Source organism: Crotalus tigris, unplaced genomic scaffold (genome assembly GCF_016545835.1).
Source record: "Crotalus tigris isolate CLP2741 ecotype Arizona unplaced genomic scaffold, ASM1654583v1 scf7180000024347.1601321, whole genome shotgun sequence".
Taxonomy (NCBI): Eukaryota; Metazoa; Chordata; class Lepidosauria; order Squamata; family Viperidae; genus Crotalus; species Crotalus tigris.
The window spans coordinates 1,331,019-1,452,500 of record NW_024100516.1 but is presented as its reverse complement, the minus strand read 5'-3'; the positions used below and the strand labels follow the sequence as shown (position 1 = coordinate 1,452,500).

General features: G+C 45.9%; 2 protein-coding genes across 3 annotated transcripts; one reads left to right on the top strand and one right to left on the bottom strand.

Moving 5' to 3' along the window:
* The first annotated feature begins 16,876 nt into the window (after window positions 1-16,876).
* On the top strand, window positions 16,877-23,129 carry FNDC11 (fibronectin type III domain containing 11). The gene is made up of 2 exons (XM_039326953.1): window positions 16,877-16,975; window positions 22,127-23,129. The coding sequence occupies exons 1-2, from the start codon at window positions 16,962-16,964 to the stop codon at window positions 23,076-23,078; spliced, it is 966 nt and encodes a 321-aa protein (XP_039182887.1). The 5' UTR covers window positions 16,877-16,961; the 3' UTR covers window positions 23,079-23,129.
* A 7,230-nt stretch (window positions 23,130-30,359) lies between these two features.
* HELZ2 (helicase with zinc finger 2) lies at window positions 30,360-108,138 on the bottom strand. Of its 2 annotated transcripts, XM_039326938.1 has the most exons (20): window positions 107,997-108,138; window positions 84,912-85,984; window positions 83,846-84,029; window positions 79,986-80,093; window positions 77,735-78,258; window positions 74,492-75,124; window positions 71,169-71,952; window positions 69,178-69,253; window positions 62,125-65,635; window positions 58,394-58,479; window positions 54,754-54,888; window positions 51,045-51,230; window positions 47,104-47,248; window positions 46,799-46,915; window positions 43,979-44,174; window positions 41,507-41,641; window positions 40,523-40,744; window positions 36,823-36,979; window positions 34,157-34,324; window positions 30,360-33,192 (listed from the first exon to the last, which is right to left on the bottom strand). In XM_039326938.1, the coding sequence occupies exons 2-20, from the start codon at window positions 85,907-85,909 to the stop codon at window positions 33,068-33,070; spliced, it is 8,490 nt and encodes a 2,829-aa protein (XP_039182872.1). In that variant the 5' UTR covers window positions 85,910-85,984; window positions 107,997-108,138; the 3' UTR covers window positions 30,360-33,067. The 2 variants fall into 2 exon arrangements, with proteins under 2 accessions (XP_039182872.1, XP_039182873.1); XM_039326939.1 differs by lacking the exons at window positions 30,360-33,192; window positions 34,157-34,324; window positions 36,823-36,979; window positions 40,523-40,744; window positions 41,507-41,641 and adding an exon at window positions 42,526-42,616.
* Window positions 108,139-121,482: the final 13,344 nt, after the last annotated feature.

The following is a 121,482-nucleotide window of genomic DNA, read 5'->3' as shown; positions in this document are numbered from 1 at the left end:
GGAATATTAATAATAATAATAATATTAATAATAATAATATTCTGCTGTCTCCTGCCTGGAGACAGCAGAATAGACGAGAAAGAACTGGAGAAGATAACAAAATACAAAGACCTACAAATAGAAATAGAAAGACTGTGGCAAAAGCAAGCAAGGGTAGTACCAATAGTCATAGGCACCTTGGGTGCAAACCCAAAACAACTGGAGCACCACTTGGACACCATCATTGGCATTGACAAATTCGCTATTAGTCAATTGCAAAAGGCGGCCTTACTAGGAACTGCTTCCATCCTGCGACGATACCTGTAATACCATCAAACATCCACATCTGGCTATCCCAGGTCCTAGGTAAGGACTCGATAGGTAGACAAAATGCCAAATCCAGTCTGAACATCTGGCTGACTGTGTGATGATCCATAATAATAATAATAATAGTAAAGTTGGAAGGGACTTTGGAGGTCATCTGGTCCAACCCCCTACTCAGGCAGGAAATCTATACCATTTCAGACAAATGGCTGTCCAGTCTCTTCTTAAAAACTTCCAGTGTTGGAGCATTTACCACTTCTGGTTGTTCCACTGGTTAATTGTTCTCACTTTCAGGAAGTTTCTCCTTAGTTCCAGGTTGCTTCTCTCCTTGGTGAATTTCCATCCATTGCTTCTTGTCCTGCCTTCAGGTGCCTTGGAGAATAGCTTGACTCCCTCTTCTTTGGGGCAGCCCCTGAGATACTGGAAGGCTGCTATCATTCCCCCCTCGTCTTCATTAAACTAGACATACCCAATTCCAGCAACCGTTCCTTATATGTTTTAGCCTCCAGAAATGAATTTAATTTCTGAAGGTTAAAGAAAATTCACTGAAGTCTATGAAATGAAAAATGAAGTCCATTATCCCAGGAAAGATGGAAGGAAGGAGAAGAGGATGACCAGCAAAGTAGATATGCTCTACTGTTGAAAGAATGAAAAAAAAACTGGATGATGATTATCTATATGGTTCCTAAGAGTCGACACCAACTTGATAGCGTCTAATCGATCCATCTGGACCACTGGAGTTCTTTCAAAGCTGCTGAGAAGGTGGTTTAATCTGTTCTTAAGTAAAAATTTATTTCCACTGGCATCTAATCTCCTTTTGAAACGGCTTTTGCTCTTTACAGGAAATCAACATCTTAAATCAACTAAATTGGCGTCTCTTTTCTCCATTATCTTCTGAGCAGACATTTTTTAAAAGATGAAGTTAATCAAAGAAAGTAGACATTCAGCAAAAATAGCACATCAAGAAAGGAGATGCTCCAAAAGAACCTCTGAATATTAAACGTTGGATGCTTGAAGTGCAGGATATCCTTAAGTTCAAGTGAGCCAGATAGAGAATTGAATAAGAAAGAGGATCGTAGATCTCAGTTTTAGTCATCTTCAAAGTTCGCCATGTTGTCTACTCCTGCCAAAGGCAAAATCTTCTGTATTGATCTGGGGTTTAAACAAATGAGCATTTCAAGTCATGAAGAGGAGGAGGGGGGGGGAGGAGGAGGAGGAGGAGGAGGAGGAAAAGGGGAGGAGGAGGAGGAGGAGGAGAAGGGGAGGAGGAGGAGGAGGAGAAGGGGAGGAGGAGAAGGGGAGGAGGAGGAGGAGGAGGAGGAGAAGGGGAGGAGGAGAAGGAGGAGGAGGAGGAGGAGGAGGAGAAGGGGAGGAGGAGGAGGAGGAGAAGGGGAGGAGGAGGAGGAGGAGAAGGGGAGGAGGAGGAGGAGAAGGGGAGGAAGAGGAGGAGGAGAAGGGGAGGAGGAGGAGGAGGAGAAGGGGAGGAGGAGGAGGAGGAGGAGGAGAAGGAGGAGGAGGAGGAGGAGGAGGAATGTGGGGTCCTTGGTGCTCTGTGGGTTTGGTTGTTTTCTTGCAGGCATTTCATGACCCAAGAAGCCACCTCCACCCCTTCTGTTTTGAAGGGCGCACTAAGCCACAGGAGAAGGAACTTGGGCTGGTCCAGCTGCCATTCGCCCCCACGAGAGGACTTTCAAGAAACAACATCTAGAGGACAAGTTGCAGCAAAGGACCAGCAGGTGTGCAAACATTGCTAGATGATATTGAAGTTCGGAACGTGATGGTGGAGGTTTAGTGAAGCAGGCGTCCCTGTCTGCCTCCGAAGGGGCTGGTTCCATCGGGAAGCGTCTGTTGGCCTCAGAAGCATCAGAGCTGAAGAAGCTTCTTGGAGGAGAAGCACAACGTCTTCAAAGACAAACCAGGAAGTCCAGGTGCCTCCTGAGAAAAAAAAAGCATCTTTGGGACATCCGTTTGATGCTTCTTATGTAGGGGCTGAAGGACTCCCTGTGGTAGGAGGCACACCTGGCTATCTTCAAAGAACCTTCTACAGCAGCGTTGCTAGCTGGAGAATTTTGGGAGTTTTTTAAAATGAAATAAATACATACACATGACTTTTGGTGTTGCTCGCCCATTTCCCCTTTCACTATATCCACACTCCTTCTTCTCTACCTTCTTTCTCCCTTTCTTCTCTTCCCTTCTTCCCTCTTCTTCCTCTGTTCTCCTTCACCACTCTCCTCCCCTTTCCTCTTCCTCCAACCTTCCTACTTCCTTCTCCCCTCCTTTATTCTTTTCTCTCTCCTCTCCTTTCTTCCCTCTCATCCATCTTCAGATACAATTCAGGGGTAATGTCCCAGCAACTCCTCTCTCCAAATTTCCCTATCTGTATTATATACAATGAGATTAATACTTCTATTTATCTAACCTTCTCGGTATATACTTCTATAAACATTTATACAACCTCCAGTTATTCAATACTGTGTCGCCTGCGTCTCCCTCCTTATCTGCTCCTTCTTCTTCCATCTAAATTGATGTGAACTATCTTTTAACCGTATTCTCTTTTCAGCCAATCATAAAAAGTCCCCCAGATTTCATAGTAGTCTGACTCTGTCTTATCTTTAATTGTCATGGTTAGTCTATTCATTTCTGCACATTCCAGTATTTTCCCAATCACCTCTCCCTCTGGGGGGGGGGGGGGCTTTCAGTGCTTTCCAATTTTGTGCAAACACAATCCTGGCTGCCGTAATTACATGAATAATTAAATATGTTTTTTCTTTACGATGTGTGGACTTCAACTCCCAAAATTCTAAGAAAAAAAACAGAATTTTGGGAGTTGAAGTCCACACATCGTAAAGTTGCCGAGGTTGAGAAACACTGTAAAATCTACAGGTTTCTGGAGAACGCTGCATCCAGTTTTGGTCCCCACATTACAAACAAGACGCTGAGACTTTGGGAAAAGTGCAAAGAAGAGCAGCTAAGATGATTACAGCCCTGGAGACTAAAAGATAGGAAGAATGGTAGCAGGACTTGGGTATGGCCAGTCTAGAGAAAAGAAGGACCAGGGGGAACATGATAGCAGTCTTCTAGTATTTGAGGGGCTGCCCCAAAGAAGAAGGAGTCAAGCTATTCTCCAAAACACCATAAGGGCAGGACAAGAAGCAACGGATGAAAACTAACCCAGGAGAGAAGCAACCTGGAATTAAGGAGAAACTTCCTAACAGTCAGAACAATTAACCAGTGGAACAACCTGCCTCCAGAAGTGGTGAATGCTCCAACACTGGAAGTTTTTAAGAAGAGACTGGACAATCACTTGTCTGAAATGGTATGGGTTCTCCTGCGTGAGCGGGGGGGGGGGTGTGAAAACCGGTCCTAGGTTTTTGGGCTCAATTGTGGCCGTAAGCTGAGGACGGCCTGTCTTTAGTGCCCTACAGGACCATCCTCTAACTTGTGTTGACCTGACCAATGAAATATTATTATTATTATTATTATTAATAATAATATAATAATAATGTCTGGATAGTGGACGTGGCAGTGCCTGGAGACAGCAGAATAAACGAGAAAGAACTGGAGAAGATAACAAAATACAAAGACCTACAAACAGAAATAGAAAGACTGTGGCAAAAGCAAGCAAGGGTAGTACCAATAGTCATAGGCGTCTTGGGTGCAATCCCAAAACAACTGAAGCACCACAAACACCATTGGCATTGACAAATTCGCTATTAGTCAATTGCAAAAGGCGGCCTTACTAGGAACTGCTTCCATCCTGCGACGAGATCTGTAATACCATCAAACATCCACATCTGTCTATCCCAGGTCCTTGGTAAGGACTCGATAGGTAGACAAAATGCCAAATCCAGTCTGAACATCTGGCTGACTGTGCGATGATCCATAATAATAATAATAAAGTTGGAAGACACCTTGGAGATCATCTAGTCCAAATCAGAGATTGGAAAAGACCTTTAATTGGAGTTTGGTCCTTTTGGCAACTTTAAGCAATTAATTTCACCTGAAGATGAATTTCATCTCTCTCTCTCTCTCTCAGCCTGCCTGACAAGGAGTAAGCAAGCATTTTGTTTACTCCTGGCATATGAAAATATGTTTGATTAAGGGGTGGATCAAAGCAAGCCGGAGAAGAGAAGAAAAAAATCGATCTCTCCCTTTATGTTTTGATCCCAAACACAGAAGCGATGACACATACTTAATTCTGATTGCCGAAATTCGGGGGTAGTTAATGCCCTGAACAATTACAAACTGTTCCTTGACAGGAAGATTTTGCTGATTAAGAGAAGCAAAGAGTTTGAGGTCTTTAAGGAAATTTATTTTTGCATCAGTTCTTAGAATGCCGTAGACTTGTTCATTCTTCTTGGCCAGGAGTTTCCAACTTTGGCAATGTGGAATAGAATAGAATAGAATATGGAATGGAGAATAGAATAGAATAGAATAGAATAGAATAGAATATGGAATGGAGAATAGAGTAGAATAGAATAGAATAGAATAGAATAGAATAGAATAGAATAGAATAGAATAGAATAGAATAGAATAGAATAGAATAGAATAGAATATGGAATGGAGAATAGAATAGAATAGAATATGGAATGGAGAATAGAATAGAGTAGAGTAGAGTAGAGTAGAGTAGAATAGAATAAGAAATGGAATCGAATAAGGAATGGAATGGAATAGAATAGAATAGAATAGAATAGAATAGAATAGAATAGAATAGAATAGAATAGAATAGAATAGAATAGAATATGGAATGGGGAAAGAATAGAATAGAGTAGAATAGAAATATAGAATAGAGTGGAGTGGAGTGGAGTGGAGTGGAGTGGAATAGAATAGAATAGAATAGAATAGAATAGAATAGAATAGAATAGAATAGAATAGAATAGAATAGAATAGAATAGAATATGGAATGGAGAATAGAATAGAATAGAATATGGAATGGAGAATAGAGTAGAGTAGAGTAGAGTAGAGTAGAGTAGAATAGAATAGAATAAGAAATGGAATAGAATAAGGAATGGAATGGAATGGAATAGAATAGAATAGAATAGAATAGAATAGAATAGAATAGAATAGAATAGAATAGAATAGACAGATTGTAGAACAAAACAGAACAGAACAGAATAGAATAGAATATGGAATGGGGAAAGAATCGAATAGAGTAGAATAGAAATATAGAGTGGAGTGGAGTGGAGTGGAGTGGAAGAGAAGAGACGAGAAGAGAAGAGAAGAGAATGAAGGAGGAGGAGAGAAGATAGAGACATGGAGAAGGAGGGCAAGGGGAAAGAGAAAGAGAGAAGGAGACGGAGAAGGAAAAAACATGGAGAAAATGAGAAAATGGAGGAGGTGAAGGAGGAGAAATGGAAGAAGGAAGACAGAGACAATGAGAAGGAGAAGGAGAAGAAGAAGAGAAAGGAGGAGGAGGAGGAAAAATGGAGACAAGAAGAAGGAGAGAAGATGGAGACAAAAGGAGGAGGAGGAGCAGAAGGAGAAGGGGGAAGGAAAATGGAGACACAGAAAAGCAGAAGGGGAAAGAGAAAAAGATAGAAGAGGAAGATGGAGACAATGAGAAGGAGAAAGAAAAGGAGGAAGGAAGATGGGAAAAAAGAAAGGATAAGAAGGAAGGAAGATGGAGACAAGGAGAAGGAGAAAGAATTGAAGGAGAAGAAGGAAGGAGAAGGAGAACAAGGGAAGATGGAGACAGAAGGAGAAAGAAGAAACTTTGTGTGGGTTACTTCTAATTTTAAGGATAGCCTTTGATGACGTTTATTGAGCTACCAATGCAAATAAGAGACCAGCCACCTCCCATATCAGGAATGATTGACAGCCAGAGACAACAGCTCAACTAAAGCCATTTGATGAGTTCAGAATGGACGTGGCATTCATCTAGGCCAGGGATGGGGAACCTTGGCTCTCTTATAACTCGTGGACTTCAACTCCCAGAATTCCTGAGCCAGCCATGCTGAGGGGAAAGGGAGAGGTTTCTAAGCTGAGCCATGCTGGCTCAGGAATTCTGGGAGTTGAAGTCCACCAGTCATGAAGGGGCCATAGCTCCCCCATGCTGGCTCAGGAATTCTGGGAATTGAAGTCCACGAGTCATAAAAGAGCCAAGATTGCCTACCCCTGGCTTAAGGGAGAAAAGGTCGGCCAGGCTCTTGCTGGGTGCCATGCCGTGATCTCGGAACCGGCCGCCCTTTTCTGAGCAGCTACACTGAATTGTGGCCCTTCAGAAAATGGGCTATGTATCATTTGTTCCACTTTGGAACGTGAAATGATTTGTCTATATCAGGGGCTTTCAAACTTGGCCCTTTTATGACTCGTGGACTTTAACTCCCAGAATTCCTGAGCCAGCCACGCTGAGGGGAAAGGGAGAAGCTTCCAAGCTGAGCCACGCTGGCTCAGGAATTCTGGGAGTTGAAGTCCACGAGTCATAAAAGAGCCAAGATTGCCTACCCCTGGCTTAAGGGAGAAAAGGTCGGCCAGGCTCTTGCTGGGTGCCATGCCGTGATCTCGGAACCGGCCGCCCTTTTCTGAGCAGCTACACTGAATTGTGGCCCTTCAGAAAATGGGCTATGTATCATTTGTTCCACTTTGGAACGTGAAATGATTTGTCTATATCAGGGGCTTTCAAACTTGGCCCTTTTATGACTCGTGGACTTTAACTCCCAGAATTCCTGAGCCAGCCACGCTGAGGGGAAAGGGAGAAGCTTCCAAGCTGAGCCACGCTGGCTCAGGAATTCTGGGAGTTGAAGTCCACGAGTCATAAAAGAGTCAAGGTTCCCCATCCCTGATCTAGGCCCTCGAAGTTAAACGCCAGCCTCATAATCATAACCCTGAACCCGTTGTCTGCCGGACCCTTCATCCACACCCTTTACTAACCACCCCCTTTTTTCCTGTCTCCCCCATAAATGAACCCCCAAAGGCATCTCCCATCTCGAGAACCTCCACGGAGAGTGTCTATAATCGGTATTAACGCAAGAGACGCCCGGCACATTTCCCCCGCTTGCGTGTTCCGGAGAGAAGAGGGGGTGGATCCGACAGAAATCAAGTTGTCCTAAATGTGTAGCGTTGGAGAAGTGGGCTGGTAGCAAAGGGCATCGAGCGAAAGCTTTTAAGTGACTAACATTCATGAAAAAGAGATGAAACGCCGTGGGTGGATGGTTGAGGAATAGAACAGAAAGTACCACGAGGGAATGAGAAGGTGAAACATAAGGGCTTAGTTAGGAGAAGGCAGCTGAAGAAAGGAGAACGTGCAATGGGAAAAAGTGTGATTGGAGTGTGTAAAACCAGCACTCCCCATTAAAATAAATAAGGGTTAATACCACTTTACAAGGCCTTGGTAAGGCCACACTTGGAATACTGCATCCAGTTTTGGTCACCATGATGTAAAAAAGAGACTCTAGAACAGTGGTTCTCAACCTGTGGGTCGGGACCCCATTTGGGGTCGAACGACCATTTCACAGGGGTCGCCAAACAAGGCTGTCCGCCATTTTTTTCCCCTTTTCTTTGGCCACGCCCCTGGCACCCAGTGATGTATAAGTAGTTGGGGGTCACCACAACATGGGGAAATGTATTATGGGGTCGCGGCATTAGAAAGGTTGAGAACCACTGCTCTAGAAAGAGTACAGAGAAGAGCAACAAAGATGATCAGGGGACTGGAGGCTAAAACATATAAGGAATGGCTGCTGGAATTGGTTATGTCTAGTTTAATGAAGAGAAGGACGAGGGGGGACATGATAGCAGTGTTCCAATCTCTCAGGGGCTTCCCCAAAGAAGAGGGAGTCAAGCTATTCTCCAAAGCACCTGAAAGCAGGACAAGAAGCAACGGGTGGAAACTAAGCAAGGAGAGAAGCAACCTAGAACTAAGGAGAAACTTCCTGACAGTGAGAACAATTAACCAGTGGAACAACCTACCTCCAGAAGCAGTGAATGCTCCAACACTGGAAGTCTTTAAGAAGAGACTGGACAGCCATTTGTCCGAAATGGTGTAGGGTTCCTGCCTGAGTAGGGGGTTGGACTCGATGACCTCCAAGGTCCCTTCCAACTTTATTATTATTATTATTATTATTATTATTATTATTATTATTATTATTATTATTATTGACAAGGGGGGACATGATGGCAGTGTTCCAGTATCTCAGGTGTAGAGGGAGTTAGGCTATTCTCCAAAGCACTAGAAGGCAGGACAAGAAGCAACGGATGGAAACTTATCAAGAGAGAAGCAACCTACAACTAAGAAGAAACTTCCTGACAGGGAGAACAATTAAACAATTGCCTCCAGAAGTTGTGGGTGCTCCATCACTGTAGGTTTTTAAGGAAAGATTGGAGAACCATTTGTCTCAAATGGTGTAGGCTTTCTTGTTTTTCTTTGAAGACGTTTTCCTTCTCATCCAAGAAGCTTCTTCAGGTTCTGACTGAATGATGGGGAATGGAAGGATTTATACTCCTTGCAGACAGCTGGTCATTTGCCTTCTTTTAGACAGTCGTTGAGGCCACTTGGAGGTTTATCTCTGTGTCCTCAGGGTCACCTGAGTGGTGCAAATGGGTGTGGAGTCTTCTTGGCTGCAGGATGTTTTTCTGCCCTGGGTCCCTTCACGGTTGAAGACGGGCACAGGATGATGGGGATGAGTCCGTCTTGTCTGCATCTCAAACTGAAGCGCAAATGGTTCCTGTAGTCTGCAAAGTTTTCTGGAAATCCGTTCCTGCTCCTGCACCCTTTGGAGGGGGTTCATTCCAAAGTGTGTGATTAAATGTCTGTGGAGATTCTCAGCTATCCAGATCACGGGATATAAATCCTTCCATTCCCGCACCATCCAGTTAGAACTGAAGAAGCTTCTTGGATGAGAACTGAAACATCTTCAAAGAAAAACAAGAAAGTCCAGTTGCCTCGTAGAAAAAGCACCTTTGGGACATCCCTGACCTGGATGACTGAGAATCTCCATCGACATATAGGGTTTCCTGACTGAGCAGGAGGTTAGACTAGAAGACCTCCAAGGTCCCTTCCAATTCTCTGATTCTGCTCTGTTCTAACACTATTTCTGTACTTGTCCCAAAAGCTAAATCTTGAACCTGTTGTCAACGCTACTAACATTGGATGTTTTGCATCGACAACAGATGGAAATGTAGCCATCTTTTTCTCTTCCACTTTTAGAGTTAGATGATGCTGGGACAGGGGATGTGAACGAGAATCCAGCTAGACATAACAACCATAAACTTAGCATGAGAATCAAGGTTATTGTAACCAGAGCTGATAAAGAATTGGCGGACTGGAGAGCTGGAGAGGAAGCCCCCGCTTCAAGCTAATTGGGGAATGTGTTTTATGGCTGTTAATTGGAGAAGGGAATTGTGCTTTGGGGAGGGGAATTCATTTTTTGGCTTCGATTATGCAGTGCCGATATTATGCTACTCGAATAAAAGATTCTGTAAAGTAAAGCATGCCTCAAAGTTCTTTTGAAGGGTTTCATCTGTCAGAACCATGACAACTGTGTTAATAAAATGGCTGCATTTTGCGTACTATGCTGGAGCAAATAAATTACAGGTAGTTCTCGACTTAACGGTCACAACTTGGCCCCAAATTTCCATTGCTAAGCAAGACAATTAAGTGAGTTTGGCCCAATTTTACAACTTTTCTTGCCGCAGTTGTTAAGTGAATCACTGCAGCAGTTAAGCTAGTCACACAAGTTGTTGAAGTGAATCTGGGTTCCCCGTTGACTTTGCTTGTTAGAAGGTCACAAAAAGGGAGCGTGTCTCCCACCGCACACTGCAACTGTCGTAAATATGAGTCCATTGCCAAGCGTCGGAGTTTTGATCACGTGACCCCGGGGATGTTGCGATGGCTCTAAATGCGAAAAAACGGTCACAAGTCACCTTTTTTTTAATGCTGTTTTAACATCAGACACTAAACGAATGGCTGTATGTCAACAAAACAATTAACAATATTTGGACGCTCATGAAAGTTAACTATTAAAACCGTGTTAACAAAATGGCTGTGTTTTGCAAGCTGTGCTGAAGCAAATAAATGGTTTTATCTTCTGATTCATGGTTTATGGATGTATTTTCTTTAGCCTATGGCTCTGACACAGGACACATGTCACAACAGACCACGGATCTTCATAGCCTAGTTCTCCTAAACCAGCAGTAGGCAACCTTGGCTTTTTTAGGACTCATGGACTTCAACTCCCAAAATTCCTGAGCCAGCCACGCTGAGGAAAAAGGAAGAGGTTTCCAAGCTGAGCCAGGCTGGCTCAGGAATTCTGGGAGTTGGAGTCCACGAGTCATAAAAGAGCCTTGGTTTGCCTCCCCCTGGTTTAGCCCAATGTTCTGACGTTGAGATAGATTAATGGACTTCAACTCCCAGAATTCCTGAGCCACCCATGCTGAGGGGAAAGGGAGAGGTAGCCATGCTGGCTCAGGAATTCTGGGAGTTGAAGTCCATGAGGCATAAAAGAGCCAAGGTTGCCTACCCCTGACCTGAACTAACCAGGCTAGTCAAACGATGGCACAGCAAAATGGAAGCTTAATCTTCATTGAGATCCGATTACCAGCATTCAAGGTTTGGCCTGTTCTTCTCCAGAATGTTGGACCAAGAGGCTAATCAGGCCGGTGAATTAATTGGCTTCAATTAGTTTCAATCAGCCTTCCACACCCAACCTGCACTGCCTCGAGTTGCATTGTTCTTAGAGCAGGCTCAGATGCCACACTGTCAACCTTTCTGAAGCTTTATCCCACGGGTTTGACGGATAGGTGGATTAGATTTCTAAAAGGTTGCAAAACAGAGGGATCTAGGAGGTGAGCCAGAACATCCATAGTAACATAAACAGATCACCAGGAAGTAGAATCATATGAAATGCGCTTCATCATCGCTGGGATTTGTCAGACCATACATAACCAGAAGTGATTCTTTAAAGGTAGTCCTCAATTTATGACAGCTCATTTATTTATTTATTTTATATAATCAAGATCACATGAAGTATTAATGCCACTTTACAATGCCTTGGTAAGGCCACACTTGGAATACGGCATCCAGTTTTGGTCACGATGTAAAAAAGATGCTGAGACTCCAGAAAGAGTGCAGAGAAGAGCAACAAAGACGATCAGGAGACTGGAGGCTAAAACACATAAGGAACAGCTGCTGGAATTGGGGATGTCTAGTTTAACGAAGAGAAGGATGAAGGGTGACACCATAGCAGCCTTCCAATATCTCAGGGGCTGCCCCAAAGAAGAGGGAGTCAATCTATTTTCCAAAGCTCCTGAAAGCAGGACAAGAAGCAATGGATGGAAACTAACCAAAGAGAGAAGCAACCTGTCACTTCCTGAAAGTGAGACCAATGAATCAGTGGAACAACCTGCCTCCAGAAGCTGTGAATGCTCCAACACTGGAAGTTTTTAAGAAGAGACTGGACAGCCATTTGTCCAAAATGGTGTAGGGTTTCCTGCCTGCCTGATCAAGGGGTTGGACTCGATGACCTCCAAAGTCCCTTCCAACTTTATTATTATTATTATTATTATTATTATTATTATTATTTAACCCAAGCCCTGTATAGTGGCCGTTCAAAGATACGACGGCATTGAAAAAGGTGACTTATGACTGTTTTTCACAGCGTTGCAGCGTCCCTGTGGTCACGTGATCAAAAGTTATCCTCAACTTACAACACTTCATTTAGTGACCGTTCAAAGTTACAACGGCCCTGAAAAAGTAACCTATGACCGGTTTTCACACTTACGACCGTCGCGGCATCCCCAGGTCATGTGATCGAAATGCAAAGGCTTGGAAACTGGCATGTACTTATGACTGTTGCAGTGTCCCAGGGTCACTTCTGACAAGCAAGTTCCCATCTTCAAAAAAGGGAAAAAAATAGATCCAGGAAATTACAGACCTATCAGCCTGACCTCAATACCTGGGAAGATTCTGGAAAAAGTAATCAAACAACGAATCAGCGAACACCTACAGGCAAACAAAGTCATTATTAAAAGCCAACACGGGTTTGTCAAAAACAGATCATGCCAGACAAATCTTATTATATTCTTTGACCAAGTGACAAAATTAGTGGACCAGAGGAATGCTGTGGATATAATTTACTTGGACTTCAGTAAGGCATTTGATAAAGTAGATCAGAACCTACTATTTGACAAGATAGAAAAATGTGGGTTAGACAGCATCACCAACAGAAGGATTTGTAGCTGGCTGACCAGCTGTACTCAGAGTGTGGTCCTCAATGGAACCGCATCTACATGGAGGGAAGTGTGTAGTGGGGTGCCCCAGGGCTCTGTTCTGGGCCCAGTGCTCTTCAACATCTTCATCAACGATCTGGACGAAGGGATAGATGGGGAACTCATCAAATTTGCAGACAACACCAAGCTGGCAGGAATAGCCAACACTCCAGAAGACAGGCTTAGGATACAGGAGGATCTGGACAGACTTGAACACTGGGCGCTACCTAACAAAATGAAATTCAAGGGTGAAAAAAGTAAGGTTCTACATTTAGGCAAGAAAAACCAAATGTACAGGTATAGAATAGGGGGTACCTTGCTCAATAGTACAACTGTGAGAGGGATCTCAGAGTCCTAGTGGACAATCATTTAAATAGGAGCCAGCCATGTGCTGCAGCTGCCAAAAAAGCCAACACAGTGCTGGGCTGCATTAACAGAGGAATAGAATCAAGACCACGTGAAGTGTTAATACTACTTTACAATGCCTTGGTAAGGCCACACTTGGAATACTGTATCCAGTTTTGGTCACCACGATGTAAAAAAGATGTTGAGACTCTAGAAAGAGTACAGAGAAGAGCAAGAAAGAGGATCAGGGGACTGGAGGCTAAAACATACAAGGAACGGTGGCTGGAATTGGGGATGTCCAGTTTAATGAAGAGAAGGACGAGGATGACATGATAACAGTCTTCCAATATCTCAGGCGCTGCCCCAAAGAAGAGGGAGTCAAGCTCTTCTCCCAAACACCTGAAGGCAGGACAAGAAGCAACGGATGGAAACTAATCAAGGAGAGAAACAACCTAGAACTAAGGAGAAACTTCCTGACAGTTAGAACAATTAACCAGTGGAACAACCTGCCTCCAGAAGTGGTGAATGCTCCAACACTGGAAGTTTTTAAGAAGAAACTGGACAGCCATTTGTCCAAAATGGTATAGGGTTACCTGCCTGAACAGAGGGTTGGACTTGATGACCTCCAAGGTCCCTTCCAACTTTATTATTATTATTATTATTATTATTATTATTATTATTATTATTATTATTATTATTATTATTATTCAATGGGGAAGGCGGATTCACTTAACAAACGTTACTAACTTAATAAGTGCAGTGATTCACTTCACAGCTGTGGCAAGAAAGGTCCTAAAGTGGGGCAAAACTCACTTGAGAACTGTCTCACTTAGCTGCAAAAATGTTGGGTTCAACTGTGGTTGTAAGTCGAGGACTTACCTGTACTCTTAAACCCAATCGTTGCTTCTTTTTCTCACCAGAAACAAGTCATTTTAACTGATTCAGGAAAAGAAAAAGGAACTCTGCTGCCATCTAGCGAAAAGTAAGTATGTGTGCACATGAAGAGAAAAAAGAAGAGAAAAGAGAAGAGAAGAGGAAAGGAAGAGGAGAGGAGAGGAAAGGAAAGGAAAGGAAATAGGAATAGAGTAGAGTAGAGTAGAGTAGTGGAATAGAAATGTAGAAATAGAATAGAATAGAATAGAATAGAATAGAATAGAATAGAATAGAATACAATACAATACAATACAATACAATACAATACAATACAATACAATACAATACAATAGAATACAATAGAATACAATACAATAGAATACAATAGAATAGAAGCTGGAAGGGACCTTGGAGGTCTTCTAGTCCAACCCCCTGCTCAAGCAGGAGAACCTATACCATCTCAGACAGGTGATTGTCTAGTCTCTTCTTAAAAACCTCCAGTGATGGAGCGCTCACGATTTCTGGTGGCAAGCTGTTCCACTGGTTAATTGTCCTCACTGTCAGGAAGTTTCTCCTTAATCCCAGGTTGCTTCTCTACTTGATCAGTTTCCATCCGTTGTTTCTCGTCCTTCCCTCTGGTGCCTTGGAGAATAACGTGACCCCCTCCTCTTCTTTGTGGCAGCCCCTCAGATATTGGAACCCTGCTATTGTGTCTCCCCTATTTCTTCTTTTCTTTAGTCACTAGCCAAACCCAAGTCCCACCGCTGTGCTTCATATGTTTTAGCCTCCAGCCCTTGGATCATCTGAATTGCTCTTCTCGCTTTGTGATTACAGGGAGTCGACAGAATTCCCATTGCTCAGCAAAGCCGTTGTTAAATGAGTTGTGCCTGATTTTAGGACCATTTTTGCCACACGTTAAGCAAATTGCCGCCGTTGTTAAGCGAATCACATAGCCAATAAGCAAATCAGGATTTTCCAATTGGCTTGCCTTGTCGGGAGTCTTTTGGGCAGGTCGCAAATGGTGATCATGTGATCCCGGGGGGATTCTTGAGGTATGCCAAGGACCTGGATTTTAATTATGTGTGCCTGAGGATTCTACGACCGTTGTAAGTGCGAGGACTAATCATAAATCACTTTGTTCAGTGGTGTTGTAACTTCGGTCACTAAATGAACATTTATGGTCACCATGATGTGAAAAAGATGTTGAGACTCTAGAAAGAGTGCAGAGAAAAGCAACAAAGATGATTAGAGGACTGGAGGCTAAAACATACAAGGAATGGTGGCTGGAATTGGGTCGGTCTAGTTTAATGAAGAGAAGGACGAGGGGGGACATGATAGCAGTCTTCCAATATCTCAGGGGCTGCCACAAAGAAGAGGGAGTCAAACTATTCTCCAAAGCGCTGGAAGGCAAGACGAGAAGCAACGGATGGAAACTAATCAAGGAGAGAAGCAACCTAGAACTAAGGAGAAACTTCCTGACAGTGAGAACAATTGACCATTGGAACAACCTGCCTCCAGAAGTTGTGAGTGCTCCAACACTGGAAGTGTTTAAGAAGAGACTGGACAGCCATTTGTCTGAAATGGTATAGAGTTTTCTGCCTGAGCAGGGGGTTGGACTAGATGACCTCTAAGGTACCTTCCAACTTTATTATTATTGTTACTGACTGCCTGTACATTTATTTAAAGACTTGAATCCAACAAGATTGTTTTTTTATAGATAAATATTTTCATGAACAAACATTTGACTGTGGTTGAATAGAATTCCCGTGATGAAATATCTCTCGGGTCTAGCATAGGAATCAAGAATATGTGACCTCTTTTGCTTTTAGTAAATCACATTTTATTAAACTGGTTTATTTCATAAGCTACATCTGAGAGGGCTCTAATTTAAGTGCAAAGCCATCAAAACAGGGCTGCTGTTTGTCCAGAAGCTTTCAAATTCCACAGCTCTGGCAACTTTCCTTTGAGTGCTGAAACCTCTGAAGAAGGTTGGGTGCATATGGAGAAAGGAAGGAAGGAAGGAAGGAAGGAAGGAAGGAAGGAAGGAAGGAAGGAAGGAAGGAAGGAAGGAAGGAAGGAAGGAAGGGAGGGAGGGAGGGAGATGGATAAATGGGAGGGAGGGAAGGAAGGAAGGATGGAAGGAAAAGGGAAAGAAAGAAAGAAAGAAAGAAAGAAAGAAAGAAAGAAAGAAAGAAAGAAAGAAAGAAAGAAAAAGATGAGAGAGAAGGAAGGAAGGAAGGAAGATGGGAGAGAAGGAAGGAAGGAAGGAAGGAAGGAAGGAAGGAAGGAAGGAAGGAAGGAAGGAAAAGAAAAGAGAACATTTGGTGTCTTCCTGCTCTATGGAATCAAAGCAATGGAGTGCCAACTGAACTCAGCATCTTAGTTTTAATGTACCTATTATTATCTGTCTTCAAACAGGACTAGGAACTTGACAGATCAACATCCCAGACTCTTCCTCCTCCTCCTCATTCTCTGGCTGGGGAATTCTGGTTGAAGTCCACACCCCTTAAAGTTGCCAAGACTGAGTACCCTGGACCAGGGTTTCCCCAGGGGCAGGGGCTGCTTCCCATTCCCCCTTCCCCAAATCCCTTCAAGGGGATTAGAACAATTAGCCAGTGGAACAACCTGCCTCCCGAAGCGGTGAATGTTCCAACACTGGAAGTTTTTAAGAAGAGACTGGACAGCCATTTGTCTGAAAGGATCTAGGGCAGGGGTAGGCAACCTTGGCTCTTTTATGACTCGTGGACTTCAACTCCCAGAATTCCTGAGCCAGCACGGCTCAGCACGGAAACCTCTCCCTTTCCCCTCAGCGTGGCTGGCTCAGGAATTCTGGGAGTTGAAGTCCACGAGCCTTAAAAGAGCCAAGATTGTCTACCCCTGGTAAATGGTTTCCTGCCTGAGCAGGGGGTTGGACTAGACGACCTCCAAGGACCCTTCCAACTTTATTATTATTATTATTATTATTATTATTATTATTATTATTATTATTATTATTATTATTATATCTCCCTCCACCCACCCCCCCAAATGACTTTCCTAAGCAGCGCTGATCTCCCCCTTGCGCCCCCTCCGTTTCCCATCGCCGAGGCGGCGCCCGCGGGCTCCAGAACACTGCTGCCCCCCCCCCGCGGCACAATAGGTTGCCAGGGCGACCGGTCCGGTCCGGCCCGCTCCGACCCTGGCCCTGGCCCGGCTGGCAGAGGGGGGGCGGAGGGCGAGCGGCTGCCCCGGGACCAACCATGCTAAGCCACAGGTGAGCCCCCTGCGGGGTCCGGCCAGCCGCCCCTGGAACAAGCGAGGCCGGAGACACGGATGGACCCTCCGCTGCATCCCCCGGGAGTCACATCAGACGTGGGGAAGGGGGAGAAATAGGCCCGCGTTCCCACGATAAGCGGGTTGCGGAGCCCGGGTTGGGCTGGGGTCTAGTGGGGAATGCGGGATCTTTGGGATTCGTGGACTCCCCCGGCTTTCTGGCTCCATCTGTCCCGCGAATGCAGGGAGGAGCCGCGTTCACACGTGACAGGGAGGCAGGGTTTCGTTCCAGCACCGCAACGCTTGATCTACCGCCCCGCTGCTTTGAGCCTTGGACTCCACGGTCTCTCCTTCCCTCCCTCCCGGCGCTGAACCCCAGTTCTCCGTCTTGGTTGTAACCCGGGTTTAGCATTTCATGGGAACGCCCGTTCGGTGGGATTGCTCTCTCCCCATTGTTAGATAGTGTCTGCCTGCCTGTCTGGGCACAGCACACTAATCTCCTACACCACCTCTAAACCAGGTGTTCCCCAATTTTGGCAATTGGAAGAGTGTGGACTTCAATTCCCAGAATTCCCCAGCCAGCCAGGCTGGCTGGGGAATTCTGGGAGTTGAAGTCCACATGGCTTCAAGTTGCCAAGGTTGAAAAACACTGGTCTAAAGCAGGGGTCTTCAAACTTGGCCCTTTTAGGACTTGGGGACTTCAACTCCCAAAATTCCTCAGCCAGCATGCCTGGCTGAGGAATTCTGGGAGTTGAAGTCCTCAAGTCATCAAAGGGCCAAGTTTGAAGACCCCTGCTCTAGAGATAGGCATATCATCATGGAAAAAAAATAGACTTTCTTGCAAATTTCAGCAGGTACTGGCTGAGGAATTCTGGGAGTTGAAGTCCACATGGCTTCAAGTTGCCTGCTCTAACCGCAAAAACAAGCAAAATCTCTTTACAGGCTAAGGTGCGTTGCACTCACCAGGCACCAAAGCCTTGTGGTTTGTTAGCTCCCATTTTTAACTTCGCAAGCTATGTGCCTTGGGAATAACAGAATAACAATTGGAAGGGATCTTGGAGGTCATCTAGTCCAACCTCCCTGCTCAGGCAGGAAACCCTATACCCTTCCAGACAAATGGTTGTCCAGTCTCTTCTTAAAAACTTCCAGTGTTGGAGTATTCACAACTTCTGGAGGCAGGTGGTTCCACTGGTTAATTGTTTTCACTGTCAGGAAATTTCTCCATAATTCTAGGTTGCTTCTCTCCTTGCTTAGTTTCCATCCGTTGCTTCTTGTCCTGCCTTCTGGCGCTTTGGAGAATAGCTTGACTTCTTTGTAGCAACCCTTGAGATATTGAAACACTGCTTTCATATCATGGTTTGTTGAGCAGGCTGTGTTTCACTGCCCTTCAACCTCAAGCTCGGCTAGAACCACCATTTGCGCAGTATTCAACCCAAATTGGAAGTTTTTGTGCTGTGGAAAACCTAAAACTGTAGCTTTTGTGGGTGCTTCTTAACCCAGGTGTGTTGCTTTCTCGTTCCTGTGGTAAGCTCCTTATTTTGAAATCTTTATCCTAGTTTGTAGAGTCACTTCAAGTTTTCACACACTGTGTTGGGTTTCCTTGCCACGCCTTTGCCCTTCCCGCTGTGTCACAGCTGTGCCACACTGTAATTTCACCGTCCTGACTTAACCAGCAATGATTTATGGTGTAGACTCAGTAACTTGTGAACCAGCCAGTTGTGGCTTATTCAGCATACAGTGGCTTGTTTTGTGTGACATCAATCATGTGTGAAGTGTTTTCTGCAAGGCATTAGGTGTGATACAGTCTGTATCTGGTTAGATTACCTAGGCTAGGGTGAATTTCACAGCCACAAATGTTCTCAAGATACACTCCAATCAGAATGCAAGTTTGGTGCCTCAGCAGAGGGAGATTTTTAAGGGTTAGAAGGATTGTGTGAAATGGCGTTTGTAGCTGTAGGGCAGACTTCCAGATTTCAATAGATTCCCTCTCTCTCTTTCTTTCTCTCTGTCATCTATCTATCTATCTATCTATCTATCTATCTATCTATCTATCTATCTATCTATCTATCTATCTATCTATCTATCTACCTGCCTACCTATCTACCTACCTATCATTGTCTATCATTCTGTCTATCTATCTATATCTATCTATCTATCTATCTATCTATCTATCTATCTATCTTTATCATCTATCCTATCATCTATCATCTATCTTCTATCTATCTATCATCTATCATTTATCTATCATCTATCTATCTTCTATCTATCTATCTATCTATCTATCTATCATCTATCTATCTACCTATCATTATCTTTCATTCTGTCTATCATCTATATCTATCTATCATCTATCATCTACCTATTATTTTCTATGTATTTAACATCTATCATCTACCTACCTATCTGTCTGTCTGTCTATCTATCTATCTATCTATCTATCTATCTATCTATCTATCTACCTATCTATCTCTTTGTCTATCTTTCATTCTGTCTATCATCTATCTATCTCTGTATATCATCTATCATCTACCTATTATCTTCTATATATCTAACATCTATCATCTATAATCTGTCTGTCTGTCTGTCTGTCTGTCTATCTATCTATCTATCATCTTCTATATTTATCTAACATCTATCAATCTATCTATTTATCTATATCAGGGATCTTCAAACGTGGCCCTTTTAAGACTTGTGGACTTCAATTCCCAGAATTTGAAGACCCCTGATCTCTATCTATCTATCTATCTATCTATCTATCTATCTATCTATCTATCTATCTATCTATCTATCCCCCCCCCTCTCGCTCTCAATTTCAATACCCCAATCATACTTGTGTGTCTCGGGGCTGATTAAAAATAAAACAGCAAAGTCATATAAAAAGGTATAATTAAAACAAAGTTAAAAACCAAATCAAAAGAAAGTTAAAGAAAGCAGCCGCAGAGTTTAAAAGGCGGAGGCGGCAACTTTAGGGATTGCTGAAATGAGATTGCTGAAATTGGCTTCCAACATTTGATAAGCATTGTAAAAGATGCGATCCAGAACTCCATGAAACCCAGAGAAATTTAATAAGAAACAATTTAATAAAAAGCATATTGGATGCCATAATATTAGAGTCCAAGACACACAGTATTAAATTCTACATTTCTTCGTGTGTTTTTATTTGGGCTACTCTTATTGTTTAGCTAGATTTTTAATAGTTTCATATTTCGGCTTGCCACAAATGAGCAGAATTTTAGAATTAAACCCAATAGGAAATTTGTTTGCATAAAGCTGTTTAAATCATCAAAATTGTTTGATCTTGTTTGATCTTGCATACACATAGCAGATTTAACCCAGGGCCCATTTTCTGGACTCACACAATACATTGTGGTCAAGCATGTGTTGTGTGAAAGACAGTTCCTTAGATATGAAAGAAAATTCCCTAGATATCAAATTATAACATCTATCCCATTGCCATTCTAGGGCTCCAGATGATGATGGCTTTATTGTGGTTTGATCTTAATTTAATATATTATCTCTTATATTCTATTCTCCACCTATCTTACATACAGGTAGTATATACGATGACCACAGCTGAGCCCCAAATTTCCGTTGTTAAGTGAGACAGTTGTTAAGTGAGTTTTGCCCCACTTTACGTCTTTTCTTGCCACAGTTGTTAAGTGAATCACTGCAGTTGTTTAAGTTAGTCACACTATTGTGTGACTTCCCCAGTGACTTTGCTTGTCAGAGGGTCACAAAAGGGGACCCTGCAACTGTCATAAGTACATGTCAGTTTCCAAGCTTTTGAATTTTGATCACGTGACTCTGGGGAGGCTTTGACGGTCGTAACTGTGAAAACGGTTGTAAGTCCCTTTTTTCAGAGCCGTTGTAACTTTGAACAGTCACCGAATGAACTGTTGTAACTCGAGGACTAGCTGCATATATACAGGTAATCCTTGACTTACGACCGCAAGTGAAACATCTGTTAAGTGAATTTTGACCCATCTTGTGCCCCCGTTGTTAAGGGAAACGCTGCAGCTGTTAAGTTACTAACCCGGTTGTTAAGTGAATGATTTTGCTTGTAAGAAGGTCACAAAAGGGGATCACATGAGCCCGGGACGCTGCAACTGTCATAAATATGAAACAGTTACTAAGCATCCAGCGTTTGATCACGTGATCCTGGGGAATGCTGCAACGGTCGCAAGTGTGAAAAACGGCCGTAAGTCCCTTTTTTCAGTGCCGTTGTAACTTTGATATATTTGCTGACGCTTGGTTGAAACTAAATTTTGCATACCAGGGATTGCACGACCTGTCGACGCCGTACTCTAAATAGATAGATGTATGAAAGGTGACCCGGATTTGCTTTTCACCTCTAGGATTGCTTCCTGCTTGAGCAGAGGGTTGGACTAGAACAGGGGTCCCCAACCCCCTGTCTGTGGACTAGTACCGGGCTGCGGCATGCCAGCAACCGATCCGCACAAACAAGCAAAGCCCCATCTGTGAGATGCAGGCAGCACACAAAACCACATACTCTCCGGTTCACAGAAATACCTCTCTCCACGGAACCGGTCCCTGGTGCCCCATGTTCTGTCCCAGCCTACTTGAATCCTGGTTATGCTCACAAGGAGAACCGCAAGAAAAAACCCATCCCTTTTATTATTCACAGACCTGAGTCAATGTCCAAGGCAAACAAACACAGTTTACAGAAACTCAATTCCTTAACACAAACGGTTGCCTTCCACGACCAGCACTTCCCACACCTTCCCTTTTATTATGCAGCCCAGGCGTGGCTTCCTAATGCCTCTCCTTTGCCTTTGGAGCCGCCTCATTGCATTCCTCTGTCCTACTCGCTTCTCTTTCCTGTGCTTTCGTGCATCCGGGATTTGTCCCAGCTGTTCTTCATCACTGTCCAACTCAGACTCCCACCACAGCTGTGTCTCAGCCTGAGCGTGAGTAGAGGGGCCAGGCTCCTCGTTAGACTGTAAGTCTTGGAGCTCCTCAGAGCCTTCCTCTGACTCTGATGTCACTCCAGACCCCTCCTCCTCCTCAGACTCAGACTCAGCTGCCGGGTCCACTGGCTGGCGAGGAATCACAACATCCCAAAAGTTGGAGATCTCTGGACTAGAAGACCCTCAAGGTCCCTACCAACTCTGTTTCTATTCTATTCTTCCAGCCCAGGTAGGATGAACATTGGAATGACTGGCGTCTACTTGAACAAGTTAGGAGCCAACCTCCCAACCATGGCGTACCACGACGAAGAGCCGGAGAACGAAGCTTGGCGCATCTCCTTGGAGAGGAAGAATGTGGTGCTGGAATTCCTGCACACGGATCTGAGCCTGCACCTCCTCCGACGCCACCACAAACGGATCGAGCTTCTCAAGAAGTGCTCCTACTACCTCGAAATCCTGCCCAAGCACCTGGCCCTGGGCGATCAGAACCACCTGATGCTTCCCACCACCATGTTCCAGCTGATCGATCCTTGGCGGTTCCAAAGGATGAAAAAAGTGGGCACCATCCAGACCAAGATTCAGCTGCTGCTCCTGTCTGACCTGCTAGAAGAATTAGAGAGAGGTCGGGAGGAGCTGGTTCAACTTCTGGAGAACTGCGACATGATGACGTTCCTTTCCAGGTGGGACACGGTCAGGCAGAAGCTCTCCAGACTTTCGGAACAGATGGATTACTTCCTGGCCATACTGGTCCCCGGAAGGTTGTACATCAAACACCGGCTGGTCTCCGACGTCGGGATCACCAAAATCCCACACATCAGACTAGTCCTCAGCACCAAGATGCCGGTGATGTTTGACCGGAGGGAGTCCGTGGCTCACGAAGACTGGGTCAGCCTCAAATGGTTGGTCACCAGTCAGCAGTCCCAGCTTGACCAGTTTGAACTTCACTTTCGGCTGTTGGAGCCCAGAACGCCTCAAGAGCGAGTCCAGTGTGGAATTATGCCAGTCACCTCCCACACGTGTGAAATCCACAACTTGTTGCCCGACTGCTTGTACAGGTTCACTGTCCGAAGAGCAGAAACCTACACGCTTGTTTACGAACCGTGGCACGATTCCCTACTGCTTAAGACTAAACCGTATCTTGCCGAAAGCAACGGAGAGACCACCACACAACCCTGATTTTCCCACCTTAGCCATTCCCCAGGGGTGTAAAAATAAGCCAGATTAAAAACAAAACCCTTATTTTTAAAAAAGCACGGCATCAAAGCACCCGCTCCTTCTTTGTAGGAAGACAGGTAGTTCTCGACTTGCTGCTGCAACTAAACCCCAAATTTGCGTTGCTGAGACTGGACAGCCTTGTCTGAAATGGTATCGGGCAGGGGTTCCCAACCTGTGGTCTGCGGTCCACTATACCGGGCCACATGAGTGGCTGGCCAGTGTGCCTGCATGTACATACGTGCACAGCCCCACTTGTGCGAGCATCACTGTGTTTGCGGTGCCACTTGTGCCAGCGTCATGGGCGCTCGCAGCCCCACTCGCGCGAGAATTGCTGTGAGCATCGGAGCCCTACTTGCACGAGTGTCATGGGTGTTCACAGCCCCACTCACGCGAGCATTGCTGTGAGCATCGGCTTTCATGCCTAAGGAGGGAATAGAACTCAGAATCTCCTGCTGATTGGCCCAAAGTCACCCAGCCAGCTTTCATGTCTAAGGCGGGACTAGAACTCACCATCTCCTGGTGATTGGCCCAAAGATACTCATCCAGTTTCATGCCTAAGGTGGGACTAGAACTCACAGATTCCTGGTGATTGGCCCAAAATCACCCAGCTGGCTTTCATGTCTTAAGGCAGGATTAGAACTCAAAATATCTTAGTAATTGGTCCAAAACCATCTAGTTGGATTTCATGTCTAAGGCGGGACTAGAACTCACCATCTCTAGTGATCAGACCAAAGATAGTCAGTTTCATAGTCTAAGGCAGGACTGGAACTCACAGTGTCCTAGTAATTGGCCTAAAACCATCTAGCTCAGAGGTCCCCAACCTATGGGCTACTGGCCACTGGGCCGCGGGACAGGCTGGACAGTGCACGCAGACCCATTTGCACATGTACATGGTGCTAGAGGCAGCAGCTAGCACCTGCGCAAATGGGGCTGCTAGTGCACGCAGGGGTTATGGGCCCATTTGCCCTTGTGCACAGTTGCTAGCGGCGGTGGTTAGCACCTGCACAAATGGGGGTGCTAGCCCCATGCAGATTGCGTGGCCCATTTGCGCATGCACGTGGGTGCTAGCAGCGTTGGCAGCTAGTGCCTACAGGCCTGCGCAAACGGGCCGCTAGCCCCACGCGGTTGCGCGTGGCCCCATTCGGCGTGGGTCCGTTGAGCCACGTGCACGCATATGCACAAATTTCCAAGATGCTCCCTTTCCCTGCGGGCTGCCAGCATGAAAAGTTTCGTGACCTCTGATCTAGCTGGCTTTCAAGACTAAGGCGGGACTAGACCGCTCAGTCTCCTGGTGATTGGCCAAAGCCACCCAGCCAGCTTTCATGCCTAAATTGGAACTAGAACACAACCACAACCTAGCTGAAATGCATACCTAAAGTAGAACTAGAACTCACAGACACCCAGGAGTACTAGATTTGCTTTATTGTAAGGTTACATTACCAGATTCTTTCAAGTATGGAAGTCCATCATTTCCCCCTCACGTTTACATCCCAAGGAACTAGGGAGGGTCCCATCTTGAGATGTTTGCCACGCCCTTTTTCCTTTGCTGGGCTCAGCTGCCTCTTATCTGATTGCTGCCTAGTCTGTGGTTCTTCGTCCAATATCCCAAGGCCATTCACACATGCCATTCCAGATTCTGTAGCCTTTGGAGGGACCTAGCTCTCTAGTTGCAGGCTTCATGGATTACAGTGTCTCCTATAGGGTTGTTAAGTAAATCATGCAGTCGTTAAGCGAATCCAGCTTCCTCCATGGATTTTGCTTGTCGGAAGCCGGTTGGGAAGATCATAAATCGTGATCTTACGATATTGCAACTCTCTTAAATACACGCTGATGGCTAAGCGCCCAAATTTTGATCTTGTGATGCTGTGGCGGTCAGAAGTACTAAGGACCAGTTGTTACTTTGTTCAGTGTCATCGTAACTTCGAACGGTCGCTAAATGAATGATTGCAAGTTGACTATCTGCAATACCAAGGTACATACCGTATTTTCCAGTGTATAAGGCGACTCGGCGTATAAGACGATCCCTAACTTCGGCGCCGATTTCCGCGTTTTAGAAAGTCGTCTTATACGCCGGAAAATACGGTATCTCAAATCAACTGACCACCAGGAGAATGTATGTTATCTATGCCAGGGGTCCCCAACCCTCACTCTGTGGACTGGTAGTGGGCCACAGCACGCCAGCAACCGGTCCACACAAACAAGCCAAGCACCATCCATGGGATGCAGGCAGCATACAAAACCACGGACCCTCTGGTCCGGTGGGAAAGCCTCTCTCCACGTAACTGGTCCTGATGCCCCAAAAGTTGGGGTTCTCTGATCTATGCATTTGCTGAATAAATTTATAAGGCTGCCCAATGGCTAAATAATTCTAGATCAGTGGTTCTCAACCTTTTTAATGCCGCGACCCCCAACTGGTCGTAAGTCAAGAACTACTCAACCAGTCGTAAGTCAAAGACTACTCAACTGGTGCAGTACCGTTTGCAGAATGGGACTTTTGGCGGGCTCAGCAGGGCAGAGACAGCCTGGACAATTCCTATTGGCTTTTGAAAGCCAATAGAATTAGACTCTATTCAAGAGAGTCTATTCTATTGGCTTTCAAAAGCCAATAGAATAAAAGGGAGTAGCACAGCTAAGGAAAAGGGGGAAAAAAATGGCGGACTGCGTTGTTTGGCGACCCCCGTGAAATGGTTGTTCGACCCCAAATGGGGTCCCGACCCACAGGTTGAGAACCACTGTTGTAGATGGCTTAAGAAGGAAGGAAAAAAGAGAAAAGGATTTGTGCATCCAATTAAAACTCAAAGATATGATGGGCTTCATCCTTTGGGGAAATTATCGGTTATATTATCAGTTGTAGCTTCAGTCACTAAACGGACTGTTGTTAACTCAAGGAGTGGCTATATATATAGCTGGGGTTCAAACCATCTATCGTTAATGATACACAATGGATTATGATTTTAATTGCCATCCAGTTCCTGGCCCTCCCTTGTGTGTTACTAAAACCTTCAGTGTGTTTTGGGCATAGTGAACTATCTTACAGTCCTGGAGCAGTATATATGTAGTCCTCGGCTTACGACTGTTTGGAGTTAATGATGCCTCAGAAAGCATTTATATTAAGATACCTGAATGGCTTTCCACAATGGAAGCTTTTGCTTACCCAAATGTAATTAACTACGATAAAGTTGTGACTTATAAAGATATTTTGAACAATGAAGGAAAATTGAAAGACAGACAAGAATTACAAGAACGAGGTATTGATTTAGCATGGTGGCCCTATCTGCAAATTCAAACGAGATATGAAAAAGATGTTAAAACGGGATTTTATAAAGAACAGACAGACTTTGATCAGATACTGTTAAAAACAAATGAAAAGTTGATCAAGAAACTCTATAGATTCCTGTTAAATTTAAAGATGGAGGAAGAACAAGAAACAGTCACACAATCATATTTTTGGCACTTATTTATGATTAAATTATCACAATTTGCGACATTTCAGCTGGTTTCCTAAAACATCCATTCAGGGGAATGGATTCAGATTTACGACCGTGTGATATGCTTAATGACTGTGTGATTTTGACTTATTCCTACATGATTCGCTTAACGCTTAAAAATGGTTGTAAAATTGGGTCCAATCATGTGGTCTCACATAAAAACACACATACTAATGCAATCAGAATTCAGAGTCAGAAAGAATTTTATTTGGTACAGTACAACCAGTGTCACATTTGATTAAAGAGGAATGTTGATATATCTATAAACAGCAGATATTTTGAAGACTCTTATCATTAAAAAAATAATCCAGAGGACTAAAAAGCCATAATTTACAGATATCAAATCTCTCCAAAAAGTTCAAGAGGAGGCAATTTACATGCAAATCCATTGATTTTGTGTGTGTGTGTGTTTTTAAAAAGATTACAATACATCATAAAAATAGACTCCAGTAAACAAATACTATAGAATTCACTAATTAAAGATAGCCTTTTAAAATCTTTCTTTTAACATACAAAAAGGGCACAAACAACCTGGAAATGTTCCAATCCATTTCAAACAGTGTTTTAGATCAAATTCAGCAGGACAGGACCAACAGATCACGGCAAACAAAGAGATCCAGTTCTTATAATGGCACTTAAATCAGGCTTTCCTATCGCTTTTCCCCTGGGATTTAAAATCAATGCCATCATGCTAAAATAGTTTCAGAAATATCTTTATTGTATTTTTTTTATTTTAAGGAGAAATAGCCACAAAATACGCTAGTTCTCAACTTATGGTCATAAGTAACAAAGAGTTATAACCGGGTTCCAAAGTTCTGATGGCCACGCCCCCCCATGGTCATGTGACTGCATTTCAGGCACCCACCAATATGATGGCATGTATGTCATTTGTAGCATCCCACGGACACATGACCACCCTTTGCTGAAAACCGGATGTTATTTCTGGTTTTCGGCAAAACCGCTCCCTAGCAATCAATGGATTCACTTAACAACTGAGGTGTTCGCTTAATGACCAGTGGAAAAAAATGGTCAAACATCAGATCAGTCACGTGACTGACCTGACATACAACCTTCATGGGCAGACTCCATTACGATCATAGGTCAAGGTCTACCTGTCATTAAAATTTGCCATCAAAATAAATCGAGATGCCAACTCCACACTGTATAAAAAAGGATCTGCATGGCTGGAGGCACCATCTTGACTTTTTTGACCTCGCCACCCCCCACGAATGCCCTGGTAAGAAGTATATTTGATACTCCCACATGGAATATTTTCTTTAAAGAAATATAGCTCTGATATCTTAAGTGGGTGAACAGTACAGGGGGTACGGATTCATTGCAGGCCCTGGTCTCCAAGATTAAATGTGATTTTCCTGCACTTTTCAACATCCAATTTATATTGATGCATTTATTTATTAAGAAAATATATTAATAATAATAATAGTAGTAAAGTTGGAAGGGACCTTGGAGGTCATCTAGTCCAACCCCCTGCTCGGGCAGGAAACCCTACACCATTTCCGACAAATATATGGCTGCCCAACTCATTCGGAGAGATGAGCTTACAGAAATAAAATGCATTCTAGCTTTGGCCATTTAACAATGAAAACTACTTTTTCCTCTTTAAAACTCTTCCTTCCACGCTCCCCATTAAATTCAGTGGCACGTGGGCAAGGCTCAGTGGCTACCAACTAGACCAGTGGTTCTCAACCTGTGGGTCGGGACCCCATTTGGGGTCGAACGACCATTTCACGGGGGTCGCCAAACAAGGCTGTCCGCCATTTTCCCCCCTTTTCTTTGGCCATGCCTCTGGCATCCGGTGATGTATAAGTGGTTGGGGGTCACCACAACATGGGGAACTGTATTATGGGGTCACGGCATTAGAAAGGTTGAGAACCACTGAACTAGACATTTCTTGAATTTGCCAAGTGGAACAGTTAAACTTTGCCAGCCGATGGGGACATTAACATATAGTTCTCATTTAGGGACCGGCTATTCCGTTGTTAAGCAAAGCAGTCGCTAAGTGAAAAAGTGAGTGCCAGCTAGGGAATTCTGGGAGTTGAAGTCCACCAGTCTTAAAGGTACCAAGGTTGGAAACCCCCCCCCCCGGTTCTAGAAAAAGCCTCTTATAACTCTGCCAGCCCCCAAGACTGGTCCAATGAGACATGGCGAAATGTCAGCCATATTTAATGAGGACACTAATCAGAACTTGGGGTCATCTGGCCAGACAAAGGGCAAGACATTTGGGGGGGGGGGTGCCAAGTGGTCCTCCAGGACTAAATTCTGGGGGGGGGGGGAAGCTCCAAAGATTGATCTGGAAACGTTCGAATGGACCCATCTGAAGGGCGATGCTGCTTCACTGTGCCCGTGGCAGAATTTATAGGCAGTTCTCGAGTTACGACCGTAATGGGAGCCTCCCCGTCTTTGTGGTAGTCATTAAAGGAACGTGGCAATTGTTAAGCAAGCCCGTTCACTAGGGCATGGTTTTGCCAAAAACCGAAAATAAGTGCCAGGCTTGGGCAAAAATCGTCATAAAATGCAGTCGCGTAACTGCAGGACACTACAAACGGATGTAAATAGGGCTCGAAGTGCAGTCGTGCGACTGCAGGGTTGGGGGAGGGACCATCGGAACTTCGGATCCGGGGTTAGTTATAAATCAGAACGGCCAATGTTGAGGACTACTTGCATCCAGCACCAGCAGGATAAAGCAGCAAAGCATCACCTAGATCCGAGGAAAGAGGAAGAGAAAGAGGCCGTCGCCAAAACTGGGTGACGCTGTCGAAGACAGACGCTTTGAAGGGAACTAGAGTGGTGTCTCAGCGGAAAGTCGGAGTAGAGGTGATGTTGGAACCCAGGAAACTGAGAGAAGGGAGAGGACAAAGACTGGGATTGAAAACGGAGAAAAACTGCTCAATTCCCTGGGGTGAAAAAGAGCCATCTGTAAGCAGTCACGGGAATTATAGTTTTGTTTAGAAGTGTTCTTTCTTTCTTTCTTTCTTTCTTTCTTTCTTTCTTTCTTTCTTTCTTTCTTTCTTCCCTTCTTTCCTTTCGTATCCTAAGACACTAGGCGTGGGAATTATAGTTTTTAGATAGATGTGATTCTTTCTCTTTGTTTCTTGATGACTAAAGCTAAGAAAGTAGGTGTGGGACTTACAGTTTTTCGTTCGAAGTCTCTTTCTTGATGATTAATGCTAAGAAGGTAGTTTGGGAATTATAGTTTTTCATTAGAAATCTCTTTCCTGATGACTCATGCTAAGAAGGTAGGTATGGGAATTATAGGTTTTTCTTTAGAAGTCTCTTTCCTGATGATTAATGCTAAGAAAGTAGGTATGGGAATTATAGTACATGTGGGAATTAAGAGTTTTTGTTTGGAACATTCTTTCTTTCTCTTCCTTCCTTTCTTATGCTAAGACAATAGGAATGGGAATTATAGTTTTTAGATAGATGTGATTCTTTCTGTTTCTTGATGATTAATGCTAAGAAAGTAGATTTGGGAATTATAGTTTTTCATTAGAAATCTCTTTCTTTCTTGATAACTAATGCTAAGAAGGTAGGTTTGAGAATTATAGTTTTTCATTAGAAGTCTCTTTCTTGATGACTAATGCTAAGAAGGTAGGACTGGGAATTATAGTTTTTTCTTTAGAAGTCTCTTTCCTAATGACTAATGCCAAGAAAGTAGGTATGGGAATTATAGTACATGTGGGAATTAAAAGTTTTTGTTTGGAACATTCTTTCTTTCCCTTCCTTCCTTCCTTCCTTCCTTCCTTCCTTCCTTCCTTCCTTCCTTCCTTATGTTAAGATAGTAGGCATGGGAATTATAGTTTTTTCTTTAGAAGTGATTCTCTTTCTTTCTTCCTTATGGCTAAGACAATTGGTATGGGAATTATATTCCTTATGGCTAAGACAAATGGTATGGGAATTATAGTTTTTAGATAGAAGTGATTCTCTTTCCTTCTTTCTTTCTTTCTTTCTTTCTTTCTTTTCTTTTCTTTTCTTTTCTTTCTTCCAAACAAGACATTTAGTAAAACAAAAATAGGCATGCTCATAGTTTAAAGGCTGGCTCAATATAATTTGGCTGCCTCTTTGGACTAATCTGTGCTTTCTTTCTGAATACAGATTTTTCACTCAAAAACTCACTTTTATTCCAAGCTAAGTGGATCGGCATGAGTGAGGGCACAAACTTTTAAAAGCGTTCACATTTAACAGGACTGAGGTAGAGGAGCGGAGAAAGAGGGCTGCCTCAGTCTCCCTTGATTGCTATCAAGATCCCTGATAATAAAGCCAAAAGAAAAAAAAGGGGAAAATAAGCTACTATCTTAAGTTTCTAGCGTGCCCACAACTAGACAAGCTCTACGCAGAATTCTAAGGCGTTCCCCTTTTCCCGTAATTCCATATATTGCGAAAATTAGATGCAAGGCAAGAAAAAAAGGAACAGTATCAGTTGCAGAACTACCAAAGGACAATGCAGCAACCATCACTACACACATTCACATGGTGTTAGTACTGTAGAAGGAGCCCAGCTGCCCTTATATATTACATTATTATAGAATATATCTGTATTAGAGCTAGCCCCGGGTTCAAACCAAGGATGATGTGTGCATCAGAGATCCCCCAGTCACCAGATTCAGCAAAATTGCTTTGCAATTGTCAGCTAAATCCAAGTTTGCATCTAGTTTCAAGCCAGATTTTTTGAGATCTGTGATCAGGTGGGAAAGGAACACTCATTGCTCCACCCCCTTATAATACATTCAATCCAGGTTTTAAAAAAGTGCAATGCATGTTGGTCAGAAAGAAAGTACCATGGTAACTTCCAGATGTTTGGGACTACAACTGTGGGTATAGATAGAATCAAGGGCAGCAGGTGTACCAGTTACACAAGGACAATACAATACGTGTGATGTCCTTGAGGCGTCTCTACAACGGCTCTGGCTGTGATGCCCACAACCCTTTGCCCACCTGAGTTGGGTGCCAATACAGGAGAATATCAGGGTTGAAATGAGGGGGTCCTTGGTGCTCTCCGAGTTTGGTGGTTTTGTTGCAGACGTTTCATGACCCAGCTAGGTAACATCATCAGTGCTAGGAGGAGTGAGGTTTGCTCTCGTCCCTTTCTAGCATTAATAACGTTACCTAGTCTGGTAGCAAAATACCTGCGGAAAACAACCCAGCTGAGAGAGCACCAAGGACTCCACAGTGCTCCTCCTCTCCACACACCCCCATTCCCTTCTAGCACTGATGACGTTACCTAGTCTGGTCATGAAACGTCTGCAAAAAAACCCACCAAACTGAGAGAACACCAAAGATCCCTGAATTCAGTGCAGTTGAAGTCCAAAACTTCTGGAGGGCACCTGATGATCCACCCTTGCAATAAACCACACTTTCCTGACAGCATTAAGGTTAAAGCTAATTTTAAAAAAGGCTTGGCCCATTGTGCAAATCCTCGCTTTGCAACTGACTTGGATAAGCACTTTGTGTGAACAGTTCATTGAGCGTCACTAGGCACTACTACTTTATATATACAAGCTTGGAGCAGCTTTCTAAGCAGGGGTTCATCGCCACCAGTGCTCACCAGATTGAGTCCACCTAAGTTAATTTGGTGTCCCCCCTCCCCATCCACTGCAGGCATCAAAACTCACTGAGCGGGAAGTTCAGCATAAAACAAGACGTTATTGCATGACGTTTTTTTTCCTGCTCCGGGTTCAAGGCCAGCAGAGGTGAGGATCTCACTTTGGCTAAAAAGGTAGAGAGAGAAAACGTAGCGGTCTAAACCCAAGGACTCAGGGTTTTGCTAGATCAAACAGCGCGAAGCTTAGGAAGGCACCCCCAGTTCTGTGGTTCTTCGTTTCGTTTTGTTTTTTTTTAAAAAAAGCAGCACATTAAAAACCTAGCACACAAAGAAGTTATTTCAAGTAAAAGGTAACCAGGCTAAATAAAAAAATTAAAAATCTGTACAAAAATCGTTCCAGGTTGAGGAGGGGGGAGGGGGGAGTTACTGGCGTTGCAAGGGAAGGCCAGAGGTGGGTTTTTGATCTTCCTTCAAAAGAAAAAGTGCAGCCGGAGCCCTGCTCTTTTGACGGCACTGTTTTCCTCCATCCCTGGATGGCAAGCCCCTCCTCGCAGGCTCGTTGTGCACCAGTCGCTTCATTTTTCAATAGCATCTATTAAATTCCCCAACCGAAGTCGCTTTTCTAAAAGGTTTCTGGATGCTTAAAATGTGTTTTAAGAGATGGCTTTCTTTTTTTTTTTTCATCCCCGAGAAAGGCAAAATCTTCTCTTGGCATCGGATCCTGAAAAAAATCATGCCGTGGCTTTCCCCCCGCCCCCCCCCTCTTTTTTCTGGCAATGTCTCCTTAGCCACCAGGCTTTAGATTTTGGCTCAGTGTTGGCAAATGCCATCTCCTGGAATTGGGCACGGCCTCCGTGTCCAGGTGGTTAAAAAGAAAGAAGGAATTTTCCCGCAGTGTCTTCTTACAAGCGAAGACTGGTCCTCTTCTTAATCTTGATTTCACCGGCTGAGGTAAAGCATCCACACAACTTGTAATGAAACAGAAGTTGCGACCACAAAGAATGGGTCCCAAGAAGGTAGCTGTTCCCTACAAACAGGAGAGAAAGGCAGGAAAATGGAAAGGTTTTATTTGACCAAAATGGACCAAGATTTTGGGCCAATCGCCAGGAGATAATAATAACAATAACAACCACCACCACCACAACAACAATAATAATAAAGTTGGAAGGGACCTTGGAGGTCATCTAGTCCAATCCCCTTCTCTCCTGACAGTGAGAACAATTAACCAGTGCAACTGCTTGCCTCAGGAAGTGGTGGGAATTACCAACACTGGAGGCTTTTAAGAAGAGACTGGACAGCCATTTGTCCAAAATGGTATAGGGTTTCCTGCCTGAGCAGGGGGTTGTGGTGGCCCCGGGTTTTGCGTGCCGGAGGCGGCACTCAGAGGGGCCTCCCTCCCCCCCCCCCCATGAGGGCACCACAATGCTGATGCGGTCCTAGCACTTTGCGATAAATAAGTGGGTTTTGGTTTGGGCACTCGGTCTCTAAAACAGCGGTTCTCAACCTGTGGGTCGGGACCCCATTTGGGGTCGAATGACCATTTCAGGGGGTCGCCAAACAACGCAGTCCGCCATTTTTTTCCCCTTTTCCTTAGCTGTGCTACTCCCTTTTATTCTATTGGCTTTGAAAGCCAATAGAATAGACTCTCTTGAATAGAGTCTAATTCTATTGGCTTTCAAAAGCCAATAGGAATTGTCCAGGCTGTCTCTGCCCTGCTGAGCCCGCCAAAAGTCCCATTCTGCAAACGGTGCTGCACCAGCTAAGTAGTCCTCGACTTACGACCGGTTGGGGTCGCGGCATTAAAAAGGTTGAGAACCACTGTTCTAAAAGGTTCGCCGTCACCGCTCTAAAAGGTTCTCCATCACTGTGCTGGAATGATGGTGGGCCTCCTCTAAACAACTGACGTTCAGACCCCTCTGGTCTAGGACACAGTGCGAATCCAGACCCGCTGCCTTCTCCAGGAGAGTCCTGCTCAGCAGCCTTTTGCTTACCTATAATACAGAGACCTTCCTGCGCCCGAGTGAGGCAGACGTTGATCTGATTTGGATCTGCTACGAAGCCAAGATATTTACTGTGCCAGCTCTTTGTGGGGCTCTCGTCAATCTCCTGCCGGTTACAGGAGCGGACTGTGGACACGATGACGTATTTCCATTCGCTGCCTGGAAAGCAACAACAACGGAACCCAGTTTGTGTTTATTTACTTACGAATTCAACCGAGCAGACAGCCGTCCCGTTCATACCTCAGTGATGGAAAGTAACGAAAGAGAGAAGCAACTTAGAAACAAGGAGAAATTTCCTGACAGTGAGAACAATTAACCAGTGGAACGACCTGCCTCCAGAAGTTGTGGGTGCTCCAACACTGGAAGTTTTTAAGATGAGACTGGACCACCCACTTGACCAGGATGGTACAAGTAGTCCCCAACTTACAACAGTTTATTTAGTGACAGTTCGAAGTGACAACGGCACCATTTTTCACAGGACCCTTGCAGCATCCCCATGGTCACATGATCAAAGTTCAGAGGCTTGGCAACTGGCATGTACTTACGGTGGTTGCAGTGTCCCGGGGTCATGTGATCGCATTTTGCGATCTTCTGCCAAGCCGAGTCAGTGAGCGAGCTACTTTCACTTAACCACCACGTTACTAACTTAATAACTGCAGTGATTCTCTTAACAACTATGGCAAGAAAATGGGGCATAAAACTCACTTCACAAGTGTCTCACTTAGCAACCAGAAATGTTGGGCTCAACTCTGGTCGTATAGGATTCACTGCTTGAGCAAGGGGTTCGACTAGATGACCTCCAAGGTCCCTCCCAACTATGGTATTCTATTATTCTGATCCAGGACAACTTACAACATGAAAACATTTTTTTTAAAAAAACCCACCATATAGTAAAGCTGTGATGTGGTTCCGGCTAATGAAACATTCCAAAGAACTTCCAGGCATTGATTTTCCTAAAAGTCTTTTATTGTTACAAAATGTCGGCACAGGCACAACGGAGGGATGCTAGGATCTAAGTTCTCTTCCTCTGAGCAGTTAAATTGTCAGCATGTTTCCTCCCTAAATTACCCCTCATATCTCACACTATCCAATTAGTGTGAAGGTCAAATGTTTTCTTCCTCTTCCTTTCCCCCGGGCTTTACCCCCAACGCCCCTTCTGCTCTTTATTAACCCCATATTTACCAGACAATTCTGCATATTGTCAAAAGCAAGAATATACAATATTTGCAGCATTGACAAGCTGTTGAGAAAATCCCACACCACCCCTGATTGCAGCAACAACGCAATCAAATCAGCCACAGTCCATTCGGGGTCCCCGGGCCTACTGACAAAACCATGTTCTTAAGGTCTTTCGAAAAGCAGCAGGGACGGGGCCAACCATACCTCAAGGTGAATGAAGTTCCATAAAGAAGGGGCCGCCACCGAGAAGGCCTGGTTTTGTGGTTCTCCCAGCTGACAATCCCTAATTGATGGGACCCGTAACATGCCTGACTTCCTGTCCTGGTAGGCCGGTTGGATGTAATAGCGGGGAGATCCACCAGGATGGGAAGGTAGAGCATGCCATGGGTCCCATCAATTAGGGCAGTGGTTCTCAACCTTTTTAATGCCGCGACCCCCAACCGGTCGTAAGTCGAGGACTACTCAACCGGTCGTAAGTCGAGGACTACTCAACTGGGCAGCACCGTTTGCAGAATGGGACTTTTTGGCGGGCTCAGCAGGGCAGAGACAGCCTGGACAATTCCGATTGGCTTTTGAAAGCCAATAGAATTAGACTCTATTCAAGAGAGTCTATTCTATTGGCTTTCAAAAGCCAACAGAATAAAGGGGAGTAGCACAGCTAAGGAAAAGGGGGGGAAAATGGCAGACTGCATTGTTTGGCGACCCCCGTGAAATGGTCGTTCGACCCCAAATGGGGTCCCGACCCACAGGTTGAGAACCACTGGATTAGGGATTGTTTTGTTATAGGTCAGTGGTGGCGAACCTATGGCACGGGTGCCAGAGGGAGCACTCAGAGCCCTCTCACCGTCGCCCCAGTCCTGGGCCTTCAGCTGGGTTTTATAAAACCTTTTCACTTTAGGCCTCGGCCCACAGTGTGCAAAAAAAAAAAAAAAAGGTTCAATCAATCAGTCAATTTCAACTTCTCGCGGGAAAAAAAAAGATCTTGCAAAGTTGGAATTGATTGACTGAACTTTTTAGTCCCACCCAGTCTGCCATTACCACCGCAGCCACGCCCACCCAATGGGCCACACCCACCCGGCACCCGACGATACATAAGTGAGTTTGGGTTGCAGTTTGGGCACTCGGTCTCTAAAAGGTTCGCCATCACTGGTATAGGTTCATCCAGGGGTCTTCAAACATGGCCCTTTTATGACTTGTGGACTTCAACTCCCAGAATTCCTCAGCCAGGCACGCGTGCCTGGCTGAGAAATTCTGGGAGTTGAAGTCCACAAGTCATAAAAGGGCCAAGTTTGAAGACCCTTGGGTTAAACTAACAACTGTCTTGCTTAGCAATGGAAATTTGAGGCTCAGCTGCAGTCATAAATCAAGGACTACCTGTATTCTGAAAAAAAGGAAGAGAGATTTTTTCCATGATGGTCCCAGTCGATATTTTCATGCGGGAACCAGATCTGGCTTAGCCACCTACCCCCTTCCCTTACCTTGGCTTTTCATGATGGTGCAAACGTTGACGTCTCGCATGCCATCCAGAGCGAGTTGCTTCTTGATCTCAATGACCTGGGCATTGTAACCAGTCAGGATAGCGATCTGGTCTGGCGTGGTGGTTCTATCCAGGGTCAGCTGCTTTGCAATCCTCACCTAGAGGGGGAAAAAAGCACGGAGACCTTAAAACTCTGCTCAACCAAGAGCGGACGTTTGAGATGGAAGTCTTGCAAGCTGCCTTCACCGGTCATGGAAGACTGGGTGAGCTATTGTGCCTTCCCGGTGTCTGGGTAGCACGGACTACAAGTCCCATCTTTGGTGAGCTAATCCAAATGTGGGCTGAAGGCAGGACATCCGTGGTTCCAAACCTCACTCTTGGTCCTATACGGGAGCCACGTTTCATCTCCCCCACCCACTCAGTTTAAAACTTTAGCGTTAGAAAGGTGTGAGTGAGTGCGGGAATGGAAGCAAACCCAATTCCTTTCTAACACTGATGAGGTTACCTAGCTGGGTCATGAAATGTCTGCCAGAAAACAACCAAGCTCGGAGAGCATCAAGGACCCCACAGTTGTCCTCCTCTTCTTATCTTCCACTCCACAAACCCCATTCCCTTCTAGCATTGACAACATTACCTAGTGCAGTGATGGAGAACCTTTTAGAGACCGAGTGCCCCAAAACTGCCCCACCCCCACACTGCCCCCCTCTACCCCTGCCCCTCCCCCACCCACAGGGCCACCCACCACCTCCACGGCCCAACGCAGATCGCCCTGGCCACATGCCCTGCAGCATCATCTGTTTGTGACGGGGCACAAGGGTGGAGTCTTGTCCCCACTGCCTGGCTGTCATGTCCTTGGCTGCGCTGCTCCAGGTGGGCCGTGCCTGGGGGCGACTCTCCTCCGGGGGGGTGTTTCTGATATGGAGGGGGCCGTGGGGGGAGGCAGGGTTGGGGTGACGGCACGTGTGCCCACAGAGAAGGCTCTGAGTGCCGCCTCTGGCACTCGTGCCATAGGTTCGCCACCACTGACCTAGTCATCGTTGGATCATGCAACGCCTGCAAGAAAACAACCCAACTCAGACAGCACCTGTACCGTTAACTGTACCCCAAAGAAAGTCCTGGGGTATAGGGCAGACATGTCAAATACAAGGCCTGGGGGCCAGATGCAGCCCATGAAGTGGTTTCATGTGGCCCGCGAAGCCATCCTGGAAACAGTGAGGGAACGGCCCCTGCTGCCTTGGCCCTGGCCCAGGCCGGCCAGGAGCCAATGTACAATTTTGTGGTGGCCATCTATGCTGAAACGCATTCGGTCTTAGCTCCACAAGGCCGTCTGGAAACAGCGAGGAACCGGCCCCTGCCGCGTTGGCCCCGCCCCCTGGGTGCATGCTGGGGACGTGTCCCCCTTTGTGAGGAATGAAAAAATGGACCATGCCTTGGTGCTTGCCCCAGTCCCCCCCCCCTTCTGCCAGAGACCCTTAGATCTGTCCCACTCCTGCCCAGGCCCCCACGGGCATCCTTGACGCGAATGATGTAGAGCTGGCCATGCCCACCCAGTAGGCCACACCCACTCCAGCCATGCCCACCCAGTAGGCCACACCCACCTCCCCCCCCGAGGGCAACCGCAATGCTGATGCGGCCCTCAATGAAATTGAGTTTGACACCCCTGATATAGAGTATAATTTTACTGATGGATCCATATAGGTACAGACGAAGTAAAGCCAATTATAAGGTTCCCACAGACAGCAGCAAAGATAAATTTACCCTTTTTTCCCTTTTTTAGGTCGCCCGCTGCCCATTGTCTGCCAATCTAACGCTTTCTTTGTGTTGTGGAAACACACTCTGCGCCATTCAAAGAGTTCTCATAACATAACCTCACAGGGCCCAGCTGGCTCACCTGATTCCTCAGCCCCTCCCAACTCCACCCCCCCCCCCAAAGACTCCACCCCCCCTCCCTTCCGTTTCGGTTGTCAAGCTGCGAGGAAAATGGCAAGTAGGGAGAGAATCTGAATCAGCTTTGACAGCACCAAAGAGTTGACAATAATGAATATAATTCCCTAGATCAGGGCTAGGCACCTGGCAGGTGGTACGCGACCATCCTAGGAAAGGGGTAGCGGGGGAGGGGAATGAGCTGAACCGTTGGCAGCACCACACAAGCCTGAGCGAGAGACGGCTGGAGCTGCAGGGCTGTCGGAGCTCAGCGGAAGTGCCACCATGACGCTGCTGGGCCGCCTGGGCGATCTGCTGCAGCAGGCCATGGAGGCGATGGGTGGCCCTGCAGGTGGGCTAGGCGGGGCAGGGGCGAGGCGGTTTTGGGGCACCCAGTCTCTAAAAGGTTCGCCATCACTGTGTTATGGCAATGCATTGGTAGTTGTCAACGCTGCAAATATTGTATATTCTTGCTTTTGACAATATGCAGAATTGTCTGGTAACTATGGGGTTAATAAAGAGCAGAAGGGGCGTTGGGGGTAAAGCCCGGGAAAGAAAGAGGAAGGAAACCTTTGACCTTCACACTAATTGGATAATGTGAGATATGACAGCTAATTTAGGGAGGGAACATGCTGATAATTTAACTGCTCAGAGGAAGAGAACTTAGATCCTAGCATCCCTCCGTTGTGCCTGTGCCGACAATTTGTAACAATAAAAGGCTTTTAGGAAAATCAATGCCTGGAAGTTCTTTGGAATGTTTCATTAGCCGGAACCGCAACATCATGCCAGGATCTAAGTCAGTGGTTCTCAACCTTTCTAATGCCGTGACCCCATAATACAGTTCCCCATGTTGTGGTGACCCCCAACCACTTATACATCACCGGGTGCCAGGGGCGTGGCCAAAGAAAAGGGGGAAAAAATGGCGGACTGTGTTGTTTGGCGACCCCCGCGAAATGGTCGTTCGAACCCAAATGGGGTCCCGACCCACAGGTGGAGAACCACTGCTCTAAGTTCTCTTCCTCTGAGCAGTTAAATTATCCGCATGTTCCCTCCCTAAATTAGCACCATCATATCTCACATTATCCAATTAGTGTGAAGGTCAAAGGTTTCCTTCCTCTTTCTTTCCCGGGCTTTACCCCCAACACCCCTTCTGCTCTTCATTAACCCCATAGTTACCAGACAATTCTGCATATTGTCAAAAGCAAGAATATACAATATTTGCAGCGTTGACAGTAGTACAGGCAAATCCCCCCCTCCCCCATCTGCAGAAGGCAGCTTTGGAAGCTGATCCAACAGTTTGAGAAAACTCCGAAGCCACCAAGGCTACAGAGCTGATCCCTAAAGCCTTCCAGATTCAGAAGGGGGATGGTCAGCAATGAAAAATGTAATCATAAACAAACTTCTTCTACAGGTAGCCCTCGACTTACGGCGGTTCATTTGGTGACCATTCGAAGTTGCAGCCGAAAAAAAGTGACCTTACTGTTTCTCACCCTAGCGACTGTTGCAGCATCCCCCTGGCTACGGGATCAAAATTCGGACGCTTGGCAAACTGGCTCATATTTAGGATGGTTGTAGTGTGCTGGGACCAAGTGATCCTCTCTTGCGACGTTCCGACAAGCAGTCCATGGGGAAGGCAGATTCACTTAACAACCGCGTTACCAACAACAGTGGTAAAATGGGGAGAAATTCACTTGGCAACGGTCTCGCTTAGTCGCAGACCACTTCGGGCTCGACTGTGTTGGTACGTCGAGGGCCACCTGCCCATCAGGCTTACTCACCACGTGCTGCATCTCCTCCAGGTTGGCCTTGGAGTTCTCGTTCCCCTCCTCCGTGGAGACCACGAGCGACCTCTCTCGGCCCTCGACGTGGCCAAAGATGATGGGGGTGCATTCGTATTCGCTACGGTGGTACAGCGTGCTGCTTCCACGAACGATATTGGGACAGGTCATCAGTTTATGGTTGTAAAAAGCCCCGGATGGGAACCTGCAGATGTCCTTGTGCTATGGGGGGGGTCAAAAAAGAGCTTATTCGTGCAAGGAGCGTAGACCGCTGATGCGCTGTTCTAGTGAAGCTACGCGACTTCAAATAGGATTGCTTTTCATTACGTGTTGAATTATTTATACCCTGCCTTTTATTAATATTATAAACCACTGGAGGAAGCCAACGTACCTGGTAATCCTTACTCATTCTGTTCTCCCCGTCACAGCAACCCTGTGAGGTGGGTTGGGCTGAGAGAGACAGAGAGGGACTGGCCCAAAGTCACCCAGTAGGGCTTTGGTGCCTAAGGCGGGACTAGAACTCACAGTCTTCTGGGGATTGGCCCAATGTCACCCAGCTGGCTTTCACGCCTAAGGCGGGACTAGAATTCACAGTCTCGTGGTGACTGGCCCAATGTCACCCAGTTGGTTTTCATGCCTGAGGCGGGACTAGAATTCACAGTCTCCTGGTGATTGGCCCAATGTCACCCAGCCGGCTTTCATGCCTGAGGCGGGACTAGAACTCACAGTCTCCTGGTGATTGGTCCAAAGTCACTAAGTTGGCTTTGCTGCCTAAGGCAAGACTAGAACTCACAGTCTCCTGGTGATTGGCCCAAAGTCACCCAGACGGCTTTCACGCCTAAGGCAAAACTAGAACTCACCATCTCCTGGTGATTGGCCCAAAGTCACTAAGTTGGCTTTGCTGCCTAAGGCGAGACTAGAACTCACTGTCTCCTTGTTTCTCGGACAGCATTATGTTGTACTTCCTGGCGGAGAAATCCTTACCATGCGATACTGGATGTTGAGCATCCCAGCCTGTTTGTGGTAGCGCTCAAAAAGGGACCTCTCCATCTTGAGCTTCTTGCAGAAGTCACTGTGGACCACGGGCCTCAGCTGCTTATGGTCTCCTAACAAGACAACCTGCAAGGAGAGGAGAAGTTCTCAGAGCCAACCTCCCTCCTGTTCCTAATCCGCCTTACAGCAAGGGGGCGCAGCCTTGTGGCCACTTTAAGACGTGTGGACTTCAGTTTCCAGAATTCCCCAGCCAGCCGTGCCCAAAGCCACCCCAGCATGTCTTTCAACAAGGTGCAAGAACCAGGGACAGAAGCGGCTTCGGATTCAGGTTCCTATGTAGGTAGTCCTCAGTTTACAACAGTGTTTCTCAACCTTGACAATTTTAAGGCATGTGGACTTCAACTCCCAGAATTCCACAGCCAGCAATGCTGGCTGTGGAATTCTGGGAGTTGAAGTCCACATGCCTTAAAATTGTCAAGGTTGAGAAACACTGATTTACAACAATTTGTTTAGTGACTTTTCAAAGTTACAGGACCCCTGAAAAGGGTGCCTTATGACCATGGTTCACCCCTATGACCGTTACAGCATCCTCATGGTTACGTGATCAAAATTCGAACAGTGGCTCATATTCATGGCGGTTGCAGCGTCACGGGATCCTGGGATCCCTTTTTCCGAAGCCAATGGGGAAGCCAAATTCATTTAACAACCGGATTGCTAACTTACTAACATGGTCACATGATCCAAATTTGGGCCCTTGGCAACTGGCACATATTTAGGGCCATTTGCAACTTTCCCAGCCAGCTTAGCCAACAAGCAAAGTCAACGGGGGAAAGCCGGTTTCATTTAATGACTGCAGGATTCCCTTAAGAACTGCAGGATTTGCTTAGCCCCCAATGCCCCCCCCAAAAAAAGGTTGCAAAATGGGGCAAAACTCACTTAGCAACTGCTTTCTTTAGCAACAAAATTTTGCCACGGTCATGTGATCAAAGTTTGGACACTTGGCAACTGGACTCATATTTATGACGGTTGCAATGTCCTGGAGTCACGTCATGCCCTTTTGCAAGCATCTGACAGGCATAGTCAAGCTCTTCTCCAAAGCGCCTGAAGGCAGGACAAGAAGCAACGGGTGGAAACTAATCAAGGAGAGAAGCAACCTAGAACTAAGGAGAAACTTCCTGACAGTGAGAACAATTAACCAGTGGAACAACCTGCCTCCAGAAGTTGTGAATGCTCCAACACTGGAAGTTTTTAAGAAGAGACTGGACAGCCATTTGTCTGAAATGGTATAGGTTTTCCTGCCTGAGCAGGGGGTTGGACTAGATGACCTCCAAGGTCCCTTCCAACTATTATTCTATTCTATTCTATTCTATTCTATTCTATTCTATTCTATTCTATTCTCCAAAGTGCCAGAAGGCAGGACAAGAAGCAACGGGTGGAAACTAATCAAGGAGAGAAGCAACCTGAACTAAGGAGAAACCTCCTGACAGTGAGAACAATTAACCCGTGGAACAACCTGCCTCCAGAAGTTGTGAATGCTCCAACACTGGAAGTTTTTAAGAAGAGACTGGACAGCCATTTGTCTGAAATGGTATAGGTTTTCCTGCCTGAGCAGGGGGTTGGACTAGATGACCTCCAAGGTCCCTTCCAACTATTATTCTATTCTATTCTATTCTATTCTATTCTATTCTATTCTATTCTATTCTATTCTCCAAAGTGCCAGAAGGCAGGACAAGAAGCAACGGGTGGAAACTAATCAAGGAGAGAAGCAACCTGAACTAAGGAGAAACCTCCTGACAGTGAGAACAATTAACCCGTGGAACAACCTGCCTCCAGAAGTTGTGAATGCTCCAACACTGGAAGTTTTTAAGAAGAGACTGGACAGCCATTTGTCTGAAATGGTATAGGTTTTCCTGCCTGAGCAGGGGGTTGGACTAGATGACCTCCAAGGTCCCTTCCAACTATTATTCTATTCTATTCTATTCTATTCTCCAAAGTGCCTGAAGGCAGGACAAGAAGCAATGGATGGAAACTAATCAAGGAGAGAAGCAACCTGAACTAAGGAGAAACCTCCTGACAGTGAGGACAATTAACCCGTGGAACAAACTGCCTCCAGAAGCGGTGAATGCTCCAACACTGGAAGTTTTTAAGAAGAAACTGGACAGCCATTTATCTGAAATGGTATAGGGTCCCCTGCCTGAGCAAGGGGTTGGACTAGAAGACCTCCAAGGTCCCTTCCATCATCATCATCATCATCATCATCATCATCATCATTATAGTCAATGGGGAAGCCAGATTCACTTAACCTAACCACTGCGGTGAATCACTTAACAATGGTGCAAGAAAGGCTGTAAAATGGGGCCAAACTCAGCCAAGAGGACCTCACTTGGCCACGGAAATGTTGGGCTCCATTGCGGTCATAATTGCGGACTACCTGTTCTTTGGAGGACAACCCCACGGGCTCACCTTCTCGATCGTCTTGTATTTGGCCAACGGGATGAGCGTTTCGGGCTCCGTGCACATGGCGCACTCGTCAATCAGCACCTGCTTGACTTGGAGATGCTCGGCGAGGAAGTTGGACGAAGAGGCGGAGCACGTGCAGAGAACGACCTCGTGGCGTTCCAGTTCAAATCCCCGCGCCTTGTTCAACAGCCGTTTGTACCTGTCAGCCCACAAAAGAAAACCCTTGTTGTTGTTTTTTAAGTGGATCCTCTGGCTCTCCGGGGTTTTCTCGCACACTTCCGACCGGCTTCACGCAGGGCTAGAAACTTGATGTAAAATTAAAGCGAGGCTCTGAGAAAGGGGGACGTAATCTACCCTTCCCCGTTATTCAAGGCCAGGCTAAAGACGGGAGTAGGGAAGATGGGTGATGTGCTGGGGTTTATTCCTGTTTAGTGACGGGTAGCCGTTGACCTACAGCTAAAGGAATGGAATGAATCCTGTCTGGTTTTATGACTTTATTTGGCCTGGTTGTTAAGTGAATCACTGTGGTTGTTAAGTGAATCTGGTTAACGCCATTGATTTTGGTGGCCGGAAGCCAACTGGGAAGGGTGCAAAGGGGGGTCATGTGGCCGAGACGCTGCAGCCGTCGTAAATAGGGGGACTGTCATTTGCAACCTGGCTAGGGAGCTTATAATAATAATAATAATAATAATAATAATAATAATAATAATAATAGTAAAGTTGGAAGGGACCTTGGAGGTCATCAAGTCCAACCCCCTGCTCAGGCAGGAAACCCTATACCATTTCGGACAAATGGCTGTCCAATCTCTTCTTAAAAACTTCCAGTGCTTCTGACAAGCAAAGTCAAGGGAGAAAAACAGAGTCACTTAACAACAGTTGTCGCTGGGGTGGGGAGTTATTATTTTATTATTTTTCTTTTGGTTACTTTTTTTTATATTATCTGTGTAAGCTGCTTTGAATCGCCACGTGCAAATAGGCGACAACGCAATTTTTTTAAATAAATAAACTGACTTGCGTAACTCTGCCAAAAAAAGCCATAAAATGGGGAGGGTGTATGTGTGTGATTCACTTCACAAATGCCTTACTTAGCAATGCTCAGTTGTGGTCGTAAGTCGAGGACCACCTGCATTGGATGGATAGCCTTCCTTTCACTCAGGAGGCGTATGTGGGGTTCTCGCCTCCCGTTTTGCTCCTCACAACAATCCTTCAAGGTAGGATGGGTTCAAAAGTGGGGGGACTCACTCCAGGTCCCTTGGGGAGTTGCTTTTCTTGAGGGAGGACTAGAAACTAGGTTTCCCTGTCTTATTCACACAGTGAGAAACCAGGATTCTTGTACTGCGTCCCAGCTGACACACAGACACAAACTTCCTTATTTTTCTAAATAACTCAACAAGCCAAACATACCTAATATTCCTTCTTCCTATTTCCCCCACAACAACAGCCCTGTGAGATGAGTTTGGCTGCGATAGCAGCTGGCCCACAAGCCAGCTTTCATGCCTAAGATGAGACTAGAACTCCCAGTCTCCTGGTGATTGATCCAAAGCCACCCGGGTGGCTTTCGCGCCTAAGGTGGAACTAGAACTCACAATCTCTTGGTGATTGGCACAAGTGGCTTTCATGTCTAAGACAGTACCACAACCCACTGGGGGTGGACACAACTGGCTTTCACACCCAAGGTGGGACTAGAACTCCCAGTCTCCTGGTGATTGATCCAAGGTCACCCAGCCATCTTTCATGCCAATGCTGCAACTAGAACTCATAGTCTCCTGGTGACTGGCCCAAAGTCACCCAGCTGGCTTCCACGCAAAAGGCAGGACTAGAACTTACATCTCCTGGTGATTGGGCCCAATCCACTTTTCATGTCCAAGATGGAACTAGAACTCCCTGTCTCCTGGTTTGTAGGCCTACATCTTAACCAGGCTGGCTCTCCTAGGACAGGGCTTTTCAACCTTTTCACCCATTGTACCACTTTTAGGATATGGCAACATCCAAGGACCACCAGTTGCCTAGCAAGGTGTCAAAAACCTAATGATCCCACCCCCAAAAAAGGAAAAAAGTGATAAAGTACAGGTAGTCCTTGACTTACAACAGTTCGCTTAGTGATTGTTTGAAGTTACAATGGCATTGAAAAAAAAGTGCCCCCCAAGCCACAGCCGAGCAAGACCCCTGCCTGCCCACCCGGCGGTGCTCTTCCTCCTGTCCGAGGTTTTCATTGTGAGCATTTCTGTTGGGGATTGGCAGCGGGGGTAGGGTGGGGGGGTGTTTGGTTTTTATTCCCCCCATCTGCTGGGTGGTTGCAGCAGGTTTTGGTCACTTCACATGACCCTGGGACACTGTGACCGTCATAAATATGAATCCGTTGCCAGGCATCTGAATGTAAATCACAAGACCCTGGAGAGGCTGCAACATTCCAGCTGATCGGCGCTTCTGGGCTCAGCAGAAGCGCCAGGATCAGCGCTGAGCTCCAGCTGGAGCCTGGCGCTGATCCTGGTGCTTCCGCTGAGCCCTGACAGCCCCGAAGAAGCGCCGATAAGCTGGAAAGCAGCACTGATCCTGGCGCTTCCGCTGAGCCCTGACAGCCCTGCAGCTCCAACCATCTCTCGCTCAGGCTTGTGCAGTGCTGCCACCGGTTCAGCTCATTCCCCTCCCCAGCTACCCCTTTTCTAGGATGGTCGCGTCCCACCTGCCAGGTGCCCATGTACCACAGGTGGTACCCGTACCACTGGTTGAAAAGCCCTGGACTAGGATACTCAGGAAACTCTTGGGAAAACTGAGGGATCTTCACATCAGGCTCGTCAGCCCTCTCCATCTGATTGCCCTCACCTGTCAATTTCATCTTCGGTGATCTCTTCTCCACGTTTCACTCGTTCATCAAATGCCAGGATCCTTCCCGAGTATGGATTGTGTTTTCCCCGGATCAGGTAGTGCAAAGTAATACTCCTGTGCAGAAAGGGTTAGTTTAAACAAGAAGCCAAAATATTTACACACATGTATGAAGTGCTACCCCTCAATCTACTATTACTACTATTATTAATACTATTACTACTACTACTACTGCTGCCAATCTACTATTAGCAACACTAACCGAACCCCATTTGCGAAGACAAAACTCAGCCCCAAATTCAAACCTGATCTCTGGTTTTGATTTTGCGTTCCGCTGAGCTTTTCGAGAAATTTGGAGGTTGCTGCCAGGATAAGGAAAATCCATTGTCTCAATCGTCTCTCCGTAGACCCTCAGAGGCTTCAAGTAACCAGGTATCCTCATGAGCATCTCTGAAAAAAGAAACCAACATTTGTTGGCTTGAGTGTAATTTCTCCTGCCTGGGTCTTGCAAGCTGCAGCCTCTTTGGTTAACTGGAACAAACCATGAAACAGCAGAGCACATCATGAGAAAGGTAGGGCTAGATGAATCAAAAGTTGGAATTAAGATTGCCGGGAGAAACATCAACAACCTAAGATACGCAAGATGATACCACTCTAATGGCAGAAAGTGAAGAGGAACTAAAGAGCCTCTTGATGCGGGTGAAGAAGGAGAGTGCAAAAGTTGGCTTGAAACTCAACATTAAGAAAACCAAAATCATGGCATCCGGCCCTCTCAATTCCTGGCAAATAGATGGGGAAGAAATGGAGGTAGTGACAGATTTTATTTTTCTGGGCTCCAAGATCACCTCAGATGGGGACTGAAGCCAAGAAATTAAAAGACGCTTGCTCCTGGGGAGGAAAGCTATGGCAAATCTAGACAGCATACTAAAAAGCAGAGACATCACCCTGCCAACAAAAGTGCGTATAGTCCAGGCCATGATTTTCCCAGTTGCAATGTATGGCTGTGAAAATTGGACCATAAGAAAGGCTGAGCGCAAAAGAATTGAGGCCTTTGAACTATGGTGCTGGAGAAGACTCCTGCGAGTCCCTTGGACTGCAAGGCATTCAAACCGGTCAGTCCTAGAAGAGATCAACCCCGACTGCTCTTTAGAAGGCCAGATCCTGAAGTTGAAACTCAAATACTTTGGCCACCTAATGAGAAGGAAGGACTCACTGGAGAAGGGCCTAATGCTGGGAAAGATTGAGGGCAATAGAAGAAGGGGACGACAGAGAATGAGATGGCTGGATGGAGTAACTGAAGCAGTAGGTGTGAACTTAAATGGACTCCAGAAGATGGTAGAGGACAGGAAGACCTGGAGGAACGTTGTCCATGGGGTCGCGATGGGTCGGACACGACTTTGCAATTAACAACAACAACAACAAAATCATTTATTTATTTACTTACAATGCCTGTTCAGTGATCGTTTGAAGTTACAGTGGCACTGAAACAAGTGAATTATGACCATTTTTCACACTAATAATTGTTCCAGCATCCCCCTGGTCACAGAATAAAAATTCAGGCTCTTGGAAATTGACTCATATTTCTGACCGTTGCAGTGTCCCGGGTTCACGTGATCTCCTTTTGCAAACTTCTGACAAGCAGTAGCTAATATTGGATATTCTTGCTTTGACAAGATATGCAGAACTGTCTGGTATTTTTAGAGTTAATTCAGATGATGGTGGGAGGGGAGGAGAAAGATAAGGACTGCCGATAGGGAACTGAAGTGAATCTTTGCCCTTCAGGCTGATTGGAAAATGTGAGTTATGACTGCAAAATAGGGGAGGGGAATAGCCTGGAATGTTATGTGCAAAGAAAGGGAAATTCAGATCTTGGCATCCATTCATGCTGTGCCGACATTGTGTTCATATGATTAAAGACTTTTTAGAATAAACAATGCCTGGATGTTCTTTGAAGTGTTCCATTAGTCGGAACCTTGACACAGTATCAATGGGAAAGGCAGATTTACTTAACAACCAGGTTACCAACTTAACCACTGCAGTGATTCACTTAACAACGGTGACAAGAAAGGTTGTAAAATGGGGGCAAAACTTCCTGAACAACTACCTTACTTAGCAGCAGAAATGTTGGGCTCAATTGTGGCCGTACGTCAAGGGCTACCTGTATTTTAAGATGCCTCTGGAAGTTGTGGGGGGCTCCATCACTGGAGGTTTTCATGAAGAGACTGGACAGCCATTTGTCTGGAATCTAATAGGAATTCCCGCCATGAGCAGGGGGTTGAACTAGAAGACCTCTAAGGTCCCTTCCATGTTTGATGATCTAAGACTGACCAAGAGAATTGTCCAATTTTGGCACCTCATTATAGGATACATGCAGAAGGAACAATTTTACATGAAATAGAAGAACTTTGTTATGCAGTTAAGGAAATCAGAGGCTAGATTGGAAGTTTTTAATAAAAGACTGGACAACCATTTGTCTGAAATGGTATAGGGCAGTGATGGCGAACCTTTTAGAGACCGAGTGCCCAAACTGCAACCCAAAACCCACTTGTGCATCTTCGGGTGCCAGGTGGGCATGGCCCATTAGGTGGGTGTGGCTGCGGTGGTAACGGCAGACTGGGTGGGACTAAAAAGTTCAATCAATCATCACTGGGTTGGACTAGAACACAGGTCGGCAACCTGTGGCTCTGGAGCCACATGCGGCTCTTTGAGTCTTCCCTTGTGGCTCCTAGCCTCCTCTGCCTCTGCAGAGAGAGACAGAGACAGAGAGAGGCAATTGCGCTTCCCTGCCTCTCTCTCTCTCTCTCTCTCTCTCTGTGTGTGTGTGTGTGTGTGTTTGTGTTTTTGTGTGTGTGTATGTGTAAAAGAGAGTGCACTCACAGTGTTCTCTGTGGAGCTGAAAAGCTTACTGGGTGGAGCTCCTCCCTTTGCTGCGTCTCTGCAGGAAGCAGGAAAGGCAGGAGAGAGCTAGCTAGCCCAGCTAGGCTGACTCAGGAATTCTGGGAGTTGAAGTCCATGAGTCATAAAAGAGACGAGGTTGCCTACCCCTGAGCTTGTTGGACAACAGCTTGAAGCTTGCCAGGTGAGCAGCAGATGGGGGGGGAGAAAGAGAGAGAGAGAGGGAGGGAGGGAGAGAGAGAGAGGAAAGAGAGAGAGAGAGAAAGAAAGAGAGTGGGGGAAGAGCAGTGGCAGACCAAGGGCAGATAGAGAGGGAGGGAGGGAGAGAGACAGAGAGAGAGAGACCCTTTTGACATCTAAAATGAAGATAACACTGCATATATCCTTTTTTTACGTGTGTGTGTGTGTGTGTGTGTGTGTGTGTGTGTGTGTATACACATACACACACACACACACATACACACACACACACACACACACACACAAACACACACACACCTATAATAAAGGTAAAAAAGGATATATGCAGTGTTATCTTCATTTTAGATATCAAAAGGGTTTTGCGGCTCCCAGTGTTTTGTTTTAGGTGGGAAATGGGTCCAAGTGGCTCTTTGAGTGTTTTGGGTTGCCTACCCCTGGACTAGAAGACCTCCAAGATCCCTTCCAACTCTGTTATTCTATTCTACTGTACTGTACCGTACTGTACTCTATTCTATTCTACTCTACTCTGCTCTACGCTACTCCTGTATTTCTATTCTATTCTATTCTATTCTATTGTAATTCCTATTCCTATTCCTGTTCTGTTCTAGTCCTATTCTGTTCTAATCCTATTCTAATCCTATTCTATTCTATTCTTATTCCTATTCCTATTCTGTTCTAATCCTAATCTGTTCTAATCCTATTCTAATCCTATTCTATTCTATTCCATTCTATTCTATTCTTATTCCTATTCCTGTTCTGTTCTAATCCTATTCTATTCTGTTCTTATTCCTATTCTCTTCTAATCCTATTCTATTCTATTCTGTATTTATTCTATTCTATTCTATTCTATTCTATTCTATTCTATTCTATTCTATTCTATTCTATTCTATTCTATTCTATTCCTATTCCTGTTCTGTTCTAATCCTATTCTGTTCTAATCCTATTCTGTTCTAATCCTATTCTGTTCTATTCTATTCTATTCTATTCTATTCTATTCTATTCTATTCTATTCTATTCTATTCTATGGAGAACAGGAGCTCAGTTTAGCAGTATGCCAACCAACTCTACACCATAGCAAAATCAGGTCTATTTCACTTTCCACTATTCTGCCCAAAACAAGAATATTTTTTCCATGGAGAAAATGGATTACCAGCAACAACGTCAACTGATTTGTGAGAAGGTCCACAGTACAGAATGTGACTCTTGGCTCTGGAGGCATCACCCTCGGTTGTCTTTGAAGGCATCGCCCCAGGTTGAGTTGGGTTTCCATTCTTCTCGTGATTGAGCTGGTGAAACCAGTACACAATATGAGCACCAACCACGGTTTTCCCAGTGCCTGAACAAAAACAAACACAAAGAGGAAGTTGTCAGCCTTACAAGGTAGATCAGATCAAGAGTCTCATTCCATAGAATGATTAAAACGCTGCTTTATTGAGGAAGGGTCAAATGAACCATAGCTAGTTCCCTAGAGCAGGGCTTTTCAACCAGTGGTACGGGTACCACCTGTGGTACATTGGCACCTGGCAGATGGTACGCGACCATCCTAGAAAAGTGGTAGCGGGGGAGGGGAATGAGCTGAGCCGAGTGGCAGCACCACACAAGAGCGAGAGACGGCTGGAGCTGCAGGGCTATCAGGGCTCAGTGGAAGCTCCAGGATCAGCACCAGGCTCCAACTGGAGCTCGGCGCTGATCCTGGTGCTTCCGCTGAGCCCAGAAGAAGCGCCGATCAGCTGGAATGTTGCAGCCTCTCCAGGGTCTTGTGATTTACATTCAGAGGCTTGGCAACTGATTCATATTTATGACGGTCACAGTGTCCCAGGGTCATGTGAAGTGACCAAAACCTGCTGCAACCACCAGCAAGGGGGGGGAATAAAAACCAAACACCCCCTCACCCCACCCCCGCTGCCAATCCTCAACAGAAATGCTCACAACCATGAAAACCTCGGACAGAAGGAAGAGCGCCGCCGGGCTGGCAGGCAGGGGTCTTGCTCGGTTGTGGCTTGGGGGGCACTTTTTTCAGTGCCATTGTAACTTCAAACAGTCACTAAGCAAACTGTTGTAAGTCAAGGACTACCTGTACTTTATCACTTTTTTCCTTTTTTTTTTTGGTCATCAAGTTTTTGACACCTTGCTAGGCGACTGGTGGTCCTCGGATGTTGCCATATTGTAAAAGTGGTACAATGGGTGAAAAGGGTGAAAAGCCCCACGCTAGAGAAGCTCTAATGCTGGGGAAAGAAAGGATGACCAACAGCAATGGAGATGGACTCAGTTACGGCGGGGATGGACACATCATTGGAAGACCTGGGAATAGAAAATCTATCTATGTGGTTGCTGAGAGTTGACCTGATTGGATGGAACATAATCAATCAATCAATCGATGTGAAGATCAGTTTCTCTCTGACAAGTCCATAAAGTGGGGAACGGTAGAAAGAAGCAGCAAGATGGATGACTCAGTCACAATGGCAACAGGGGCATCATTGGAATATAGGTAGTCCTCGACTTACAACAACAGTTGAACCTAACATTTCTGTTGCTAACTGAGACAGTTGTTAAGTGAGTTTTGTCCCAGTTTACGAGCTTTCTTGACACCGTTGTTAAGGGAATCCCTGCAGTTGATAAGTTAGTAATCCAGTTATTAAGTAAATCTAGCTTCCCCGTTGACTTTGCTCGTCAGAAAGTCGCAGAAGGTGAACACCTGACCTTGGGACACAGTAACGGTCATAAATAAGAACCAGTTGCCAAGCAGCTGTATTTTGATTATGTGATCATGGGGATGCTGCAAAGGTCGTAATTGTGAAAAACGGTCATAAGTCACCTTTTTCAGTGCTGCTGTAACTTTGAAGAGTCACTAAATCAGGGCTAGGCAACCTTGGCTCTTTTATGACTCGTGAACTTCAACTCCCAGAATTCCTGAGCCAGCTTGGCTCAGCTTGGAAACCTCTCCCTTTCTCCTCAGCACAGCTGGCTCAGGAATTCTGGGAATTGGAGTCCACGAGTCATAAAAGAGCCAAGGTTGCCTATTTCTGCCCTATTCCATTGTTTCTCCACCTCAGCAACTTTAAGATGTGTGGACTCAACTCCCAGAATTCCTGAGCCAGCACGGCTCAACTTGAAAACCTCTCCCTTTCCCCTCAGCATGGCTGGCTCAGGAATTCTGGGAGTTGAAGTCCACGAGTCATGAGGGGGCCATAGTTTCCCCATGCTGGCTCAGGAATTCTGGGAGTTGAAGTCCATGATTCATAAAAGAGCCAAGGTTGCCTGCCCCTGGCCTAGTCCATTGTTTCTCCACCTCAGCAACTTTAAGACATGTGGACTTCAACTTCCAGAATAATTCCTGAGCCAGCATGGCTCAGCTTGGAAACCTCCCCCTTACCCTCAGCATGGCTGGCTCACGAATTCTGGGAGTTGAAGTCCACGAGTCATAAAAGAGCCCAGGTTGCCTACCCCTGCACTAAATGAACTGTGGTAAGTCGAGGACTGCCTATAGTGCAAATGGGTGTGGAATAGCTGAAAGGACTAAGTTGTAGATGGGACAGTGGTATCATATTCTTTATTGAGAAAGGGCTGTTCAATTTTAATACAAATGGCCTCTTTGGTCCCTCTTCTAAACTGGTCTTCAAAAAAAAAATAAAGAAAAGTCCAGTTGCCTTTTGAAAAAGCACCTTTGGGACAGCCATGACCTGGATGACTGAGAATCTCCATGGACATTTAGCTATGCTGGTCTAATTGTGAAGATGCTCACCCTCCCATTTGGAAGGTTGAGAATTCCACCCTAGATAGCGGCAAATGTTTCTCTATCAGGGCACAAAGAAAAGACATCTTTTTTACATCGCCCGATGTAAAAAAGATGTTGAGACTCTAGAAAGAGTGCAGAGAAGAGCAACAAAGAGGATCAGGGGACTGGAGGCTAAAATATATAAGGAATGGCTGCTGGAATTGGGTATGTCTAGTTTAATGAAGAGAAGGACGAGGGGGGACATGATAGCAGTCTTCCAATATCTCAGGGGCTTCCCCAAAGAAGAGGGAGTCAAGCTATTCTCCAAAGCACCTGAAGGCAGGACAAGAAGCAATGGATGGAAACTAATCAAGGAGAGAAGCAACTTAAAACTAAGGAGAAACTTCCTGACAGTGAGAACAATTAACCAATGGAACAACCTGCCTCCAGAAGCGGTGAATGCTCCAACACTAGAAGTTTTTAAGAAGAGACTGGACAGCCATTTATCTGAAAGGGTATAGGGTTTCCTGCCTGAGCAGGGGGTTGGAGTAGATGACCACCAAGCTCCCTTCCAACATTATTATTATTATTATTATTATTATTATTATTATTATTATTATTATTATTATTATTATTATTATTATCTCCACGTGGCATCAAGAAGGGCATCTGGCCAGTAAATGCTCAACTCCATCAAGTTGCCCTGACTCTACCCCAAATTAAGGGATTACAGCAGTGGTTCTCAACCTTTTTAATGCCGCGACCTCCAACCGGTCGTAAGTCGAGGACTAAACTGGTCGTAAGTCAAGGACTACCCAACCGGTCATAAGTCAAGGACTACCCAACCGGTCGTAAGTCAAGGACTTTCCCTGCCCAGGAGCGCCGCGCATGCGTAGTGCCGCCCCCTATGCCGGCCGAGGCGTAGCTGGCAAGCGGCATAGATGGAGCAGGCCGACCACTGGCTGGGCCACCAGCTGACCCAGCCCAAGGGAGATAAGGCACCCGCCGGAAAAGGGGAAAAAAATGGCGGACAGCCTTGCTTGGCAACCCCCGTGAAATGGTCGATCGACCCCAAATGGGGTCGCGACCCATAGGTTGAGAACCGCTGGATTACAGGGTCGTAAAAAGGGAGTCGATCCTTCACCTGGCGGCCCTTGGATTAGAGTAAAGGGCTTTTCCAGTGCCTCCTGGATGGCACTCTGTTGACTTGGATTGAGTTTCCGACTACTGCCTGGGATGTCAAAATTCCCTCTCTTCAAGATAGTGAAAGGTCTTGCTCCTGCAAATAACAAGAGAAAAAACTGTTGAAAGATACAAGCAAGGCAAACTCATTATTCACTGGGAATCAGGTGGTATATACTATATGTTACTATCAGTGTGTGAAATTAGGAATTCCATAAGATGCCTACAAATCCTACGGAATGCCCAAAATGGCACGTCAAAGTATGAAACATTTAATATTTCACACATTTGCTAGGCTCCTGTGTAATGCTAAAAAGCAAACTGGCAAAGTATAAACCGTAATCCTAAAGTATAAACCCTAACCCTAGCCTTCCTGGTTGCAATAAGTAGGTCAATACTTGAGTTTTTTCCTCGTTTTTTTCCCAGTAAGAAAGTCCTGTACTTTATTTTGCATTTCTTCGTTCATCTTTTCAATGAAGGGTTAGGGTTAACCCTAGCCCTAACCCTCACTCTAACCCTAACCCTAACTCCAACCATAACCCTAACCCTCATTCTAAATCTAACCCTCACTCTAACCCTATCCGTGACCCTAACCATCATCTAAACCCTAACTCTAACCCTCACTCGAACCCTAACCATGACCCTCACTCTAACTCCTAATCTCAACCCTCACTCTTAACTTAACCCTCACTCTAACCCTAACCGTGACCCTAACCCTCATTCTAAACCCTAATCCTAACCCTCACTCTTATGTTAACCCTCACTCTAACCCTAACCATGACCCTCACTCTAACCCCTAATCCCAACCCTCACTCTTACCTTAATCCTCACTCTAACCCTAACCGTAATCCTAACCCTCATTCTAAACCCTCATTCTAACCCTAACCATGATCGTTAACTCTCACTCTAAACCCTAACCCTCACTCTTACCTTAACCCTCACTTTAACCTAACCGTGACCCTCACTCTAACCCCTAATTCCAATCCTCACTCTTACCTTAACCCTCACTCTAACCCTAAACGTGACTCTAATCTTCACTCTAAACCTTAATCCTAACCCTCACTTACCTTAACCCTCACTCTAACAGTTACCCTAACCCTCACTCTAAACCCTCATTCTAACCCTAACCATGATCATTAACCCCCACTCTAACCCTAACCTTAACTCATGTCTTAACCCTCACTCTAACCCTACACTAACCGTGACCCTAACCCTCAGTCTAAACCCTCATTCTAACCCTAACCATGGTTAACCCCCCACTCCAACCCTAACCCTAACCCTCACTCATATCTTAACCCTCACTCTAACCCTAACCTTAGCCCCTCACCCTTTTCAGACTTTGCCTAACAGTTCTTGCCATTCTGCATGATGTCTATGTTATGATATTTAAATTTAGCAGCTGGAGCAGTAGGGTTGTGCAGTGAGCCAGAACACACAGTTATAGCCAATTGGTTGGCTCCTGCGTGAGGCAATCTACGTTGTGATTGGTTGCTGTGGGCGTGGAGAGGGAGTTTCCCTTTTTTCCCGCCTTTTTTCTTCTGTGTGCCAGCTGAGCGCTCTATGTATTTACCTCATGATGTAGTGAGGTGCCTGAAAGCTAGTTTGCTGTACATATAGTTGTAGATTATATTCATTTATATAAAATTATATGTTCATGTCAGAGTCTCTGCTTACATTTGGACACCTGCTGCACAATTCCCTGACAGTCTAGGTATTATATACAATGCCCCAGGGAAAGTATATAGCATATTGAAATAACACATACATTTCATACTATACACATTCTATAGGTTTCCTGGGCATTCTATACAATGCCAGTTTTTCACAGATTGCCAGTAATATATACATTTAATATATTATTATTGTTGTTCATTTGTCACGTAGTCAGCCAGATATTTATCCTGGATTTGGCCTTTTGGTATAATAAAGGAGAATATTTGTAGCTCAGGATTGACATGAGGGGTCCTTGCTGCTCTCTGAGCTTGTTTGTTTTCTTACAGACATTTCATGACCCAACCAGGTAACATCATCAGTATCCCAAAGGTGCTTTTCCATGAGGCAACTGGACTCTCTTGTTTTTCCTTTGAAGACGTTTCGCTTCTCATCCAAGAAGCTTCTTCAGCTCTGACTGGCTGGCAGGGGAATGGAAGGATTTATACTCCTTGCAGAAAGCTGGTCATTTGCCGTCTTTTCCAGAGTTGTTGGGGGCCATTTGGAGGTTTACCTGTGTCCTCAGGATTACCTGAGTAGTGTAAAGGGGTGTGGAGTCTTCTTGGAACCGCTGAAAGGACTGTGTTGTAGACTGGAAATAGATGATTTTGTATCTCTTCCCCTCTGTTAAAAGAGGGTTGTTCAATTTTGATCTAGATGGCCTCTTTGACCCCTCTTTCAAACCAGTGGTTCCCTCTGTCCAAAATGTGGATTACGCTGTCTTCAAAAGAGTGGCTTTTTTCTTTTAAATGCAGATGGACTGCTGAATCTTGTCCTGATGGTTTGTTCTCCTATGTTGTGCCATACATTTATGAAGTTGTTGTTTTGTTTCCCCTATGTACAGATCTGCACATGGCTCCCTGCACTGTGCTGCATATACCATTGTTACCACATTTAACATCATAAGTGTTATAAGGGAGGAGGATGTATGGAGAGGAAGAGGAGGAGGAGGAGGAGGAGGAGAAAGAGGAGGAGGAGAAGACAGCACCTGCACAATGCACAATGCATGCATCATTTGACAAAATTCTTCCATTCTGCAGACGGCTCTATTATGATAGGTAATCCTCAATGTACGACCGCAATGGAGCCTAGTCATTAGTCGTAGGTCAAGACAGCCATAAAGCAAGTCCTCACATGATCAGACTCAATTTTACAATCCTGGTTGCAGCAGTCATTAAGCAAATCACCATGGTTGTTAAGCGAACCCATTATTTGCTTCTTCTTTTTTGCCAAGTAAAGGTGGTTTTCTGCAAAAACAATACTAAATCACAAGGCAAGGACTACAAGAGGCTACAAATGACCATCGTTGCGGGCCAGTGGCCAAAAGACAGAGGGTGAGGTGACTACCAGAACCTCCGAACCGTGTTATAATTACGTTCTCGGGAGCTGAATCAAACTCCAAATGGTTACTAAGCAGCTGGTCATAAGTTGAGGGCTGCCTGTGCTCTTTTCAGTGCTAGGCTATGCAATTTCTTTCTACAGGTAGTCCTTGATTTCAATTATTCGTTTAGTGGCCATTTGAAGTTACAGCGGCACTGGGAAAAAAAAGGGACTGATGCCTGTTTTTCACACAACTGTTGCAGCGTTCCCACGGTCACATGATCAAAATTCAGATGCTTGGCAACTGACATGTACTTATGACAGTTACACTGTCCTGGGGGTCATGTGATCATCACTTGTAACCTTCCCAGCCGGCTTCCAGCAAACGAAATCAATGGAAGCCAGATTTGCATATAACAACCACACGATTCACTTAACAATTGCAGCAATTCACGTTGCAATAGTGGCAAGAAAAGTCTCAAAATGGGGCCAAACTGATTTAAACAGCTGCCTTGCTTAACGACAGAAATTTTGGGCTCAATTGTGGTCGTATATTGACTACCGGTACTTACTTTGGGTTGGAATGGGTTGACCCAATGCTATTCTCTGTGCAAGTTTTGAGGCATACTCCAGGTTCCAAATTGCTTTTTCTTTCCGACTGTGAAGAAAAGAAAAGATAAGTGCAGAAAGAAAGAAAAAACACACCAAAGAGATAAGGGGAAAAAAAACTCAGCAAGGTTTCCAAACATTCTTGTTGTAAATTGTCCACAGAATATTTATCTTCATACAGGTAGTCCTTGACTTATACCAGTGGTGGCGAACCTATGGCACGGGTGCCGGAGGCGGCACTCAGAGCCCTCTCTGTGGGCACGCGCACTGTCGCCCCAGTCCTAGGTCTTCAGCTGGGTTTTATAAAACCTTTTCGCTTTAGGCCTCTGCCGCCGTGTGCAAAAAAAAAAAAGGTTCAATCAATCAGTCAATTTCAACTTCTCGTGGGAAAAAAAAAGATCTTGCAAAGTTGGAATTGATTGATTGAACTTTTTAGTCCCACCCAGTCTGCCCTTACCACTGCAACCATGCCCACCCAATGGGCCACACCCTCCCAATGGGCCACACCCACCCAATGGGCCACACCCACCCAGCACCCGACGATGCATAAGTGGGTTTTGGGTTGCAGTTTGGGCACTCAGTCTCTAAAAGGTTCGCCCATCACTGATTTAGTCCCACCCAGTCTGCCGTTACCACTGCAGCCATGCCCACTCAATGGGCCACACCCTCCCAATTGGCCACGCCCAGCCAATGGGCCACACCCACTTGGCACCCGACGATGCATAAGTGGGTTTTGAGTTGCAGTTTGGGCACTCAGTCTCTAAAAGGTTCGCCATCATTGACTTATAACCACAACTGAGCCCAACATTTCTGTTGCTAAGTGAAACATTTGTTAGGTGAGTCTTGCCCCAATGTTACAACCTTCCTTGCCACAGTTGTAAAATGAATCACTGCAGTTGATAAGTCAGCAACACGGCTGTTAAGTAAATCTGCCTTCTTCCTTGATTTTGCTTGTCATAAGGTCGCAAAAGGGGATTACGTGACCCCGGGTCACGGCAACCCGTCATAAATATGAGACAGTATCCGAATTTTGATCACATGACCATGGGGATGCTGCAACAGTCATTAAGTGTGAAAACCAGCCATAAGTCATTTTTTCCAGTGCCACTGTAACTTCCGTCACTAAATGAACGTTTGCAAGTGGAGGATTATCTATACTGGTAGTCTTCGACCTACAATTATTGATTTTACTAACCATTCAAAGTTACAACAGCACTTTTAAAAAAGTGACTTACACCCAATACTCATTCTTAGAACTGTTGCAACATCCCCAGGGTCACATGATCAAAATTCAGGCATTTGGCAGACAGCATGCATTTATGACAGCTTAAGGACCAAGGCAAAAAAAAAAAAAAAAAAAGGTTGCAAAATTAGATCAGACACACGACTGATCCCATTTATCACTGTCAGGACTGTGAAGGAATTGAGAGAAAATATTTGTTTTACGTTGAGATATTCATGATTAGTCAAACCACCAAAATCACCCTTTTGCTGGGATCAGTTACGGAAAAAAATAAAGACGAAAAGAGAGAAAGGGCAAAAAAAAAAAAAAAAGAACCCAAATGCTTTGATGCAATGCAGATTTACACTGTGGAGTCCTTGGTGCAACTAAGCTGGTTGAGAGCAGTGGTTCTCAACCTTTTTAATGCCGCGACCCCCCAACCGGTCGTAAATAGAGGACTACTCAACCGGTCGTAAGTCGAGGACTACTCAACTGGTGCAGCACCGTTTGTAGAATGGGACTTTTGGCGGGCTCAGCAGGGCAGAGACAGCCTGGACAATTCCTATTGGCTTTTGAAAGCCAATAGAATTAGAGTCTATTCAAGAGAGTCTATTCTATTGGCTTTCAAAAGCCAATAGAATAAAAGGGAGGAGCACAGCTAAGGAAAAGGGAAAAAAATGGCAGACTGCGTTGTTTGGCGGCCCCCGTGAAATGGTCGTTCGACCCCAAATGGGGTCCCAACCCACAGGTTGAGAACCACTGCTGCAGACGTTTCCTTACCAAACTAAGAAACATCATCAGCACTTGAAGGGTTTGCGAAGTGGAAGAGAAGGTGGCAGGAAGAGGAGGAGGAGGAGGAGGAGCCAAGCTGGCCCTACTGCTGCTGGGACATTTCTTGGCCATGTCAGGTGCCGTGTGGCAGCCAAGTGGCTGCCCGTGCTGCTTCTGCCTTGCAGGACTCTTTGCCCTCCTGGCCCCGCTACTCTGGACTGCCCTGCTGAGCTGCTCCTGCCTGGTGTGGGGCGAGTCGGCCCAGATCCGGAGTGCTGCCCCGCCACCAGTCTGCCAGGGCCCTTGGCCAGCGGCCACCATGCCTCTGCTTTTGGGCTGCTTGAGCGCCAGCCTGCACGTCTACTCGGTGTTGCAGGCGCTGGGTTAAGGGCTGAGCCTGACATTCTACAGGCCCTTCATCGCTCATGCCAGCTGGGTGCTTTTGGCCTCCACCGGCTGCTCCCGCTGGATCGTCTCCACCCGGCCAGCTGCTGCCACCGCCATGAGGTGAGGAGGCAAGGCAGGTGGCAGAGGGGTAGAGTTGCTTCCCTCCACCTGCCAGACACCTGCCGAAGCCACGCAGGGTAAGGTTGCCATGGGGTGGTGGAGTTGCTTCTCTTTGCCTACCAGACACCTGCCGAAGCTGCGCAGGGTAAGGTTGCCGTCCCCGCTCCCACTCAGATGCCCTCCCCTCCCCCAAGCATTTTTTTACTAACCAGCTGCACTGCATTTTTCCGTTCGCTTCTCAGCCTTCGCCACGTGTTTGTGGGACAAAAAAAAAAGTTCAATCAGACTTTCTAAGTTCTTCAGATCGCGCGAGAAGTTAGAAAGTCTGATTGAACTTTTTTTTTTTTGTCTCACAAACACACGGCGAAGGCTGAGAAGCGAATGGACAAATACAATGAGGCTGAAAGACAGGTTAGTATGGTAAAAAAAAAAACCGCATCTCGGCAGGGCGGGCATGGCAACCTTACTCTGCACAACTTTGGTAGGTGTCTGGCAGGTGGAGGGAAGCAACTCCACTCCCCCATATAGCAGCCTTTCCCTGTGCGGCTTCAGCAGGTGTCTGTCAGGCCGAGGGAAGGAACTCCATCCCCCCCCCCCCCGCGTCGCCTCCTGATTTTATGGCAGCGGCGATAGCCACCAGTTGGGTGCAGGTGATCCAGCGGGAGCAGCTAATACAGGCCAAAAGTGCTCAGCTGGTATGAGAGCTGCAGCACCCGCCAGGGCCCGAAGAGCACCAGGTTCAGCCCTTAGCCCAGTGCCTGCAGCATTGAGTAGCTGTGCAGGCTGGCACTCAAGCAGCCCAAAGATGGAAGTGCGGCTGGTGCAGTTCCACTGGCGGTTGCTGGCAAAGGGCCCTGGCAGACTGGTGGTGGCCCTCCAGATTTGGGCCAACTTGTCCCGCGCCAGGCTTGGCACCCTTTCCACCACCACCAACCAGGGCCACACCAGTGCCATACCTGGTCTGCCACCATGCTCTCACCGCCGCATTGCTTCTCCACCCCATGCATAAGCCCCGCTCCACCCCCACAAAAGTAAAATCTAGTGTTTACTTCAGAGCGTAAAGGAAAGTAAGACAGGGTCTTACTTTTGGGGAAACATGGTAGTAGAGTAAGAAAACTACCAAGCTCAAAGAGCACCCAGGACCCCACAATTCAAATCTGACCTACAAATATGATCATCTATCGGCAAACTTACACGTCAGGCAGCTGCTTCGGAATCAGCTCCACACTGAACCTTGAGCTCTTCTGCGTGACCTCAAAGGGGATCTTCTCCATGGATGTAAAATGGATATAGAAATTCACCATCACTTCGCCACGGTCATCAGGTTTCTCATTCTCCTCAAAGGTATCTGTGCATCCGTGGGCCACCCAAGTGTACGTATTGGGATCAATCGTGAAATCCCCAGTCTTGGTTGTCTCCTTCGACAAACTGAGTTGCTGAAAGGTCTGGCTGAGGTCTACTTCCTTGTCCTGGAACCCATGTCCTTGGAGACCCGAAAGGCGAATGCACATGTAGCAGGCACCAAAATCCACTTCGATGCTACATTCTTTAAGGAACTTTTTCGTGAGGTTGATGGTTCCACAGAGCTGACCTTCTTTGGTCCGCTGCTTCTTCCAAAGGATCGGGATGTCTTGCAGGACAATCGAGCTGTTTTCAGCCAACGCGCTCAAAGTTGCTTCTATGTCACAAAGAGGCAGCCACACTTTGCGATAATCGGAGGCGTCCTTGTAAATGTCCTTTGGGGCTTGGGAAGTGTACTTGGAGAAGCAATCGATGGGTCTCTCAGTGTGTTCCAAGCACACCTCAAAGCCAGGAGCTACTGTCCACAGTTGCACAAATGGCACCAGGAAACCTCGTTGGACATCGGTGGTCAGTTGGAAATTCAGCACATCTCCAACTTTAAGTTCCACTGACAGTTCTTTGTAGTGTAAGCACTTACTCCTCACCATTAACCCTACACATTTGGGCTCCAGGGTGTAATTCTTTTCCAGGAGGTGGATTAACTTCTCATAGTCTTCATTTTTGACAGCTGCAAGGATTTCATGCCACACATCTCCTTGGAAGCAAAAGACGTTCCCTCCAATCTCTGACCTCTTTTTGTTGTCCTCCTTTTTGACTACCCAGGAGTAAACTCTTCTCCTCCATGTCAGCTTCATACTGTTCCGCTCCTCGATAAAATCTGGTTGGGACACCAATTGAAGGGCTCTATAATTGATGCAAGGACTATCTGGAAAGGTCTCCTTGTTGAGAGGAAACAAGAGTTTGAAATTCTTGGCCTTCCCTTCAATGTTGGCAATGAAAGCAAACTTCTTTTGAACCTGGCATTTCAACTGGGTGGCCAGTTCCAAAGATTGGACTCTTCGCTTGTACATGTTGGCCCTGCTGTTCTTCCGGTTGAAATCATGGCAAATGAATTCAATCTCTGGTTGGGAGTACTGGATGGGTTTCTTCGAAATCAGAGAGATGATATGCCTCTGAACAACAACATCCATGTAGCGCCGAATCGGAGAGGTAGCCCAGGTGTACGAGTCCACGTGCAAAGAGTAGTGGCCCATCTTGGACTGAGGGCAGGAATTGGAACGAAGAAAATAAGAACGGTTCAGGAGCTTCCGAAATTCTAAATTGATGGGAGCAAGTTTGGGATGGATGTCATCTGTGGTAATGAGGTCAAGTATCTTGGCGAAGTCACGGTCATTGGCCGCTAACTTGAGATGTTCCCACGACGAAGTCAAGAGAACAAAGGGATGGCTGGTCCTCCCGGGAATATCACCAGTTGGAACTCTTAGATGATGAGAGAGGTGGGTGGAGAGAGGAATGATCTCTCTGTATTTGTCCTGCATTTGGGAGATTTGCTGAGGATTGGGCTCCATCTGACAACGAAGAGGCGTTAAATTTCTTGTAGGATCCTGGTTTGTGAGCAGATCTCCCACAGAACTGTTGAAGAGAATCATAAACTCCTCAATCATCTGGTGAGAACATCGCTGACCTAAAGGAATTTCTTCATCCAACTGGTCATAATGATAGTCTTCGTGAAGTCTGGACTTCCGGTGGACGCGGGAGAAATGATATGCCATTGCAACACAATCCTCTAAGGTGTCAAAATGAGGTGATGGTGCCTCTATCTTGTAGTGTTTCTTAATTATTTCTTCAGCTTCCTCATAAGTCATCTGTCGATTGGAGCAGATTATGGACACGGCAAAGGAAATCCTTTCCATATGGTCTGTGGCCTTATCCACTACAACAAAGAGGGAGATCACCAAACGTTCCTTGTCAGGAAGGAGACTGAAGAGATTTTGACTGAGTTGTGGTGGCAACATAAATATGGGCTCCTTCTCAGGAGCATAATAAGTTGACCCTCGCTTCTTGGCTTCTGCATCTAAAGGACAATCTTTGGAGATCACTGAGGCCACGTCAGCAATATGGATCCCAATCTCATATTTGTCACCCATATCTCGGACACTGATGGCATCGTCCAGGTCTTTAGTCCCCAAGGGGTCAACTGTGAAAGTACAGTGAGCCCGACAGTCTTTCCTCTCCTCTCTTATCAGAGAGGGGTGACGGGAGATTAATTTGGCCACCTGGCTGGTCACCGAGGCAGGATATCCAGTGGACAAACAATATTCCAAATCCAGAATACGAAGCCCATCTTCTAGTGAGGAAGCCAAAGGAAGGACCTCTGTAACAATTCCCATAGGGTAGTAATAACCTTCTTTCCATTTCACGATTTGTACCACGAAAAGGCATGTCTTCCGGTTTTCTGGTGTTATTTTTTTCCAGCCCTTCAACTTGATATTTCCCGCCTGGTCAATTTTGCGGATGGGAATAGCATCACGATCAGCCTCAGGATTCAATGGAGGGACAAAGATTTTTGTGACAGACTGGTCCAGGGGGATCATGACCCGGAGATCAAACTCATCTACTTTGCAGACAAAGGTGAGATCCCGTTCCACTTCTTTTAAGATGCCCACCACTTTCCCACGAGGGTTGCCCTGGAAGGTCGCGTTGGGCGTCAGGATCTCCACCAAGACCTGGTCTCCAGTAAAGGCCATGCCACAGTTGAGTCGACCCTTGATCTGGATGGTCACAGAAGGAACCTCGTCCAGAGTGAAGGCGGAAGCTTGATCAAACCGTTCTTGGACGAATCCGCAGCGTTTGTATCGGTCGGGCTGCATTTGCAAATACCGCTGCATCGTTTGCGAGGAATAGTTGACATACTCGTGCCTTCTGCTTTCAGGGACCGAGACATTCGACTTCACCTTCAGCAGACCTTCCTCATTGACCGTCACCATCATCTCTTTGCTTTCATCCAAGAGTTCCTGCAGTATCGGATCATCAAGATTCAAACTCTCTGTGTCGGAGACCCAGGAGTCCGTATCGCTACTTTCTTCCTCGCAGTCAGAGCTTCCTCTGTTCCAGCTGGCCCAATCGGACACCATCTGCTTTATCTCCTCCAAGGTTAGGTTCTCCGGAGTGATGGACTTCTTCTCAATGCACTTCTTGATGAAACTTTTCCAGATCTTGCTGCACTGGCCATGAGAACACAGCGCGACAGCGTCTCCGACTGTGATGACCTGCGACTGAGCCCTGGTTATGATGGTGTTCAACACCCGCGCATTGTTGAAATACTCCAGGTTGGAGGAACTGACATGCTTGAGGCTGTTGCAAGTGTGGATAGTGTTGATGATGATGACACGGAATTCTCGCCCTATAGAAAAAAAACATAAAACAGAAGGTGGACCTGTTTGTCAGTATCATAAAATACAGGCTATCCTCGACTTACAACAGTTCATTTAGTGACCACTTGAAGTCACAGTGGTACTGGAAAACATGACCTATGACCCTTTTTCACACTTAACGACCACTACAGCATCCCCCTGGTCACGTGATCAAGGTTCAGAGGCCTGGCAACTGGCATGTACTTATGACGGTTGCAGTGTACCGGGGTCAGGTGATCACCTTTGGCCACCTTCTAATGAGCAAAGTCAATGGGGGAGCCAGATTCACTTTACAACCAAGTTACTAACTTAACAATTGCAGTGATACATTTGACCACTGTGGCAAGAAAGGTCGCAAAATGGGACAAAATTCACTTAACAACTGTCTTGCCTAGCAATGGAAATTTTAGACTCAGTTGTGGACATAGGTCAAGGACAGCCTCTAACAAAATAAAGGCAAAGAAAATGAAACGTTACAGATGCAAAGAGAGATTTCAAATTATGGATACATCTGCCCCAAATTGGAAGTATTATTGAACCCCCCCCCCCTTTCACAGATATTCGACTTACAATCATTCCTTTAGCGGCCAGTGGAAGATACCACAGCCCTGGGAAAAGTGGCTGATGAGTGGTCATCACATTTAAGGCTGTCGCAGTGTTCACCGCAATAATGTGATTAAAATTCGGCTGCTTGGCCACCAGTGGTTGCAGCCTCCGAAGGTCATGTGATCACCGTTTGCAACTCTCTATAACTGTCCGATTTGGCACAGCAACCAAACAGGACAGGTACAGACTTCAATGGATAGTTAGGACTGCAGAAAAATCAACTGCAACCAGCCTGCTTTCCATTGAGGACCTGTAAATTGTGCAGGTTAGGAGGGCTGAGATAATATCTACACCAGTGGTTCTCAACCTTTCTAATGCCGCGACCCCATAATACAGTTCCCCATGTTGTGGTGACCCCCAACCACTTATACATCACTGGGTGCCAGGGGCGTGGCCAAAGAAAAGGGGGGAAAAAATGGCGGACAGCCTTGTTTGGCGACCCCCGTGAAATGGTTGTTCGACCCCAAATGGGGTCCTGACCCACAGGTTGAGAACCACTGATCTACACACACACCCCTCACATCCTGGACATAAACTGTTTCAACTCCTCCCCTCTGGACGCTGCTGTAGGGCATTGCATGCCAAAACAACTAGACACCATCACTCTGCTGAACACTTAATTCCCACAGCACTGTCTTAGACCTAAAGATATTTACCCATGTAGTAGGGCTGTATTATTATTATCCTTCTCATTTTCCCTACTACCTTCTCCTATTGATATCTTATCATTTATCCCTTGTTGTTTGTATCTTATGGTTTATGATTGTAATTATGATTTATGATCTAGGACAGTGATGGCAAATCTTTTAGAGACCGAGTGCCCAAACTGCAATCCAAAACCCACTTATGCATCGTGGAGTGCCGGGTGGGTGTGGCCCATTGGCTGGGTGTGGCCAATTGGGGGTGTGGCCCATTGGCTGGGCGTGGCTGCAGTGGTAACGGCAGACTGGGTGGGACTAGAAAGTTCAATCAATCAGTTCCAACTTTGCAAGATCTTCCCTCCCCCCAAGAAGTTGAAATTGACTGATCGGACTTTTTTTTTTTTTTTTTGCACACAGCAGCGGAGGCCTAAAGCGAAAAGGTTTTATAAAACCCAGCTGAAGGCCTAGAACTGGGGCGATGGCTTGCATGCCCCATAGAGAGGGCTCTGAGTGCCGCCTCTGGCACCCGTGCCATAGGTTCGCCACCACTGACCTATGATCTATCACTTTGTTGTTTATATGTACACTGAGAGCTTATGCACCAGAGACAAATTCCTTGTCTGCGTAATTACACTTGGTCAATAAAGAATCTCATTCCATTCATTCTTTCCCGAGAACTCTGCAAACAATTCCAAATGAGCTCCAGTTGCAGAGCACCCAAAATACAATGAAGTGAGACGTAAGGAAAGAGACAAGTAGCCATCGCCACTGTGAATCCAGTTTGTAAGTAGCCCTAGTACAGGGCTTTTCAACCAGTGGTACGGGTACCACCTGTGGTACATTGGCACCTGGCAGGTGGTATGTGACCATCCTAGAAAAGTGGTAGCGGGGGAGGGGAATGAGCTGAACCGGTGGCAGCACCGCACAAACCTGAGCAAGAGACGGCTGGAGCTTCAGGGCTGTCGGGACTCAGCGGAAGCGACAGGATCAGTGCCGCTTTCCAACTGATCAGCATTTCTTCGGGACTGTCAGGGCTCAGTGGAAGTACCAGGATCAGCGCCAGACTCCAGCTGGAGCTCGGCGCTGATCCTGGTGCTTTTGCTGAGCCCAGAAGAAGTGCCGATCAGCTGGAATATTGCAGCCTCTCCAGGGTCTTGTGATTTACATTCAGAGGCTTGGCAACTGATTTAAATTTATGACGGTCACAGTGTCTCAGGGTCATGTGAAGTGACCAAAACCTGCTGCAACCAGCCAGCAGACGGGGGGAATAAAAATCAAGCCCCCCATCCCACCCCAGCTACCAATCCTCAACAGAAATGCTCACAACCATGAAAACCTCGGACAGAAGGAAGAGTGTGGCCAGGTGGGCAGGCTAGTGTCTTGCTCGGCTGTGCCTTGGGGGGTGCCATTGTAATTTCGAACAGTCACTAAGCGAACTGTCGTAAGTCGAGGACTACCTGTACTTTATCGCTTTTTTCCTTTTTGGGGGGGAGGGTCATCATGTTTTTGACACCTTGCTAGGCGACTGGTGGTCCTCAGATGTTGCCATATCCTAAAAGTGGTACAATGGGTGAAAAGGTTGAAAAGCCCTGCCCTAGTAGATCCAGTGTAACTCTGAACAGTTGCCAAGTGACCAATCGTAAATCGAGGACTACTTTTTACTTGAAAATATTTCACTGCAGTCTTCCCCTGCTTGGAGCCCCTGATGCACGGCCTGGGGTTCTCAAGTCATCTGAAATCAACACAGCCAGGTTGGCTGGGGACAATAGATAACCTAGTCCCACCAATCCAGAGACTATCCCTTTGGAGAAAGGTTAGCCTGCAGGGCTGTGATTTTTGCCAAGTTTCAGAAACCCTGCTTTTGAGAGTTTAAGAGGCCCGCTTTTCAGGTCATTCTAACACAGTGGTTCTCAACCTTTTTAATGCCACAACCCCCAACCGGTCGTAAGTCGAGGACTACTCAACTGGTGCAGCACCGTTTGCAGAATGGGACTTTTGGCGGGCTCAGCAGGGCAGAGACAGCCTGGACAATTCCTATTGGCTTTTGAAAGCCAATAGAATTAGACTCTATTCAAGAGAGTCTATTCTATTGGCTTTCAAAAGCCAATAGAATAAAAGGGAGTAGCACAGCTAAGGAAAAGGGGGAAAAAATGGCGGATCGCGTTGTTTGGCGACCCCCGTGAAATGGTCGTTCGACCCCAAATGGGGTCCCAACCCACAGGTTGAGAACCACTGGTCTAACACCTTCTTGTAAAGGACAGGTAAAATTGGAACAGGAATCTTACCTGGTAGGTTGTCATCGTTCTCCACAGTCACCTCTGAAAAGCCTCTTTTTCTCAACCTGTCTCGGATAAATTTCACCTGGGGAAAAAAAAATCCAAGTTATCAGCATGTTCTTTTGTTTGTGGATTTAGACTTGGTCTGTTTTCATCTCGAATGGGTCCTCTCTGGGCTGGCTTCAAAGGGTAAAACTGTTAAAAGCCTTAAGCCAGTGGTTCTCAACCTTTTTAATGCCGCGACCCCCAACCGGTCGTAAGTGGAGGACTACTCAACCGGTCGTAAGTCGGGGACTACTCAACTGGTGCAGCACCGTTTGTAGAATGGGACTTTTGGTGGGCTCAGCAGGGCAGAGACAGCCTGGACAATTCCTATTGGCTTTTGAAAGCCAATAGAATTAGACTCTATTCAAGAGAGTCTATTCCAGTGGTTCTCAAACTGTGGGTCAGGACCCCATTTGGGGTCGAACGACCATTTCACGGGGGTCGCCAAACAAGGCTGTCCACCATTTTTTTCCTCTTTTCTTTGGCCACGCCCCCAATACCCGGTGATGTATAAGTGGTTGGGGGTCACCACAACATGGGGAACTGTATCATGGGGTCGCGGCATTAGAAAGGTTGAGAACCACTGGTCTATTCTATTGGCTTTCAAAAGCCAATAGAATAAAAGGGAGTAGCGCAGCTAAGGAAAAGGGGGGGAAAAAATGGCGGACTGCGTTGTTTGGCGACCACCCGTGAAATGGTCGTTCGACCCCAAATGGGGTCCCGACCCACAGGTTGAGAACCACTGCCTTAAGCATTAAAAATGTGCCTTGGGGACAGAATGACTCAATGGTTGAGCCTCTAACTCAGGGGTGGGGAAATATGGCCCTTTTATAACCTGCTGGCTCAGGAATTCTGGGAGTTGAAGTCCACAAGACATACAGTAATTCCCCACCTCTGCCTAGCTCAACAAAGCATGGCATTCTGGGCTGACATTCATCAGACTTCCCCCAATGGGGAGCCAGTCTGAAGGAAGGGCATCAACTTAACCTGGAGAACTCATGGCTGCAAGGCTTGGTGACAGCCTCTCATTTGGAGGCTATTTCCTTGTTCATTATATTTTTATGCCTTCAATGTTACTTTAAAAGTAACTCAAGAAGGCGTGCATAATCCTCCTTCCTCTTCCAACTGTTATTTTCCCTACGACAACCTTGTGAGGTAGGTTGGGTTGAGAGAGAAGGATTGGCCCAAAGTCATCCAATGGCTTTCATGCCTAAGACAAGACTAGAATTCCTCATCTCCTGGTGACTGGCCCAAAGTCACCTAGCTGGCTTTCATACCTAAGGTGGGACTAGAACTCACTGTCTCCTGGTGATTGGCCCAAAGTCACCCAGTCGGCTTTCATGCCTAAGGCAGGACTAGAACTCCCAGTCTCCTGATGATTGGCCCAAAGTCCACCCAGCCAGTTTTCCTACCTAAGGTGGAACTAGAACTCATCATCTTCTCATTTCTAGGCCAGCACCTTCACCATTAGGCCAAACTGGCCGTCTTTAAACCTTTTAAAAGAGGACTCAAGGAATTCCTGACAAACAGGATTATCCATGGCTATTTGGAGATTCCATGTGACCTCTGAGCCAAGTGCAGTATATCTCCCCGAAATACCAGTTTCGGGGCACATTAGCAGGAGAGAGAGAGAGAGAGAGAGAGACAGAGAGAGAGAGAGAGAGAGAGAGAGATAACTAGAGAGAGAGAGAGAGATAGCTAGAGAGAGAGAGAGAGAGATAGCTAGACAGAGAGAGAGATAGCTAGACAGAGAGAGAAAAAGAGAGAGAGAGATAGCTAGAGAGAGAGAGAGAAAGAGAGAGAGATAGCTAGATAGCTAGAGAGAGAGAGATAGCTAGAGAGCGAGAGCGAGAGAGAGCAGTTAGCCACAGAAATGTTGGGCTCAATTGTGGTCATAAGTTGAAGATTCCCTGTGATGGACAATGTAAGAACAACACCCGCCTTTGACACCTCACCTGTATGCCAGAAGAGACCACGCAGATGGACTTGAGGTCCTTCTGCCCCCATTCAGCCGGCCATTTCTGATTCATTTCTTCTACCTTCTCGACGATCTGTTCAACTTCAGAGATGTTGTACCAGCTCATGGATCTGTCCTTCTCCGCACTTCCGGAGACGTGACAAAACATGAGCGGATAGAACTCCGGGTGAGGAGGGATGTTGCCTTTGGCGCGGATGGTATCTTCTCTGCCCACGTAGAAGTGTTTGGAGACAAACTCAATGATTCCTGCAGTGGAGCGATAGTTCTCGTTGAAGATGATCCTGCTTTTGGTGGCCACTTCATGCTGCTCCTTCTTGTAATGTTGGAAGAGGCGATTCAGCAGGGTGTAGTCGGCGGACTGCTCGTCCTTGTGCAAGGAGTAGAACCTGGGGGTCTTCTGCATGTGGTCCCCCGCCAGGACGATCAAGGTTCTCAGGGTAGCCAGAGAGAGAGGGACTAGTGCTTCGCACTCCAACATCTGGGCAGCCTCATCAATCAAGATGTGGGTGAAATAGCCGGGCGACAACCCAAGATCGCGCGAGGTCATGCAGGTCGTGAGGACAATGCGGTGCCGATCGATCTGTTCTTTAGTAGGAAGGCAAAACTCTTCCCCACTCGGAGAGAGACAGCAGTAGCGAAGGGTAATGGGGTCGGTTGCTTTGACCGAACGGTACGTGGATTTCACCCTTAACGGAATAGCCTCAGGGTGTGACGAGATGGCATAGTTATGGAAGTATTCGCGAATGTAGATGTCAGCCGCACTGGAAGAGAAAAGCAGCGTAACAGGGGTCGTCGCATTTCTGCATATCTCCCCGAAATTCTTCATTAGACACATGAGTTCCTGGTTAATTTTATATCCCTCTAAGGAAGAACGGGGATTTTAACTCAAAGCGAATTAAAATGGCAGCCCCAATTGTGCAATTAAATCCCACCCTTTGTTTAACTGAGTTATATGTGCCACACTTGTGAAAAGGGGGGGGGTTTAAATCTTAGCTGCCATCTTATCTTTTTCAACCCCCTTAAGAAAGCTAAAACTGAAATTAAGTAATAAGAATTGCTGTTCCGACAAATTACTTCCTCTACCATTGCTCTTTTTAAACCCAAAATTGTTTTTGGGGTACAATGGTAAATTGGGAACAGAATTTCCATCACTAAGTGATACAGTCATAAAGCAAGACATCACATAACCACACTGCTTGGTGCCGGCAATTTTGGCAGTCTCCCTTACCATCATTATGCAAGCAGCACAGATCATTAAGTGAGGATCTCACATGTCCGCGACTTGTGCCTTTCTGTCGGCTTCCCATAAGCAAAGTCATTGGGGAAGCCAGTAGGAAATCGCCAAGTTGTGCTCACAAGATTATTTGCAAGCAATCCAGCCAGCCAGCAGACAAGAACTTCAAGTGGGTGTTACAAAGAATGAGATCCCCCTGACACCAAGAAGCTTTTTTAGGGAAAAAGCGGTAGAGGCAACTTATGGGAGCAGCTTGTGACTTCCTGCTGGCTTTCCCATTGTTTTTGCCTGTGGAAAACCAACAGGATTGCAAATCGCATGTCTGCAGGGGCACTGTGACAGCCACAACATCTGAGGACCCATTGTAAGTTTCCCTCATTCAGAACCATAACTTTGAACAGTCGCAGAACAAATGGACGTAACCCGAGGACAACTTATATTTCCTACCATACTGTGGTATTAATTTGATAAAACTACCCAGAATCCTCTGGAACGGGGCAGCTAACAAACTCAAGAAATAATTCTCTCCTCTTTATCTCATGGAATAACCAGAGTGGAGTGCTGACATTTTGAGATTAAAAAATTGCACAAAGACTACTTTTGCATAATACTCTAGATCACGATTTCTCATCCTTGATCATTTTAAGATGTCTGGACTTCAGCTCCCAGAATTCTCCAGCCAGTCATGTGGGGGGTCTAAGTCTGCACATATTGAAGTTGCCGAGGTTGAGAAACACCACTTCAGATCAGCAATATGTTTGTTTCTTGTACAAAACATTGAGCTCAACGGGCTACATTTAGACGAAGCCTTAAAACATTGCTAACAAGCTAATTAGGAGATGACCAGACTGAGCCCAAGGGTGGGGTCAAACGCAGCTTAGAATCTCTTATGCATCCAAACAAGGGGTTGGACTAGAAGACCTCCAAGGTCCCTTCCAATTCTGTTGTTCTGTTCCGTTCCGTTCCATTCCTATTCCTATTCTTATTCAATTCTATAAGAGCAGGGAGTTGGGCTAGATGACCTCCAAGGTCCCTTCCTATTCATCATCATCATCATCATCATCATTCCTATTCTATTCTATATTTCTATTTTATTCCTACTCTATTCTATTCTATTCTATTCTATTTCTACTCTACTCTATTCTATTCTATATTTCTATTCTATTCCTATTCAATTCTATATTTCTATTCAATTCTATATTTCTATTCTATTCCTATTCAATTCTATATTTCTATTCTATTTTATATTTCTATTCTATTCCTATTCAATTCTATATTTCTATTCTATTCTATATTTCTATTCTATTCCTATTCAATTCTATATTTCTATTCTATTCTATATTTCTATTCTATTCCTATTCAATTCTATATTTCTATTCTATTCTATTCTATATTTCTATTTCTACTCTACTCTACTTTACTCTACTCTATACTACTCTACTCTGCTCTATACTCTACTCTATTCTGCATTCTATTCCATTCTATATTCTATTCCATTCCATTCTATGCAAGCTGTTCCACTGATTAATTTTTCTAACTGTCTGGAAATCTCTCCTTAGTTCTAGGTTGGTTCGCTCCTGGATTAATTTTCATCCACTGCTTTTTGTTCAGCCTTCAGGTGCTTTGGAGAATAGGTGGACCCCGTCCTCTTTGTGGCAGCCTCTCAAATATTGGAAGACTGCTATCCTGTCCCCCCTCGTCCTTCTCTTCGTTAAACTAGACATACCCAATTCCAGCAATCGTTCCTTATATGTTTTAGCCTCCAGTCCCCTGGTTATCTTTGTTGCTCTTCTCTACTCTCTTTCTAGAGTCTTGACATCTTTTTTATATCATGGTGACCTAAAACTTGTAGTATTTTTGAACTCTATCCTGGTTCCTGATTTCTTTCACCTAACACTACTGTTGAGTTTAGCTTCCTGGACTTCCCTGGATCTTGTTCACACATTGCGTAAACTCAGCTATCAAATATAACAGTGTCCCTAAAATAATCTCGACCCTGTGAAGACACCAAAATATTTACTTCTCTCCAGCAGCCCAAGGCTAATGAAACTTCAAACCAAGATTACCTGTTGGTGTGGGTGCAGATAAGGACACGAGTCTGGGGCTTCTTGATGATCTCCAGGGTAGTCTTGGCCAACGTGAAGGTCTTCCCAGTCCCAAACGGTCCATAGATCAAAAGTGGTGGAGTTCTACGGACTTTGGTCACCTGGCCAGTAATGAAGAAAAGAGCTTGCTTCTGCTTCGCATTCCCCCAGGGCACCTGCAAAGAACCATGTGGGATGGAGCAGATGGTCACATCTGGAAAGACCAGCTTCACATCCCACAAGTTGTCCACAGCCTGGTGCCATTGACAGAACTGGAGCTGGTCGGTTTGGAACTGGACTTCCATCTTGGCACGCGTGTCTGGTTGGAGGCCCAGCTCCATGCAGCAACGTTGGGGAAGGAGAAGACAGACGTTCCTTTCAGTGAGTCCTTCTTTCTCGATGGAGACTTCATAAACTCGGTTGTTGGCAGGTGGATCCTGGGCCAGGAAGGCTGTTCTGACTGAACGTTGAAGCAGGTATCCTGCGTCAGAGTCCATGGTCAATGAGTAAGGGGTCGGGACCTGGGCGTAGAGCTGTCCTGGGGGAGCAAACTTCAACCCCGATGGTAAGACTTCCACACACTTTACGAAAGAGACCACCGCATGCAAGTTGAGCCTGGATCAGAAGAAGAAGATCAGACATGGGAAGATGAGCAGAAGAATTGGGGACAGGAGGAAAAGATACAGCAACTGGGACAGGGGTTGGCAACCTTGGCTCTTTTATGACTCATGGACTTCAACTCCCAGAATTCCTGAGCCAGCATGGCTCAGCTTGGAAATCTCTCCCTTTCCCCTCAGCATGGCTGGCTCAGGAATTCTGGGAGTTGAAGTCCACAAGTCATAAAAGAGCCAAGGTTGCCTACTCCTGCACTAGATAGAATAGGGCTCTTCAAACTTGGCTCTTGTATGACTCGTGGACTTCAACTCCCAGAATTCCTGAGCCAGCACGGCTCAGCTTGGAAACCTCTCCCTTTCCCCTCAGCATGTCTGGCTCAGGAATTCTGGGAGTTGAAGTCCACGAGTCATAAAAGAGCCAAGGTTGCCTACCCCTGCCCAAATGCCTGAATTTTGATCACGTGATCGTGAGGAAAAAATATTAGTAATAGTAATAGTAGTAAAGTTGGAAGGCACCTTGGAGGTCATCTAGTTCAACCCCCTGCTCGGGCAGGAAACCCTACACCTTTTCGGACAAGTGGCTGTCCAGTCTCTTCTTAAAAACTTCCAGTGTTGGAGCATTTACTGCTTCTGGAGGCAGGCTGTTCCACTGATTAATTGTTCTCACTCTCAGGAAGTTTCTCCTTAGTTCTAGGTTGCTTCTCTCCTTGATTAGTTTCCACCCGTTGCTTCTTGTCCTGCCTTCAGGTGCTTTGGAAAATAGCTTAATTCCCTCTTCTTTATTTAAACCAGGGGTCTTCAACCTTGGCTCTTTTATGACTCGTGGACTTCAACTCCCAGAATTCCTGAGCCAGCATAGGGGAACTATGGCCCCTTCATGACTGGTGGACTTCAACTCCCAGAATTCCTGAGCCAGCATGGCTCAGCTTGGAAACCTCTCCCTTTCCCCTCAGCATGGCTGGCTCAGGAATTCTGGGAGTTGAAGTCCACCAGTCATAAAAGAGTCAAGGTTGCCTACCCCTGAACTGGGACAATGCCCATGCTACCCATATTCTCCCTGTAATGTCCTCACCCTCCAAAATGGATGGGCATTCTAGATCTTAAGATGCTTCTCTCTCTTTGGCCTGGTGCCATCCCTTCTGGAAATGTTTGACCATAGCTCTCATTACCCCCAACCTACATGACAAAGACATTTTGGAGAGGCTGGACAATGGGAGGTCAATGTAAACAATCAAGAGATATGAGGAGATTGTGTTGGCAGCTCTCTCCAGCAATTCAAGAGACCCACTTTGATCTAGTGGTGAAGGCACCAGACTAGAAACCAGGAGACGGTGAGTTCTAGTTCTGCCTTAGGCACAAAAAGCGGGCTGGGTGACTTTGGACCAATCACCAGGAGATGGTGAGTTCTAGTCTCCTCTTAGGCACGAAAGCTGACTAAATGACTTTTGGCCAATCACCAGGAGACGGTGAATTCTAGTTCTAACTTAAGCATGAAAACCAGCTGGTGATTTGGGCCAATCACCAGGAGATGGTGGGTTCCCCAGCTAGCAATTTGGGACCCTGTAGTCTTTACATCTTCAGGCACGTTAAAGGAACTTTAAGCATTCACTTGTATTAGTGGCGCAGTGATTAGAATGCAGTATTGCAGGCTAGCTCTGCCCTCTGCCGGGAGTTCGATCCTGACCAGTTCAAAGTTGACTCAGCCTTCCATCCTTCTGAGGTTGGAAAAAAAGAGGACCCGGATTGTTGGGGGTAAATATGCCGATATTGTAAACCACCCAGAGAGTGATTAAAGCACTATGAAGCAGTATATAAGTCTAAAACAGTGGTTCTCAACCTGTGGGTCGGGACCCCATTTGGGGGTCGCCAAACAACGCAGTCCGCCATTTTTTCCCCCTTTTCCTTAGCTTTGCTACTCCCTTTTATTCTATTGGCTTTTGAAAGCCAATAGTATAGACTCTCTTGAATAGAGTCTAATTCTATTGGCTTTCAAAAGCCAGTAGGAATTGTCCTATTGTCTAGGCTGTCTCTGCCCTGCTGAGCCTGCCAAAAGTCCCATTCTGCAAACGGTGCTGCACCAGTTGAGTAGTCCTTGACTTACAACTGGTTGAGTAGACCTCGACTTACGACCGGTGGGGGGGGGGTGTCTCGGCATTAAAAAGGTTGATCTAAAAGCTATTATTAGTGCCATTGCTATTTCGTTCTGTTCCGTTCTTTTCTATTCTACTGCCATGGTGGCGCAGTGGTTAGAATGCAGCATGGCAGGCTAATTCTGCCGACTGCCATCAGTTCGATCCTGACCAGCTCACGGTTGACTCAGCCTACCATCCTTCCGAGGTCGGTAAAATGAGGACCCAGATTGTTGGGGAGCAAATATGCTTACTCTGTAAACTGCTTAGAGAGGGCAGTAAAGCACTGTGAAGCGGTATATAAATCTAAAGCGCTATTACTATTTTGGAAATATGGCAAATAATCTCCTGTATTGCTATTGCAAAGAACTTGTTTCTTCCTCTCTGGGATTAAATAAAATCAGGGAAATTCTTTTGGTTTGGGGGAGAGTTTTGAAGTCCACATTATCCCACCAGTCTTGATTTGGTTGAGCTCCGCTTACTTGGAAATCAAAAGCTGTTGAGCTTCTTCTTCTCGGACCAGGAAGTTGTGCATTTCTTCACGGTAGTTGACGCAGGTGATGGGCTTCCCACGGGCCCCACGCTGAAAGTCCATCGAGAGGGAGGGGGCCTTGTACTTAGCCGACAGTTCCACATCCTTGCCCGTGCGACTCACGCTGGGCACCACCACACGGTTCCCGGTGTGCCCGCGTCCGCTCTGCACGAAGCAGCTCCCAGACCCGTTGGCCGGATCCACCCGCCAAGCCGCTTCCTTCTGACCCAGCCGGACGTAGAGCTTTTGGACCAAGACAGGCCGGCTGCCGAAATCAAAGACCAGCCACTGCTCGTAGACCCCGAAGGTGTGACTCTTCAAGCCGACTTTCACCTCGACCGCGGGGGGAGAGGTCCGCACGGTTTTGAAGCTCGCTCCAGATGCGTAGGTGAGAAGCGGAGTCTGTCCCGGCACGGCTAGGTGGAAGCTGGCTCCTGGGGTTCTCTTTAATAGGGCCACGTGAATCAAGGGCTTCTGAAATTGGAAGAGAGGGAAAACGTAGGGAAAGTCAAACAAGGGAAATCAGAGCCGGGATGTCCGAGGGAATATCTTGAGATGGAAACGAAAGAGCGGTCAGATAAACCTCTGCTCAGCCATAGGAAGGAAAAGGAGGTGAGAAAGAAACTCAAGATGACCCCACCTTGATTCTTCTTGGTATCTAAGAGGGGGCGAAGGGAAACCCTGCAGAGTTTGGAGGGAGGAAGGGAAGGAGGGAGGGCATATGGTCTCCTCCAAGATCCCTTCCAAATTCTTCAAAGGAAGGTGGGTTTTCCTTCCTCCCTTCTTTCCTTCCTTCCTCACTCCCTCCTCTCTCCAGTTGCTTCTTTCCATCCTTCCTCCCTTCTCCTCTCCCCTCCCTCATTCCTTCCTTCCTCCCTTCTCTCTAGTTCCTTCTTTCAATCTCCCTTCCTTCCTTTCTCCCTCTCTTCTCTCTAGTTCCTTCTTTCCGTCTCTTCCTTCCTTTCTCCCTCTCTTTAGTTCCTTCTTTCCATCTCTCCTTCCTTCCTTTCTCCCTCTCTTCTCTCTCTAGTTCCTTCTTTCCATCTCTTCCTTCTTTTCTCCCTCTCTTCTCTCTAGTTCCTTCTTTCCATCTCTCATTCCTTCCTTGCTTCTTTCCTTTCTCCCTCTCTCTAGTTCCTTCTTTCCATCTCCCTTCCTTCCTCCCTCTCTTCTCTCTAATTCCTTCTTTCCATCTCTCCTTCCTTCCTCTCCCTCTCTCTAGTTCCTTCTTTCCACCTCCTTTTCTTCCTTGCTTCCTTCCTTCCTCCCTCCCTTCTCTGTCTAGTTCCTTCTTTCCATCTCCCTTCCTTTCTCCCTCTTTAGTTCCTTCTTTCCATCTCTTCTTCCTTCCTTCCTTTCTCCCTCTCTTCTCTCTAGTTCCTTCTTTCCATCTCTCCTTCCTTCCTTTCTCCCTCTCTTCTCTCTCTAGTTCCTTCTTTCCATCTCTTCCTTCTTTTCTCCCTCTCTTCTCTCTAGTTCCTTCTTTCCATCTCTCATTCCTTCCTTGCTTCTTTCCTTTCTTCCTCTCTAGTTCCTTCTTTCCATCTCCCTTCCTTCCTCCCTCTCTTCTCTCTAATTCCTTCTTTCCATCTCTCCTTCCTTCCTCTCCCTCTCTCTAGTTCCTTCTTTCCACCTCCTTTTCTTCCTTGCTTCCTTCCTTCCTCCCTCCCTTCTCTGTCTAGTTCCTTCTTTCCATCTCCCTTCTTTCCTTTCTCCCTCCCTTCTCTCTAGTTCCTTCTTTCCACTTCCTTTTCTTCCTTCCTTCCTTCCTTTCTCCCTCCCTTCTCTCTCTAGTTCCTTCTTTCCATCTCTCCTTCCTTCCTTGCTTCCTTCCTTTCACCCTCCCTCCCTTCTCTCTCTAGTTCCTTCTTTCCACCTCCTTTTCTTCCTTGCTTCCTTCCTTCCTCCCTCCCTTCTCTGTCTAGTTCCTTCTTTCCATCTCCCTTCCTTCCTTGCTACCTTCCTCTCATTCCTCCCTCCCTCCCTGCCTGGATGCTTGCATTCTGTGCACATCCAGCCAACCGCTGTGCATTTAGCAAATCATGGATGAGGACAGCACTCACCATGCGGCATGTGCCCAGCAATCGGCGCGCAAGTTCTCTTTTGCAGGCAACGCAGCCGGGCAGAATCCAGGAGCCCCATCGAAGGAGAAACAGGTCCCTTCCCTAAAAGTGTATGAGTATTTTGCCTTGCCAGCTCACCTGGGAATGGACGGTGAAGACCCACTGATACTGCAACTTCTTGTTCTCAGACTGGATCCGTAGTGGCTGCTGGCACATCACCCTCACTCCTTCCACGGCCTCCGACATCTGAGGGTCACAAAGTAAGGCAGGAGAACCAAGGAAGGGATCATGTTTTATTTCATCCCAGGTTCAGGACCGTAATTCTCAACTGTCCATCTCAATCGCGACATTGCACTGAGTTCTAATCCACAGCTGCAACATTGTTGGGCAGAGCTCAAAATCTAAATTTTACCAGTGTTTAATCTGAATTTGTAGCTTTCATCTGAAGGCAGCCTTGGGTTTTTCCCCTAATCACCCACCTGTACAACGTCATTCTATGCTTTACAGCAGTGGTTCTCAACCTTTTTAACGCCGTGACCCCCAGCCGGTCGTAAGTCGAAGACTACTCAACCGGTCGTAAGTCGAGGACTACTCAACGGGTGCAGCACCGTTTGCAGAATGGGACTTTTGGCAGGCTCAGCAGGGCAGAGACAGCCTGGACAATTCCTATTGGCTTTTGAAAGCCAATAGAATTAGACTCTATTCAAGAGAGTCTATTCTATTGGCTTTCAAAAGCCAATAGAATAAAAGGGAGTAGCACAGCTAAGGAAAAGGGGGGAAAAAATGGCGGACTGCGTTGTTTGGCGACCCCCGTGAAATGGTCGTTCGACCCCAAATGGGGTCCCGACCCACAGGTTGAGAACCACTGCTTTACAGGTAGTCCTTGACGGATGAGCACAACGGGGACCAGAATTTCCACTGCTAAACAAATTGGTTGTTAAGTGACTCCTGCTCCAATGTTATGACCTCATTTGCCACGGTTGTTAAGCGAATCACCGCAGTTGTTAAGTGAATCAGATGGTTGTTACGTGAATCCGGCTCCCCCATTGCCTTTGCTTGTCGATACTCAGCTGGGAAGGTCACAAGTGGTGATCACATGACCCGGGGGGACAGTGCAACAGCCACAAATAAATGCCGGTTACCAAGTGCTCAAATTTTGATCACATGACCCCCAAGGAGACAGTGACGGTCATAAGTGAGAGGCTCTCTTTCTTTAGCAACCATTTGAAGGTGTGACCTGGCTTAAAAACAGCGACTGTGAGAGGGACCTTGGAGTCCTAGTGGACGATCACCTGACCATGAGCCAGCCGCGTGCAGCAGCAGCCAAAAAAGCTAACACAATCCTGGGTTGTATAAACAGAGGCATAGAATCAAGATCACGTCAAGTATTAGTACAGCTTTATAAAACCCTAGTACAGTGGTTCTCAACCTTTTTAATGCTGCGACCCCCAACCGGTCGTAAGTCGAGAACTACTCAACCGGTCGTAAGTCGAGGACTACTCAACTGATGCAGCACCGTTTGCAGAATGGGACTTTCGGCGGGCTCAGCAGGGCAGAGACAGCCTGGACAATTCCTATTGGCTTTTGAAAGCCAATAGAATTAGACTCTATTCAAGAGAGTCTATTCTATTGGCTTTCAAAAGCCAACAGAATAAAAGGGAGTAGCACAGCTAAGGAAAAGGGGGGGAAATGGCGGGCTGCGTTGTTTGGCGACCCCCAAATGGTCGTTCGACCCCAAATGGGGTCCCAACCCACAGGTTGAGAACCACTGCCCTAGTAAGACCACACCTGGAATACTGCAGCCAGTTTTGGTCATCATATCACCCCCCCCAAAAAATGTTGAGAATTTAGAAGAAATTCAGAGAAGAGCAACTAAGAGGATCCAAGGCTCGGAGGCTAAAACATAAGAAGAACAGCTGCGGGACTTGGGTTTGGCTAGTCTAAAGAAAAGAAGAAATAGGGGAGACATGATAGCAGCGTTCCAGTATCTGAGGGGCTGCCACAAGGAAGAGGGGGTCAGGTTGTTCACCAGAGCACCAGAGGGAAGGACAAGAAACAATGGTTGGAAACTGATCAAGGAGAGAAGCAACTCGGATCTAAGGAGAAACTTCCCGACAGTGAGGACATTTAACCAGTGGAACAACCTGCCTCCAGAAATCATGGGTGCTCCATCACTGGAGATTTTTAAGAAGAGACTAGACAATCACCTGTCTGAGATGGTGTAGGTTCTCCTGCTTAAGCAGGAGGCTGGACTAGAAGACCTCCAAGTTCCCTTCCAGCTCTACTCTATTCTATTCTACTTAATGTCGTTATAATTTCAAGGTTGCTAAACAAAGGGATGTAAGTCAAAAACTACCTAAATTTAGGTTTACCTTGGCGTGTTCTGTGAAATCATGCATTGTCAAATGAGAGATATAAGTATGAACACAATAAACTCTAATCCAATCAACTGTTTAATGCGATATGCAAAATGGGTCAATCTCAGGTGACTGATGCAAGCCACAATGAGTTCATGTGGGTGGACCTTGCAATACAAAATAAATCTCATAGACAGAGAACATTAAAATTCTAAAACCGATAATGATGGCAAATATGTCATCGTGACCACCTCCCTCCATTATAAAGGATTAATTAATTATATCTCAAAGCCCTGTGGGGAAAAGATTTGATTTTGTGACTTTCCAAGCAAACATCTGAATTGGTGCCAGAAAAAAAATATTGGAAACTCAAGTTTTCCTCTTTGGACACTCTTGGCTAGGTTGAATTTCAGCTCCTGTCATTCCCAGCCAGTCCTGCATGAGACGTGTTTAGTTAAAATAGTATCTTCCTGCCATAATTATATGGGATCATGTGGCAGCTGTGCTTAGCATGCTGTTGTGTTGCTTTAGGGCAGTGTTTCTCAACCATGGCAACTTTAAGAGGGGTGGACTTCAACTCCCAGAATTGCTCAGCCCGCATGCTTTATGGCGGGTGGACTTCAACTCCCAGAATTCCTCAGCCCGCATGCTTTAAGATGGGTGGACCTCAATTCCCAGAATTCCTCAGCCCGCATGCTTTAAGATGGGTGGACCTCAATTCCCAGAATCCTTCAGCCCACATGCTTTATGATGGGTGGACTTCAACTCCCAGAATTCCTCAGCCCTCATGCTTTACGATGGGTGGACTTCAACTCCCAGAATTCCTCAGCCCTCATGCTTTACGATGGGTGGACTTCAACTCCCAGAATTCCTCAGCCCTCATGCTTTTAGATGGATGGACTTCAACTCCCAGAATTCCTCAGCCCTCATGCTTTAAGAGGGGTGGACTTCAACTCCCAGAATTCCTCAGCCCTCATGCTTTAAGAGGGGTGGACTTCAACTCCCAGAATTCCTCAGCCCGCATGCTTTTAGATGGATGGACTTCAACTCCCAGAATTCCTCAGCCCGCATGCTTTTAGATGGGTGGACTTCGACTCCCAGAATTCCTCGGCCCGCATGCTTTAAGAGGGGTGGACCTCAATTCCCAGAATTCCTCAGCCCTCATGCTTTACGATGGGTGGACTTCAACTCCCAGGATTGGAAAGTTGGTCCACCTATCTTAAAGTTTCCAAGTGGGGAAACACTTTCCTCTAGGGAATTCTTAAGCAATCAGTTGCCTAGGGGAAAGATCTTTTGCCCTAAAATATTGATTGAGCCTCCACACACAGGAGCAGCATACCTGAATGCTCAGACCCTCAAGCAAAGTAAGCCTGTGAATTTTACCCGGTGATTTTGAGCAGCACAACAGCAAAGTATCTAGAACAGAGGTCTTCAAACTTGGCAACTTGAAGACTTGTGGACGTCAACTTCCAGAATTCCTCAGCCAGCCCTGGCTGGCTGAGGAATTCTGGGAGTTGACGTCCACAAGTCTTCAAGTTGCCAAGTTTGAAGACCCTTGGTCTAGAAGGCGGTTCCTTCTCCCCTCTTACGACAAAATGCAAGATCCCCTGCCACGTTATTAGGTTAGAGTCCCCAACTTACAATTAAGACTTCGTTGTGGCTTGTTTGGTACTCCGTGATAAGCCGATCCTGGTAAGCTAAGAGACCGTCCTCCTTGGCTGTCTTCTTCTTTCTCTCCGCAATTTTGGCCCGCTGGATCCACTCTTCCAATTCCTGGACCGAATGCGCCAGGGCGCAATCCTGCCCGTATTCGCAAATGTCTGGTCTGCAGCATGGGGTGGGGAAGGGGGGGGGAGACAAAAATAAATTTAGAGATAAAGGCTTGGAGACAGATAAATCCATTCATCTTTTTTTTGAGGAGAAGCTGATTAAGAAGTATGCTTCCTGCATAGATTCACGTTGAAGCCACAGCGTCATTACCGGTAGTTCTCAACTTATGATGGATAGCTTAGTGACTATCCCCTCGTCCAAATCGTCGCTCTTGAACATCTTCATCAACCGCTTGACCATTAGACCAGACATCCCCAAGCTTTTGGGGTTGGTGGCCTGGAGGGGGGGGGGGAAGGGATGGTTTTGTGTGGGAGGTGAATGCATGTGTGCGCATGCACAAACACCCATTGCTCGTATGAGTGGGGTAGTGAATGCTCCTGCATGGGGCCGTGAATGTCCACGATGCTTGTGCGAGTGGGACCACAAACACCCATGATGCTCGCACGAGTGAGGCCATGAATGCCCACAAGGTTTGCAGCAACCCTATGTAGGTGGGGCAGCCCCTCACATGGCCCAGTGGCCAATAAGCCAGGGGTCCCCAACCCCCTGTCCGTGGATCGGTACCGGGCCACAGCATGCCAGCAACTGGTCCACACAAACAAGCAAAGCCCCATCCGCGAGATGCAGGCAGCACACAAAACCACGCACCCTCCGCTCTGCGGAAAAACCTCTCTCCACGGAACCGGTCCCTGGTGGCCAAAAGATTGGGGACCTCTGCAATAGGCCACAGTCCGGGAGTGGGTTGCGGCCCACAGGTTGGGGACCCCTGCATTAGACAAAGTCAATAGGGACCGGGAGCAAAGTCCAAATGCTACCCGTATTTCGGATCCCAACATCCGAGTCTCAAAAGCAAACCCTCTTAATCTGTCTCGCCTACCGTTTGCAAAGAGCAAAGGTCTTTGGGTCGTACGGAGGGGCCCGATAACTCCACTCGGTCAGCGTGTCGGTGGCGATCATCTGCGTGTGCTCCATGGACAAGCAGTGGTTCTCGAAGCTCTGCTGGGAATCGCAGGTCACCAGGCATACCCGGCAGTAGAACTGGTATTGCGGCCCAGAGTCCAGCGGACTCACCGTCGCCGGCTCCACCGCCGGGCACAGCAGGTTAGCACGCTCCAAACCTTGCCTTTGCTCGGCCTTCCAGATGGCCAGCTCCACATCGCTGTGGGCAAAGCTGCAGGACTGAGAGGTATTCCGGCAGGATTTGCCAGCCGAGACGGAAGGACAGTACGAGAACAGCCTGTGGCTTCTCGGACAGGGACGAATCTCCGTATATTGCTGCTTTTTCTTACCGCCGGTGATCACGTGAACCAAAATGTAGCCCCAGTGATTCTTGCAGTCGAGAGTGGAGCCCCTGGGACAAATCCGCTGGGGGCGGCTATAAAAACAGGTCCTGCAGATCTCCTGGAAATAACCCCCAAACTCACTGAGGATTACGTCCGGGTTGCTGAGATCCGTAGGCTGGGCAGTGGTGTTCCCGGTGCCCGACTGGGTCTGTTTCAACAGCCACTTCAAAACGCGTCTTTCTACGTTGTACTTCCTCTCGAACGTCCACACGATCACCTCCTCCTGGCTCCAGGCGAACGTGCAGGTGTTGTGGTGTTTGGTGCAACCCGAGCCGGGCACGTAATATCGGCAGACGTCGTAGCAAGCCGGGTTGGGGAAAGAGGGTCTCCTGTCCACCTTGCGCCAATGGCAGCCTCTGGCCCCCTTGCGCCTGGCCAGCAAAATCTCCTTCATGCAGTTGTGGTCCACCTCCTTCAGCAGGTAGGTGCTCTCGTTCGCTTGCTGGCTGCACTTGGAGCAGGCGAGGTGGAGGGAGACCTGGCTCTGCAGGCTGTCCAGCAGCGTGGGAACCATCCCGTTTAGGTGCGGCATTTTGTCAGCCGAGGACGCAAACGCAGGTGGGCGGAGGGCCGGAGGCCTGTAGACACTCAGCGAGAGTCCTCCAGACTGCAGAATTGAGAACAGTTAGAGAGTCAGGGGAATGTCTATGGAGATCGGCTATCTGTCTGTTGCATATTGCAGTGTTGAAGATTGTCTATTGCATGCCCAAATAACTAGACACACAGTGTTCTTCCCCCCTGTCATCACTCTGCTAACTATCTAATCCCCACAGCATTCTCTTACATTTAAGGATATTTAGATGTAAGTATGGCTATGTAGTATGGCTGTATTATTATTATTATTATCTTTCTTGTCTTTTCTATTACCTTCTATTAGTGGTATCCTATGATTATACAGTATTACTTTGTTGTTTGTATGTACACTGAGAGCTTCTGTACGGGAGACAAATTCCTTGTGTGTCCAATCACACTTGGCAATAAAGAATTCTATTCTGTTCTGTTCTATCTGTTTAATCTCTTCTCTTCTCTTCTATTCTATTCTATATGTTCCAATATCTATTCTCTTCTCTATTCTATTCTATTCTATTCTATTCTATTCTATTCTATTCTATTCTATTCTATTCTATATGTTCCAATATCTATTCTATTCTATTCTATTCTATTCTATTCTATTCTATTCTATTCTATCTGTTTCTTCTACTCTATTCTATTATATTCTATGATTATTTTCTATTCTATATTCTATTCTATTCCATTATTCTTAGGTGCTCCATTACAAGTTTTTTTAGAAGAGGCTGGACAGCCATTTGTCTGAAATGATATAGGGTTTCCTGCCTGAGCAGGATGTTGGGCTAGATGACCTCCAAGGTCCCTTCCAACTTATTCTATTCTATTCTATTCTATTCTATTCTATTCTATTCTATTCTATTCTATTCTATTCTATTCTATTCTAATTCTATTCTATTTGATAGATTCTATTCTATTCCATTCCATTCCATTCCATGATTCTATTCTATTCTATTCTATTCTATTCTATTCACATCTCTTCTCTTCTCTTTTATTTTATTCTACAATCTCTTCTATTATTCTCTTTTATACCATTCCATTATTATTTCTATTTCTATTATTTCTATTTCTATTTCAGTCCATCCCATTCTTAATCATTCAGGTCACGGTCATCCCAAACATTCTTTTCCAAATGGCAGATGGACTTCCCAACCAAAAACCTTCTTCATTTCTAACACTGAAGTTCTAACACAAGGTAGAACCGAAGAAGAAGCTTCTTAGAGGAGAAGCGAAACACTGTCAAGGAAAAAAAAAAACACTCAAAAAAACAAAACAAAACCGAAGAAAGTCCAGTTGCCTTTTGGAAAACGCGCCTTTGGGGACAAGAGTCAATGGATGAAATTGCTCACTAAGGAAAAAAAACTCAGAGCAACCCAGCCGTGCTTTTGGAATAATCCCATGATAAGATGGGCGGCCGATAAATAAATAAATACATGCATAAATACGTAAACAAATAAACAAACAAACAAATCCAAGCCCCCCCCTTTTTTCCAATAAATAAATAAATAGATAAATCCATGCCCCACCTCCACTAGCCAGCAATTATCTGCATAGATAGAACAAAGGTGGGCAAAGGAAAAAAGTAACACAGCAACACCAAGCCTTGAAAAAGCATTCATTATCATTTTATCCTTGGTCCGTGTTCCGCTTCATGCCTTATTTCCTGTACTGCCGATCACTTTATTTGTTTACTGACTGCGTTGTAACTAACCAGCCACAAGGAAGAAATAATACAGGAACACTCAATAGCCTGGAAGAAGGGTCAACCCAACCTTGGAAGCGGAGAAGAACAGTTTCAGGAAAAGGGGAAACTGAAACCGGTTTAGAAAAAAAAAATTGGCTCTCCAAAACGATCAGTACGCAAAAGCTCACAATGAAACATACTATGTTTTTTTATTATTATTTATTTAAAAGTTGTACCGGGGAAATGCCCAAGCAACACCTCTCTCATAAATTACCCTATCTATATCTTACTTTAATTCTATTATCTAACCTACTTACCCCCCCCCAACCCACCCCTCACTTCCCAGAGCAGAATACAGGGTTATTAATAACAAAATAAACAAAATCAACATAACTTTAAAAATATTATATAATAAACAAATTCACACTTAACCCTTAACTCCCCTTAAACTTTAACATCATGACAGTATAAACCAGTGGTTCTCAACCTTTTTAATGCCGCGACCCCCAACCGGTCGTAAGTCGAGGACTACTCAACTGGTGCAGCACCGTTTTTATGACAATAAAGGTTATCTATCTATCTATCTATCTATCTATCTATCTATCTATCTATCTATCTATCATTCTATCTACCTACCTACCTACCTATTGGTGGGATTCAGCCGATTCGCACCACTTCGGCAGAACCGCTAGCTAATTTTTTGTTGCCCAGGCCCAGAATGGACTTCTGGAAGCGGCATCCACACAGAGAACCGGTTGTTCACATATTTGAATCCCACCACTGATTCTATCTATCTATCTATCTATCTATTTATCTATCTATCTATAATAGTAGTAGTAAAGTTGGAAGGGACCTTGGAGGTCATCTAGTCCAACCCACTGCTCGGGCAGGAAACCCTACACCATTTCGGACAAATGGCTGTCCAGTCTCTTCTTAAAAACTTCCATTCTGGGAGTTGAAGTCCTCATGCCTTAAAATTGTCACGTTTGGGAAACACTGGAGTAGAGTAGAGTAGAGTAGAGTAGAGTAGAGTAGAGTAGAGTAGAGTAGAGTAGAATAGAAGCTGGAAAGGGACCTTGGAGGTCTTCCAGTCCAGCCCCCTGCTCAAACAGGAGAAACTATACCGTCTCAGATAAGTGACTGTCTAGTTTCTTCTTAAAAACCGCATGTGATGGAGCGACCATGATTTCTGGAGGCCAGCTATTCTACTGGTTAATTGTCCTCACTGTAAGGAAGTTTCTCCTCAATTCCAGATTGCTTCTCTCCTTGATCAGTTTCCAACCCTTGTTTCTCGTCCTTCCCTCTGGCGCTTTGGAGAATAACGTGACCCCCCTCTGCCTTGTGGCAGCCCCTCAGATACTGGAACACTGCTATCATGTCTCCCCTATTTCTTCTTTTCTTTAGACAAGCCAAACCCAAGTCCTGCAGCCGTTCTTCGAATATTTTAGTCTCCAGGCCCTGGATCATCTTTTAGTTGCTCTTCTCTAGAATTTTTTCCCAAACTCTCAACATCTTTTTTGTGATAATGGTGACCAAAATTGGCTGCAGTATCCCAGGTGTGGCCTCACTAGGCTTTTATAAAGCGGTAATAATGCTTCGAACTTCTGGTTTGCCAACGCAGCCAAAGCAGACGCTGGGTGGCGAGCTCCGTCTTCCACGTCCGATTTTGCATCGCTGGGGGACCCTGGAAAGGGCCAAAAGTTGCCCTGTAAAGGCGACGAGCAAGGAGGGGACCCCCGCTTGATTGCGGGAGGACAGAAGCCCTTCCGCTCAATCCGGGGCAGCCCTCCAAACTGGCGGACAAAAGACCGGCCATAGAAATATAGCCTGTCACTAAGTTGCAGACAAACTTACCACCAGGCACTTATAAAGCAGCGCGGATGAGACTGGGTGAGATCTGAACCTCTCTTCAACCCTAACTATTTTTTCCATCTGTATAAGCTGCCCAAAGTATTTCCCCCCCCCTGTGGAGAGAGGGAAGGGAAATTCCACCCCACCTTCTAAAAACAGTGGTGACTGACTATCCAGGGGAGTTTAAAATGCTGAAAGAATCACCTGATTCTAACTGGATTTTTATCTTTCTAAAATTTGAGGACTAAAAGATTTCTTATTCTTATTGAAGATTTGGGTTCTTACTTACAAAAAAGAAGTAAAATTGGAAAAAGGGTTTATAAAAATTTTGGACTTAAAAAAAAAATCTTAAACTGTATGGGCGACATCTTGTGGCTAAACCTGATATTACAACTTGTTATTGCCTAAAGGAGACTTGGCTTGAAACCCAGAATATAGATAGGACGTTTGCAACCTTGGCAGATATCATCTGTGAAAAGCCCAGCTGTGTTCTATACTCAGTGACAGAATTATTTTCATTTTCTGATTGTAAAGCTTTTAATTTAATACATCATTAAGAGAACATGGATAAAGATCAGGAACAGATTCTCTTTATGTTGAAAGCAATTTATGAAACTATTCTGACAACTACTGATGAAATAAGAAGCTACAGAAAAGAACAAGATGTCAGCCTAGATATACGAACCCAAACTTTGATTACAACTAAAGAATCAACTACACAGAATATAATAGAAGAAGTGAAACAATCAAATACTATGATGGAAGTTTCAACTGACCAACAAACACAATTAACGGAAAACCCGCAAAAGGGATTGACAACACTGAAAATGGAAAAGACTTTCTATATAAACCAGAAGAAACCTGAGGATCAAGAACGGATCGAAGGGAAGATAAACATTTCAGCACAACTACATTGAGATGGAAAAACAGAGAGACAATTTGTTAGTTCTTCCAAAAAAATGGCGACTGGATGGCTTTTTTTATCTCAAATAATATATATAATAACAGAGGGAGATCTATTTGATGATTTAAATGCACGGATATGGAAGGTAAGTTGGCAAAGAAAGAAAGCTAGAATAAGGCTGAAGAAAATTGGGGTTTTGACTTATTAGTGAGAATTAAAATTGAATATACTCAAATAGACAAGATGTGTATGTTGAATACTAGATTTTGTCATGAACTGAGATAAAGAAAACTTTGGTCATTTAAAACTTGGAAGTATAAATATTAAAAGTTAAATTTGAATATTGGTTTGTTTATAAAGGTTGAATGTAAAAGTAATTACGAGATATATAAGCTAAAAATCATTGATAAATGTAATAAACATGTTTTTACTTAGCTGATATAATAAGAACTGTACTAGCTTAAATATGAGATATCAGACATTAAGAGAAAAAGAGAGGAAGTATTTGATGTTGAAACAAGAAAAAGTTTGGTTACTAAATTTAAGACATTTGGAAATTAATAGAAAATAAGAATGTTAGATTGTATTATTAACTGATGTAAGATGGTGAGAAATAAAATATATTCAAATAGATGTATCCTGAATATTAGACTTTGTGATGAATTGTGATAAAGGGAACTTCGTTACTTAAAACTTGGAAATTATAAATATTAAATGTTAAATTTAAATATTAATGGGAAACTAAAAATTGGGAAAAAATTAATTAGGACATTGATTGTCAATAAAGACTGAATGTTAAAATAATCTGGATATGTATAAGCTAAAAATTATCGATAACTGTAAGAATGTTATTTTTATTTAATTGATATAATAAGAATTGTATTGCTTTAAACATGAGACAGTAAATACTAAGGGGAAAAGAGAGGAAATATTTAATGTGGTAGTTTGAGACTGGTGCTAAAAGATACTTGCATGTCATTGAATTATCGATTAACTCAGCCGCCACGTTGCTTTTTAAATACTTAAATGTAAAATTAGAAAATCAATAAAACATTTTTTTAAAAAAATACTTTGTGTGATCTTGATTCTATGAATCGGTATAGAAGTCTAAGGGCTATTGCTATTTGTTTAGCGACTGTTCAAACAGCACTGAAAAAAAAAGGGACTTCCGGCCAGTTTTCACACTTACGACTGTTGCAGCATCCCCCTGGTCATGTGATAAAAAACCAGACGCTTGGCAACTGACTCATATTTACAACGGTGCCAGTGTCTCTGGGTCACATGACCCCATTTTGCAATCTTCCGACAAGCCAAGCCAATGGGGGAAGCCGGATTCACTTAACAACCGAGTTACTGATTTAACAACTGCAGTGATACACCTAACAGCCAGACAGGTCGTAAAATGGAGCAAAACTCATTTGACCGTTTCGCTTAGCAACAGGAAATTGGGGCTCAATTGTGGTCCTAAGTCCAGGACTACCTATACCAGGGGTAGGTGTGGCTGCCAGTGTCCAAGGCTCTTCATACAATGAAACCCATAGGTCAGGGGTAGGCAACCTTGGCTCTTTTATGACTCATGGACTTCAACTCCCAGAATTCCTCAGCCAGCCACGCTGAGGGGGAAAGGGAGAGGTTTCCAAGCTGAGCCATGCTGGCTCAGGAATTCTGGGAGTTGAAGTCCATGAGTCATAAAAGAGCTAAGGTTGCCTATTTCTCCCCTAGTCCATTGTTTCTCCACCTCAGCATCTTTAAGATGTGTGGACTCAACTCCCAGAATTCCTGAGCCAGCCATGCTGAGGGGAAAGGGAGAGGTTTCCAAGCTGAGCCAGGCTGGCTCAGGAATTCTGGGAGTTGAAGTCCACCAGGCATGAGGGGGCCATAGTTCCCCATGCTGGCTCAGGAATTCTGGGAGTTGAAGTGCATGAGTCATGAGGGGGCCAAGTTTGAAGACCCCTGGTTTAAATATTTAAATATGTTTTCCTCACGATCACGTGATCAAAATTCAGGCATTTGGGCAGGGCTAGGCAACCTTGGCTTTTATGACTCGTGGACTTCAACTCCCAGAATTCCTCAGCCAGCCACGCTGAGGGAAAAGGGAGAGGTTTCCATGCTGAGCCATGCTGGCTCAGGAATTCTGGGAGTTGAAGTCCACGAGTCATAAAAGAGCCAAGGCTGCCTACCCCTGACCTATACAGATAAAAAAATACACCCCAAGTCACAAATTGCAGCTTTCGAGACACACCAGCTGGGTTCACAAACACACACCACCACCCGTTGAATCCCATTATAGCATAACCAATTAAACATTGGCAGTTTGCCAGCCATACTGGGGACTCCAGCTGGGGACAACGGTTGGTGTAATCACATATAATCTGGAGAGCACCAAAAGTCGGAAAGCTTTTCTTCAGAGGAAAACAAAATCGAAAGAAAGGGTCAAATTCTCTTGAGGTTTCCTGGAGAATCAAAACATCATGACTCAGACCAATCTGGGGAGCAGCCCAAACATGAACCAACATTTCAAACGTTTTGAAATCTGAGTAAGACGGGAATTTCTTTCCAGCTGGGCGAAGAATAACAGAATAACAGAGTTGGAAGGCACCTTGGGGGTCATCTAGTCGAGCCCTCTGCTAAAGCAGGAGACCCTATGCCATTCCAGATAAATGGTTGTCCAGTCCTTTCTTAAAAACCTCAGAATTTCTAAAGGCAAGCTGTTGCACTGGTTAATTGTTCTAACTGTCAGGAAATTTCTCCTTAATTCCAGGTTGCTTTTTCTCTCCCTGATTAGTTTCCATCCGTTCCTTCTTGTTCAGCCTTCGGGTGCTTTGGAGAATAGGTTGCCCCCCCCTTCTTTGGTTGCCACCCCCCTTTAGATATTGGAAGACTGCTATTAGATAGATAGATAGATAGATAGATAGATAGATAGATAGATAGATAGACAGAGAGAGAGACAGAGACAGACAGACAGACAGCTAGAGAGAGAGACAGAGAGAGAGAGACAGAGACAGACAGACAGACAGATAGATAGACAGACAGCTAGAGAGAGAGAGACAGAGATAGAAACAGACAGACAGACAGATAGATATAGATAGATAGACAGCTAGAGAGAGAGAGACAGACAGACAGACAGATAGATAGATGTAGAGATAGACAGATAGATAGCTAGATAGAGAGACAGAGATAGATAGATAGATAGATAGATAGATAGATAGATAGATAGATAGATAGATAGATAGATGTAGAGATAGACAGATAGCTTGCTAGCTAGAGAGACAGACAGAGATAGGTAGGTAGGTAGGTAGGTAGGTAGGTAGGTAGGTAGATAGATAGATAGATAGATAGATAGATAGATAGATAGATAGATAGATAGATAGATGCGGACGGACGGATAGGCAGACAGACAGAGACGATAAATAGATGATGCTAGATAGCTAGACAGATAGACAAACAGATAAACAGAAATAACAGAATAAGAGAACTCGAAAGGACCTTGGAGGTCATCTATTCCAACCCCCTGCTCAGGCAGGAAACCCTACACCAGTGGTTCTCAACCTGTGGGTCGGGACCCCATTTGGGGTCGAGCGACCATTTCACGGAGGTCGCCAACCAACGCAGTCCGCCATTTTTCCCCCCTTTTCCTTAGCTGTGCTACTCCCTTTTATTCTGTTGGCTTTTGAAAGCCAATAGAATAGACTCCCTTGAATAGACTCTAATTCTATTGGCTTTCAAAAGCCAGTAGGAATTGTCCGGGCTGTCTCTGCCCTGCTGAGCCCGCCAAAAGTCCCATTCTGCAAACGGTGCTGCACCAGCTGAGTAGTCCTCGACTTACGACCGGTTGAGTAGTCCTCGACTTACGACCGGTTGGGGATCGCAGCAGTAAAAAGGTTGAGAACCACTGCCCTACACCATTTCAGACAAATGGCTGTCCAGTCTCTTCTTAAAAACTTCCAGTGTTGGAGTATTCACCGCTTCTGGTGGCAGGTTGTTCCACTGGTTAATCGTTCTCACTATCAGGAAGTTTCTCCTTAGTTCTAGGTTGCTTCTCTCCTTGATTGTTTTCCATCAGTTGCTTCTTGTCCTGCCTTCAGACGCTTTGGAGAAGAGATCAACCCTGCCCCCCCTCTTCTTTGTGGCTTCACTAAGGAGTCACTTCACAGGATTTTGTCAGGGCAACTTGACAAAATGCAGCTTTTGAGAAACAAAGAGCGTTCTGCTATGTTAGCTGAAGAATTAGGTATAGTGAAGATGAAAGATTAAAACTCGGAAGTGGTAAATTGAAGTCCTCCTGCGGGCATGAAAGCCGGCTGGGTGACTTTGGGGCAATTTCCCGTCACGGGATTGTGACCATGGCGGAAAAGAGGAAAGAGTATTTTAGATGCTTGCAGCCTTGAACTGGACAAAGTAAAGTTCAGAACAGGCATCTAATACAGGCAGTCTTTGGCTTACAACCGTTCGTTTAGTGACTGTTTGAAGTTACAAAAAGGGACTTATGTTTTTCACACTTGTGACCGTTGCAGCATCCCCAGGGTCATGTTGGGCAACTGAGTCATATTTATAACGGTTGCAGTGTCCCGGGGTTATGTGATCCCTTTCTGTGACCTTCTGACAAGCAAAGTAATAATAATAATAATAATAATACCACCACCACCAATGGCTAAGAGCAGGAAAATTGAAGAAAGAGACCGAGGGACTAATTTTGGCTGCACAAGACCAAGCCTTAAGGACAAATGCATACAAAGTCAAAATTGAGAAGACAGCAACAGACAGTAAGTGCCGCCTATGCAAAGAAGCGGAAGAAACAGTGGACCACCTGGTAAGCTGCTGCAAGAAGACTGCACAGACTGACTACAAGCAGCAGCATGACAAAGTAGCAACAATGGTGCATTGGAAGATCTGCAAAAAATATCATTTGCCTGTAAGCAAAAACTTGTGGGATCATAAAATAGAGAAAGTGATAGAAAATGATAAAATTAAACTGCTCTGGGACTTCAGAATTCAAACAGACAAGCACCTGCAACATAACACCCCAGACTTAACAATTGCCGATAAGAAAGACAAAAAAGTCTGGATAGTGGACGTGGCAGTGCCTGGAGACAGCAGAATAGAAGAGAAAGAACTGGAGAAGGTAACAAAATACAAAGACCTATCTGAGGGGCTGCCACAAGGCAGAGGGGGCCAGGTTATTCCAAAGGGAAGGATGAGAAACAAGGGTTGGAAACTGACCAAAGAGAGGAGCAACCTGGAATTAAGGAGAAACTTCCTGACAGTGAGGACAATCAACCAGTGAAACAGCTTGCCACCAGAAATCGTGGGCGCTCCATCACTTGAGGTTTTTAAGAAGATACTGGACAATCACCTATCTGAAATGGTGTAGGTTCTCCTGCTTGAGCAGTGGGCTGGACTAGAAGACCTCCAAGGTCCCTTCCAGTTCTGCTCTACTCTATTCTATTCTACAATCTATTCTATTCTGCAATCTATTCTACTCTACTCTATATACTCTACTGTATTCTATTCAAGAAACAGTGTTATTGAGTCATCTTGAGCCACCAGAAATCCTGCCACCGGCTTGTTACTCATCCCAACTTCTAAGTTAACCTTGTTTTGATCTTTGTTCCCTACACTAAGCCCTGGAAGGGGACTTTGCGCAACAGTTTAAGCTTAAAGGAAGGTTGACAGTGTGCAAATACCATGGATGAACCTTGAAAGGATAAAGATAACTGGACTTTGCAAATGTGGTCAGCCAATCGCTGGAGATTTGTAAGGATTCCTGATTTTTGTTGATTCAACGGAAGCCATCCCCAAATTCGTTACCTCACACATACTGAAAACCCCCCCACTGCACAAAGGTGAAAAGTAAATAGAAATCAAGCTTTACGCAACAGCACAAAAGACCAGCAGAAACTTGCAGAGATCCAGGAAGGGATTTTGTGATGACAACACTTGGAACCTCATTCTTCTTTCTTGGAATTGGATCCACTTAATGCAAAGATAAGTAAGTCTTGACTTACGACCACAATTGAGCTCAAAATTTCTGTTAAGTGAGTTTTGCTCTTTTTTATGACCTTTCTTGTCATGGTTATTAAGTGAATAACTGCAGTTGTGAAGTTAGTAACAGGGTTCAAAGTGAACCTGGGTTCCTCATAGACTTTGCTTGTCAGACCGTTGCAAAAGCTGATCACATGACCCCGGGACACTGCAACTGTCATAAATATGAGACAGTTGCCCAGCGTCTGATTTTTGATCACCTGACCCTGCAACAGTCATAAGTGTGAAAAACAGTCATAAATCACCTTTTTCAGGGCCATTATAACTTTGAACTAAATGAACGGAAAAAGTCAAGGACTTCCTATAAGAGTCTTTTTAAAAACTAACTAGTAACTAGACTCAACCCATTAAACTGCCAAAGAAAACCTTCAACTTTCAAACAATTAAAATAATTAATTAGTGGAACAATAACTTGCCTCCAGAAATGATCAATGCTCCAACCTTGGAGATTTTAAAGAAGGAGACTTGACAGGCACTTGTCTGAAATGGTATAGTCCAGGGTCTCCTGCTTGAGTAGGGGCTGGACTAGATGACCTCCAAGATCCCTTCCAACCCTGTCATTCTGCTATTCTGATCTTTAAAGACTCTGCATTCAGGTCGTTATAATGCACAATTACATATTTTTTTAAAAAATGACACAACTAAAGTGGATTGATGGAGGAATAGGTGGATGGAGGATGGATGGATAAATTGATGGATGGATGAAGAATGGATGCAGATAGATAGATGATAAATTGATGGATAGATAGATGATAAGTGGATGGATAGATAGTTAGATAGATAGATGAATAGATGGTTGGATGGATGAATAGATGGTTGGATGGATGAACGATATACGTAGAGATAGATAGATAGATAGATAGATAGATAGATAGATAGATAGATAGATAGATAGATAGGCAGGCAGGCAGGCAGGCAGGCAGGCAGGCAGGCAGGCAGGCAGGCAGATAGATAATAGATGGATGGATGAATAGATGGTTGGATGGATGAAGGATATATGACAGAGAGGGGAGGGGGCAGGCAGGCAGGCAGATGATAACATAGATCCGTGGTGGCAAACCTGTGGCATTCAGAGCCCTCTCTGTGGGCACATGAGCCGTTGCCCAGTCCTAGGCCTTCAGCTGGGTTTTATAAAACCTTTTCGCTTTAGGCCTTGGCCGCCACGTGCAAAAAAATAAAGGTTCAATCAATCAATTTCAACTTCTTATGGGAAAAAAAAAATCTCGCAAAGTTGGAATTGATTGATTGAACCTTTTAGTCCCACCCAGTCTGCCTTTACCACTGCAACCACGCGCACCCAATGGGCCACACCCACCCAATGGGCCACGCCCACCTGGCACCTGACGATACATAAGTGGGTTTTGGGTTGCAGTTTGGGCATTCGGTCTCTAAAAGATTCGTCATCATGACATAGATGGATGGATGGATGGATGGATGGATGGATGGATGGATGGATGGATGGACAGACAGATAGTTTTAACTTTTCTGCCACGCCCAACTCTTGGCAACTTTATAGGCAAGTGCTTTCCATACTACCTCCCAGTTTCTTTCAGTTATTGGATATTCATCTATGTATCAGCTTAAATGGTATCAAGTCAGTGTGTGTGTGTGTATGTGTGTGTGTGTGTGTGTGTACACATATCCTGTATATCCATATACACGTACATATTAGCATAATCTTCATTTACACAAATCCCCGTGTTTCCCTTTTTCTATGTGGCTGCCTTATCCCAGGACTGTATTTGGATTTTCATGGAAGGAAGCGTTCCCCAGGGTTTCACTGACCAAGCTGTTTTTGTTACCCCCTATATTCTAAAAACTGATTGCATAATGTCTGCCAAGCTAAAATAACAATCCCTTACAGATACTAAATATTTAAGCCAGGAGTAGGCAACCTTGGCTTTTATGACTCATGGACTTCAACTCCCAGAATTCCTGAGCCAGCCATGGTGGCTCAGGAATTCTGGGAGTTGAAGTCCACAAGTCATGAAGGGGCCAAAGTTTCCTTCATGCTGGCTCAGGAATTCTGGGAGTTGAAGTCCACGAGTCATGAAGGGGCCAAAGTTTCCTTCATGCTGGCTCAGGAATTCTGGGAATTGAAGTCCACGAATCATGAAGGGGCCAAAGTTTCCTTCATGCTGGCTCAGGAATTCTGGGAGCTGAAGTCCACAAGTCATGAAGGGGCCAAAGTTTCCCTCATGCTGGCTCAGGAATTCTGGGAGTTGAAGTCCACGAGTCATGAAGGGGCCAAAGTTTCCTTCATGCTGGATCAGGAATTCTGGGAGTTGAAGTCCACGAGTCATGAAGGGGCCAAAGTTTCCCTCATGCTGGCTCAGGAATTCTGGGAGTTGAAGTCCACGAGTCATGAAGGGGCAGTTTCCCTCATGCTGGCTCAGGAATTCTGGGAGTTGAAGTCCACAAGTCATGAAGGGGCCAAAGTTTCCCTCATGCTGGCTCAGGAATTCTGGGAGTTGAAGTCCACGAGTCATGAAGGGGCCAAAGTTTCCCTCATGCTGGCTCAGGAATTCTGAGAGTTGAAGTCCACAAGTCATAAAAGAGCCAAGGTTGCCTACCACTGATTTATGGGAAGGGGATCTTTTGACCTTTCCTACAAAGCGCCACCCAAACAAGCAGGTGATTTCAGAAAAAACAATATGTTTTAGAATAGAATGAAACCAATGCTAGAAAGAAATCGGAGTTAATAACACCTTTTCCAACTACTGTACATGAAGTCCTATACTTACAAGCACAATTTCTGAAAGTTAGTAGCACGGCAATTAAGTGAATCGGATGTCCCCGTTGACTTTGCTGTCAGAAGGCTGCAAGAGGGGAATCACAGGACCCTGGGACCTGAAAGATCAGGTTAGGGCAGTGTTTCTCAACCTTGACAATTTTAAGGTATGTGGACTTCAACTCCCAGAATTCCACAGCCAGCAATGCTGGCTGTGGAATTCTGGGAGTTGAAGTCCACATGCCTTAAAATTGTCAAGATTGAGAAACACTGGGTTAGGGACACAGAACATAGAACACAGGGCTGAAAGGGACCGTGGAGGTCCTCTAGTCCAACCCCCTGCTCAAGCAGGAGACCCTATCCTATACCATTTCAGACAAATGGCTGTCCAGTCTCTTCTTAAAAGCCTCCAGTGATGGAGCCCCCACAACTTCTGAAGACAAGCTTTCCCACTGATTAATTGTTAGGAAGTTTCTCCTTAATTCCAGGTTGCTTCTCTCCTTGTTAAGTTTCCATCCATTGTTTTTTGTCCTGCCTTCTGGTGCTTTGGAAAATAAGTTGATCCCCCTCCTCTTTGGGGAAGCCCCTCAAATACTGGAACGCTACTATCATGTCCCCCCTATTTCTTCTTTTCTCTAGACTAGCAACCGTTCTTCACATCTTAGCCTCCAGTCCCCTAATCATCTTTGTTGCTCTTCTCTGCACTCTTTCTAGAGCAGTGGTTCTCAACCTGTGGGTCGGGTCCCCATTTGGGGTCGAACGACCATTTCACGGGGGTCGCCAAACAACGCAGTCCGCCATTTTTTCCCCCCTTTTCCTTAGCTGTGCTACTCCCTCTTATTCTATTGGCTTTTGAAAGCCAGTAGAATAGACTCTCTTGAACAGAGTCTAATTCTATTGGCTTTCAAAAGCCAATAGGAATTGTCCAGGCTGTCTCTGCCCTGCCGAGCCCGCCAAAAGTCCCATTCTGCAAACGGTGCTGCACCAGTTGAGTAGTCCTCGACTTACGACCGGTTGGGGGTCGCGGCATTAAAAAGGTTGAGAACCACTCTTCTAGAGTCTCTACATTTTTTTTTAAATTGTGGTCAACATAACTGGACTCAGTACAGATCTTTTTTGGAGTAAATCTAACAATGTGGTCATTAAGAGTCAACAAAGACTTTATGGTACAATCAGTTCCCTGTTTGAAACCATTTGGTCAATTCCACTGGCCTTGCAGCTATAAGATCTCCAAGGCAGCTTAGACCCGACTGAGGGCTGCAGGGAAAATTGATTCTGTCAAGTTGATATGCGGAGATAATAAGGCCAAAGTCTGCTGTTAGAAGGATCCCAGAGATTTGCAAAAGGAAATATTTTTCTTTTGGGGGGGGGGTCTAGCATTCACAAACTGCACCCTCCCCTTGATTGAAGAGAAATGTTTCCTTTCTCGTTTTATTGCCTCAGTGTCCCGTGGGGTCTAGTGCTTAAGGCACCAAAGTAGAAAGACAGACTGTGAGTTCTAGTCCTGTCTTAGGCATGAAAGCCATCTGGGTGACTTTGGGCCAATCACCAGGAGACAGTGAGTTCTAGTCCCGCCCTAGGCATGAAAGCCGACTGGGTGACTTTGGGCCAATCACTAGGAGACGGTGAGTTCTAGTCCCGCCCTAGGCATGAAAGCCGACTGGGTGACTTTAAGCCAATCACCAGGAGACGGTGAGTTCTAGTGCCGCCCTAGGCATGAAAGCCGACTGGGTGACTTTGGGCCAATCACTAGGAGACGGTGAGTTCTATTCCTCCCTTAGGAATGAGAGCTGACTGGGTGACTTTGAGCGAGTCCTTCTCTCATCCCAACCCACCTCAGAGGGTTGTCGTTGAGGGAAAATAGGAGCGGAAAGGTCTGTTGGATATTTGCCACCTTGAACTATTTGTAAAAATAATAAAAGCAGGACATAAACAAATAAACCAGGTGCAAAAAAGTAAACTGAGCTGACTTGCTTATAATTTGGTCATCCCATTACAAAAAAAGACGTTGAGAGTCTGGAAAAAGTGCAAAGAAGAGCAACTAGGATGATTAAAGGCCTGGAAACTAAAACATACAAAGAACAGTTGCAGGATTTGGGTTTGGCTAGTCTAGAGAAAAGAAGGACTGGGGGGGGGGGAGGAAGACATGATAGCAGTATTCCGGTATTTGAGGGGGGTCAACTTACGTTCCAAAGCACCCGAAGGCAAGACAAAAAACAACAGATGGAAACTAACCAAGGAGAGAAGCAACCTGGAACTAAGGACAAATTTCCTGACAGTTGGAACAATTGATCAGTGGAACCACCTGCCTCCAGAAGCGGTGGGTGCTCCAACATCGGAGGCTTTTAAGATGACTGGGTCACCATTTAGGTCTCTGGTTTCAGCACCCGGGTTGGACTACAAGATCTCCAAGGCCCCCTTCCAGCTCTGTTCTGTAAGAAGAGAATAACTGGAGATCCTTTACTTACGCCAGTGGTTCTCAACCTTTCTAATGCCACGACCCCATAATACAGTTCCCCATGTTGTGGTGACCCCCAACCACTTATATATCACCGGGTGCCAGGGGCGTGGCCAAAGAAAAGGGGGAAAAAATGGCGGACAGCCTTGTTTGGCGACCCCCGTGAAATGGTCGTTCGACCCCAAATGGGGTCCCGACCCACAGGTTGAGAACCACTGACCTACGCATATGTATGCAAGCGCATCCACGAACACCAACCAGCAGTCAGAAAACACGATCACAAATTCCTTAATTTCACAACACGTTGGCAGACAGCCAAAAACAAAAAAGGCTAATATAGTCCTTGGCTATATAAACAGAGGCAGGGAATCAAAACCACATGAAGTGTTAGTAACTGGGAAATGATGAGCTCCTAGCTCAGTGGTGGCGAACCTATGGCACGCGTGCCAGAGACGGCACTCGGAGCCCTCTCTGTGGGCACACAGAGAGGTGTTGCCCCAGCCTCGCCTCCCCCCATGACCCCCTCCTCACCAGCAGCCCCCCTGGAGGAGAGTCGCCCCCCCCCCCGAGCATGGCCCACACGGAGTAGGGCAACCAAGAACACGGCAGCCAGGCAGTGTAGACAAGACTCTGCCGTCATGCCCCATCGTGCACAGTTGATGCTGTGGGGTGCGGGCAGAAGGCGTGGCCGCCATGGCGCTGCTGGGCGATCTGCAGCGGGCCCTGGAGGTGGTGAGTGGCCCTGTGGGCAGGTGGGATGGGGGCGGGGCAGGGGGTGGAGCGGGGGCGGGGCCAGTTTTTGGGCACTCGGTCTCTAAAAGGTTCACCACCACTGTCCTAGACTTAGCCAAGGTCCAAAACTTCTAGAGAATTGAAGGAAGCTTGGCACTTCAGACAAATCAGCCCTCAGCAAGCACATGAACCTCTACATGGCATTCAAAAAGAGACAAATCAGAAAGCTGAAAAGGAAACAGAAAGACCCAAACACTTCCTCACCAGCCACCAGTTAGAACGATTAACCAGTGGAACCACCTGCCTCCAGAAGCGGTGAATGCGCCAACACTGGAAGTCTTTAAGAAGAGACTGCACAGCCATTTGTCCAAAATGGTATAGGGCAGTGGTTCTCAACCTTTTTAATGCCGCGACCCCCCAACCGGTCGTAAGTCGAGGACTACTCAACCGGTCGTAAGTCGAGGACTACTCAACTGGTGCAGCACCGTTTGCAGAATGGGACTTTTGTCGGGCTCAGCAGGGCAGAGACAGCCTGGACAATTCCTATTGGCTTTCGAAAGCCAATAGAATTAGACTCTATTCAAGAGAGTCTATTCTATTGGCTTTCAAAAGCCAATAGAATAAAAGGGAGTAGCACAGCTAAGGAAAAGGGGGGGGGGGAATGGCGGACTGCGTTGTTTGGCGACCCCCGTGAAATGGTCGTTCGACCCCAAATGGGGTCCCAAACCACAGGTTGAGAACCACTGGTATAGGGTTTCCTGCCTGAGCAGGGGGTTGGACTAGATGACCTCCAAGGTCCCTTCCAACTATTCTATTCTATTCTATTCTATTCCATTCCATTCCATTCTATTTTCCAAGGCGCCTGAAGGCAGACGAGAAGCAATAGATAGAAACTAACCAAGGAGAGAAGCAAGTTAGAACTGAGGAGAAACTTCCTGACAGTGAGAACAATTATCCCTTGGAACAACCTGCCTCCAGAAGCGGTGAATGCTCCAACACTGGAAGTTTTTAAGAAGAGACTGGACAGCCATTTGTCCGAAATGGTGTAGGGCTTCCTCCCTGAGCAGAGGGTTGGACTCGATGACCTCCAAGGTCCCTTCCAAGTTTCTTCTTCTTCTTCTTCTTCTTCTTCTTATTATTATTATTATTATTATTATTATTATTACTACTACTACTACTACTACTACTACTACTACTATTACTACTACTATAGAGATTAAGTCCAATAGCAACATTAGGCCAACCAACAAGGAGAAAAAGACACACCAATCAAGGAACTACCAACTCAGAGAAACAAAGAATAAACCACAGTCTAATTACGGAACCAAGATCCATTTCCACCAATACAGATAGGACAAGCCATTTGTCTATAAACAGAGAGCGATCCTCACTCCCATCTAGCACTGATGATGTTACCTAGTTGGGTACTGAAATGTCTGCAAGAAAACAAGCAAGCTCAGAGGGCACCCACGACCTCACAGTCCTCCTCCACTACACCTCCTCCTCTCCGCAAACCCCATTCCCTTCTAGTACTAATGATGCTACCTAGTTTGGTAAAGAAATGTTAGCAAGAAAACAACCAAGCTCAGAGAGCACCAAAGGCCCTGTAGTCCTTGGGTATGTCTAGTTCAGGGGTAGGCAACCTTGGCTCTTTTATGACTCATGGACGTCTATGCTATGCTGGCTCAGGAATTCTGGGAGTTGAAGTCCACGAGTCATAAAAGAGCCAAGGGTGCCTACCCCGGGCACTAGTTTAATGAAGAGAAGGACGAGGGGGGTCATCATAGCAGTCTTCCAATATCTCAGGGGTTGTCCCAAAGAAGAGGGAGTCAAGCTATTCTCCAAGGCACCTGAAGGCAGGACAAGAAGCAACGGGTGGAAACTAATCAAGGAGAGAAACAACCTGGAAGTAAAGATAAATTTCTTGACAGTGAGAAGAACAATTAACCAGTGGAACTACTTGCCTCCAGAAGTTGTGGGTGCTCCATCACTGGAGGCTGGACAACAGTTTGTCTGAAATGGTATAGGGTTTCCTGCCTGAGCAGGGGGTTGGACTAGAACCCCTGCTCCGTGGACCGGCACAGTCCGCAACATTCCAGCAAGTGGGCCACACAAATAAACAAAGCTCCTTCTCCTCAGGATGCAGGCAGTATTCAAAACCACACACGCCCTGGTCCACGGAAGAATCTTTCTGCATGGCACCAGTCCCTGGTGCCCAAAAGGTTGGGGACCTCTGGACTAGAAGACCTTCAAGGTCCCTTCCAACTGTTATTTTATCCTATCCTATCCTATCCTATCCTACTCCATTCCATTCCATTCCATGATTCTATTCTATTCTGTTCCATGATTCTATTCTATTCTATTCTATTCTATTCTATTCTATTCTATTCTATTCCATTCCATTCCATGATTCTATTCAATTCTATTGTATTCTATTCTGTTCCATGATTCTATTCTATTCCATGATTCTATTCTATTCTATTCTATTCCATTCCATGATTCTATTCTATTCTATTCTATTCTATTCTATTCTGTTCCATGATTCTATTCTATTCTATTCCATGATTCTATTTTATTCTATTCCATTCCATTCCATGATTCTATTCTATTCTATTCTATTCCATTCCATTCCATGATTCTATTCTATTCTATTCTGTTCCATGATTCTATTCTATTCTATTCTATTCTGTTCCATGATTCTATTCTATTCTATTCCATGATTCTATTTTATTCTATTCCATTCCATGATTCTATTCTATTCTATTCTATTCTATTCCATGATTCTATTCTATTCTATTCTATTCTATTCTATTCTACTACATTCCTTTCCATTCCATTCCATGATTCTATTCTATTCTATTGTATTCCATTCCATTCCATGATTCTATTCTATTCTATTCTGTTCCATGATTCTATTCTATTCTATTCTATTCTATTCTATTCTATTCTGTTCCATGATTCTATTCTATTCTATTCTATTCTGTTCCATGATTCTATTCTATTCTATTCTATTCTGTTCCATGATTCTATTCTATTCTATTCTATTCCATGATTCTATTTTATTCTATTCCATTCCATTCCATGATTCTATTCTATTCTATTCCATGATTCTATTCTATTCTATTCTATTCTACTCCATTCCATTCCTTTCATTCCATTCCATGATTCTATTCTATTCTATTCTATTCCATGATTCTATTCTATTCTATTCCATTCCATTCCATGATTCTATTCTATTCTATTCCATTCCATTCCATGATTCTATTCTATTCTATTCTGTTCCATGATTCTATTCTATTCTATTCCATGATTCTATTTTATTCTATTCCATTCCATTCCATGATTCTATTCTATTCTATTCTATTCTATTCCATGATTCTATTCTATTCTATTCTACTCCATTCCATTCCTTTCCATTCCATTCCATGATTCTATTCTATTCTATTCTATTCTATTCTATTCTATTCTATTCTATTCTATTCTATTCTATTCTAACATTTCAGACAAATTGGCTGTCCAGACTTTTCTTAAAAATCTCCAGTGATGGAGTGCCCACAACTTCTGGAGGCAAGCTGTTTCAACATCTTTTTTTTTTTTTTTACATCGTGGCAACTAAAACTGGATGCAGTATTCCAAATATGGGCTTACCAAGGCCTTATAAAGTGATATTAAAACTTCACACGATTCTATCTGTCTGTTAAAGCAGCCTAGGACTGTGTTGGCTTTTTTGGCAGCTGCCGCACACGGCTGGCTCCTATTGATTGTTCAGCAGGACCCCAAGATCCCTCTCACAGTTGTGCTATTGAGCCAGGTGCCTATATTAATACCACCTATATTACAGTTGCTATGGGCAAAACCACGGGAAGACCCACCTTCTCATGTTCACTGCTCAGACTGTGCTGGCGCACTGCACTAAATCCTGGCTTGTGGAAGGGGAAAGAAACTAGCTTGTTGAAGAAACTACAATTGGCTGGGCTTGCATGCTGCAAGTCCCAGAATGGTTTAGCAGCCCAAAGCTTAAGCCCCAGTCCTTATCTCTCAGCTTGATTGTTTGCTTTACCAAGAGGAAATGCGTAATTTAAATGCTCTTCTTCCCACATAAACAGCCTTGAAGTCTTCAGGGGATGAGATTAAATTTCAGAAGGACAGATGGGCAGGCTGAAAATTTACAGCCCCAAACCAGGAACACAGAGAAGACTGGGAGAGAAAGCAGGAAGTCTGGCCTAATGGTCAAAGCAGCAGGCTAGAAAGCCAGAGACTCTGAGTTCAAGTCCTACTTTAGCCACGAAAGCTGACTGGGTGGCTCTGAGCCAATCACTAGGAGACAGTGGGTTCTAGTCTTGCCTGAGGCATGAAAGCTGACTGGGTGACTTTGGGTCAGTCCCTTTCTCTCAGCCCACCCCACAGGGTTGTTGTTATAGGGAAAATAGAAAGAGGGAGGTGCATTGGATATATTCACTTAACACAATAAAGGCAGGAGACAAACAAAGAAAAAACAAAGTCCCTGCCTTGGGCGGGGGTGGACTAGAAGACCTCCAAGGTCCCTTCCAGCCTAGGATTCTACAATTCTTCACATGTCCCGGAGATTATCCCACTTTTTGGGGTGTCCCGCTTCAACCCAACCTAACTAGACATGTCTCCCCCCCCCAAAAAAAAAGTCGCCGCCAGCCCAAACTGCACCCTGACTTCCATGGGGATGGAAATTCCACAGGTGTGGCCATCCCGGCGCGGCTGCTGCCCCAGGTTGGCCGGGAGAAATAGGACTTGTAGTCCGACCCGAGGGGGAAGCAGCAGCAGCATGGGCTAGGTCGCTAGGAGTTTGCACCGAGGCTTCCAGCTGGTAGGAAAAAAAAGACGCGTCTTTCGGGGTGCCAGAAGCGCGCCGTGCGCATCTTCCTAGGGACACCCCCAAAGTGGGCGAACCTCCCCCCCCCCAAAGGAGGACATTTCAGCCCCAAATTGAAAAAAAAAACTCCGCGGGGGGGAGGGGGAGCTGCGTTCCCCCCCTCTCTCCCCTTGCCCCCCCCCAGCAAAGATGCTTTTCTTTTCTTTCCTGTCCGATCCAAAACCAAGCGCCCCTTTTCAAAACACCCCCACCCCGCCATCACCGTCGTGTCTCCCTCCTTCCTGGCCCTGCCAGCTGGGGCGGATGGGAATTGTAGTTCTCCCCCCCCCCAGGGCAGCAGGGCGGCGGCGATCGGCCGGATCCCAGAGATGCCTCCCACCCATTCCCCCCCCCCCATCATCCCCATCCCCCCACCCTCACCCCAAGCATCCTGAATGCCTCGCTTCCTTTAGCTCCTCTGGGGGTCTGGGGGGGTCCCTCTGCTGCCCCCTCCCCAAAGAAAGACCAACCCCCCCCCCCGAGGGGCATCCTCAGCAGCCGATGCCACCCCCCCTCCCCGATGGCCCAATCCGGCCACGTGGGCGAGGAGGGGGCCAGATCGGTGTCCTCCCCCACCCTCTCTTCCTCTTCCACGACCCCCCCCCCACATCGCCCCTTCCCTTCCTTTCCCCGAGCCGGCCGGGCGCCTCTTCGCAACTTTCCCGGGGCGAAGCGAAGCGGAGCGGAGGGAAGCGAAGAGAAGCGAAGCGGAGGCGGCTCCTGCCTTCTTCCCGGGCGGGAGACCCCGGCGGCGGCTCTGCTTACCCGGCGGGGCTCCGGAGCGATGCGCCGGCGGAGGGATGGAGAGCCTGCTCGGTCTGCCGGCGACTGGTGGCAGCGCTGTCCGCCGCCGCTCTTTTTGAGGGCGGCTCCAGTTTCGTTTTCGGGGCCTGGGCGCGCGGCTTGCTCGGAAATTACATCAGGCGCGGCTCCAGCCCGGGAGGAGGAGGAGGAGCGGGAGGGGCGGCCGGCCAGCTGTGCCCGCCCCCTGCTTCGCCCGGCCGGCCCCGCCGCGCCCCCGCCGCCGGCAGCCCCGCTGGGACCCCCCGAGGACCCCCCCCTCCACGGGGCTCCGAAGGGATGCGCCAGATAGGAAAGGAGAGGGAGGGAGGAAGGAGGAGAGGAACCGGGGGGGGGGTTAGTCTGTTGCCCCCCCCTCTTGGCCCAGCGCGTGCTGGAGGAAGGAATAGACGCGGGAGACTGCCCCCCCCGCCTGGCCCAGACGGAACCACGGCGCCCCCACCTCTAGCATCCCCCCCCGTGCCCCCCCCCAAAGATTTTCCACAGGACTCCAAAGTGGTGCATAAGGATCAGGAGGAAGGGGAGCAGAGGGGGCAGTCTGTTGCCTCCCCCCCCCGGGGGTCCAAAGGGGTGTGCGAGGAAGGAAAGGAGCGGGAGGAGGGGGGGCAGAGGAGGCAGTATGTTCCGCCCCCCCACCCCGCTTGGCCCAGATGGACTTGCGGCGCCCCCACCTCTAGCATCCTCCCCCCCAAGATTCCCCCCGGGGGTTCCGAAGGGGTGCGGGAGGAAGGAATAGAAGGGGGAGACTGCCCCCCCGCTTGGCCCAGACGGAACCATGGCGCCCCCACCTCTAGCATCCCCCCTGTGCCCCCCCAAAGATGAAGGGGTGCACAAGGATCAGGAGGAGGGGGAGCAGAGGGGGCAGTCTGTTGCCCCCCCCTCGCTTGGCCCAGATGGATCCGCAGCGCCCCCACCTCTAGCTTCCCCCCTGTGCCCCCCCCAAAGATTTCCCAAAGGAGTACACAAGGAAGGAAGGAAAGGAGCCGGAGGGGGGGCAGAAGAGGCAGTATGTTCCCCTCCCCCCTCCTGCTTGGCCCAGATGACCGGGGCACCCCTACTTCCAGCATCCCCTCCTGTGCCCCCCCCTCAAGATTTCCCGCAGGGGTCTGAAGTGGTGCACCAGGATCAGGAGGAGGGGCAGCAGAGGGGGGCACTCTGTTGCTCCCCCTCTCTTGGGCCAGCCGGACCCACAGCATCTCTCCCCCCCCTCCGCCACCGCCACCAGCAGCCCCAGTGGGAACCCCAAAGCTTCTTCCTGGGGGTCCAAAGTGATGGGCGAAGAAGGAACACCTAGAGCAGTGGCTCTCAACCTTTTTAATGCCGCGACCCCCAACCGGTCGTAAGTCGAGGACTACTCAGCTGATGCAGCACCGTTTGCAGAATGGGACTTTTGGCGGGCTCAGCAGGGCAGAGACAGCCTGGACAATTCCTATTGGCTTTTGAAAGCCAATAGAATGAGACTCTATTCAAGAGAGTCTATCTACTGGCTTTCAAAAGCCAATAGAATAAAAGGGAGTAGCACAGCTAAGGAAAAGAGGGGGGAAAAGATGGCGGACTGCGTTGTTTGGCGACCCCCGTGAAATGGTCGTTCGACCCCAAATGGGGTCCCGACCCACAGGTTGAGAACCACTGACCTAGAGGAAGAAGAGGGAAGGCCAGCCAGCTGTCCCCCCCCCCCCTCTTCATTTGGCCCAGCCAGCCCCTGGCCCCTCCATCCCCCCTGTGCCCCCTCCCCCAAAAGGAGGAGGAGTTGCGGGAAAGGGCATCCAGCTGTGTCCCCCCCCCTTTGACCAGCCAAACCTGGGACACCCTCCCTGACTCCTCCAGCATCTCCCCTGCTCTACTCACCTGCCCCCCAGGTGTTGAGTGTTGAGCAAGGAGGGGCAGTGGGGGGGGAATCCCTGGACACCTCTCCCCACTTTGCCCAGTTGGACCTAAGTTGCCCCCCTCCTCCTGCATGCCCCCTTGGCTGGAGGAAAGAAAGGGCGAGGAGGAGGCGTGGGAGGGGCGACCAAGGAAAGGTATCCCCCCCCAGCTTTGCCAAGCCAGACCCACAGTGCCCCCCCTTCCTCCTCCTGCATGCCCCTCTCCCACCCCCACCCCACAAAAGAAGGGGTGGGCCGGCCAGCCAATTGTCACCCCTCTTTGCTGATCTGGACCTGCGGCTCTCGCCCCCACCTCCAGCCTCCCCCTGTGCCCCCCAGCAGGGTCCCCAAAGTGGTGTGCAAGGAAAGGGCTAGGAGGAGGAGGATGCAGGCAGGGATTGAGCGGGGGTGGGGGGGGAAACACAACAAAGTTAAAAGGGACCTTGGAGGTCTTCTAGTCCAACCCCCTGCTCAGGCAGGAAGTCCTCGACTTAACGAACCACAATGGAGCCCCCAAATTCTGTTGCTAAGCGAGACCTTTGTTAAGGTCTCATCCTATGAGCTTTCTTCCTGCCGTTGTTAAGTGAGGATGCTCTCTGAACCGGCTTGTGTTTTTTTGCAGATGTTTTATTATCCAAACTGAAGTAACCTCATCGCTGCTAGTAAGGAGTAGGATTTGCATTCAGGTTATGTTCTGGTGTCTTGCCCTGCCCCTGTTGCTGGGGGTGGTCTTAAGAGATTCTTGGTTTGGGCTCTTTACTCTTCTTTGACTGGGGTATTGTTTACTTCTTGATGGTTGATCTGAAGGTGACCTTGGAGTTAATCTATGCTGATCTGAAAGCTGATTACTGGGGTCTTTTTGTTCCCTTTTTGCCCTGGTTAATGGTCTCTTTTGCATAGTCTATAGATGCTGTTAAGGTCTGTGTCTGTTGAGGGCTGATTTGTCAGAGGGTCAGGCTTCTAGAAATTTCCTCGCATTTTTTGGATCTGGCTTGGTCTAGATTTTTCCCCATTAAAACTAAAATCTGTCTATAGTAGTGGTTCTCAACCTGTGGGTCGGGACCCCATTTGGGGTCGAACGACCATTTCACCAGGGTCGCCAAACAACGCAGTCCACCATTTTTTTCCCCTTTTCCTTAGCTGTGCTACTCCCTTTTATTCTATTGGCTTTCGAAAGCCAATAGAAGAGACTCTCTTGAACAGAGTCTCATTCTATTGGCTTTCCAAAGCCAATAGGAATGGTCCAGGCTGTCTCTGCCCTGCTGAGCCCGCCAAAAGTCCCATTCTGCAAATGGGGCTGCACCAGTTGAGTAGTCCTCGACTTACGACCGGTTGGGGGTCGCGGCATTAAAAAGGTTGAGAACCACTGGTCTATAGATTGGGTCTGGCTAGAAAAGAAGAAATAGGGGAGATATGACAGCAGTGTTCCAGTATTTGAGGGGCTGCCACAAAGAAGAGGGGGTTCACCAAAGCACCAGAAGGAAGGACGAGAAGCAATGCATGGAAACTCGTCAAGGAATTAAGGAGGAATTTCCTGACAGTCAGAACAATTAACCAGTGGAACGGCTTGCCACCAGAAATTATGGTTTTTTGTTTTTTTTTAAAAAAAGAAACTGAACAGCCATTTGTCTGAAATGGTATAGGGCAGGGGTAGGCACCTTGGCTCTTTTATGACTCGTGGACTTCAACTCCCAGAATTCCTGAGCCAGCAGGGCTCAGCATGGGAACCTCTCCCTTTCTCCTCAGCATGGCTGGCTCAGGAATTCTGGGAGTTGAAGTCCACAAATCATAAAAGAGCCAAGGTGGCCTACCCCTGCCCAAATGCCTGAATTTTGATCATGTGACCGTGAGAAAAAAATATTTAAATATTTAAACCAGGGGTCTTCAAACTTGGCTCTTTTATGACTCGTGGACTTCAGCTCCCAGAATTCCTGAGCCAGCAGGGCTCAGCTTAGAAACCTCTCCCTTTCCCCTAAGTGTGGCTGGCTCAGGAATTCTGGGAGTTGGAGTCCACCAGTCATAAAAGAGCCAAGGTTGCCTATCCTTGGTATAGGGTCTCTTGCTTGACTAGAAGACCTCTAAGGCCCCTTCCAACTCTGCCATTCTGTTATTATGATAGCAGTCTTCGAATATTTGGGGGGCTGGCACAGAGAAGAGGGGGTCAACCTATTCTCCAAAGCACCAGAAGGCAAAACAAGAAACAATGGTTGGAAACTGACCAAAGAGAAGCACCTGGAATTAAGGAGAAACTTCCTGACAGTGAGGACAATCAACCAGTGGAACAGCTTGCCACCAGACATTGTGGGTGCTCCATCACTGGAGGTTTTCAAGAAGAGGCTAGACAGTCACTTGTCTGAGACGGTATAGGTTCTCCTGCTTGACCAGGGGGCTGGACTAGAGGACCTCCAAGGTCCCTTCCAGCTCTATTCTATTCTATATTCTATATAAATCATATCTTCTGCTAGTTGGTGTTTGTGCGTGCAATCTGCCCGTCTTCTGCCTGTTTGTCCTACATATAGTCATTGTTACAAATGTTACTGTTACTAAGTTAGTAAAAAGGCGTGTTAAGTGAATCCGGTTTTCCTGACTTTGCTTGTCAAAAGGTCGCAAAAGGGGATCGTGTGACACACACACACACACACACACACACACACAGGACACTGCAACTGTCATCATTATGAGTCAGTTGGCAAGCATCTGAATTTCGATCACGTGACTCTGGGGATGCTGCAACGGTCATAAGTGTGAAAAACGGTCATAAGTTACTTTTTTTTTCAGCGCCGTTGTAACTCTGAACGGTCCTGAAACAAATTGTTGTAAGTTGAGGACTGTCTACTCTTTCAGATAATCTGGGACAGGACAGAGGAGTTCAAGTTGAACCTGGAGAAGAATAAGAGAGCTTGAAACCCACCCCAGCTGGCTATGGGGGCACCTGGAGATTCGGAACACGAGCCTACACTGCAGGGCTGTCATGTTTCCGACAGATGAAACTCTTCAAAAGAACTTTGAAGCATTGTTTACCTTAAAGAATCTTTTATTCGAGTAGCATAATATCGGCACTACATAATCGAAGCCAAAAACTGAATTCCCCTCCCCTGAGCACCTAGTATCAAAGCACAATTCCCTCCTCCAATTGACAGTCATAAATCACATCCCCCAATTAGCTTGAAGCCAGAGCCAATTCTTTATTATCTCCGATTTCAATAACCTTGATTCTCAGGCTAGGTTTAGTGTTGTTATGTCTAGCTGGACTCTCGTTCACATTCCCCCCCCCCCGCTCCCAGCATCATCTAAAAGCGAAAGGGAAAAAATGACTACATTTCCATCTGTTGTCAATGCAAAAACGTCCAATGTTAGCAGCCTTGACACCCCAGCTGGCCATGGGGGCACCTGGAGATTCAGAACACTGGAGCCTACACCGCAGGGCTGTCCCCGGGTTCTTGAATTCCTGAGCCAGCCATGCTGAGGGGAAAGGGAGAGGTTTCCAAGCTGAGCCGTGCTGGCTCAGGAATTCTGGGAGTTGAAGTCCACAAGTCATGAGGGGGCCATAGTTCCCCCATGCTGGCTCAGGAATTCTGGGAGTTGAAGTCCACGAGTCATGAGGGGGCCATAGTTCCCCCATGCTGGCTCAGGAATTCTGGGAGTTGAAGTCCACGGGTCCTGAGGGGGCCATAGTTTCCCCATGCTGGCTCAGGAATTCTGGGAGTTGAAGTCCACGGGTCATAAAAGAGCCAAGGTTGCCTTCCCCTGCCTTAGGATCAGCTCGTGAGGATGATGGGATGAGGGTAGGTTGCTGCCTACCATGGTTCTGGAGTCTCCAACCTGGTGATTCCACAAGCTTGGCAACTTGAAGATGAATGGACTTCAACTCCCAGCCAGCTCATGCCACCATCTTCACGTTGGGATCTTGTGGCCACGTGATCAAAATTAGGCCAAGTGGCAAATAAGTTAGAATAGAATAGAACTGGAAGGGACCTTGGAGGTCTTCTAGTCCAGCCCCCTGCTCATCCTATACCATTTCAGACAAGTGACTCTCTTCTTAAAAACCTCCAGTGATGGAGCGCCCATGATTTCTGGTGGCAAGCTGTTCCAATGGTTAATTGTCCTCACTGTTAGGAAGTTTCTCCTTAGTTCTAGGTTGCTTTTCTCCTTGGTCAGTTTTCAACCACTGTTTTTTGTCTTTCCTTCTAATGCTTTGGAGAATAATGTGACCCCCTCTTCTTTGTGGCAGCCCCTCAGATATGGTACACTGCTATCATGTCTCCCCTGTTTCTTCTTTTCTTTAGACTAGCCAAACCCAAATCCGGCAGCCGTTCTTCGTATGTTTTGGTCTCCAGGCCTTTGGATCATCTTAGTTCAGTGGTTCTCAACCTTTTTAATGCCGTGACCCCCAACCGGTCGTAAGTCGAGGACTACTCAGCCGGTCGTAAGTCGAGGACTACTCAACTGGTGCAGCACCGTTTGCAGAATGGGACTTTAGGCGGGCTCAGCAGGGCAGAGACAGCCTGGACAATTCCTATTGGCTTTTGAAAGCCAATACAATTAGACTCTATTCAAGAGAGTCTATTCTATTGGCTTTCAAAAGCCAATAGAATAAAAGGGAGTAGCACAGCTAAGGAAAAGGGAAAAAAATGGCGGACTGCGTTGTTGGGCGACCCCCGTGAAATGGTCGTTCGACCCCAAATGGGGTCCCGACCCACAGGTTGAGAACCACTGTCTTAGTTGCTCTTCTCTGCACTTTTTCCAGAGTCTCAACATCTTTTTTGTGATATGGTGACCAAAACTGGCTGCAGTATTCGAGGTGTGGCCTTACTAAGGCTTTATAAAGCGGAACCAATACTTCAAGTGATCTTGATTCTATGCCTCTGTTTATACAACCCAGGATTGTATTAGCTTTTTCGGTGTTGCTGCACATGGCTGGCTCATGGTCAAGTGATTGTCATGACAGCTGCTTTATGATGTGATGGGATCATGTGATCACCATTTGGGACCTTCCCAGCCAGCTTCCAACAAGCAAAGTCCATGGGGGAACTCTCATTTGCTTAACGACGGCATGATTCACGGTGGCCAAAAAAGGTTGTAAAACGAAGCAGGACTCGTTTAACAACTGCTTTGCTTAGCGGCATCAGCCTGAATTGTGATTGCAAGTTGAAGACTTACCCATGTCTGCCCAGCCAAAACCTTTTGCCTTCCTTCATTCCGGGAAGCCTCCCTAGTGGGTGGATCCCAGCTTACACAGAGCTTTTTGCGAAGTCATATTTTGCGACGCCCTTTTCTTTCTTCCAACTCATCCTGTGTGTGGAGGGGGGGGGAATCTGTTTCTTCTTTCCATTTCTGCTGATGCCTCTTTCTTTTTTTCACTTTCCGTTTGGTGGTTTTTCTGTTGCTTTATTAGCTCATCTTTTGGTACAGAATTTCCGTCTGCTCCTGAGCCAGCTCAGACTAAAGTTATGAAATACCTTAAGACACTCCAATTTTGTGCATTCCTCTCCTTTTGTCTTGTCACAGCTGTTTTGTAACTTTCAGCAACTTCTGCAGCTAAATTCCTTCTTTCCCCTATGTATTCAAAACAGACAGTGATTAATATCAGTATTTGTGTGTGTGTGTGTGTGTGTGTGTGTATGTTTAGTTTCCAAGGATGGAAACTAACCAAAGAGAGAAGCAACCTAGAACTAAGGAGAAACTTCCTGACAGTGAGAACAATTAACCAGTGGAACTACCTGCCTCCAGAAGCTCTGAATGCTCCAACACTGGAAGTTTTTAAGAAGAGACTGGACAGCCATTTGTCCGAAATGATATAGGGTTTCCCAAGTGAGCAGGGGGTTGGACTAGATGACTAGTTTCAAGCTGAGTGGCTCCAGTTTCAATTGAATAGATAATCCACTATAGAGGCTCTTAAACGCCGTTGCATCATCATCATCAACAACAACAACAATTGTCGATAAGAAAGACAAAAAAGTCTGGATAGTGGACGTGGCAGTGCCTGGAGACAGCAGAATAGATGAGAAAGAACTGGAGAAGATAACAAAATACAAAAACCTACAAATAGAAATAGAAAGACTGTGGCAAAGGCAAGCAAGGGTAGTACCAATAGTCATAGGCGCCTTGGGTGCAATCCCAAAACAACTGGAGCACCACTTGAACACTATTGGCATTGACAAATTCACCATTGGTCAATTGCAAAAGGCAGCCTTACTAGGAACTGCTTCCATCCTGTGACGAGATCTGTGATACCATCAAACATCCACCTCTGCCCATCCCAGGTCCTTGGGAAGGACTCAATAGGTAGACAACATACCAAATCCACTCTGAACATCTGGATGACTGTGCGATGATTAATAATAATAATAATAACAATGACAACAACAACAACAAAGTTGGAAGGGACCTTGAAGGTCATCTAGACCAACCCCCTGCTCAGGTAGGAAACCCTATACCATTTCAGACAAATGGCTGTGAAGGAAACTGAAGGAATAAATACCTTCATTCACACACTGCCATAATTTAGACTTTAACCATAGTTTGTTCAATAAGCCACAATTAACTAGATTCAGAAACAAAACCCTAAATCAGGGGTCTTCAAATTTGGCCTTTTTATGACTTGTGGACTTCAGCTCCCAGAATTCCTCAGCCAGGCATGCATGCCTGGCTGAGGAATTCTGGGAGTTGAAGTCCACAAGTCATAAAAAGGGCAAGTTTGAAGACCCCTGCCATAAACCATGGTTGAAAGAACACTAATATTAGATTCTCACATTAAGGTGACATGTGAACTCACCTTATGTTTCTGGAGGGGACTCATGTCAAACTCAACCTGGGCAGGTTGACTAACCAGGTTAATTGAAAACTAGGGATTTTTTTTTTTTCGTAGAAGGCGGAAGCTTGTGCTATTTGCAACACAATTATGGCAAATTCAGGCAAAGAGGTGAGGAAAGCAACCATTTTTCTTCTCAAGGCTAAACATAACCATTTATTTATTTATTTTCCTTATTTATTTATTTTTTTATTAGATCAAACTGTTATTTCCTGACCTGGCTGCATGAGGAGATCTCTGAAAAGTTAGAACTGATTATTTGCCTGAGGTCACAAGCATTGAAATCTATTCCAACACTTCCCTGGATGGATTCTCTTCCTAATTTTTGTTTGATTTGCTAGCAAGGGGGAAACCCCGCCAGTCCGATTGGTTTCTGTTCGTCATAGATGTCTGTTTCAGTGCCATCCTCAGCATTTCCACTCAGTGCGCAGAAATTCAGATTTATTTATTTTAAATCCCACCTTTGTTGTGTTTATAAATTTATTTATTTATTTATTTATTTATGAGACTTATATACCGCTTTAAGTGCAAGCACTCTCTAAGCGGTGTACACCAGTAAGCAATGTGTATATATATATATATATATATATATATATATATATATATATATATATATATATATATATATATATTACATTGCCCCCAACAATCTGGGTCCTCGTTTTACCTACCCCGGAAGGATGGAAGTCTGAGTCAACCTTGAGCCGGTGAGATTTGAACCGCTGACCTGCTGAACACAGTCAGCTAAAGTGGCCTCCAGTACTGCACTCTAACTGCTGCGCCACCTCGGCTCTTAATAATTCAAGGCAGAGAACGTACGGTAGCTAATATCCCTTCCTCCTCTTATTTCCTCTGCGCCAACAAACCTGTGAGATAGGTTGGGGGGCTGAAAGGGACGGGCAAAAATTTGGCTTTCATGCCTAAGGTGAGACTAGAACTCGATGCGGCTTTCATCCCTAAGGCAGGACTAGGACTCACCGTCTCCTGGTGATTGGCCTAAAGTCACCCAGCCGGCTTTCATGCCTAAGGCGGGACTAGAACTCACCGTCTCCTGATGATTGGCCCAAAGTCATCCAGCTGGCTTTCATGCATAAAGCAAGACTAGAACTCACCGTCTCCTGGTGATTGGCTCAAAGTCATCCAGCTGGCTTTCATGCATAAAGCAAGACTAGAACTCACAGTCTCCTGATGATTGGCCCAAAGTCACCCGCCGGCTTTCATGCCTAAGGCGGGACTAGAACTCACCGTCTCCTGGTGATCTCCAAAGCCAGGATGCCCGTTCTCCGGGTTAACAGATGATTGTAAAGAACAATTGTTCCGTTTGTCAAATTCCAGTTGTGCTTCTCCTTTGGGAATTTAGCTAAGACTCCTTCCATCAGCACGTAATCATTGTGATAATCAGATAAATAACCATTTTTATTTATCTGCATGATGTTCCCCCTTTTCCTGCAAGGATTTTCACCTTCCCCATTTTATCAGTGCCCGATTTAGAACTAGAATTTGGGGACGGGGTGAAGAGACCAAAGGATTAGAGGGAGCAGTTCAGGTGGGGGTCTTCAAACGTGGCCCTTTTATGACTTGTGGACTTCAACTCCCAGAATTCCTCACCCAGCAAGCCTGGCTGAGGAATTCTGGGAGTTGAAGTCCACCAGTGACAAAAGGGCCAAGTTTGAAGACCCCTGGGTTAAGGCAATACACCAATATTGCAAATAAATAGAGTGGGTTTTTTCAACCTTGGCAGCTTGAAAACATCTGGACTTCAAGCCCCAGAATTCCCCAGACAGCGTGCTGGCTGAAGAATTCTGGGAGTTGAAGTCCACATGTCTTCAAGCTGCCAATGTTGACAAACACCTGAAATAGTGTGAATAATCCAGGATTTTAGAAAATCAAGGGCACGAAATGCCCAAAGCGCACTATGAAAGGAAAACAAAACAATTTTAAAGAACTTCGTGACTCAACATCACCAGATTCTTACACCTAACAAGAACAAGGAAACGATGCGTCCATCAGCAACTTCCTACTACGAGTTGGAAAAACATTGCCAAGCAAGAAAACCTGATAAGATTCTGAAACTGATCTTCAGTGGGATCACATTTCTTCCAGCTTCCTTTGGCCTTGTCCCTTTGGGTGAAGCTAAGTGAAGACCCACTGCGTTTGAGGTTCGGGGGTCAATGGTTAGGACAGGGGTCTTCAAACTTGACCCTTTTATGACTTATGGACTGCAACTCCCAGAATTCCTCAGCCAGGCATGCGTGCCTGGCTGAGGAATTCTGGGAGTTGCAGTCCACAAGTCATAAAAGGGCCAAATTTGAAGACCTCTGGGTTAGGATGATTTCTCTAGTGTTTTAGAAGACGATGGTTTTAATCAAGGCTAGGGCCAAGCCGGCATTTCCAAACATTTGTTGGGGCTTGTGAGGCAGCCCTGTGCTACAGTCGCCAAAAAGGCCAACGCAATCCTGGGCTGCATCAACAGAGGGATAGAATGAAGATTAGGAGAAGTGATCATACCCCTTTATACAGCACTGGTGAGACTACACTTGGAATACCCGTGTCGAATTGTGGTCACCACGATACAAAATAGACGCTGAATGCAGAGAAGAACAACAAAGATCCCAGTCCCAAAGGTGCTTTTTCCACGAGGCAACTGGACTTTCTTTGTTTTTCTTTGAAGACGTTTCGCTTCTCGTCCCAGAAGCTTCTTCAGGTTCTGACTGGATGGTGGAGAATGGAAGGATTTATACTCCTTGCAGACAGCTGGTCATTTGCCTTCTTTTTAGAGAGTCCTTGAGGACACCTGGAGATTGTCTATTTACGACCACAATTGAGCCCAAAATTTATGTTGCTAAGTGAAATCTTTGTTCAGATGAGTTTTGACCCATTTTGCAACGGTTGTTAAGTGAATCACTGCGATTCTGCAGTCAGGAACATGGGTTGCTAAGTGGATCTGGCTTCCCCACTCACTTCGCTTCTCAGAAGGTCACAAATGGTGGATTACACGACCCCAGGACCCTGCCACTGTCGTAAAGACGAAGCAGTTGCCAAGCGTCTGAATTTTGATCACATGACCATTTCAGTGTCATTGTAACGTTGAACGGTCACTAAATGAACTGTTGTAAGCTGAGGACGACTCGTACACATGTACATATAAAGTACTGCTTTATAAAACCCTAGTGAGGCCGCACCTGGAATACTGCAGCCAATTTTGGTCACCGTACCACAAAAAAGACGTTGAGAGTTTGGAAAAAGTTCAGAGAAGAGCAACTAAGATGATCGAAGGCCTGGAGACTAAAACATACAAAGAATGGCTGTGGGACTTGGGTTTGGCTAGTTTAAAGAAAAGAAGAAATAGGGGAGACATAATAGCAGTATTCCAGTATCTGAGGGGCTACCACAAAGAAGAGGGGATCAGATTATTCACCAAAGCACCAGAGGGAAGGACGAGAAATAATGGTTGGAAACTGATCAAGGACAGAAGCAACCTGGAATTAAGGAGAAACTTCCTGACAGTGAGGACAATTAACCAGTGGAACAGCTTGCCACCAGAAATCGTGGGTGCTCCATCACTGGAGGTTTTTAAGAAGAGACTAGACAGTCACTTGTCTGAGATGGTATAGGTTCTCCTGCTTGAGCAAGGGGCTGGACTAGAAGACCTCCAAGGTCCCTTCCAGCTCTATTCTATTCTTATTCTAACATATATAAATTATTTTGTAAAAAAAAAAAATTTGAAAGGGAAAAGTAAAGTTAAAACAATAATATGTAAGTTTTAAAAAGTGCAAAGAGAGAATAGAAAGAAAGACAAGAAAGTTATAGAGAAACAGCTTCTGGTCTTCTTAATAGCACTTAGATGTATATTTAGATTTTACCCTGTTCCTCTAAAGCTGTAACATAATTTCCTTCCTTCCATTTTCTGCCTTTTCTAATCATCAAACCTGTAACTCACTAGTTCATATTTTTTTTAATTGTTCAGCAAAAAGTCTATCAAGGATTTCTGGTCACTAATAAATGTGGTTATTGTCATTTATCTAACAAGTCATTTTTGCCATCTGTGCTAATTCTGTTATCTTTACCAGCCATTCTTCCCTGGTAGAATATAATATCTCATTCCCTGTTTGTGCCTACAATAATCTCAGAGCAGTTGGGGTTATTTTATGAATATAAAATTTTTTTTTTCCATAATTGTTTTCTGTCTATCCATGATTCCCAACAAAAATATATATATATATATATATCGTTTTCATGTTTAATGTGTTACGTTCTAATGTATTGGAATCTATGATAGCATGGTGTTATTTTTTTAAAAAAATTCTGATTTTAGGGAGTGTTGCTGTGATCTTCCTAGGGCTATTATGCGTAAGATATATGGCCATAAAAATTTCTGAATAAAATAAAATTTCCTGCTTGCTGCTAATAAATTCATGTGTCCAAGTGTGTGAGTTTCATGGATTGTGACATCCTTTGGGGCTCTGGTTTATTTTAATTTTTGTATTTATGTTGGAAATTTGTTTTTAATTTACTTTTTAAGATTGTACACTGCCCAGAGTGACTTGCTGAGATGGATGGGCATACAAATGGAATGAATAAACAAACAAACAAACGAATAAACAAACGCAAGATACGATTTTGCAAAGTTTAGTTATTAAGCCTCGCAGAAAATAAATTGCTTATATGATGTATATTTATTTTATTTGCTGGATTTCCTGGTGTCGTTCACTGCGTTAAGAAAGGATCCCAGACCTCTTGAGAAGTCTTATATGTGAGATTAGATAGATAGATA

Excerpts from the sequence above, each read along its gene's own strand:
- HELZ2 (XM_039326938.1), bottom strand. The coding sequence starts at position 85,909 with ATGCCGCACCTAAACGGGATGGTTCCCACGCTGCTGGACAGCCTGCAG. Across the intron at positions 65,636-69,177 it reads GAACGATGACAACCTACCAG|GGCGAGAATTCCGTGTCATC; the intron begins GTAAGATTCCTG and ends TTTTTTCTATAG. Across the intron at positions 44,175-46,798 it reads ACCGAAGATGAAATTGACAG|GTACAAACGGCTGTTGAACA; the intron begins GTGAGGGCAATC and ends GTGGGCTGACAG.